This window comes from Ovis aries, chromosome 24 (assembly GCF_016772045.2).
Source record: "Ovis aries strain OAR_USU_Benz2616 breed Rambouillet chromosome 24, ARS-UI_Ramb_v3.0, whole genome shotgun sequence".
Lineage (NCBI taxonomy): Eukaryota > Metazoa > Chordata > Mammalia > Artiodactyla > Bovidae > Ovis > Ovis aries.
Window position 1 is genome coordinate 37444597 of NC_056077.1, and position 113733 is coordinate 37558329.

The 113733-nt window shown below is 51.7% G+C and overlaps 3 protein-coding genes across 4 annotated transcripts; all 3 read right to left on the reverse strand.

The window, feature by feature from the left end:
* Nucleotides 1–516: 516 nt before the first annotated feature.
* On the reverse strand, nucleotides 517–13157 carry ARPC1B (actin related protein 2/3 complex subunit 1B). Of its 2 annotated transcripts, XM_015104255.3 has the most exons (10): nucleotides 13105–13157; nucleotides 6758–6834; nucleotides 5955–6059; nucleotides 5300–5522; nucleotides 4223–4330; nucleotides 3210–3416; nucleotides 3049–3124; nucleotides 1947–2152; nucleotides 1136–1226; nucleotides 517–833 (listed from the first exon to the last, which is right to left on the reverse strand). In XM_015104255.3, exons 2-10 carry the CDS (start codon nucleotides 6819–6821, stop codon nucleotides 795–797), a joined length of 1119 nt encoding a protein of 372 aa, XP_014959741.2. In that variant the 5' UTR covers nucleotides 6822–6834; nucleotides 13105–13157; the 3' UTR covers nucleotides 517–794. The 2 variants fall into 2 exon arrangements, with proteins under 2 accessions (XP_014959741.2, XP_060261689.1); XM_060405706.1 differs by having other exon boundaries at nucleotides 517–1226.
* Nucleotides 13158–18069: 4912 nt separating this feature from the next.
* On the reverse strand, nucleotides 18070–41800 carry ARPC1A (actin related protein 2/3 complex subunit 1A). Its single transcript, XM_042240278.2, has 10 exons — nucleotides 41675–41800; nucleotides 35922–36014; nucleotides 33615–33719; nucleotides 27849–28071; nucleotides 25413–25520; nucleotides 23642–23854; nucleotides 21268–21343; nucleotides 20860–21053; nucleotides 19951–20041; nucleotides 18070–18491 (listed from the first exon to the last, which is right to left on the reverse strand). The coding sequence occupies exons 2-10, from the start codon at nucleotides 35983–35985 to the stop codon at nucleotides 18453–18455; spliced, it is 1113 nt and encodes a 370-aa protein (XP_042096212.1). The 5' UTR covers nucleotides 35986–36014; nucleotides 41675–41800; the 3' UTR covers nucleotides 18070–18452.
* A 9627-nt stretch (nucleotides 41801–51427) lies between these two features.
* On the reverse strand, nucleotides 51428–88774 carry LOC132658563 (myosin-16-like). Its single transcript, XM_060405838.1, is given in 26 exon segments — nucleotides 51428–53695; nucleotides 53698–53731; nucleotides 54570–54879; nucleotides 57794–58113; nucleotides 60904–60999; nucleotides 61270–61356; nucleotides 61502–61517; nucleotides 62077–62162; nucleotides 66397–66504; nucleotides 68597–68738; nucleotides 68973–69044; nucleotides 70194–70311; nucleotides 70682–70769; nucleotides 73349–73401; nucleotides 75397–75472; nucleotides 77525–77870; nucleotides 78727–78797; nucleotides 78799–78851; nucleotides 79594–79698; nucleotides 81535–81561; nucleotides 81564–81629; nucleotides 81985–82048; nucleotides 84180–84276; nucleotides 85243–85292; nucleotides 85295–85393; nucleotides 88023–88774. Coding segments are annotated over 26 exon segments (2805 nt in total). The 5' UTR covers nucleotides 88134–88774; the 3' UTR covers nucleotides 51428–53585.
* Between the last annotated feature and the right edge of the window lie 24959 nt (nucleotides 88775–113733).

Sequence of the window (113733 nt, forward strand, 5' to 3'; positions counted from 1 at the left end):
TTCCTGATTTAAAAAAGAATCAGTGGGTCTCCTCCAACTCCGGAGGTTATCCTGAGAACAGAGAGGCCCCAGAAGAGCGGGAGAGAAGCCACCTTTAGATACCATTTTTCCTGTAAATGTGAGCCTAGTTCACTTAGAAGATCTACTGATGTAACACATTACCTAGTTAGACTAAAACCCATGTGATTAAAAAAACCCAGTAAAATAGGAAGGGGAGGGGGATTATCCTAAAAAAATGAGCAGTTATTAGAGAAACTAACCGCAAACATCAAATAGAGAAGCAGTAATTTCCTTCAAAGCCCTGAACCAGCCCAGAGTGTACAGTCACCAGTCTTGTCATCTGGCTGCTCAGTGAGTGACAGGAGACGGCGGGTCCTGGCAGCTCCCAGGCTGGACTGCGGGAAGCAACCACGGGGGAGCCGCCTCTGTGTGAGGATCAGCTGTGCCGGCCAACGGCAGGAAGCTACCAGTACCTTGCCCAGACTGACCCCTCCTTCAGACACACAGGCCAGCGTGTCTACAGTTGTGTTTTTATTACCTCCACGGTCTGAAGCAGTTCATGACCACCAAAGCGCTTTGAGAACAATTTTTACAATTAAAGCATTTCTTCAAGAAAAAAGCAATCGTTCCTTCCAGAGCCAAGCAGCAGCCTCCCGTCCCTCCCCGTCCCTCCCCTCCTGTGGGAGCAGCCCCGGTGGGGACCCCACCCAGTACCCCAGAAACTCAGCAAAGCGGCCCTCAGCCTCCCCGACCCGCTTCAGCAGCTGGGCCGAGGGCAGCACACTCCTCGCAGGTCACATGATCTTGAGGTCCTTCAGGGCAGACTCCAGGCTCTGGGAGGAGACAAGCAGGGCAGACAGGCTGGTTCTCAGCTGTCCTGCAGACATCCCACCACCACCTGCAGGGACCTGGCGCCGGACACAGAACCTGGCCTTTGGGGTCAGGTGACCTGGGTTTGAATCCTGGCCCTGAAGGAAGGTACTGCAGAGGGTGCCAAGGGGTCCTCACTCCACTGAGCGGCCCTTCTGCAGGGATGAAGGGCTGGAGTGTCCAGGGTGGCTGCCAGGGAGAAGGTGGGGGTAGGGGCCCCGCCCTGGGGACCTGGGGGGAGGCAGGGGTGGAGGTCAGGCCTCACCTTCACGTCCCAGATGCTCATGCCGCCGTCCATGCCGGTGGTGCAAAACTGCGAGCACTTGGCCTTTCCCCCACTGAGCACCGAGATCTGGCTGCAAAGAGGAGGAGGGCTTTACAGATCCCACCCTGCCCTCCAGGAGCCCCCTGACTGCTGGGGGAGCCCGCTCCGGTGAGGTGTGTGTGCCCAGCTGGGAAGGATCACAGAGGACAGGGCTCCCAAGTCTGCTCTAGAAGCAAGCAGCAGCCTGTCTGCAAGGGACACAGGGCGGCGTGGGCAGGGGACGTGCACCCAGGGAGTCAGTGACAACACGGTGTGATGGGGAGAAGCAGCCAAAGGTGGGGCTGGGAGGAGGCAGGGCTAGTTCCAGAGAGCCTTGGAAGGTCGGCAAAACGGTCTGGTCTGAAGACACGGGACCCGGCGGCCACAGGAGGGCTTAACAGACAAGGGCCAAGGCCTGGCCGTGCTCGCTCATCTGCTACGGGGCGGACACCCACGGCTGGCAGGATTCAGGGTCTCTTGCTCCGATCCCACCCTAGCTCCTCGAGGAGACCGCTGCCACACTCTTCATTCCGCGCCTCCCCGCCAGGTTCTAGCCCCAGAGCCGCTGCAGCTCAGGCCCCGCCCGCTAGGAGGCCGTGGGTCGCTGCCCGGCCACCCGCCAGACCCACACACCCGGCCCTGCGGCGGTCCCACAACGTCCCAGGGCTGCAGAGCGAGGCTGCCCGCTCGCCCACCGCCTGATCCTAGTCCCGCCGCCGGAAGAGACGGACCCGCCTTCCTAAGCGGCCCCGCCCCCGGGCCCCGCCCGCACCTGACGCTGTTCTTGTGCAGCGAGTCCAGGCCGGCGCCCGCCGCCGCGCTGCCTTCCGAGCTCGCCTTCTTATCGAGGTTCTGGAAGCGCTCGCGGGCCGTGAGGCCCCGCTGCGAGCTCTGCTTGGGCACGTCCAGCCGCCCACCGAAGCTCAGCTTCCCCGCGGCGCTGTCGTAGGTGAAGAGCACCGGGAAGCAGTCGTGGCCCTGCGGCGAGGGGCAGGACGGGGTGCCATTGGAGCGCTGGCCAGCGCAGGCGCAGCGCCCCCACTTTTCTCTAGGGAACCCCAGGCCCCGGGGGGAGGTGCAAGGCCAAGGCACCCCTGGCCACCAATCCGGGGGGTGCCGGAGGCAGGGCGTGGGTGTAGTGCCAGGCAGCCGATGCCCGCTCAGGGACCCCGGGTATAGTAACAGGGGCCAGATGTTGCGGCTGAGCACCTAGGAGTGGCCCCCTCTGCCCACAAGGCCAGCATCTGGTTGAGAAAGCTGGTCTGGGACTCCCCTGGGAGGCCAGCGGCCCCATCCCATCCAGACAGTCACATGTGCTCTGGGGGAGACACAGCTGGACCCTTCCCTAGGCAAAGTGGGCCTGATCCCCCTGGGACCCCAGTAAGTTTGCTGAGGCCTGAAGAGAGACTTGACAGAGCTGGGCGGGAGGGACGGAGGAAGAGTGGCACCTTTCTGGGCACACGGTAGGACCCCCACCCGCCTCCGGCCACCACAAGCACCCACTCTTTGAGTGCGGTGTGGCCCTGTTATTTCCATTGGCCAATAAAATGTAAAAACAGGAAGGTCTGGCCCAGGGCATAGCTCCCCACGTCCCCTGTCTCCAGATGGGAGACAGCCCCCCTCCCAGTACCCAGACCGAACAAAGTGAGCAAGAAACAAACACTTTCCCGTGTTAGGCCACTGCAGCTGGTGCCACTGGGGATTGTTGCTGTCGTTACCCCAGTGTAACCCCACCTCTTCCGAGTAGAGATGGACGGGTGGGAGGGAGGGAGGCAGGAGACGCGTGAGCGGGGACAAATCGAGGGCTGCCTGGGCATCTTAGGGCCACTGGGAGACCTGCTGTCACCAGCCCCTCTCCCGGACCCCCTCCTTACCGCCGCCACCAGACTGTTCTCCGTGATGAAGGTGACGGCCAGTAGCGGCAGCGTTTCAGAGGCCAGAGTGGTGACGCTGAGAGAGAGAGCACAATGTCAGCCACGCCGGCTCCTGGTTCTCGGTGCTGGGGCACAACCCCACTCGAGTGACCCACACTCACGCCATCTTCTTGTCAGCATCGGCCAGGCACACGGTGCTGTCGTGGCTGACCCAGGCCACACGGCTGCCGCTGTCTGAGAAGCAGACGCCGTGCACCCAGCCGCAGCTAGTGCTGGACTCAAACATCAGCTCTCCGAACGGCATCTTGGAGCCCCACGGGGTGGGTGCTGGCCGCTCCTCCACCTCCTTGATGTAGGCTGAGAAGATCCTGCCGGGAGAGGCAGAAAAGGGGATGGATGGGATCTGGGAGGGACCCGAGAAGGGACCCCAGCCCCCACCTGCTCTCCCAAACTGGCCTGCTGAGGCCAGAGCACCTAGCTGAGTTTGCGGGTACCAGGGTTGGCTTTTCACGACCCGAGTCTTCATGCTTGGAGAAGTCTGGGCCTCAGTGCCCACTTGTGTAATGGAGCGGGGCCAGGAGGTCTCCCAGCTCCAAGTCCTGGGAGCTCTCAGGACCGTGTCCGCTCCATGCCGGGGCCTCTGGTGCCTGCTGTAGCCTCACTGCCCAGGGGCGATTCAGAAATGCAGGCCATCTTGCCTGGAGCTGGGAGCCAGAGGCCTTGGGAGACTCAGGGGTGCTGGGCCCAAAGTAAGAAACAGCCAGAGGCAGTTGGAGTCTCTGTGTTCCAGGTCTTAAGATGACGAGGCAGAGACTGTCCCAGCCTCAGTCATTTATATTTCAGTGCGAATAAAAACACCCACTCTTTTCCCCTCAGATGAAAATCAGGAAGCTGAAGGAGTGGGAGGTTCTAATGAGGACAGGAGGGCCTAGAAAAGAGATCCTGCTGACATTAAGTGGCAAAGGTGTATGTCCTTCTAAGACTCCCCACCGGCCGGACAGAGGACCCAGGAACAATCCTTCAAAGAGCAAAACCTCACAGTAGCTGGACTGAGGCCCCAGGTCACCCCGCTGGCAGCAGAGCTGGTGTGGAAGGCGGGGCTCTCAGGACAGGGCTCCCCCCACCTTCCGACCCCCAATGAATCCTGTGTTGACGGCAGGGCCCCGGCCCTCACCGGCATTTGAAGTCGCAGGAGCCGGCGGCCAGGAGCACGTTGTTGGGGTGCCAGTCCAGGCTGAGGACGGTGGAGCGGATGGGCTTCTTGATGTGCTTGCACACCCACCTGGACACGGCGGCGGTCACACAGGTGTCGGGGGAGAGAGGGACAGACAGGTGAGCACCCTCAGACCTCAGCGCCTCGGGCTCCAGGCTCCCCCTGGGCCCTGCAGACCGCAGAGGTCCCAGGAGGGAAGGGCCCGGGCCAGCTGGGTCCCTCCCTGGATGGGAGCGCCACCTCTGGTCTCCTTTCAACCTCGCAACTACCCTGGGGCCGCTGGGTTAAGGAGAAGTCACGAGGCTGCTCACTGGTCAGGGTGGGACCTGAACCCAAGTCTCTCGGACCCCAGTCCGAGCTCCTGCCCGTCCTCTGCCCTCAGCGACCCCGGAGAGAAGGTTGTGACGTGGCTGGAGCTTGTGAGTGGGCCCTGGTGCATGACGGCTGGTGCCGTGGGCAGGTGATTTGCCTCGGGGCCTTTGCTGTAAAGTGGGGATGGCAGCGGGGCTTCCCTCATAGCTCAGTCGGTAAAGAATCTGCCTGCAGTGCGGGAGACCCGGGTTCAATTCCTGGGTTGGGAAGATCCCCTGGAGAAGGAAATGGCAACCCACTCCAGTATTCTTGCCTGGAGAATCCCATGGATAGAGGAGCCTGGCGGGCTACAGTCCACGGGGTTGCAAGAGTGGGACACGACTGAGCGACTAAACCACCACCTCCACCAGGGATGGCAGCAGACGCCCAGTCCAGGGGGCTGCGGGGGTCATTGCGTCCGTGTGCAGGGCTTAGTGTGATGCCTGCAGAAGCGGCCCTGGTGTGGCTTGTGTCCTTATTACTAGAGGGGGCCAGGGGAGGCCAGGCACTGTGCAGGGAGCCCCTCGCCTCACTGCCAAGGGCTGGAAAGGACACCCTTCTCAGGTCCTGTGAACAGGGGTCCTGACTCCCCATCCAGTGGCTTTCTGGGACCCTCCTGTCCCACCACCTGTTGGTCTGCAGCCCCAGGTCCCTCCAAACCCACACTGACCCCACCCGGGCACCCACCAGTCATTTTCCTGCTCAAAATAGCAAATGGAGATGACACGGGAGCCACTGCCCACAGCGAACTTGTTCTCCTTGGGGGCCCAGCGCACACAGCGAGCAGCGCGGTTGATGCGCAGGATGACAAGCGTGGGCTTCCACGTGCGGCCCTTCAGCGTCCACACATAGGCGTTGCGGTCTGTGCCGCAGGTCACGATGCGGTTACTCTCCGGGGCCCAGTCAATGCCTGTGGGGTGGGAGGAAGGACTAGGCTGAAGCCATCCAAGCAGAGGTGGCTCGACAGTGTCCACAGAGGAGGGGCTTCAAGGTCACAATCAGGATTGAATCAGGGGGTGCTGCTAGAGTTCACTGGGGGTGTTACAGCTCTCTCAGCTATCAGCAAACACATCGGAAGGCCAAGCCAAGAGACAAAAATAGAAATGGGTCCCTGGTAATGCTGACGTGCTAGATCAAGCCTTTCCTGAAGCCTTCCAACATCTGTGTTTTTCAGTAACATGAACCCATCCATGTAACTGCTTTATAACTTCAGCCAGTCTGAATCAGGGTTCTGTTATCAATGCTTGCAACCCAAACTCTCCTACCTAACACCGTGAGTAGGTGGATGGCCTGGCTCTGCCCTGCCCTCGCTCAGGAGGGTGATCCCAGAAGCCCAACCCACCTGTCACCTGTCCATTGTGCTCCTTGAGTTCGTGCACCTGGACCCACTTGTTCCCGCTCTTCTCGTAGATGTGCACCTCATGATTGTTGGGGCAGATGGCGATCTCTGCGGGAGAGACGGGCGGACGCGCTCAGGCTCCCCTTCACGGGCCACCTGGGAAGTACCTTGTCCTTCGTTACTGGCCTCTCCTCTGCCTCGGGTCTCACTGGACCCACCACCCCTCCTTGGGACACCTCCTCAGGGCTTGGCCACTCCTCACCTGTGTCCACCACCCCCAACATCCCTAAGGCAGTCTTGCGAGCTCTCCCTGCCTCCCCCCGCCCCCCAGCTCTGCTCCCTGGGGATACCAGGCTCCAGCCACAGTTTCTGGGCTGTTCCTGATGACCCCAGGCTCTGCGACTTTGGGGTTGCTGCACCCGCCCTGGCCTTTGCACTTGCGCGCTGACTTTCTCCACTTCCTTCGGGTCTCCGTGCAAATGTCACCTCCCCCGAAAGGCCTCACAGGCAATCCTTTGGAAGCCAGCCCCCGGCTCCATCGTTTGCCCTTACCCTGCTTGTTCCCCCGGAGCTCATTTCCCTGCAGGCTACACTTCCCACCCCCAGGCCCTCACTAGCAGAGGACAGGCCACCTGCCCGGCGCCCACAGTAGTGCCCAGCACAAGCGGGGCTGCCCTCTGGCCTCCGACCCTCAAGGCCTGCTCGTCTGGCTACCCTGCTTGGGGTCCCTTCTCTCCCGACACCCAGGATCTCAGGGTCGGGGTGAAGCACGGGTGCAGCTGGCACAGGGAGCCGCGAGGACTCACGGGTGCGGTCCTTGTTCCAGGCGTGGCAGCTGATGGGTTCCACCAGGAAGCTGTGATAGGCCATGGCTGCTTGGCTCCTGTGCCCAAGACAGGGAGGGAACACAGGTCAGCACCCCTTCTGGCCTCGGGGGAAGGTGTCATCACCTGTGCCTCAGTTTCCCCGTGGGTGGAGCACCGTCCCCCTCCAGGAGCGTGCCAGGCCTGCTGGCCTTCGCCCGTGCTCTTTTCCCTCTGCAGGGAAGGTCAAGCCTGATGGTCCTGGGAGGCCAGTTCCACGTGCTAACCCTCTCCATGCCGCCAAACGTCCCCCTTCCTGTTCTGTCCAGCAAACTCCTACTCATCTGGAAAGACCCAAAGTGGACATTCTTGAACCCGTTCTCTCCCTGCCTCAGCCTCCCAGAGTCACAGGGAGCCCAGGGTGGAGCCCAGCCACACTGCTTGCCAGCTGTGTGACCCCAGCACGTCACTCGCCCTCTCTGAACCTGTTTCCACATCTGCAAAATGGAAATAGGAATCCTGCCCTCTCCCGCTTCCCCAGAGATTTAAGAGGGTGAAATAAGATAACACATCGCGCCTGGCACATAGTAGGCGTGCACATAGTAGGCATGAAACGGCAGCTCTTGGTCTAGAATCGATGTGCTGGCCCTCGGCATGCTTCACCCGTGTAGGGTGGGCCTCCCGGCAGGGGCTGATCCTGGGCACACGCACCTCAGGCCTTCGCATCAGCTGTTCCCTCAGCCTTCAAAGCTCTTACCCCAGATGCCTACACAGCTCCCGCCCTCCCCATTGGCATTCAAGTCTGCGTTCAAGGCTGCTTTCTGATCCAGGCTGCCACCCGCCCCAGCCCCAGACTCTCCCAGTTCAGTTCAGTTCAGTCGCTCCGTCATGTCCAACTCTTTGCAACCCCATGGACTGCAGCATGCCAGGCCTTCCTGAGTCTACTCAAACTCATGTCCATCGCGTCAGAGATGCCATCCAACCATCTCATCCTCTGCTGTCCCCTTATCCTCTCGCTGTCAATCTTTCCCAGCATCAGGGTCTTTTCGAACGAGTCAGTTCTTCACAGCAGGTGGTCAAAGTATTGGAGTTTCAGCTTCAGCATCAGCCCTTCCAATGAATATTCAGGACTGATTCCCTTGAGGATGGACTGGTTGGATCTCCTTGCAGTCCAAGGGACTCTCAAGTCCCTCGTTTTCCCCTCAGATAACCCTACTGAACACAGGTTACATTGTCCTCCTTTATTCTGCTGTGTCTTTTTCCCCCTGCTGGAATGTAACTCGCTTGATGGAGACATATACTTCTGAGCATCTTGTTCACATTGCTACCCCCGGCGCCTAAATGCCTGGCACATAGTTTAAGTGCTCGATAAATATTTGATGAACACAGTTTTTTACTGCCATTAGCGTCCAGCCTGAGTAAGTTTTTTTTTTAAATGTTAAAAAGAAAAGGCCAAGCAACATTTCCTGAGCGCTCTGCATCACCAGCTCTAAGCCCTCCTGTATTCTCAACTTGAGCCCCAGATGACGGCTGTGGAGGCGGTGGTCTGGGGGGGAGGCCACCTAACCAGACCTGCAGCACCGCCACCCCACCATGTCTGGGTGTCCCCAGGCCTTCAGCCACCTCCCCCATCTGACTGGGAGATTTGTGGCCCTGGGAAGGCCACTTCTCAGCCCAGGCCTGAGCCCTGATGTCCCTGGCTGCCAGGGTGCAGCTGGAACCCTGGGGTCTCTCTCTGCCCTCAGCGGGGATCTCAGCCAAGACCCCTGAGGGAGGAACAGCACTGAGCTGGGGCCCATCAAGCTGCGGTGTCACCCACTGTGCTGCTGGGGACTCTGGTGCTCAGCGACCACAAATCCCACTTTAATGTATAGCAGGAAGTCCTGCAAATTTCCCGGGGCAGCAGCGGCCAGGCACGCACAGGTGCACAGACAGGACTGGGCAGGGCCCGCCTGGTCCCTCAGCCCCAGACCCAGTGGGTCCTCAGGCAGCCTTTGCTAAGAAAGAAAGTGGACACTCAGCCAGGCTTGAGGCCACACACATTCGTGCGTGGTCAGCCTTGCACACGCGTGACTGCTCCCACACACACATGCATGCTCAGCCTTGTACACACACACACAGCACGCAGCTCCCAGGGCGGCTGCCTCCCCAGCCTCTGTCTCCTTATAAGGCCTCTTTTGTGTAAAGCAAAGGCCCAGGAAGTGGCGCCTGGGAGCCACAGGCCTAGGTCAGCAGGCCAGACGGGGTTCCCCTAGTGCTTCCGCTGCATCCAGGCTGGGCGGGCAGGGGGTCATCCGTGTCTACACCACAGATGCCAAGATGCAGGGTGGGTGCACCAGGCCTGTCCACTAAGCTGTGCTTATCTGGCCCCCTTTCCCTTAGGTCAAGGGATGGCGTTGGGGGGATATTAAGGTCAGATGCCCACTTCCAAACCCCAGCCGGGTTCTTCTTGGCCCCTGACTCCAGGGGAGGCTGCCCATCCCCCATCCCTTCACCCTAGGTGGCCCAGAAGGAAAGAAGCCTCATGGCTGCAGCCCCAGGGGTCCTGGACCCTAGACTGAGCCAGAGCAGAACCTGACTTCCTGGTTCTGTCCCAGTCCTGCTGTGCGGCCGGGTACCTCTGCCCTTGTGGGCTCTTGGTGACAGTGTCCAGACCTGTGGGCCAGACTCATAACAGTCTAGTGACATTTCAGGGTTTCAGGCTATGAAGATGGAGAGGTTGGGTCTGCAGAGGACAAATAACACAGCTGAGAGGACTCAGGGAGCCCTGGCCATTTGTTTCCTGGGACCCAAAATTTCTCAATGTGAGAGGGAGGTACGGTAGCACAGTGGGACAGGCAGGTTCAGAGCACACCTATCAGCCAATCACACTTTAGTATAAATTCAGATAGGAATACTCCCTAGTCTACTAACCCACACCTTAAAGCAGGGAGGGGGTACAGTTGAAAGGAGTGGGAGAGAGGAAGACAGATGTGTTTCCCCTTTTTCATAACTTCTGCAAAGCAGTTGAAGCCAGCAGGGCCTCCCATCCCCCACACGCTACAACTGAGGAAGTGGGAGCCCAGGGAGGGGTGTGGCTTCTCCAGCCACTGTAGCCTTGGGGCTCAGCCTCCTGGCTCCTGGATCAGGGGATCATTCCGTGTGATCAGCCTTCACACCAGGCCACCCAGCCATAGGAACCATGCCTTCATCATTCCCAGGGAAATCTCCACCCTGCCAAGGGGCTGGGGGTGGATGCCACTGCCTGCCAGTCACCGTGGCTGAGGAAAGTGCCCTGGGGGCTGCTCTGCCCAAGGGTGTGGACAAGGCGATGCTGCAGTGCTGCCTTCTGGTGGAGACTAAGGCAGGATGAGGCCGTGGCCCCGGGGACATTTACCCACTTATCCCTGTGACCCTGCCTCTGAGCCAGCTCTGGGGACCCACTTGCTTGTCGAGGACAAAGAGAGAGGAGGGGGCCCTGGGGATGGCATTGCGACTGGGAGCCCATGACTAGTGCTCCATGCCCCCATCACCCTGGAAACAGTGAGTCTGGGGGAGCACGGCCAAACCCCAACAGACTCCCCCTACTCCACCCCTACCTACCCCACTGGCTCCAAGCTGCCCGCTACCAACCTGGAGCCAGGATCCTTCTGTGCTCCAGGCAGCACTTCCCCCATGTCTGGCATACGGTGGTGCTCAGGACGAATGGACGGGGGAATCACCCAGGGCTGGGGTTTGAGGGTACAGGGAAAGGACAGCAGCCTGATGGCTGGAGGAGCTTTGGGTGTCCAGGCAGGGGTTGCCAAGGACCACATACTGGGGTGGGAACATACACTCCATGGGCGCAGGGGCATTCGTTTTGTTCATAAGTGCTTCCCCAGTACCAATTAAGAGTGCCCAGCGCATAGTAGGTGCTCAGCAAATACTGCTTGACTGTGATTGCATAAATGAATCACATCTATCTTAGTTTATTCCTTACAGACCAGCCCTATTATTTCACTGGTACATATATGCAACTTGTAAATATTTACTGGGAGTATGCGCTCAAGGTTTTTTCCTGATAGGGTCCATGATCCGAAAAGCTCAGAGATCTTTCATTTAAAAGGTCCTCTGTGAGGATTTGGGGAGAATACAGCGCCCTTCCAAAGCAAAGCAAACCAGGTGAAGCTCCCAGCTGCTCAGCCAAGGGTCTCAGACCTCACGTCTCTTCCTTACACGCTGGGTTCACATTCTGACTCTCTTGATACTGACTGGGTGCTCCTGCCAATGTTTCCCCCACATCTCTATCCAGAAAAGGCTGGGGCTGGACGAGGCACTGGGTGTAGGTTCCTTCTTGCTTTCAGAGAAGCTTTGCCAGCCCGGCCTTTTCTGCATCCAGAGGTTTGGCTGCATTTGAGGCTAAACTAGGCAGGAGCTGCCTGGAGCAAGGAACTCTGCTCTGCAGACACTCAGGGAAGTCCCCACCCAGCTCAGCCACTCGAGGGAGCTGCCAGCAAGCCATTTTGCACTCGTGCTGAGCTGTTACTCAACTTCCTGTTGTGTGTGGAACAACCCTAGACACCCCAAAAGACCAACCAATCCCTCCTCCCCAACTCCACTGCTGAGGTCTTACAAGCCAGGCAAAGTCAAGTCAAGCAAGACAAGTGAAAATCATCCTAAGGCACCATAAAGCATTAGCTAAAATAACACAGAACAAACAAAACCCCCAAACACATGAAACTTGATGCTGGCAAGACTGTGGAGAAATTCTCATTTGTTGCTAATTTGTTAAGTCTCTCTGAAGGGCAGTGTGGTAACATACAATTCCAACCAACCAGGTGGAAACAAACGGAACAAAATACCATTAACAGGAACTTTAAAATTGTTAACATTTTTTTGTGGCATAAATTCATTTCAATGCTAAAAAACACGGCCACTGCCTTTTTTTTTTTTTTTAAAGCAAACATGTTCATAGTAACTCTCTTTATAATGGTGACAGGATAGAAAAATGCAGATGACTACAAACATAAAGAGAAACAGCAAACACGTTGATTTAAGACGTGTGGATTATATACACATACATAATTAACTAATTTACTTGGCTTCTTTAAATGCCCAGAATTTACCCAGGACTTTGACATACATTCTCTTTTACGCCCTAAGAGAAGCCCCAGAACTCTTCTAGTGTTTGTTTTAACGAGTAAGAAACAGATGCAGACAAAAACCAAAGTGTGCGCGGTCACCAGCTCCTACAACGGCACAGTGTGGGGTTCTGACTCTAAATCTCAGAGGTGATAAGTGTATAGGCAGGCCTTATAATAAAAGCAAGGACAATAACAGTGCACATTTAGTCCGTGTGTGTGCCTGGCACACTGCCAAGTGTCTTACACACATGATCACATGTAAACCTCCCAGCTTGAAAGTTCCTCATTTTGCAGGTAAGCAAAGTTGAGGCCCAGGGAGGTTAGGCGGCTTGCTAAGGTCAGTGGCCAGTGAAGGAAGACGCTGGCGCTCTTAGCAGCTTCTGGTCTGGAAGACCTTGCCAGCCCAGGGTGCTCTTAACCACCGGGTAGCAGTGCCCGCCAGGCTGGGGGTGGGGGTGGGGGGGGTGGAGGGTTCCCGGGACAGCCCAGATGAAACGGAGAGCCCTCCAGCTCCGCGTCTGTACCGGGCCCGCTAAGGCTGCTTCATGCCAGCAAACCTCTGTGTCACCGTCGCTGCCCCGAGGTCCCGGCCCTGCCCCAGTCCTGGCCGCGGTCCCTGGGCCGCCGGCGAGACAGGGGCTGCTCGGAACGCGCCGGTCCAGCGCCCGCGAGCTCAGGAGGTCCGCCTCCCGGACCCCAGCAATCCCCCCTGGATCGGACCCCTTCGACCTGGCCCCGGGGTCGGCGGAGGGCTGGGGGCCGGGAGAGAAGGAGGGAGGGAGGAGGGGCGAGGCGGGCGGGGGCGCCAGCTCATTTCCCCGCTGGAGGAACCCGGAAGGCTGAAGGATGGAGGGGAAGTGACTGGGCGTGGGGGCCCTCCGGCTCGAAATAACGGGGGACACCGACGGCCGGGCAGAGTCGGGGCTCGGGGGACGGGAGAGAGGGGAGGCCGAGAGGGCCGGGCGCGGAGGTGGACGCGCGGGCTCGCGCGCCCCGAAGGCACGGAGTGCGGCGAGCGCTGCGGCGCCCTCGACCGGAGGAGGTCGCCCGCCCGCCCGCCCGCCCGCACCCCGCGCCCCGCGCGCCCGCTCACGTCCAGGGGGGCCCTCAGTGCCCCCTGCTCGTCCCTGAGCTCCCCACGGCCCCCCATCTCCTGGCGACCCCCGCAACGCCCTCCCCACCTGCACGCGCCCCCTCCTCGCGCTCCCCTCGACCCCGGCATCCCGGGCCGCCCCCGCGCCCCCTCACCTCGGGGCGCCGCGGCCGCGGACTCTGGGCAGTCGACGCGCCGAACCGGCTCTGGGCGCCGCGCCGCGCGGCCACTTCCTCGTGGGCGGGGGGCGGGGCCTCCGGGCTCAGCCCCGCGGGGCCGGGGCGGGGCCGGGCGGCGGGCGGGGAGCCCCGGGCCCGCCCTCCCTCCCTCCCCGCCTGGGGCCGCGCCCACCCGGGCCGCCCGGAAGGCTTGCTCTCCTCTCCGCGTGTTGGGCGGGGAGACTGAGGTTCGGCGAGGGGCGCAACTCTCTGTCGGCCTCGGGCCCCTCCCAGCGGGGACCAGACCTCCGCATGTGCGGGGCGTGTTGGGCAATCGGGCAGTCCGGGCCGCCGGCCTGCTGCCGGGGTCCTCACGTCAAAACGGGGGAGCCCTCGGCTGGTCCAGCCCCTTCCCAGGGCCCACTTCCTGACGCTCTTTCCACCGCAGACCGCTTCCCGTCCTTAAGTCACAGCGGACTCGCAGCCGCCTGAATGTGGTGGGTCTTGGGCCAGGTGGTCCAGAGGGGTCTCTCCATCCCTGCCCCCTGCCTCATCAATGGGGATGACCGGCAGGTGGCGCTTCCCCCAGCGTTCCGCTCAGCCAGACACTAAGTGGCATGGGCGGATGGTGTGGGGTCTCAGGAGGTCCCGGGCACCCACATGTCTCCCGGCTTTGACCCTTGCTCTTCTTTCTGCCTGGAACATTGACACGCCCTGTCCACACCTGGCCCACTTACCTTTATGTTGCAGGACAGGGGTCAGTGTCTCTTAGGTCACTTTGTCCCTGACCCCCTCAACAGGGTCCTGGGCTCACCGGTCCCAGCTCCCATTACACAATCCCAACCTGCGGGTGGCCGGGAGGAGGAAATGCGCCCAAAGGTGAGGAGCATTTTGAGATGAGCACACAGGGTGCTTGGTAAACTCTAGCTCCTTCCTGGCTCTGGGCAGACACTGAGGGGCTATTAGCAGGACCCCCGCCCCCAACTCCACACCACCACATCCAGCAGTGGCAAATATAAGTGATGGCTTCAGTCAGAAAAAAGTTTCAAGTGATCTGTACCGGCTACTCCCCCTCCCGTAAGGACAAGGGCACTTCAATGCTGCGGTGACACCTGCATCCTTGGATTCCACTTGCCTCTCCCCAGCTTCGCAGATGCCCAGGGAACACCTCCAGGTGGGACTGAGCCCCACCTCCGATGGCGGCCTCCTCCCCCTGCAGTGCTCTCACCCTAGTCCTGGACTTGTGACCTAAGAGTTGGTCAAAGCAAAGCCCAGGACTTCGGGTGAAGACTGGAGAAAAGCAGTCATCCTTCATCCTATTCGGATGAAGAGGAGAAAGCAGTACCTTCTGGAATTTGGGAAGCCTGATGACACGGGGAGTGGGGCAGCGAGGGTGGAGGGGATCGAGATGCAGAAAGTCCCAGGAAATTACAGCAGCCCTCCCTGGTCAACCTCCGACAGCAGCCTGAGCTCAGCCTGACTCCAGGGGTTTCAGATACGTGAGCCGGGGAATCCACTTCTGAGTTGTTTCTCTGTTACTCATCCCCAGCAGCGTTCTAACAAATATGCACACCCAAGGCCTCCCTTTCCCTCATTGTGAAACTGAGCTGATCTGATGAGCCAATGCTAGCTGAGTGCGAGCAGAAAGCGTGTTTGTGTTATTCGTTCAGGAGGCACTCGGTAGGCATTTGCCGAATGAATCAATGAATGAAGGAACCCGTGGGGCCAGAAGTTTGAACCCAGCTCTGACTCAGCCGCTTGACCTGGAGTGTGGCTTCAGGCTGCTCTTCTTGCAGTGCCTGGGTTTCCGCATTTGTGAAGTGAGGCTGAGCCCTAACAAGCCCTGCTCACCTACCTCACAGGCCTTGCAGTCCTTGTGGGAAGACCCGAGAGATAGGGAACACACCTCAAGCTGGGAAGCGACGGGGAGTGGGGGTGTGGGGGTGGGGGTGTGTGTATGTGTGTGTGTGTGTGTGTGTGTGTGCGTTATTTGAAATGGCTCCATTGGGGGACAGTGCTCTAAGCCTCCAGTGGAGCAAGTCCTTGGGTGGGGAGAACCTGGAGTTTCAAGAACTCAGAGATGTGTGTCTTCCTGGAATCTGCCTCCCCCGGTTCCCTGGGATGAAAATGCGATACACTCCCTTTTCTGCCTTCTCAGGGTTCCCAGGAAGACAGCCCTGCGGCCCTGCCGACTCCTCAGGGCCGGCCCACTCAGGGAGGGCTGTGGGCCCGGGGCTGGCGCAGGGTCTCGGGCTCACCAGCTCCTTCCTCCCCGGCTCTCTGCTCCTTCCTCCTCACTGCACTGGCCTTATTGCCTCCCGATCACAAGAGGGCAGCCTCGCTCTGGGCTTCTGGGCTCAGGCAGTGGTGGGCCGGCCCAGGCAGTGGGAGGCCAGGGGGCAAGTCTTTCCAGCAGCGCCCACCTCCTTCTCCTTCAGTCTCAGCCCGTGCCCACCCCTGGATGGGCACCCTGGGTCTCTCCCTGAGATCAAAGGGTGCCACCCAGTACCCTGTGGGGAGGAAGAAAGAGGAGAGACCCTAAGCCTTCTTCCAAGGTAAGCCTGGGACGGCCAAGGTACGCCGCACGGAGGCCGGGTACACACGCCAAGTGCGCCCCAACCTGGGCCTGCTCACAGCCCAAGCCACGCTGAACCCATGTGGTGTCATCTGGGGGCTCTGAAGAGCTCTGATACCACCCCTTTATGTCTCAGTGCAGAAAGAATTCCACAAAGTAATAGATAATAAGTAATTTATTAGGGGGCTTGTGAGGCTTACAAGCGGGCGGGTGAAGGGCTGCTGCAGCCAGAGAACTTGATGGGCTACAGGTTTATAATGAAAGGAAAAGTGGGGAGGGGGAGAACACCTGTTTCTTCCATCATCAGCTCCCCCTCCAGGCTGGGCAGGGGAGTTGCTTGTCCCGACACGGCCAGCAATGACTGTTTTTCCTGTGAGCAGAGAGCATGTCCGAGGGATCCGCACCTTTCTGAGCTCACTGGGCAGGATGTGGGGCTCATGCCACCATTGTCTCATTGTTTTGGGGGCTAGACCCGTGCGTCTGTCGCATGGTGTTGTTGCCAAGCAAACCTGCTTGGTTCTGTGGTTAAGCAAACCTGCTCGTTAGCTTACAGCAGCTAGCTGTATTTTTTTCCGACTTCAGTTCAGTTCAGTCACTCAGTCGTGTCCGACTCTTTGCGACCCCATGAATCGCAGCATGCCAGGCCTCCCTGTCCATCACCAACTCCTGGAATTCACTCAGATTCACGTCCCATATTTTTTTCTACTTACAGTCTCCTCATGGGGTTAACTATTTAAATAATCACCTACTGTGTCTCTTTATTCTGTCCCCATCAATCAACATGGCTCAATGAGAAACCTAGGTCTACCAGGAGACCCCACAGGTATTGCCAGGGGTGGGGCGTCGGGGGGCGGAGATCCCCTCCTGGTTTCAGTGACAGCACCCATCTCCCAAATGTGGTGACAGAACGGGGCTGGGTGGCCAGGCAGCTCCCCTCCCTGCCCCAGCCCAGCAGGGAGCATGCTTGACGGTTGCCCCCAGGGCTCTGGAGGTACCAGCTCTTACTGGCTCTCTGGACTGGAGTTTTTTCATCTCTATAATGTGGCAGTCCCAGTTTCAAGCCCGCTGTGAGGAGTGCGTGCCTGTTGATCGTTCCCCTTGGTGTTGGCACGGGGACCTTGGTGCGAGGCACACCTGGCCGTGTTGGACCGAGCAAGAACCAGCAGTGTTGGTTCTTCATCAAGCCCCACTCACGCGAGTGACTCTACCTTAGTGGCTTTCGAACTGTACTGTGGTCACGACCCCCATGGGTACACGCTGTGGCCTTTTCCCCACTCCCCTGTGTGTCTGAAACAGAACTGACTCCACGTGGTGCGGAATGCTTTCTCCTACAACATCCGGATGGGCTCTGACCCTGTTTGAAAAACTGCTCCCAATCCTATTTCTTCCCTTTCTTTCTATGCTGCGCCACCCAGCTTGCTGGATCTTAGCTCCCTGATCAGGGACCGAACCCGTGCCCCCGGCAATGCAAGTGTGGAGTCTTAACCACCGGACTCCCAGGGAACTCCCTCCTCCCCTTTCCTGAATGGACCTTGTGGACTCCTTCTCTGTTGCTGCTAGAACAACTCACACAGATGGGGAGGCAGGGGGGCGGTCCTTGAGACCATGCAGGTGCCTTCTCTTTCAGCGCCGGAGGTCAGAGGCCCACAGCCCACCTCGGTGGCTGAACGGGTACTGGAGGTTTCTGGAGGCTCCAGGGGAGAACCAGGCTCCTTCTCCAGCTCCTCCAGCAGACGGACAGAGGCAGGTGCCCAGGGGCCGGGATTCCCTCCGGGAGGGAAGTGGTGCTTCCTGTGGGTCAGCAGCAGGGCAAAACATGCTCTTTTCAGAACATCACGACGTCCTTTGAGAACGCAGTTACCCACGTTAATAGTACTAGCGTCATGTGGGAACCACTGCTCCACTTCTGGGCCCGCGGCCAGGCCACACTCAAGGCCGCGCTGTATTCATTTTCCCCGCCAGTCACTTTTTCTTTGTTGTGCCTCTCAGGAGTCTTAGCCTTGAAATGTCAAACTTGGCCTCTCCTTATGATGAAGATAACTGAGTTTGGGTATAATAATCTCTAAACCAGAATGACAACATGTGCTTTTTCTCTCCCACTGCACACCTTGCCCCCACCACACCCACAGGGAAGAGGCGGCTTGGCAGAGGGAGGTTAGTCTGTCTGTCTGTCTGTCTGTCTGCCATCTCTAAAGGAGCTGGGAACAGGGTGCCTCCTCTGCCCAAGTCCTGCCGGGCTAAAGGACTGCACTCAAGAAATGGTTCTTTTGGTTGAAGGGTTTACCAGATGGCTTGATTCAGGAAACTAAGTCTAAGATTCTACCCCCCAAACTCACTAGTCTGACAAAGAATTCACCCACATTTCCCTACTAAAAATGCAAACAGTATAGGGAAAACAAAACCAGAAACATATTCAGTGTTTTTATTTAAATTTTTTTTTTTAGCAGACAATTTACATACCTCCCCACCCCTTCCTTTAAGTTAGTGTTGACAACGTTCCATAATAAACTACTTAAAGAGAAGCTTTGGTCAAGAATGGAATGAAATTGCAAAACAAAACAAAACAACCCCCCAAACAAAACCCAAATCACTGCTGCTTTAAAAAAAACCAACACTTTCACCAATTATATTCAAACAAAACACACAAAGAGGTTTGCGCCATGTGCGTCTTCAGTGTTTCCTGGCGGCGGGCTCCCCTCCCCGTGACATGGCAGCGCTGCCCCGGCGCAGCCGGTCCGTCCTCATGCTGGGTCTGGAGGCTCGCTCAGCTTCACATTATCCGAAGACCCTGGATGGAAGACTCTAAGGTCTGGGGAGCAGCGGGGAGAACACGGATCATCACTGGGGACTGGCCAGCCCAACGTTTCACCCTCTACCCACCTGCCTCGGAGACCCGGACTCGCCAGAGCAGGGCGCCCCCTGCTGGTCCTTCCAGGCCGTGCGCTGCCTCGTCCCCAGGCCTGGGGACAGGCTCCGGGCACACCCGGGGGAGGGAAGGCTCGTATGTGCTTATTATCTGTGTCGCTGGCCCCGCACTCTAGTGCCCCGATGGCAGGCACTCCCACGTCTGTAATCCCCACGCAGCCAGTCGGGTATACAACACCGAGCGTGGGCTCACAGGGGGACGGATCACAGAGGAGGACGCGCTCGCGTGAGCACAAGAGAGGCAGGTTGGCCACAGGGATCAAAGGAGGGCGCTACCTGCCCAGGTGGAGCTAATTACACAGGTGCGGCCGCCCCAAAGCGGCGAAGGTAACAAGGGGGAGAGACTTGTAGGGGCAGAAACATCAATCGTCGCGGAAGGCCAACAGGCAGCGGCAGAGTTCTGTGAACAGTTCACTTCTGGAGGTTTGGTCCGCCTCTCCTCCCCGGCTCCGCACCTCCCCCGGCTCCGCACCTCCCCCGGCTCCGCACCTCCCCCGGCTCCGCACCTCCCCCGGCTCCGCACCTCCCCCGCCACCCGCCCAACCCTGAACCTGGAGGCTACAGAAGCCTCTGGGGTTTGTCCCTCACTCACAACATCCCTCCATCCAGCCCCCTAAGTCTCACTGGTCCAGATCCTCTGGCCAACCCCCACCATAGCGGGAGGCACGTCCTTGTCGCTTGTTCACTAGACCCAGAGCCCAGGCCGCCCACACATCATAGGCGGCGCCTCTCCAAATGGGTTCCAGAGCCGCCCCTGCTGCCCGCAGACATGCCAGGCTCCTCCAGGGGCCCCTGCCCGGCCTATGGTGCCCCCCGCAGCCCAGACCACTTGCTACCTGAAACCCACCCCACCTGAAGAGGCAGCTCAGGTAGTCTGTGCAGCACCCCCCTACCCCGCACTCCCCAGCGGGAAAACAGGTGCTGACTCCTCCCCACCCAGCTCCCCAACTCCGTCCTCCTGTCTCTCCAGCCAGACGAGCCCTTCCAGGGCCTTTCATGGCCAATCCTCAGGGCCAGCCCCTGGGTCCCGCACCTGAAGGCCGGCAGCGAGTGCTGGTCAGAGGAGTTGGTGTGGATCATAAAAACAGAGCTAGAGAGTTCGACCAGGCTGGGCCCAACCCTGGGCCTGCCACAAAAGCAGCGCTCGCCTCCCCGTCGGGGACTGTGTGGACACCTCTGTCACACAGAGTGGCTTTCTCCAGCTAACAGCCCCTGGGGGCAGCCCAGCGCACCACACTCCTGCCCTGCGCTGCAGGAGACAACTGGGTTAAAGGCATGGGGAACAGTCTTCTCACAAGAGTTTAGGCACCAATGAGATGTGCTCTGAGAGGCACTGACAATACCTTGAAGTCCCAAATGGTCATGGCCCCATCGATGCCGGTCGTGCAGAACTTGCGACAATCTTGCTTGTCCACCTCGTAAATAGACACTTGACTGAAAGGAAGCACAAGCGAGAGACTGTGAGGGGCGCGGTGGACGCGAACTCCAGCCCTCCTCGGCGCGCACCGGCGTCTCCAGGAAGCAGTGTCCCCCAGTTCCTTTAAGGTGTCTGTGGCTATTAGTCTGTGGCAACCTGACTCAGAAAATGCTCAGATGAGTTTTATTACCAGCTATCCAGAAAAGAGAGAGACTGCCAACAGGGAAAAGTTAAGGATGGGCATTAACCTCAGGGATGTAGAGAAGCAGGGCGATCCGGGCCACACAGTGCATGCCCCCGGGGGGGCAGCGGCCGGGCACGGCCACAGTCGGGACAGGCTTTCTGAACAAACTAGACGCCTCGTGAAGCATGACTGAAATCCACCTGGCTCCTCAGGTCCACCGTGATGCTGCTGAGAAATCTAATGGAATGATCTTACTTGTACACATTACTTGCAACCCAGGACTGAAATGACAAGTACAGTCACTTTTCAGACAGAGTCTGACTGACCTTCCTGCCGGGGGTGCTCCCTACGAGAGGAACACGACGTTCAGGATGGTCTCCTGTCACGTTTCTGAGAAAGCGAGACTCAGAAGAGGCTGCCTGAGGGCAGGGCCCGTGCTCTGCGTGTGGAGGACAGGCTGACTACGGGGTAGGGGTAGAGCGGGCTCTCTGCGGCAAGCGGGAAACAAGGGCCCGCAGTCGGGAAGCTACAGCCTCCTGTCACCCCGTTCCTGAAGGGTCGCCCGGGCCGGGGGGCACAGACTGTCACGGGACCCGTCAGGAAGCAGAGGGGAGCGGCACCCCCCTGGCGGGCCGGGCGGGCAGCACCTACGTAATGCTGTTCTGGTGCAGCGTCTCCAGGGCCGTGTTGCGGTCCTCGGTCGTGGCCCGCTTGTCCATGTTGCGGAAGCGCTCCATGGCCGACATGTTGCGCTGGATGCTCTGTTTGGGGATGTCCAGCTTGGAGACGAAGGTCAAGCAGCCGCGGTCGTCGTAGTTAAAGAGCATGGGGCAGCAATCGTGGCCCTGAAACGGGGGAGCGGTCAGGCTGGGTTGCGGGGGCGCCCACCAGCTCCCCCAGCAGAACGGTCCCACCGCAGAGGCCTCTGGATCCCTTCCTTCCACGAGGCTGCTGTTCCCTGTGCCTCAGCCTCAGGGCACACAGCCTCAGCGCACGGTCTGTTCCTGGTCTCAAGAATGAAACGCAGGGCACGTGAGGGAAAATAAGAGAAATACTTACAGCAGCCACGACGCTGTTCTCTGAGACGAACGACACACTCAGGAGGGGCAGGAACTCTGTCTTCAGAGTTGAGACCCTGAGCACGAGAACACCGGTTAACACACGCTGGAAGGGGCCACGCAGCCTCGTCAGACACAGGGGGTGACAGGGCACATGTTCTCAAGGGGCGTCACAGCGTGAAGGACGGACGCTTCGTAAGAGGAGCCCTGTGGGGACTTCCCTGGGGGTCCAGTGGCTAAGACCGTGCTCCCAATGAAGGGGGTCCCGGATGAGATCCCCTGCAGGGAACTAGATCCCACACGCTACAACAAAAGATCCCACATGTGGCAGCTGAGCCCCTGCGTGGCCAAATAATTAAAGTGAATAAATCTTTTTTTTTAAGAGAAGCCCTGTGACCTCCAGCAATCTCCAGCACGGGCGAGCCCCGAGGTGACCTGTAGCAGCAGGGGCCTCTGCCCCTCTGGCTGTGCCCACCCCTCCCGGTTCTGTCACCCTGGCCTTGGTTCCCTGCTACCCACATGCCCTCCTCCTGCCCACCTGAGTCCACCCTGAGTTCTGAAACTCGGCCTGGGTCTCATCACCCCCACAAGCAGCCTTCCTGCACCACTGCAGCCTGCAGGGCTCCCCTCTCTCTGGCCTCCTAGAGCTGACTGTCACCGTCACTCACGACCGAAGGCCCTTCTCTGACGCCATCCTCGTCTGTGCTCACAGGGGCTCCGAGTGGGCCGGGACCACAGACATTCATGGAAGTCTAGTCTGTGCCCGTCAGACACCGGGGCTGTAGCTATGGCCACTGACGAACAAAACAGTGCTGGCCAATGAATGGGCCATGTGTGTGGGCACATGTATGCTTCGTGGCCATCTGCCAAGAAATGATACAGATACAGCAGCAAACATGCTGACTGATGGAGGATCAGATGCCCCAGAAATGCGTTGCGGTTGGGCTCAGTCATGTCAGTCTTTGTGACCCTATGGACTGTAGGGTCCAGGCCGCCAGGCTCTCTGGTCATGGGATTTTCCCATGGAATGGGAATGGGTTTCCACTTCCTTCTCCAGGGGCTCTTCCCGACCCAGGGATCAAACCTGCATCTCCTGCACTGGCAGGCGGATTCTTCACCATTGAGCCACAGGGAAGGGTCACATGGCTCCATGTGAAAGTCACCCCTGCAACCGCCTCCTCCGCCAGCATGACTGGCATTGGATTAAAGCCCTAACGCCTCATCCGAGGCTTTCCTGCAGCGCACCTCGCTCTTACTACAGGAAACACTTGTGTCTGAGATGGAGAAGGGTGGAGGATGTGATCTGACTTGCAGCACCGGAAAAGGCAAATAAGTCAGTAGGACGTAGACAGGGGCTTGTGAGCATTTGCTCAGAGCTCATTATGTGTCACAATAAACTACAGAAAGCAAGCAGCCACGACATCAGGACGTGACTGAAGGACGAGGAGCAAACTGCTGTACAGGGTGCAGAGCACAATCCCACTGGCGCTGAAAATGAAAAGATGTGTGTCTATACATGTGCAGAAAAATCGTCTTGAAGATGATGTAATTTAGGATGCAGGGGGGATGTTTAAAGAAAATTTAAAAACCAAACAAAAACCAACCAGTTCAATCCAAGTAGTGAAAAAGACATTCTCTTTGAAATGTCACTTTGTTGCTGCCATGGGGCAGGGGGAGTCAGATGTGACGGCTTCCCGGAACAGGGTGCCAGGTCAGGAGACCCTGATGGGTGGGCTCCCTCTAGCTGCCAATGGAAGGAGATGCGCCAGGAACAAACGGAGATTCATAAGCAGCAAGGACTGCGGTCCCCCCTCTGCCCTCCAGGCACGAGCAGCAGGTGCGAGCTCTGAAGGACACCCTCCACCCTCCTCAGGGCTGAGCTGGGGCCTCCTCACCCGAGTCACTGCGACCCTGGCCATTCCAGCGCACACCCTGGGTGGGCTGGCTCCCAGGGGTCGGCTGTCACCAAGGCCCCGGGTGAATGGAGCTATGCTCACCAACCAGAGAGAGTAAGAACACGTCCCCCACTTCATCTAAGGCTGTGGGATGACACTCACATGCTGAGGCATTCTCAGGGATGGATTAACTGCCACCCGAAGGAACTCTGGGACCAGGAGCAAACCAGGAGGCTCCTTCGGAGGATTCATGACGGGCATTTCCATTAAGAAGTGTTTCTGGAAGGGAGACCTGAATCTTCAAAATCTCCCCAGATGGACCATCTAAACGTATGAAGGTGACTTTAAAGGCTGCTGTGCAGCCCTGCTAGGGCTTTTATGCTCATGTCCTGCACTTCCACCGGGGCCGAGTGGCCTCAGGCCAGCTGTGGAGAGACCCACGCCACTCCTCTGTAAGTCCAGACAAAGGCTAACACTCACTGAACGCTTTTTGAGGCGTCGGCAACGGACACGGTGCTGTCATGGCTGACCCAGGCCAGTCGGCTGCCGCTGGCCGAGAAGCTGACCCCATGCACCCAGCCGCCGGTGCCGCTGCCCCCAAACTCGGACATCAGCTGACCGAAAGGCATCTTGCTGCCCCAGGGCGTGCTGGCTGGCTTCTCATCCACTTCTTTAATGTAAGCAGAAAACACTCTGTGGTTTAAGGGCAGGGAGAGAAGGAAAAAGGGGATTAAAACATCTGTATGTACTACTAGAAACAGGCCGCAGGCAGCTGCTGGCAGGCACCCCAAGACGCAAAGGTGCCGACTCAGCAAAACCCAAACCCTGACAACGGGCGAGTTCCCACGCAGCTCTCGAGAAGGAGAAGGTTCGGCTGGCTGCCTCCACACCAGTTCAAGTGTGGCCTACGGCCCGTGAGGCACCGCTCTTCAGGTACAGCATCCGCAGGACACAGAAGCCCTTCCCCTTCCCTCCTGGAGGGCGTCTGGGGGAGGACCGTGCTGTCCTGCCTGCCCCTCCCTGGCCCACGGTGGACTCTGCTAAACGAGGCTACCGTCATCATTCTCAACAACAGCGGTCCAGGAAGCCCACACGGACAAACGGCAGGAGACAGGAAACGATCTGCAGCCCTGCAGGAGACCACCGGTACTAACTCATTTGAAGAAAGAAAGGGACATCCCAAGAGAAAGCCAAGGGCGGCCAGGGAGGCTGAGGGAGCAGGCTCTCCCTAGTCTCATCATCCAGCCTTGGTGGCAGGGCTTGTCTGGCATGAAGGAGGGTCTTTTACAGCCTTGGGTCATCGGTCTCCTCTAATTCCAAGAATTAATTCTGTGTGGGAGGCTGTTCTGACCCAGACGTGGGAAGCAGAAGGGCTGGAGACAGTCGGTCCTTCTAGTCCCTTCGCTCTCCAGTGCCATTTCCTTGTACATCTTCTCTTGGAAAACTTCTGAACCCTAACTGCTACACTGCTTCTCAAGTAGGAGGGTCAGCATTTTCCCCAAAGCACCTGATGCTACCGCCCTCTCATCCCACAGCCGAATTCTTACACACATCCTTAACAAAACAAACCAAAAGAACTTGGATATTCTTGGACATAAATCACTAGACAGGTTTTCTGGAATGTCTCCACACAGCTTACTAAAGAAAGCTGCACCCCCATCTCCCAACCCACAAACCAGCGAATAACGAAGCAACATATATTTGCTTTTCTTTTGGCTAAAGGAAAAAAAAAAGCCTTCTGATAAAGAACAGCTTTAAAAAGCAATTACATTGTATGTTCCTTAAAGCTCTCAGCAAAGTGGCCCTGTTTCTTCCAGCCCCATGTTCATGAGAAATAAAGAGCGTCAACTGAGGAGGAACCCAGCGCGCCCTGTTCAGCCCTGATGCTCATCTCAGCTTCACTCTGGAACGCGCCGAGTCCGCTGCCAGGGCTGTGAGATGGGAAACAACCTGTGGGGGTGGGGGGCCTGCACCTGCGCCCCCCACCTGCCGCCCGGGGATGCTCTGCCAGAGGACACTTCCTGGTTTGGCCCCTGCAGCCCCTCCACCTGCCCCTCCTCGCCCTCTTCTTTCTGCCTCCTGATTCCACGCTTGCTGGCGCTCCTTTTCTAGATCACAAGCTCCTTTCATCTCTTGAGTGCCTCATGGGGCCTGGCACAGTCCCTTACAAAGGAAAGGAACCACACGAACACTTGCTGAAGGATGGAGAACGAGAAGCTGAAGGCTGCTGCCAACCCTCGCCTGCTCCCACCTGCATTTGAAGTCGCAGGATCCTGCGGCCAGCAAGACGTTGTTGGGATGCCAATCCAAGCTGAGGACCGTGGAGCGGATGGGTTTTTTAATGTGCTTGCTCACCCACCTACAAAAGGAGAAAACCCATTTCAGTTTACCCATGCATCAAGCAACCATCCCCAGATGACCCACAGACGTGCGCCAGGTGAAACCAGCTCCACAGGGCTCTCACAGGGCCGCCGGGCTCCTGCTGGAGAGGAGGTGTGTTTATAAAGGAATCGAGGAAGGGGGACCCTCAGCGGCCCTTCGGCTCCTCTTCACCCTTTGACATTCTCACCGGAACGTCCAGTTCTGAACCTTCCCGGCTATCAGGGGACCCTCGTCAGGGAGTGCATTTGTAGATTAATTCTGGTACCACTGCCCCCCACCATGGACTTTCAGATTACATGTGACTCTAACCTTAGGAATAAAAATGGAGGCTTGACATCACTTAAATTTTTATTACAAATAAATCAGTGATTTGTTCCTTCGTTTTGGGTTAAGTTTGGGTTGGTTGTAAAACAATTTAATTCCCTTTCTAAGTCTCTGTGAAGCTGCAGATTTATTTTTTCACAGAAAAGTCAAGAAATGAGTAGAACCTCTTGCTGAATATGAGCCTCTGGCTAATTCTCTGTGCATGCGTGCTAAGTTGCTTCAGTCGTGTCTGACTCTTGCGACCCCATGGACTGTAGCCCACCAGGCTCCTCTGTTCATGGAATTCTCCCAGCAAGAATATTGGAGTGGGTTGCCATGCCCTTCTGCAGGGGCTCCTCCCGATCCAGGGATTGAACCTGGGTCTCCTGAAACTCCTGCATTGCAGGTGAATTCTTTACCACTGAGCCACCTGGGAAGCCTAATTCTCAAGCTCCACTCAAAACATGTATGGACTTCCCTGGTATTCCAGTGATTGAGACTCCTCCTTGCCAATGCAGGGGGCATGAGTTCAACCCCTGGTCAGGAAACTAAGATTCCACATGCCAAAAAAGATTCTAAAAAAAAACAAAAAAAACAAACCCCAAATAGTTTATTTATATCTAAGATCAGTCATTATTCTGGCCTAATTCAATTTCTATCCTTAAACTGCTGCTTAAAAACCAATCCCGTTCTATTACTCAGGAGCTGGGAGACTCACTCTTGAGCTGAATGCTAGGTTACTTTTCTAGAGAATCTTTCTCATAGGGGCCTTTCTGGAAAACAGACAGCATTCTGACGTGCTTTGTGCCAGTTATTTTACATTAAAGGCCTTTAGAGGTTTTTTTAAGAGTACTTGCATCCCTCCAGTGAAACATCGTGCCACAGCTGAGACATTCCACCGAACACGCGTCTTGTTCAAGGGACACTACTGTGTCCTACAGTTGAGCCCAATTTATCTGCACTGAAACTGGTTTTCAGTGAATAAAAATGCCAAATGCTGCTTCTCCTCTGTTACAGTGAACCTTCTGAACAATTTCTCGCAGGTAGCATTTTGTTATCCTTATGTTAACAGGGGCTTGAAAGAAAGGCCGCCAGTCTTTAATTCATAATTCAGTCTTGTTGCAGATTCACAGACGATCAAAATTTCTGAGGTTTTACTAAACTACAAAATGTAACATGACCATCCCTTCCTTTCCTTGTCTCAGACAGGGACACAGGAAGAATACTGTGTACTCGGCTATTTTTAGTACAAACACAAACTGCCAGTTTCACACTAAATGACAATTCCATGTTGGAGGCTATTTACCACCCTTTCTGAACACGTGCCGTGCTGGGTAGAGCAGAGTGGTTTCCTTATCAAAGTGAGCAGGAAGGAGTAGTTAAAATCAGTTACTCAGCCATAAAATAAACCTGGGTATTTGGATGGGATCAGCTATGAGTGGTTTACAGTATAAAGAATGCACAACAGGCTGATTTATTTCTGAGATTTTGGTCAATTTTTACTTCAACAGTTTAGATAAGTAAAATGTTATACCAGGACACAGATTTCGTTAGCAAACTTTAAAGACAGGAGAATACTACTCTCTGTAGGAATTCTAGATATTTTAAAGTTAATAGAGATAGGGGAAAAAAAACTATTCCTTAGGGCATGAGGACTCTTTCAAGTTTATGATATATAAACATCAGCGGAAGAAAATAGCAACGTAGACGGTGCAGAGTGAGAAGAATTGTAGCATCTTAAAGAAAACAAGTTAGGAGATCAGAACGTGGGAACTACAGCTTGATATGAACGTGAGGAAGATGTGAGACTGGACTTGTACTCAGAAGAAGGAAAAATGCTCAGAGAGAATGGAGAATTTCAAAGGAAAAAAACATCTCTGGATGTGGAAGAGCTGAAGTTATAGTTAAGCCTGTACTCAGTGCCTCAGGAAGTCACTGAGGACACAGCGGTCCAAACGTACAATCCCACAGACAGAAATAAAAATACTTGGATGGTGCTCACCAGTCATTTTCAGACTCGAAGTAACAGACAGAGATGAGTCGTGCTCCACTGCCCACAGCAAACTTGTTCTCTAGCGGGGACCACTTGACGAAAGTGGCCGCCCGGTTAATTCTCAGGATCACCAGGGTTGGCTTCCAGACACCATCCTTCTGACTCCACACGTAAGCGTTGCGGTCGGCCCCGCAAGTGACGATGCGGTCACTCTTGGGAGCCCAGTCGATACCTGCAAGTGAGATGTGGTGGGCATCTGCTCCGCCTGGCCAGCAACAACAGACGGGGCACTGGCAGGTGGGCCTGGGACCTTCCTCCCCAGCCTGTCCTTCCCCACCGATGGTCCTGATCACCAAGGCAAGGATGCTCCTCTGCAAAGTTCTGTGACTCAGGATCCTCTGGAGGCCACGCAGAACAGAGCTCTATAACTGTGGAGCTTCCAAACCAAGCAGGGGCATTCTTACCACCTACTCCCATGGCTTTAGAACTCTGATCTGAAGACCTTTGTCGTCCCTCATCACCAGATTGGTTTTTCCTTTTGGTCTGAAAGTACCTTTACTTACTCAGTAACAAACCTCGGTTATTAACTGAAAGTCTACAATATGACATCCAAATAAAGCAATGTACAGGGTGAGCGACCTTCAGTATAGAGAGGGGAAAATATCAATTGGGATTCTTCTGAAGGTAGCTGCTATTTAAACTAACCAAGACACCTTTCCTATGTGATACAGGTTCTGTGAGAGTCTTTGAGCGTCTTTGTATCCAAACTAGGAAGAGACCTAAACAGTCAGGACTGCTCACACTCAGTCAGGCATGTCTGACTCTTTGCGACCCCATGGCCTGCAGCCCGCCAGGCTCCCTTTCCACGGATTCTCCAGGCAAGAATACTGGAGTGGGTTGTCATGCCCTCCTCCAGGGGATCTTCCCGACCCAGGGATCAAACCCCCCTCTCTTAAGTCTCCTGCATTGGCAGGCGGGTTCTTTACCACTAGTGGAACCCTAGCACCACCTGGGAAGCCTCTGTGAAGGATCCCAAAGTCAAGGTCAGTTTGTTATACACCAAGAGTAAAATCTGCTATGACTCAGCCATTTTATACTTACTGATGAAATATTTTCTATAAACATAATTTAATATTAAAGTTATAGAAATACCACTAATAAATTTTTATTTTAGGTATTTCCTTAAAAATAATCAACATTCTTAACAGTTATATGAAAAAAATAGGAATCAAAGTCTCCATTAGTCATAAATCGCAGTGACTTTAGGAGTGTGAGGAGTTTATATTCATTCACCTACCGGAGTAGTCAGCTCAATTATTCATACCACTAAAGGGAAAAAGATGGGGGAGTGTCTTCTCAGTGATGTGCATTTTTGATTTAAAATCCATTCATTACAGGATAGCTTTGCAGCCCTCTTTATTAGATTTAAATTTTTATTTTTAACTACAACAGCAAACCCACATATTATCACAAGATACGCATCACAATGGGACATACAGGAAAGTAAAAAAAGCCCTACTCCATCTCACAGCTACACATGTTCCTCCCTCAAATGACACTAATATCATGGCAAACATTTTCTTCTGCTTTCAGTAAATTAGCAGTGGGTATAAGTTATGTTAGAACACTGATCTCATCACAATAATTTCCCCAAACATCCTTTTGTTGTATGTTTGCTTTCCAATCACATTATTAATAGAATAGATAAGATCAGCATGAACATTAAGGCACATACCTTCTTGCTTTGGTTAAAATGATCTGTGATAAATTCCCAGAAATGTAATGCAAAAACACATTGTTAAAAAGTAAGGAAGGCAAACGGTCAGTAAAACGCAAGTTCTCATCTCTTGCTAATTTACTGCTGCATCTTTTTTTTTTTTTCCTGTTTTCCTGCCATCAGAAGACTTCAAAAGAAAAGGAAAGGACTCGAGCGTCTGTCCCATCTTTCCTTTACAAACGGTATCCCACGATAACCAGACAGTAGGTGAAGGTAAGCATCTCCTTTATAAATGCATTCCACTTAATAGAGAGGAAATGCTACAGAGTATTACCACGGCGCAGCCACTTCTAAATTAATGGATAGGGGAAAGATCATCAACAGTCGCTAACATCACAGAAAGAAAGGTGACCTGACGTTACATGCCTCCTTCATGAAAACCTGCCATCTCCTAACCTCAACTAGCGAGTCACGGAAACAGAGGACCAAGAAACCTATGAAGCACCGAGTGCCTGCAGTCTGCAAAAGCCGCGCTCTGGGAAACGCGGCAGACAGACAACCCGATCTCTCAAGTTTCCACAGCAAAGGAAAAGAAAGAAGGAACCCGTCAACTGGAGGGACATCAGTTAATCACAACCATGTGTGTACCTTATGAGGATGCCAACTAAAACAACTGACGACTGTACTGGTTATTGTTTGAAGAATCCTTATCTTTTAGAGACAGGAACTGAAAATATGAGATGAGGCAATGTCTGGGATGTGCTTGAAAACAGAACAGAAAGGAAAGTGAGTTGAGAACAAGACTGGCTACCAATTGGTAATTGCTGACCCTGAGTGATGGGTATATAGAGGCTCATTGCTTTACTCTCTTATTGCCATCTGTTTAAAACTGTCCACAGTAAAATCTTTTTTTTTCAAGAGATGGTGATCAAATATTTAACAAAAAAGAATAAACTCAAAGAAAAACACCAGAACTCTGCTATCCTTTGATGCATGCCGTATTCTTTTCCTCTCTATTACTGAGCAGATTTTTCTTCTAAAAAACTTCAGAGGGGCGTTTTCTTTTTCCATAGTTACTATCTCTCTGAGAAAGTATGTTTGATCTTTGGTCTTCTGCCACAGAGTTATATTTAGACTTTTCCAACAACAGTTTTTTTTTCAGATCTAAAAAAGAAAAATGTCATTTGAGCATCTGGACAGAAAACAGGCCCAAGTTCAAAGGATTCCAAAGGAGAAGCAGGGGAGAGAAAGGACATAACTATTTCACTTTCTTGGCTAGTTCTTTGGTCTTTCATCTTGGCCTTTTCTCATTTTTTCAGTATTTCCTAATGCTAAAATTCCAACTTAAAATATGAGTGTGCTTATTTTTAGGTTGCAAGGCCACCGGCAAAGGGAGTTAATGGAAATAGGCCAAACCTCATAGAAATAAGGCCATGGGAAAGAAACAGCAACCAAAATAGAAATTATGTCTTTGGTGCTAGTTTGGTAATACAGCCAGTTGGCCCCTGACTGGCATCACACACAAATCACTGGTCAAAGCCAGAAGGGACAGTCATGAGTTTTTGCTGGGGACACAACCTAAGGGGTGCAGAAGGCCAAAATATGCTGTTCTTCTCTGATGGGGGAAGGATATCTTTATGCTAATCAGAATCAGAGGCAAAACTCAAGGGTCCCAATCAAAAAAAAAGAAACATTGACCATCAGTCCCTGTGCTGCCCACTTAAGTGCAAAAATTACTGCGAGAAGAAAGGAGACTCAAGACAGACGTGAGAAATTTGTAAGTGAAATGTTATGGAGAGCAAGTTTTGATGTGCTTAGCCAAACTGTTGAGAAAGAAAAGAGGCTGAATCACTCAGCCAGAAAACAGGATAAAAAAGAAACTACAGTAGTTAAGGGTCAAAGAATAAAGAGTTCTTCCCGAACACAGCAATAAGTATGTGTTTTTTTTTAAAAAAAAAGCCGTCAGATAGGATTTCCCAGCACAGTAATACATTCTCTTGAAATCTGGCATCAAGAAACGGTTCACCAAGTTCTGAAAACCTTTGTAAAAATGCTCCATTTTTCTCTCTCCTTTACTTGATGCTTTCTTAACACTGCTCTGATGTTACCTTTCCCCAGCTATTCACTGAAAGTTTTTGTCAAAGATGAACATTACTGCACACTTAGGAATCTGCTTCAGAACCAACCCATTAAGATCCAGTCTGTTACAAATTGACAAGAAAAAAGGACACAAAAATTCAGTGGAAGAGTGGTTAGGAGTTATGAACAGTGACAACATGAAAAAGAAAACCTGGGTGGCTAATAAACAGCCGCGCAATCTTTCCATGTGGAGAAGGCAATGGCAGCCCACTCCAGTGTTCTTGCCTGGAGAATCCCAGGGATGGCGGAGCCTGGTGGGCTGCTGTCTAGGGGGTTGCACAGAGTCGGACACGACCGAAGCGACTTAGCAGCAGCAGCAGCAGCCTTTCTATGAACCAGGGAAATGCAACTCAGACAGAGCCCACCGCTCACTCATTGGCCAGTCCGACTCTGCCAAGCCTGGGAGAGCAGCTCTCCTGTCAGGGCAGGTGGGGTGAAGGCAAGCTGACGACACCTGGCAAGGCTAAGATCTGCATAGCCCTGGGGTGCAGCAAGTCTCCCAGAGACAAACATTCACTCCTGGACGGAGATCTTCCTGCTGCTGCCACTGCTAAGTCACTTCAGTCGTGTCCGACTCTGTGCGACCCCACAGACAGCGGCCCACCAGGCTCCCCCATCCCTGCGATTCTCCAGGCAAGAACACTGGAGTGGATTGCCATTTGCTTCTCCAGTGCATGAAAGTGAAAAGTGAAAGTGCAGTCTCTCAGTCGTGTCCGACTCTTAGCGACTCCATGGACTGCAGCCCACCAGGCTCCTTCGTCCATGGGATTTTCCAGGCAAGAGTACTGGAGTGGGGTGCCACTGCCTTCTCCAGGAGATCTTCCTAGGCACGCTCAATTTAGCACTTCAATGTCACAAGGAAAAAGTGGAAATAAATGTTTTTCAGTGCAGGAATGAGTAAACAAATGAGGCATGGAATGCTAACCAGCGGGTAAAAGCAATCAGCTGGGTCTGCCTCCACCTACATACTTCTTCCCTGGTGGCCTAGCTGGTAAAGAATCCACCTGCAATGCGGGAGACCTGGGTTCGATCCCTGGGTCGGGAAGATCCCCTGGAGAAGGAATGGCTACTCACTCAGTATTCTGGCCTGGAGACTTCCAGGGACTAGTCCACGGGGTCGCAAAGAGTCAGACACCACTGAGTGACTTTCACTTTCATCAACTCAATACACATGATTCTGAGCAACCTCCAGGAGACAGTGAAGGACAGGGAAGCCTGGCATGCTGCAGTCCATGGGGTCTCAAAGAGGTGGACACGACTGAGTGACTGAACGATAACACATAGACATGCAAGTCAAACTATAAAAAACAGACGGAGACAGTGTCATACCAAACTTCAGACTGCCTTCTGGGGGACAGGAATGGGGATGGGGCTGAAAGGGTGTGTTACCATTATCTAGAATAACGCTTCTTATAATCCAATCTTTGGTTTCCCAAATTTTCTGGCACAGGAGAAAAGATAAACAGCGGCTAACTCTGGGTGGCAGGAATATGGGTATTTGTTACACTCCTCTTTGTACTTTTTGATACTGTGGAATGTTTTCCTCGCCCCAAAAGCAACATACAGGAAAGTCGTGGAAGACACGGCGTTCCCTCAGGACTTGCGAACCCGGCCTGGCTGGCAGCTTCACCCAGCTGACATGCTGTCTGGTTTTCACTTTCACGTCTCATCTCCATCTAAGCTGTTTAGTCCCTGGAGGTTGTGTTTTCAGTAACACTAGCAGAGTTCTGTGTACCAGCGGGACTCAGAGACACACTTCAAAACCGAGGTGACTATTAGGACATTTTCTCAAGTTTTCTAAAGGCAGCTCAGGAAGTGCTGCTCGACTCTGAGTAGGGTGGTTGACTTACTTTCCCAGGCTCTCTGTCTACAAGGGTGTGCAGTGCTGGGAAATGCCGCCCTGAGCCCACTCCCTTTACCCGTGATGTGTCCATTGTGTTCCTTGAGTTCATGGGCTTTCACCCACTGGCCCCCGTTCTTCTTATAGATGTGGACCTCGTGATTATTGGGGCTAAGGGCGATCTCTGGAAAAAAAAGTCAAAGGTTAATATTTGAACTTGCCACCAAAAAAGGTATCTGTTACAGTGGGCTTTTTTTTTTTTTCTTCTTCAGGCTGTGCTGCATGGCTCGTGGGGATTTTAGTTCCCTGACCAGGGATTGAACCCAGGTCTTGGCAGTGAAAGCATGGAGTACTAACTATTAGATGACGAGGGAATTCCCACAGTGGGTATTTTATTTATCTATTTACTTATTAAAAGAAATTTTTTTTTGGCCTCGCTGGGTGGCATGTCAGGCAGCATGTGGGATCTTAGTTCCCCAACCAGGGACTGAATCTGCACCTCCTGAATTGGAGCATGACCACTAGACCACCAGGGAATTCCTACAGTGAGCATTTTAAAAACAGACTGAAGGAAGGAACGGGAAGGCAGGTCTAGAAAATGGTTTCCAATTTTGGCCCCTGAAGAATTAATTCCTTTATTATTTTTACCTCTACTTGGAGCCCATATTTTAAAATGTTTTAAAGAGAAACTAAAAATTTCATTCTATTAGAAACATACACAACTGTCAATTAAGGATTCTAACCAGTAACAAACAAACAATGCTGCTGTACTTAACTGATATGATTTTGGTCCACAGCAAAATATTTGACGTTTTAGTTTACCTGTCCGATGTTACGAATGATAAATATTTAATTTCTGTAGACTTGCTGAAACACTGCAAATAGCTTGTAGGTTCTTATTATTGCTATCACGAACCGAAACAGGAACCACTAATTTATTAAGGAAAAGTACCTTTGATTCTACTGATAAAATAAATTGAAGTTTTTCTTTACAATAAAGCCAATATAAATCACAAAATACAAATCTGTTTTTAAGAGAAATCTCTTTGACCAATCTAAAATATTAAGAATATACATATATAATGGACTTTTTGAACTTATACGATATTTTTCTCCTTTCTAGTTCATCCTTTTTTAAAAAATAAAAATTGATTTCTTAAAGTTAAAGTCTATGACCCAAACTTTAGGTCAATCATTTAACAGCTCCCTCATCTATCGTATCCCCTTTTCTTCACTCCTTAGGAAAGCCACATCTGTTTAAAGATGAAACTACGGAATAAATACCTAGCTCTAGAATTCTAAGACTTTAAGCGCTTTCTGGAAGCCAGTTACATATTTCTTTAAATCTCCAAGATGTGTGTAGGGATTTCAAAATCCAAATCCAAATTTAAACCTGAAAACTACGTTTCAGATTAGAATGTGGCACAACAAAAAACTCTGACTTAAGACACTGAGTATATTGACTAGCTTAAATGAGAAAAATTAGAACTTATGTTTCTATTAAACATAATTGGAAATACTCCAAAACCCTATTTTTAGATGAGACAGTAGAGACAGAATTATAGAAAACTAAGCTGTGAAGCTTTAAGACGTGATCACAAAGCAGAAGCTCTAGATTCACCGTTCTGCCATGGTTCAAATATCCAGATGTTGCTGCTGCTGCTGCTAAGTCGCCTCAGTCGTGTCCAACTCTGTGCGACCCCACAGACAGCGGCCCACCAGGCTCCGCCATCCCTGGGATTCTCCAGGCAAGAACACTGGAGTAGGTTGCCATTTCCTTCTCCAATGCATGAAAGTGAAAAGTGAAAGTGAAGTCGCTCAGCCGTGTCCAACTCTTAGCAACCCCATGGACTGCAGCCTACCAGGCTCCTCTATCCATGGGATTTTCCACGCAAGAGCACTGGAGTTGGGTGCCATCGCCTTCTCCAAAATATCCATATAGAGGCCCATATCTAGGTTTTCACTTTATTCAACAACAACCTGAAGTATACTGTTTATGTGCCAAAGATTTATTTTAAAATAAGAGCAAACTGGGACTTCCCTGGTGGTCCAGCAGCGAAGACTGTGCTCTCAGTGCAGGTCACCCCGTTTTGATGCCTGATCAAGGAATTAGATCCCACATGTGGCAACTAAAGATCCCACATGCCCAGCCAAATAAGTAAATTCATTAAAAAAAAAAAGTAAACCAAGTCTGAATTGCTTTAAAAGAGATAGTGAAGCTACAGATTCAAAATAATCCTTATCAAAATCCCAGCTGACTGACCTAGTTCTCTGAATCTATGTCCCCGTTTACATATGACACTGAAATATGTGATTCTTAAAAATACCAACATCTAAGAGAATCAGCGGTACCGAGATAAAGGAGCCAAGTCGATGGCATACTTACGGGTACGATCCCTGTTCCAGGCATGACAGGTGATTGGCTCCAGTAAAAACTGATGCAGGGACATTATTCTTAGTGTTTTCAAAGGATAGAAAGCTGCAGCAAGAAACAGAAAAAAGCACTTAAAATAGTAGGCAACCCATATTTATCTGGGGATCCTGAAATGTTTGGGGGATAAATAAAACATTATTTTCTCATTAAAAGAGAATCAATCTCAACTTCAAAGTCTTAATCATTTAAATACAGTTAGCACTGTAACCACCACTGTGGAATTTATTCTGTCAAAGGTCATCAAAGGACTCTAAAACCATGAGTTAAGGACTGTTGGGGTATGAGAAATTCACAGTCTCAAAAGACCATCCCACAGATTATTTACTAACTGCAAACAAACAAACAAACATGCCTTTACAGTAAAAAAAAATCTGTCAGTCACCACCTTAGCCAAGTAATCTATCTTAATATAATTAAGTAGTAGAACAATATAATCTGATGGGCTTCCTGAAGGGAGGCAGTTTGAAGTGCACATCATCGCTTATAAGTAGTGACCACTTAATACTTCCAAGAGAGCAAAACGGGCCCTGTTAATAACTGTGCCATGAAAACAGGACACAGGGCTACCATGAAGAAGCTTGGTAATAAAAGAGATGGTGAACCTACCTATGAAATATTTATGCCAAACATTTATGCTAAATCCATTCAAGATCTAGACCTAATTTCCAGTTTATAGGAAATAAAGGAGAGTGGACTTAAATAACATAAAGCAGAAACAGTTAAAACCAGAAATGTGTGCCATCCTATAAAAGAACCGACCTGGACTATTCAAAAAAGGTGGGAGTCAGGGTTGGGTAGCTGTTTTACAATTCTTTCTTTTTTAAAAAAACGTCATTGAATTGTACACTTAGTTTTTAAATTCTTTGGCCACGCTGCACAGCATGTGGGATCTTAGTTCCCCAACCAGGGACTGAACTCCTGCTGCTTCTGTTGAAAGCTCGGAGTTTTAACCACTGGACCACCAAAGAAGTCCCTGGGGGTGGCTGTTCTAGATTAAAAGAGCTATAAAAACCAAATTTGATAAATGAAACGACTGTAAATCTACATTTTTAAAATAGCCATCAAAAATATATTTTGTAAAATAGGAAAAATTTGATTTAGACTACCAGTACTCTTGCCTGGAGAATCCCATGGACGGAGGAGCCTGGAGGGCTGCAGTCCATGGGGTCGCTGGGAGTCGGACACGACTGAGCGACTTCACTTTCACTTTTCACTCTCACGCACTGGAGAAGGAAATGGCAACCCACTCCAGTGTTCTTGTCAGGAGAATCCCAGGGATGGGGGAGCCTGGTGGGCTGCCGTCTATGGGGTCGCACAGAGTCGGCCACGACTGAAGCAACTTAGCAGCAGCAGCAGTGTCACATAACATGGAATTATTTTCCACTTCTTAACTATGATGGTGTGTGTTAGTCGCTCAGTCATGTTCGACTCTTTGAGACCCCATGGAAGGTAGCTCGCCAGACTCTTCTGTCCATGGGATTCTCCAGGCAAGAATACTGGAGAAGGCAGCCATTCCCTTCTCCAGGGGACCTTCCTGGCCCAGGGATGGAATCCGAGTCTCCTGCATCGGCAAGCAGATTCTTCACCACTGCGCCGCCTGGGAAGCCCAACTCTGATAATGGTTGACCATAGGTAGGAGAATGTTCTGACTCTTAGGAGACAGAGATGAAGCCTTTAGCGATGAAGTCCTCCGTAATTTATTTTCATTCCTTCAGGACAACAAAGTAGATGTATAAAAGCTAATGTGGCAACATGTTAACAACTGGTGAAGATTAGGCAGGTGTTTGTTATTTATCCTTTAAACTTGTTATTGTAACTAAATAAATGAAAAGCAGAGTTTGTGAAAGGCCATTAAATAAAAAATCGTATCAAATTCTCTATTTTACAGGCATCCGAATCTAGATAGACTGATGAAGCAACCTTTACCTAAAATAGGAGAATTTTTTTCAAAGCAGCCAGGCCCCCTCCCCGCCCCCCACCGTCCCCTTAAAATCATTTCTAAAAGGCAGTCTCACAGCACTAAAGATTCTATGCTTTAAGTGCAAGTCAAGTCAACTTAGGGTGGAGACAGAAATGTGAGACAGGAATTCTGATGCAAGCAGGAAATGAATGGGAAGGCCACCAGAAGGTTATGAGGTGAACAATAAGAATTCAGCAGACAAAGCAGAAATCAATCTCAGTGGAAAGCAAAGGAAATGCCTCTGCTAATTGTTGTCAAGGAGTCCAAGGGTCAAAAAGAGATAAATATACCCTTAAATAAAACATCTGATATCTTGAACTGGCTGAGAAACATCAGTGTTTTCCATTCTATTCTAAGAATGACGATATTTAGGTAATTAATAAACATTATTTATTTATTTATTTATTTCTGACTTCGCTGGGTCTTCACTGCTGCAGGGGGCTTTCTCTAGTTGAGGGGAGCGGGTCATTGCAGGGTGCAGGCTCTAGGGCGCACAGGCTGCAGGCACCTCGGCAAGCAGGCTCAGTAGTTGTGGTGCATGGGCTTAGTGGCTTCGTGGACCAGGGATCAAACCCATGCCCCCTGCACTGGCAGGCAGATTCTTAACCACTGGACCACGGGGGAAGTTCAAGATCATTAATTTTTTTTTCCCTTGTCCATGTTCTGCAAGTTGCAACTCACAGATGAAGTCTCTAACTGAAAATTATATTTTTTTTAATGAATTCAAGTGAGACCGCCTAAATTTCTTCTGAAAAATAAATTTCCAGATGCTCAGTGCGTATTTCTTTTTCTCTGATGCTTACCCATTACAAAAGGCTTTACTCAGTTACTCAAAATAACATTATATAAAGATATGTAACAAATATATCCTTAACTAAAAGCAATTTAGCTTATATGGCACATTTTGTAGGCTCATTTGTAAACTGAAAAAAAAATATGACCTGCAAATTAATAATTTAATGTAAATCTCTACATGTAATAAAAGCACACATTTCGTGTACAGTTAGAAAAGGTGCAGAAAAAGGCTTTCTCATTCTAAAACTCAGGATTATAAGCAATGGAGCAAAGCCTTCAAAAGAGGTAAACATTTACTCAATGGCATAATTAACTTCTAAAACTGCACTTCTAATTTTGTTATATCATTCAGGTTCCATATTTGGACCTACACTCAGGACCTGTACTTCTATAATCATGTGGCTATTTTAAGTCTGTAGACCAAGACAACATTCATGTTCGTCCAATTCATAAGACACCACCAGTGAACACAGCATGTGTTCACGAAACTCAGTGAAAGTAGAATAATGACAGCTTGGGGTTTTTTTTTTTTTCCACCAAGAAAAAGAAACCTGTCCTAGGGTGATAATTATCATTTCTAAACTGTGATTTCTACTTAAGTGAAAAAAAAGCTTATCTTATTGAAGATAGAGAGAAGAAAAAGGGACAGACAAAAAAAGGTGATGATATTAACAAACTTCTACTGATGACCTTTTAATGGCCAGCATGGAAAGGGAGAGAATGACTTCTTTGTAGCACGATATGACTCCAGGGGACCCCTCCATCCCTCAGTTCCTTTCTCTACCTATCACTTGAGTCTCTACCTATCACTTGAGCCATGGGCGGTGGAGTCAAGGGGACCTGGGTTTGAATCCTGGCTTTAATACACACTAGCCAGGAAATCCTGGGCAGGTCACTTGCTATCTCCCAAACTCATTTTTCTTCATCTGTGAAATGGACATAGAACTGACATCGCAAGGCCAGTGGTGGGAGGATTAAATGAGAAAGCACATGAACACATGTGGTTCAAAGCCTACCCCCAAAGAGATACTCAATAAATGAGTTCCCTTTCTCCCTCTGACCCAGCCCCAGAAATACACTCCAGGGAGTACCCTCTGAATTGGGAACACCTTCCTGGCCCTGGAGCTTTAAAGTAATTGTACAGTAGGGATGTCAGTTCCCTACTTAAGGTCAGTGCTCTAGACTGTGATTCATCCAGTTTTTAATTGCTCTCATCACCCAACCCAGCACTACCAGGTACTCTGACAAGGTCACCACACCCTCTACAGTGTTCAGGGACAGGTTCCAATTCCAGCCTCAACCAGCAGACTAAACCTCATTAGGCAGAACCTGTTTCGGCATAGGATTAGTTAACTAGATGGAATTACTGATCCTCTCCCTCCTAGCAGGAGATTTATTTTTCCAAGATGATCCCCTCCTTTAACTGTGATAAGCAGATGAATTAACCTTGGAAGGTCTCCAAATACTTTGAGGTAGAAGCAGCCACTTACACCTACTCCCTCACGTGGCAAAAATATCCTCCTGAATGATACTCTCTCCTTTTTTTTTTTTAATAGATACTTGAAACACCCAGGGTCTATTGGATACTAAAAGGCTAGATTTAGAAACTGATTAAAGAAAGAGGGCAGAACTAGGATAATTTAGGTAATTTCGGCAAGGAGTTGAATTAGATAAAAGTAGGTTAGCACTGCCTTCTGGTTCCAAAGCCCCAGTATGAGAACAGATGGCTTTATAATAAAAGATTCTAAACTACAATGTATTAAAGAAAGTGAAGTTGCTTAGTCGTGTCCAGCTCTTTGCGACCCCATGGACTATAATCTATCAGGCTCCTCTAACCACGGGATTTTCCAGGCAAGAATACTGGAGTGGGTTGTCATTTCCTTCTCCAGGGGATCTTCCCAACCCAGGGATCGAACTCAGGTCTCCTGCATTGCAGGGAGGAGATAAATATGCTTTACCATCTGAGCTACCAGGGAAGCCCACAGTGTATTAAAGGGCCTACCATATTCCCAGCAGTGGAGCAATACCAGGTTGGGACCAGAAACATAAATAAATCTGACACTTCTCTGGTCCACAAATCTGGGGGGAGAAGGGTAGAAGAGGAAGGGAAGACACACAGACAATATAAGAAGCACGAATAAAACTTAATTGAGCACATACTAAGGGACAGGGGCTATCCTAAGCAATGTATGCAAATAAGCTCACTGGAGCCTCAGAAACCCCTTAAGGATCTTATAAATGTAGATGAGAAAACGGGGATTCAGACCAGCAATCTTCCCAGGGTCATCCAAGCAGTCGTGGTGCCGGGATGGGAGGGAGGCTGGGCAGTCCGACTCGAGGATTAGAAATGAGAAAAGGTGCTAAAGGTTGCACGGAGGACTAGGAGCGCCGGGGGTCGACCGCGACTTAGGGGAAAGAGGCACTCAAGCGGGGAGATTCTTAAAGAACTCGGGGGAGGCTTCTTCGCCGGTTCGGAAAGGTTCCCCCTATAGCTGAAGGATGCAGGGCTGCCCTAGACAGGAACAGACACTCCAGGGGCGCTTACTGCGCTCAGGGACCCTATTCTAGACGCTGAAGCTAAAGGAATGAACCGTGCCTCGCGACGCGCGATAGGGTGGGGGTGGTGATCCCATTCACTACAATTTTAGCGCCTGTGATAAACGCCCACAATGGAAGCGCAGGAGAAGCGATCTTTCATTCTGGCATTGGAGGAGCATCGGAACTTGGAAATCGCTGAGAGATGGATCTGGGCGTGCGGGGACCCCAGGGCTCGGCAGGCCCCTCAGAGAACACCGCCTCCCCGCCCCCTCCCCCGGCCCGCCCCTCCCCTCCGCCTCCGGGCCCCGCGGCCTAAGCCCCCGCCTTGCTGCCCCCGCAGGTACAGATCGGGAGCGAGGCCCGGGCCAGGGGAGGCCAGCAGGGCCCGAACCTCGCCCCCGCTGCCCCTTACCTGGGATCGGGGCCGTCCGGACGGGCTCGGAGCGTTGAATTCGCGGACTCTGGTCAGTCGACGCGAACAGGCTCCGGCGGGCGCGGGCGGAGGACCGAGGCCCAGAGGGAGCGGCTGACAGTTCCCGGAAGTGGCCACGGCGCCTGCGCGGCGCGGCGGCGCGGGCTGTCGGCGCACGCGCGCCCCGGGGCGCGCGCGCTGCGGGGAAGGGTCGGGCGGCTTCTAAGGAGTTTGCGTCCAGAGACCGCTGGGAGCTGGTGGCGGGGCAGCGTAGACCTCTTGGTGCTTTCCTCGCAAAATGTCCTGAGACTCGAGGACCGAAGCGCGGAGCCTTGGCGCTTTCTCAAGTGCTTTGGTCACGGAATGAATTCCTGAGAATTGGGACCTTTTGAGCCAAACGAACGGACAAATCCCTACTTTTTTTTCCTCCCTCTGTGAGGAGGCCTCTTCAGAGCCCGCCCTCCCTCTGTGGAGGTCTCTCCAAGGAACGTTCTCTACCCTTCTTGGGTCAGAATCGTTCCCTGCTCCCGAGCTGGCGCCACAGGACCCAGGAGTTGGGGGAGTTCAGCCGTCCCCCAAACTCAGGAAGACAGTGACCTGAACCCCTCTTTCCACCAGACTGGCTGCCCTTGAAGTCAGAAATTATGGACCAGCTCTCCTGTCCCTGGGGTGATTGACCCGGAAACTTGTCAGGTGATGTTCACCACAGTGAACTTGTCAGATTCCCGACTTAACAGCCACACGTACTGTCTTCTCTGGGGCTGTTTATTCAGCGCTAATGCCCTGGAATAAATAGTTATCTTTGGTCCTAGGGCGTTCTAGGGCACATTGAGAGTGGAAAGATCATTTTCAGTTAATTATTCTCTCCTGGAGACAGCATCCTGGCAGGGGAAGGACCGCACGTGGAAGCGAGGATTCCTCTTATGTCTCCAAGTCAGATGAACGAATCCGGATGTAGAGTTGTTACCCAGGGTCAAAATGCCATCAGTGTTTTAGTTAGATCCCACCTCTTTACAAAGGACAGTTCCTTCTTTGAAGGGGTTTATAGGCTGGGTAAATGAGAGGGATACATACAAATCAGTAATACCAGACTCTTTATGATAAATGACAAGGTAAGAAATAATTTAGCCCCAGAAGAGTAACAATGAGACATTTTAATGTTAATCACTGATTCTATCTTTTGAGTTAATATTTTGCATTTCAGCCTAAACAAAGCTTACCATTTGATGCATTTTCTTTCATATTTTATGAGCCATTCTGGATGGTAGACTCTTAGTTCTTCAGGGGCTCTTAAGTGAAACCATCATGTTCTATAACTGAGGAAACAGGGCCAGAGGTTTTTGAGACTCCGGGAAGATTTTGATGGAAATCAGTGGCAATGCTGACATAATTCCTAGTCCAGAACATCGCCCCCTAATCGCATCATGGTCTGGTGTAAGAACCTTGGAATGGCTCAGATGGTAAAGTGTCTGTCTACAATGCAGGAGACAAGGGTTCAATTCCTGGGTTGGGAAGATCCCCTGGAGAAGGAAATGGCAATCCACTCCAGTACTATTGCCTGGAAAATCCCACGGACAGAGGAGCCTGGTAGGCTACAATCCATGGGGTCGCAAAGAGTCGGACACGACTAAGCGACTTCACTTCACAAGTTATTCTTAGTGTGTAGTTTTTAGACTGCTGTGATGACCCTAATCTAGTATCCAATATGAGGACTGTGCCCTTTAAAAAATCAATTCCAGGGAAGTTGGTACTTAGAAATGGGAAACAGGAGGAAGGGAGCGGTTGGACACTGCTATGGGTGATTTCATTTGCATTATTGATTCATTTGGAATTGATTTTGTCAAGAGCGCGCCTCTCCTGTCTCATTGTGCTTTCTTCTTTATGTCTGGATGTAGGATCTCTTTTTTGGTAGGTTCCAGTCTTCTTTATCGAAGGCTGTTTAGCAATTAGCTGTAATTTTGATGAGCTCTTTAGAGGCAGTGAACTCAAGGTCCTACTACTCTGCCGTCTTGTCCCATCCCCTCAGTTGGAATTGGAATAGGACTAGATTGGAGTTTTGATCAGCTTCAAGTCATCAACCAGCGGGTATTCACCAAGTGCCAAGTATGGCCAGGCATTTTGTGCAGTGTACAGAAGAGTTGGGTGAAATTCCACTGTCCTCAAGGAACTTAGAGACTAGGGTGAAACCAGTTCACAGATGTCTTAAGTAGAAGGAGATGCATAGTATCTCGAACCTGGAAGTGCCTAGTTAATGTCTGTTGAATGAAACGATGAATAAAGGAAACAGTCTTGAGATTTCAATTGGTCACTCCCAGTTGTGAATGGGAAAGGGGGTTTGTACAGATAGGAACATCAAGAACATAACCAATCATACGTTGGAGAGATTATGTGTTTGCAAAGATCTAAGAATTTCATTCTGTTCAGGAAACCTTTGATATAGAATCTGGAATGTAGATTTGGAGAGTAAGAAGATTGGCTCTTGTTTGTGCCACCAGCTGAATGACCGTGAGCACTTACTGCCAGTCTGCCTCCACTTCTGTCTCTTGCATGGGTTAATGCTAGCCGCCTATTCCCCACAAGACTCTTGAAAATATTATTGAATCAATGCCTATAAAACTTACAAATTAATAGGGACTTCTCTGGTGGCCCATTGGTTAAGACTCTGTGATTCCACTCCAGGAGGTGTGCATTTGATCCCTGGTCCTGAACTAAGATCCCACATGTCATGTGATGTGGCCAAAAAGTTAAAAAAAAAAAAAGTTAACAAAAGGACAAAACCATAAATGCATGCATACTCTGTGTTATTAATCCTTATGATTTAGATATTGTCCCAAGTGCTGGATATGGTCCTAAGGAGGGAAAATTTCCTGGAGAAAAGGTCTTATACAACTCAGTGCAGAGGGATTGAAAATTGCATGCAGATTTTTCCACTCTAGGCTGATCATCTAGTTCATTTCTGTAGCAAAGGGGTGGGACCAGTTTATGGGGTGTCTAGGAAAGTAAGATAGTCTCAGATGGCTTCCCTGGTGGCTCAAACCGTAAAGAATCTGCCTACAATGTAGGAGACCCAGGTTCAGTCCGTGGGTCGGGAAGATCCCCTGGAGAAGGAAATGGCTACCCACTCCAGTAGTCTTGCCTGGAGAATCCCATGGAGAGAGGAGCCGGCTACAGTCCATGGAGTCAGACATGACTGAGCGACTAACACATAGCTGATTTACAATGTTATGTTAGTTTCAGGTGTTCAGCAAAGTGGTTCAAAGGCTGATCGTCCAGTTCATTTCCGCAGCGCAGGGATGGGACCAGTTTACGGGGTGTCTAGGGATGTAAGATAGTCTCAGATGTATGTAAATAGCATACTGTCACAAATACCATACTTAGAAGAGCAAGTATATAAGCATGCTTATGAATACAAAGTATAATTTTCCTAATTTGTTAAGTGAAATCTGTAGTCACCAGCCTGTAAATCTCCTGAAGGGCCACTTTTTACACATTTTGTTTCTAACACATTTTTAAAATGTTTTTTATGCAATCTATTATATATAAAAAAAGATAGTATGATAGCTTAAAAGAGTTCATTAACTTTGGAGATAAGTAGAACTGGGTTCAAACTCTGACTCTGCAGTTTACCAGCTACAGTACGTATGTAACTTTGGTCAAGTCAGTCAACTTCTGTAAGTTTCCGTCAAATAAGGATAATAGTTCTCAGGTCTTCTCTTGGATTCATTTTTTTTTTAAATTTTGGCCACCCCATGTGGCATGTGGGATCTTAGTTCCCCAAGTGGCATGTGGATTCCCCATGTGGCATATGGGATCTTAGTTTCCTCTGCCAGTGAAAGTGCAGAGTTTTAACCACTGGACCATCAGGGAGGTCCCAGTAACCATTAAAAAAAATTACCTGATTGGTCATATTTATTTTGCTAAATCCTATTGCATTAATGATGTGTCTTTTACACATTTACATTGTTTATTTGCTTTATGGTACGTGTCTATTAAAGGTAATATTTAATTCTCATCAAATATAGTACATGTCATGTACTGCTCAACAAATGTAATCACTATGGAGTCAGTAAGCGTTAAATAATTACATAATCAGTGATGTTTAAAGAATTGTTTTATAGGTGTTTAGAAGGTTTTTAGTGATATCTTTTTAAAAAAATTGTATTTATTTTATTTTTGGCTGTGCTGGGTCTTCACTGCTGCATGGGGTTTTCCTCCAGCTATGGAGAGCAGAGACTGCTCTCTAGCTGTGGTGCCCGGGCTTGTTGCAGTGGCCTCTTGTTGCGGACCGTGGGCTCTAGGCACGCGGGCTGCAGTAGTTGCGGCCCCCAGGCTGAGGAGCGCAGGCTCAGTAGTTGTGGCGCCCGGGCTTAGTTGCTCTGGCCCATTTGGGATCTCCCTGGACCAGGATCGAACCCATGTCTCCTGCACTGGTAGGTGGATTCCTTACCACTGAGCTGCCAGGGAAGCTCCTAAAAGTTGGTGTTTTAAAAATGTAGAAAAAATAAAAAATAAAAAAAATTAAAATGTAGAAAAAAAGTATTACGGGATCACTGCTCCAAAACCTCAGGATACATTTTTCATTAGCCTAAGCCAGGTTTCAGGGTTCAGAAGAGAGAACAGTCCCTTATAATAGCCAGCAATAGCCTTCCAGTCTTGCGGATTTGCCATACCTCAAGGTTGGCCTTTTCACAGCAAATTTCCAACCTCAGTTCCTGGTAGCGTGTGGGTGGAAGGGCAGCAGTCTTTGTGATTTCTGGAAACACCCAAAGTCGTGCTCCGTGGGGGTTGACCCAGAACCTGCTGGGTTCCCTGCAAGGACCCAGGATTGGTTTGCATGTGAAAGGAGGACGGGGAAGCTAATTGGTATATGTACCTTCAAATGTCCCTGGGATTTGCTTCAATCAGGTATGGGAAGATACACAGATGTGGAAATGATTGTCATGAAGAAGGAAGTTTATTCACTCAGAGACCTGTCCCTGGAAGCAGAAGGTACAGCATGACATGCCACACAGGGCCTTGTGGGGAAGCCCCAGGGTTGGTCAGGAGCCAGAGGAGCAAGGGGAAAGCGGGCGCATGAGCTTTCATTATGGTTCCCACAGGAAGGAAAGGGGGCGGCTGGGTGAGCAGGGTTAGGATTGGCTGGTGGGGTAACTTCAGTGGGCTGTGGGGCAGAGGGGCGGTCCCTCGTCTGGTCCTGGTGCTGGGATGATTAGGGAGGGAAGTACTGCCTCCCAAGTTACGTGAACAGGGCAGAGGAGGTGGTTCAGAGCATGGGCTCTGGGTTGCTGAGCCTGTGCAGGAGAGCCATTTGCTGTCCCTCAGAATCGGCAGCCCTGGGAGAGGCAGCGTCTCCCCAGCCAGGGAGGCCCCAGGTGCCAGAGCTTCAAGAATATAGGAAATAAAACATATATACTTAATATAGCCCGTGATACAAAACTTAGCAATCTTAAAAACTATCCCAAAACATTTAGCAAAACCATCTAAATAAACATTTGCTCCACTTACTCTACAGAACATGGTGCCAATGCCCTGGTTTCAGTCATCATGGATAAGAATTAATAATATTATTTTGCAAGACTGCATAGATTATACCCTCTTAGATCTTTAACTCATTCTGAAATTGCATATCCTTAGGCAAAAACAGTGGGCTTCCCTGGTGGCTCAGCTGGTAAAGAATCCGCCTGCAATGCAGGAGACCCCGGTTCGATCCCTGGGTCTGGAAGGTCTCCTGGAGGAAGGAATGGAAACCCGCTCCAGCATTCTTGCCTGGAGAATCCCCATGGACAGAGGGGCCTGGTGGGCTACAGTCCATGGGGTTCCAAAGAGTTGGACATAACTGAGCGACTAACACTTTCAGACAGAAACAGCAAATGTGGCTAACTGAAGTCTGTTGTGTGTATGTTTTTAATATAAATACTGGGTCAGAAACTTCATCTCATCCCCTGCCACGAAGAATTATTTCTCTCTCTACCTTAACTGAATGGTCTTGGGCAAGTCACTGAGCCTGCCTCTGTCTGGGCCCCCACTCTCCCCAGCAGAGTGAGGAGCTGCTCCACGTGTGGGCTGTCCTCCAGGTCTAAACCTCATGGATGCCCCTTGCATCTCTCCAGCAAGAGGCTCGCTGCCGTCAGCTACCAGACTAACAGCCTAGGAGAGCCTCCCGGGGAGGGTCAGCTGCGGAAGTCATGTGGAATGCTTGAAGGAACTTGGCAAATGCTTCAGTGTTAGCATAATGGGCACTGTGCCAAGTTATCTTGTTTAAACTTCACATTCCTACAAGGCAGATGCTGTTATTATTCCTCGTTTAATAGTCAAGAAAGCAGGAGGTAAGATAGGTTAAGTTGCCCAAGGTCATACTAGTAGGGAAGTGGAAACCATATCTGTCTGACTTCAATGCATAAGAATTAGACTTATTTTGTGTAATTACAGAGGTGAAGACTAGATCAAAATAAGGTCAAACTAGGGGAGACATATTACGATTCAGTACTGAGTGGGACTTTTGAACCATGACTGTCAGCCAGAACTGCAATGGACTGCCTTTTTCCACTGGAAGAGTTCAAGTTGGATTACCATTTACTTTTCAGGGATGCTATGAAAGGGAATCCCAAATTAGCCAAAGGCTGGACTCGATACCCTCTAAATGTGCCTTCCAGTTCTAAAATCCCTCCCCCCCAAGTATTTATTTCCTTATTTGGCTGTGCTGGGTCTTAGTTGGAGCACTCTGGATCTTCAGTCTGTTGCAGCACTAAAGGTCTTCCGTTGCGGCACATGGGATTTTGTGTCCTGTGGAAACTTAGTTGTGGCGTGTGAGCTCTAGTTTCCTGACCAGGGATCAAACCCAGGCCCCCTGCACTGGGAGCATGGAGTCTGAGCCACTTGACCACCAAGGAAGTCCGTAAAATTCTAATATATAATCATTCTTAGATTGTGTGATTTGGGGTCTCCCTGGTTAGTCACACCCAGCATTTGGAGACCCCACCACCAGAGGGCAGTGTTTTCACATTGGCGTATTTGTGTCTAGAGTGCCAAGTTTAGAAACATCACAAGGATGATGTGGGCACCCAGAACAGAATATTACTGTCCCTTCCTCCAGCAGCCCGAACAGTGACTTCTGTCTGCCAGTGCACTGGAGAGAGGTCGGGTGGTGAGATTCAAAGGGAAGCCCCCTTCTCCAGAGGGCTGGGGCGGGGGTCTTTCCGAGGCCTCTGCCCCTGCACCCCAAAGACTAGGACAGAAGGAGAGGAATGGGGTTGAGAAGTGCCGGAAGATGACAAGGAAATCCGGTCACACTTGGGAAGACTGAAGGACCCGGGAACGGAAGAGTGACTCGGAGAGACCGTGAGACCTCTCTTCCATTCAGGTGGTTCTGCAGGGTCCTGGGTATCAGCACCAGGGATGGCAAGTGGATTCCGCCAGTGGGTAGGGACCTGATTTTCTTTTATTTTAAAGATGTTCATTTATTTATTTATTTGGCTGCCTCAGGTCATCCCATAGGCTGAGTCGTTGCAGCACGGGGCCTTAGTACATGTGGGATCTTAGTTCCCCATCCAGGAACTGAACCCACATCCCCTGCAGTGCAAGGCAGATTCTTAACCCCTGGACCATCAGGGAAGTCCCCAGCCTGATTTTAGGAAGTGCTCTGTGCAATGTCAGAAAGCACTGCATTTCTCTGGGAGGCATTCACTCCACCTGTGTTTACCATATTTACTCTGTTGCCCCTTCGGGTCTGGCACTTTCTCATTGCTGATTAACGGCAGTGAAATACAGTACCCAAAACCATCTGCCCTCACAGAGCTGACCTGCCTGTGTCTGAGCATCCGGGGAGACAGGTGAGGCAGGGTGTGTGTTGGGGGGCCTTTGGGTCATCAGCCTGGATGGATCTTACCATTCCTTCAGGGCATCCTGTAACTATCTCAGCTCTCTGTCTTCATATCCCTGATACACAAGCCTGTGAATGAGGACGCAGGGTCACCACAGGACCCTGGTATACTGTAAAAATTGCCTTTGGGTTTGGAAGTCTCAGGAAAAAATTCTTCACTTAAAAACAATCTTCAGTCAGTCTGTTTTTCATGTTTCTTCTATTTAAGATTCATGGGGACACGGTATTAAAATTGTCCACCTGAGAAATTACTTCTAGAGAACAGCCAGGTCCCAGAGACGTTACACATTCCATCCTTGACATGAGCATGTAGGATCTTGGCTAAATCAGACCCGCAGTTACTGTTATCCAAGTGCTTGAGCTTGGTGCCGTCTCTCAGAGGAGCCATGCTAATTTTACTGCCTCTAATGGCCAGGTATTTACATCCCCAAGCCTCTCGCCCCCACAGCTATCTTTATTCTTTTGCACCTGTCTCTTTCTGGCTTGCACTTTCCTTTGCATAGTCTCGGGATAGGCCCAGTTTTCCATTTTTCACATATTTTTTCCTCTCAGTGGTCTGCTGTTGAGATATGTATCATGCTGGCAGGAAAAAGAGAGAGAGGGTGAGAAGATCCTTGTGGGCCAGTGCTGGGAGTTCTAATATCTTTATCACCTTCCTGCTAGAAAGACAGCGCCCTCAGGCGCATGGGCTGCTTTTTCTTCCTTGTAATGGGCATCACCGGGTCCTACCTGGTTCATCCTCTGCTAGGTTATAAGGCTTTAGGGACACGTTCTTTGGTCCTGGCATGCCTGGATAGGCCTGGGATATGGGGTTAAAGACCCAATGAACCAGGACACAGAGCAGACCCCAGGGGCTCCACCTCATCACCTCTGGATGCTGTTGGCAGGACTGCACCATGGTGACACAGGATGGTGACATGAAGACACGGCAACTGGACCAGGGCCAGCAGACCCCAGGCACAACCAGTCACCAAGCCAGTGCGCATGGTGCCTGATCCTGGAAGCTAGACCTAGGTAGGAGAGGCTGCAATGCCTCCCAAGTCTGGGTGGTGCGCGGAGCCTCAGGAGTAACCCCACCAAGAGAGGGGAGCTCAACAGAAGGGACCCCGTTGAGATTTTTGCCCTGAAAGGAGGTTACATGTTAATCGTTGGACTCATCCAGAGGCAAGCCACTGGTTTCCTTAACTTTCTGAGAGAACCAGTATTTAAGAGTCAGAATTAAGAAAAAGATTCTTCGTCCTATTTTTTTATTCCCTCCCTAAGTAAACGGTAAGAAAAAACTTAGCCTGAATCCAAGAGAAGTTGGAAAGAGCAAAGCAGAGCAGGTGAGCTTGGAGCACGGCTGCTGCCGCTGCTAAGTCGCTTCAGTCTTGGTCGACTCTGCGCGACCCCACAGACAGCAGCCCACCAGGCTCCCCTGGCCCTGGGGTTCTCCAGGCGAGAACACTGGAGTGGGTTGCCATTTCCTTCTCCAATGCAGGAAAGTAAAAGTGAAATCACTCAATTGTGTCCGACTCTTAGTGACCCCATAGACTGCAGCCCAGCAGGCTCCTCCATCCATGGGATTCTGTGGGCAAGAGTAATAGAGTGGGGTGCCATCGCTTCCTCCGCAGAGCATGGAGTCCACACCTACCGGCTATGGGCTGGGGCTGTGGGCCCTCACTCCTCAGACGGCGTCTTGGAGGAGCCCCGACACCTGGATGATCTCCAGGAGGTGATGCCCTTGCCGGCCGCGAGATGTCTGGAGCGCAGCTTGCTGAGGGCGGTCTCCGCCGTGCCCGCCCGCTCCTCAGCATCACCCAGCTCGTGCGCCGTCTTCTGTAGCGGGCCAGCATCTGGTTGGCCTGCTCCTACTGTGACCAATGCACGGTGGAAAACGGGGCGTAAAGCTGGCTCGATCTGGTTAAATGTGCATTGTTTCTGCTTCTGCCCAGACATCCTGAGTTCAGTCATTCTGTAAGGCTCGTTGGGAGACACAGCGGCCCTGGGTCAGGGGCGCGCCCCAGGCCATCACGGGTGCCCACCTGCAGCACTCTTAGCAGTTGGTTTTGGGCTCTGATGTCCCTGTTTATAAATGAAGTGTGCTCTGTGTGGTTTTAGGCGTTAGCTCTTGGTGCCCTGCTGTGGAAGGTGTGGTTTTGGAGCTTTCTCTGGCCTCTGTCCCTCATTTCCCACCCCCTCGTCTTCCCAGTGGGGCCATAGTGTCGTTTTAGTTAGAATCGTATTTCCTGTAAGCCTGACCTTTAGCCAGGCTTTTGGGAAGGGTGGCGGGTGCCTGGGTGACTGACGGAGTCAGTGTGGTGGGCCCAGAGCTGGCAGCGAATGACAGTAGGGTCAAACAGGTCCAGGTCGTGCTTGGTGTTGGTGAGACTCACCTCGGCCATGCTGCAGGCCTGTGGGGGCCAGTCCGGCCTGGCAGAGCCCCCCTGGTCTCTGTGGCACCTAGGACCATCACTTAAAGATATGTGATGTTGACCAACAGTGCAGCAAGAGGTGAAAAGACATAGCAGTCTGTAACCCAAACCACCGAGGTTTAATTTTCCTTGATTTCTCCCCATTACCGTCCATGAGGATACATAATTTCTTTCATTTAATTAGCCTCGTGGGCCCACACACATGCTCTGGCTTTGTAGTTAACCTTTTTACTCGCTGTGGAATCAGATAATTTTCACATTCCTTCTGCGTCTTCATAACATACGACTTTCTTCAAGGAGGCAGCACTGTTGACCCCGACCTCACCCCCAAGCCAACCTTGGGCTCTTCATCCAGCTACCGCTTGTAGTCATCCCCTGCAATGTCAGGGATGTCTTTATCCACAGCATCTGGTTGAGCGGGCTCTGGGATTCTTTGTACTCCCAGGTCAGCTCACCGTTTTCAGCTGAGCGAGAAGGGGACAGAAATGTGGAGCCAGGTGCCAAGCCTGGCTCTTGGAGAACCCATCAATATGGCAGCTTGGCTGGAGGGGCTGGGATGGGGAGCGCGGTGACCCCCACCTCCGCTGCCCAAATCAAGTGGGCCCAGGAGGGGCGCAAGTGCCCAAGGGTCCCCACTGTCCAGGTGATGTGCGTGGGACAAGTGGCTGCAGATAACGAGGCGCCAAGCCCCTGGCAGGGGACACACAAGTTTGGAGACAACAGTGAGGCCAAGAATGTTTACTTTGAAAAATCCATTTGTCATAGCCCCTGAACCCCCTCCTGTCATCTGAGGACTGATTTCTGGAGCCAGAGGATGCCAAGGGTTTCCAGCTCTGCCCTGTAAGTCTTCAGTTTTGTGATCGATTCACCCCCAACCTCACCGTTTCACTCTTCTTATCCATCCAGTGGGGAAATTGATTTTTAAAAGTATTGAGGATGCGGGCAGTAAGGCCAAATGATGCCCCAGGTTCTCTGGTGTCAGTGCTCGAGAGCTGTGTCTAACTGGCACACCTAAGGAGTGTTAAGCTCTCCAAGGAACTACACTTTTGCTTGACCCAACTGTTGCCCCTGTCTAGGGCCCAGACTGGGAAGTTAGATGTTAACTTGCATATGCATGAGTCGCAAATCATTTTTGACCTAGAGATGTAAAGAATTCCGGTTGCAGTAGTACTGCCTGGTTGGACAGGAACCAGTTTTGCATCTAACTTGTCAGAGTTACTGAAGCGTTCCTTTCCCAACTGGCTGTGTAAACCTTGGCCCCTCAGATGCTTTTCAAAGGTGGCTGTACCATCTTTCCAGTTCCCTCATTAGTGACCCGTGTTTGCTTTATGTTTGTAGGCAGATCATGTTTTAAAATGCTGGAAAATTGTGTTATATCAGTAGTAGTGCTCCTCCTGTTGATCCCACAGAGAGACTGAGAGAACCAACATGAAAATGTTGTGAGTAGAGTTCCCTGTTTCCTTTTACGCTGTGAAGATGTTACTTGGAGCAAGCACTCAGCAGGCAGAAGAAAATCTCCATGTCTCATCACAGGGGATGTGGGTTTTCCAAGGTCAGGGAGGCTCCAGGAGGGGACTCGTGTCCTCTTTCAGGTTCCTTGAGGATCCCCATTCCGTCCTCAGGAAGCTGCGGGGAGGGCAAGCTCACCCTGGAGGTGGGTCCTGATGGCGTTGATTTCCACCTGGTTCTGCTCCAGCTGCGCCACTTTCGCGTCGGCCTCTGCCAGCTGTCCTCCAGCTTTCAGATGTGGGCCTCAGTGTTCATCTGCTCAGCGAGAATGGACCCAGTAGGGGAATGAGCAGGCCCAGGCCAGCCCCACCCTGCTTCCCAGCTGGGCTGCCCTCTTGCAGCCTCCCTGGCCACCTGCCTCATCCTTTTAGAACACTCATATCTCAGCAGCTCACCATTTTCTATCAACATAAACCCAGAGCCTTTGGGTTGGCACATAGCCCCTCACTTGTGGGCCCCGGCTGACCTCACCCACTAAGAAAATGCCGCATTAGAGCAGGAGTCTCAGATAAAACAGGCGCTACAGTGGTCTCTCTGGAGTGTCTGCAGTTTGGAGATACCTGTTGGCTGGGACCTGGGCCCCTGAAGCCTCATCCCGGCTCACCTCTGGAGCCCCCCCACTTCCCTGGAGCCCCTCACTTCCCTCATGTCACACGAAGACTCTTCCTGTGGCAGGTGCTGGATAAACGCATGTTGAGTGACTGACTTCATTTTCTTTCCTCCCATGGATCGCTTTTTCAGCGTGGCTGTGACTGCACTTGTCTCTCCTCCTACGTCTCTAGCTCCTCAAGGATACAGTCCTCCTAATGTCATGGAGATCCTAGTAGCTCACATTTATGGAGATTTTCCTTATGTGCCAGGGACTGTTGTAGCCCTAACGAGCACTGTGAGGCGGGCTGTACCCCTGTTTTATGGATGGGGAAGCCGAGGCACACTTGGGTGGTGCACCTTGGCCAAGGTTATATCCCCGGCGTGTGGGGTCTGTGATGGGTCCATCTTGATTCCCTTCACAGCATCTAGATCGCGCCTCAGGCCTGTCAGGGGGCTCCTCGGGGGATATTATTCAAGAAGGCTCTGCAGGGGTCCCCCTCACCTTGGACTTCTGCATTGTCTCCACGGTGGCGTCCATCTCGGCCTTCACGCCCTGCTTGTCCATCTCCAGCTTGGACTTCACCCTCTGCAGGTTCTCCACGTGCTCGGTTAGCTCGGCCATGGAGTCCGTGTGCTTCCTGCGTGCTGCACTCTGCAGGGCCACCCCCTCCGGCTCCCGCCGCAGCTGTAGCAGCTTGGCCTCCCACTTGCGGTTCTGCTCGATCCGGGGCGGAGCAGAGGCAGGGCTCCTGGGCGGGCCAGCACCGGCCCCCCTGAGGCGTTCAGTCTCAGTCCCGCTTGTACCCACTGAACTGAGCAACCCAGAGCAAAGTGGATGGAACCAGCCCCCTCTTGCCTGTCCTCTATTATTAATTGTTTTCTCCCCTAGGTAGCCCTGGGAATTCAGCAAGAACTAACTGGTCTTTATCCCCTTGCTCATTGTCCAGTAGGCGGGCAGGATTTGGGGATCCTGGCCCCCCCGAGGATGGCACCTAAGCAGATGTGGCTCCCCCAGCCTCTTCCAGCCCGTCACTTAAGCCTTCCAGGTCTCGGGACAGGTTGCTGTGTTGTTTCTCCCCCCGAGGGAGGTGAATGACGCTGACCCTGACTGTTCAAGAGCCCCCGTTTCCTTTAGTAAAGACTGGGATGACCGAGTGGCATCTATGGGGTCAGGGGCCTGCGCTTGCAGGGGGCCTGTCCTCCGCCCCCCCACCCTCAGCAAAGGGAGCTGTCTGGGGGGCCTTAGTGCCCATCCTGCCCCCTGCCACATTGGGCTGAAGCTGGAGTGTGTGTTTGGATTCATCTCCCTGTAGGATCCCTCCCCCCAAGCCTGCCTCCACTCCTGGCTCTCCCCTTCACACCTCTGTGCCTGCTCATGCAGGTGCTATCCGATCCCCTTTGCCTGGAACCTCCTTCCCACCTCGGCCTGCCTTCAGGCGCCCAGGCTACTCCTGCCCCCTCGGCTTGGACGGCAGCACGGAGAGCGTCTGTGTATCTTTCGTCGTCACCGGTGTGCATGTGTAGCACAGGGCCGGGCACACAGGAGGCGCTCAAGAAACTAGCAAGGCCTTTCCAGCTGGAACCTTGTCCTCCTCTCTGTTGGCTTCCAGTGGAGTTTCTATGCCTGGTTGGACTGTGGCTTCCCTGGGTCTTTTGACTCCAGGAAGAGTGGACGTGTTTCACTCACCTCGGCTCATTGCCCTCTCAGCCTCCAGCTCTTGCGGCAGCTCCTCGATTCACGCCTAGCAGGCAGATAAGCAAACAGAGCAATTTCCCTCTCCGGTGTGAGGTTAGAGACCTACCCATTGGCCTTGTAGGATGGAAATGAGGGATGGCAGCTTAGCCTATATGGGACACTGTCAAAAGCAGAAGGAAGCAGGGTGCAGAGAGTGTGCGATGGAAGGCAGGAGGAAGGCTGGGGTGTGCACGACACCGCCAGGGGGCCGGCCTACTGGCCTGGACAGAGTGGTGGGGGGACAGTGGGTGACAAGCTAGGGAGGAAGCAGGGCTAGTTCGTGGAGGGCCCTGCGGCCACCGTGAGGACTTGAAACTGAAGCTGGAGTGAGGCAGACATGAGTCAGTCTCCGAAGACTGTGGTAGCAGCGGGTCAGCAGACAGGGGCCGAGGCCCAGGCCAGTGCATTTCAGGAGGGGAGCCGGGTCTCCTCCGCCCCGGATAGACCTGGCGTTCCTTCCGTTTCCTCTGCAGTGTGGAATTCAGAGACTGCTCGTCCTCTCCTTGAGTTGACAGAGTTGATTTCCATATCCCTCCTGCCGGAGGAGGTTTGCCCTCCCGAGGAAAAGCTCTGAGGCTGGGCCAGTGAGCCAGCATGGGAGTGGAGCCGGGGGAGACCTTGACCCTGCTGAGACCCCCTCTCCCCGACACCTGGCCTTCTCACTCTACAGATGAGTCGCCCCCCGAGCCCTAGACTCCGCTCCACTGGCTTCTCACGGACCCGCCCATTCATTCACTCACTCCTGCACTTATTATTTTGTTTCTTACTGAGTCCCTCCTGGTGCCAGACATCGCCTGGGATTCCAGGGACTCGTCAGTGAACAAAACGGACAAAACTCACTGCTCTGGCGCAGCTTACAGTCTACAGACCCCAGAATTGCACAAAACACTTGACTTTTTTTAGGGAAAATGTTCCTTCAAAACTTGCCGCAAAAGGCTGTCTCCTCCTGATGCGTGAGTCCCATGTGTCAGGAGCCACGTGTGAGAACTAAGAGGCCAGAGACCACGCAGATGGATGGGGAGGATGGGTCAGGGTCTCCTGTACCTTCTGGTGTGCCTCCCGGTGCTGAGAGGTGGATTTCGCTGCACACGCCCTCGGGGCAGCCAGTGGCGCTTTAGACCTGCCTTAGGCAGAATGTGCTTCAAAGACAGAGTGCAGCTTCTGCCCCACAACGGCCCTCCTTACTGCCTCCTTCTCTCCCTTCCCCGTGGCCTCTGACTCAGTTCTGGTTTATGCCTGGACTGTTGCAGCAGCTTCCCAGTTGTCTTCCTGCTGCCAGCTTTTCTCACCCCACCTGTCCTCCACGTTATTCCCAGGGTGACGCTGCTAACATACCCCCTCCATGCCTCGTGATCACGGACAGCTCAGTTTCTAGGCTTCTGCGCAGACTCCCTCCCTCTGGGGTGGCTGCTTTGCTTACTATCAGCCTCTTGTCCAGTGTCCAAGGCCCTGTGTGAGGCTGGGAGCTCCCTGAGCACAGGGAGCATCTACTCGCTCCTCCCTAATCCTCCGTGCCGGGCACAGTGCCTGGCGCAGAGTGGGTGCTGGGGAAGTGCGTTTAGTACACAAAGCCCTGAGCACAGGCTGTCCAGGAAGTGCTCGGTGTTGCTAACACTGCTGCAGGCGAAATGAAAGAGTGCGTACTTTTCTTTTTCATCACCTCCTGGAGATCTAGCTTGGACCACTCCATCTCACTGAGATGGTCGGTGGGAATCTTCAGGTCACTGTCAGCTTTCCAGCAAGCCTTTTCCACTTCCAGCCAAATTTTTTTTTTCTGTTTCCAGTTATCCTCCAGCTGCGGAGACAAAAAATGCAAGAGAAGGTAGAGTTGTGTGTGTGGCGGGGGAGAGGGGTGTATGAGGCCAGAATGCAGTAAAGAACCAGACTGGGTCAGGTTCCTTAGCTGTGGCATCAGAAAGCCCCTTGCTTTCTCGTTCCCAGAATGGACAGACCCGGCCATCAGGGTGTAGAATCAGGCCCAGGGGTGGGGCACTGCCTCGTGGATCTGGCTGCTGAGCTTGCTGTCGGTCTTGGTCAGGTGGTTCGCCTTGTCCTCCTCGGCCCAGGTTGTCAAGGGGTCCTGGAAAGATACACGTGTGTGTCCCACGAGGCTGGTCGGAGCAGCTGAACAGAGCTGGTTCTCTGCCATCACTTCCGGGCCGAGTTGATGATGTGAGTGATCATCAACTCCGTTATGGAGCGCCTGCTCCTGAGAGACGCGTGAGCCCAGGGCAGACCGATCTCCCGTTAGCCTCAGGTGGACCGCAGGGGCAGCTGGGGGCCCTGGTTCTCCAAGGGGCACATAGGAAACCTGCGGGGCGGGGGGCTTCTGGCTGTCACAACATTTGGGGTCCTCGCTATGTGGGTGTTTCCAGAGACACTGGATGTCTGGTTTTGCGCTGGACAATAGGTTGTGAAGAATAATTCTGCAGTCCAACCAGGCATTCATGTAAGTAAACAACTATTAAAAATAAATAAATAAAATAAAAATAAAAACAAAACAAAAAAACCCAACTATTTATGCTTTTCTGAACCTAGAACTCAGCACCTCTGCACATTTAACTCAAAAAAATTTATTTTTCATTTAGCATACACTATATTTTAAAAGAATGGTGTACTGTGAAAACTGAGAGAGGATTTACTTGTTATTGAAACTTCCCTAAGAATTATCCTCTGTTTTGTAAAATCTCATCACTGGCAGCACCCACACTTGGCTACCTGAGTCACCAACACCCCCTCCAGTGCCCGTCTGTAGCCGTCATAGATGGGCTCGGGCAGGCAGAACTCTCAGATCCGCCTGAGCTTTTGCAGTTTGACAGCCTCATTATTTATTATGAACTAATGTCACACATTTCTCCATTGATATGGAAGGGCACCCAATTGATTTTCCTGAAGTAATGTGTTAGTTACATTATCGTTGTCTTCAGTTCGGGATGGTAAGAGGGCCTTCCAAAATACAGTTGATCCTCATTGTCTGTGAGTTATCTATTTGCCAATTTACCTGCTCACTAAAGTTTATTTGTAATCCCCAAATCAATACTCATGGTGCTTTTGTGGTCATTCATGGACACGCACAACAGCGAAAATGTCAAGTTGCCTGAGGAGTACATTTTTTCCCAGCTGAGTTTGGATAAATGATGCTCTTTCATCTCGGTTCAGCTCCTACTGCAAACAAGTGTCCTTCTCCTGGTTTAGTGCCAGGCTTTTTTACATTGGTGCTTTTCTTATTGGTGATTTCATTGCTTACGATGCCACCAAGCACAGTGCCACCGCGCTGCCTGGTGTTGCTGACGCAAGAAGGCTCTGAAGTGCTTTGCAGAGAAAATCTGTGTGTTGGATGGGCTTTGTTCAGGCCTGAGATACAGTGACTGTTGACCGTGGGTTCAATGTCAAGGAACCAACAATATGTATTAAATATCGTGTGTTTTTCAACATAAACGCACATAAAACAAGATAATGTATAAATCAAAACCATGTATGATTTATCGATGGGTTGAGAAAAACGCTGTGACCAAAGGTTTGCAGGAACCTAAACGCTGGGCTGGAGGAAGCACGAGCTGGAGTCAAGATTGCCGGGAGAAATATCAGTAACCTCAGATATGCAGATGGCACCACCCTTATGGCAGAAAGTGAAGAGGAACTAAAGAGCCTCGTGATGAAAGAGAAAGAGGAGAGTGAAAAAGCTGGCTTAAAATGCAACATTCAGAAAACTAAGATCATGGCATCTGGTCCCGTTACTTCATGGCAAATAGATGGAGTGGAAACAGTGTCAGACTTTTTTGAGGGGGGCTCCAAAATCACTGCAGATGGTGACTACAGCCATGAAATTAAAAGACGCTTACTCCTTGGAAGGAAAGTTATGACCAACCTAGATGGCATATTCAAAAGCAGAGACATTACTTTGCCAAGAAAGGGCCATCTAGTCAAGGCTATGGTTTTTCCAGTGGTCACGTATGGATGTGAGAGTTGGACTGTGAAGAAAGCTGAGCGCTGAAGAATTGATGCTTTTGAACTGTGGTGTTGGAGAAGACTCTTGAGACTCCCTTGGACTGCAAGGAGATCCAACCAGTCCATCCTAAAGGAGATCAGTCCTGGATGTTCTTTGGAAGGACTGATGCTAAAGCTGAAACTCCAGTACTTTGGCCACCTCATGCGAAGAGTTGACTCATTGGAAAAGACTGATGCTTGGAGGGATTGGGGGCAGGAGGAGAAGGGGATGACAGAGGATGAGATGGCTGGATGGCATCACCGACCTGATGGACGTGAGTTTGAGTGAACTCTGGGAGTTGGTGATGGATAGGGAGGCCTGGCATGCTGCAGTTTATGGGGTCGCAAAGAGTCGGACACGACTGAGCAACTGAACTGAACTGAACCCTGTATTTCTCCGAGAGCAGAGGTTCAAGCTTTGCTAATTCAGTGGCTTCATCACCTTGAATAATGAGAACTGAGCATGTTTGTTATAAAAGGGGGCTCTGGGTTTGATATGATGGAGAGTCACAGTCTAAGGGGAGGTGTTGCCGGGGGCAGCAGAGAGAGAGGCGCTCTGGGGACATACGTAGATCCATGATGTCAGCAAACACAGGGATGCGGGTCCACTGAATCTGGTTCCGGGCTTCAGCTTGCTCTTGGGCCCTGATCTGGGCTAGGAGGTGTTCCGTGCCACTGTTGGCACTGATGGGTGGTCAGAGCTGGCTCTGCACTCAGAGAGCCCTGTGATCTCAAGAGCTCACGTCTGTTGTTGCTGCGGTGAATCAAGGTTTGCTGGTGCTTTAGAACTCCAGGACACTTCCATGGGTGCACTTCGCCCTTACGATCCTGGGAGCATCCCTCCCTGGTGCCTGGACCATTCCGAGCCACACCTGCCCCCTTTCACTCTGAACCTGTCCTAGTTTGGGTGATAAATGACACGACCACCCCACTACAGCAAACCTGGAAGGGAGGCCGCCAGTGACCGCGCCCACCTGATGGACGAAGGCACCTTGATTCAGGGAGACTTGGTGACTTCCCAGGGGCCCCAGCTGAGGGGTGGCAAAGCTGGGGTTTGACAGGGGTCTCCTGTCTCCGAACTCCCACTTCAAGGGGAGAGGCAGGCAATACCTACCTGATGCAGCTCCCTCTTCTCCTTCCAGAGCTTGGCGATGGAGTCATCTTGAAGGGAGAGGTCCCCAGTCAGCGAACAGACTTTGTGATCCAGGGTCTGGAGGTGGGGTGGGGGACTTTAAGGCTGGGAATATCTTTGGGGGCAGGGGGGAGGGGGTGCATGCTCCAAGAGAGGGTCCTCAGCATGGCTGCACCCCAGGGTCACCTGGGGGCCTGGGAGATGCCAATGCCCAACCAAGTCAGGATCTCGGGGTGGGGGGGCAGTGAGGACACTGTCAAGCCTTGGCTACTCAACGCCTGGTCCTCGGACAGCAGCCGTGGCATCGCCTGGGACTGTTGGGAACACAGCCCCTTGGCCCCACCAGACCTGCCAGCCCAGAGTCTGCATCTTATCGAGGTCCTGGTGGTTCGTGTGCACCTCAGCACTGGAGACACCCCGGTCCACCTTCCCTGGCTGGGGGGTCCCACCCATGTGAGATCAGAAGGGGGCCTGGGGCTGAAGTTCAGCCAGCCAGTACCAGGAGCTGGGGAGCTGCGTGCAGGGGCAGCAACTGCTTGTTTGGGCAGAAACTGAGCAGCTAAAGGTGACTCCACCTTACAACAGGGTTGCTTCTTCTGGGAAGAGGGGTGTGGATATGGTTGATGGTGCAGAGGCGTGTTCCGTGAGGGGCCCCAAGGATGCTGAGGCTGAGTGGGAAGGGGGCCAGGCAGACACCCAGGAACCCAGGCACGAGGAGACCCAGCCAGGCCCAGGTGTCCCCATGAGGGGAGCAGCCCTCGGCCCCGAGTCAGCTGCTCTGTCTGACATTGTAGCAAGTGCCGTGCGTGGCTACTGAGCCCTTGAAATGCAGTCAGGTCGACTGAGGAGCCACCTCAAATTGTGCTGAATTAAGTTTAAATAGCTGCATCTGGCTGGTAGCTCGGTTCAGGGCAGCACTGCTGGGCGGTTCTGGGTGTGGCTCCTGCAGGGTGAGCCGACTAGGGGTTCCCTGGCCCTGGGAGGACTAGAGTCAGACCTGGGGCCTCCCCACCTGCTTCTCCTTCTCTGTCTTGGCCAGCATTGTCTCCCATGCCCTCCAGGTCCCGCCTGAGGTCTCTCAGCAACCCCTCCAGCTTGAGCTTGTTGGCGCTCAGTGAGGCTGAGAGACCCTCCTCCTCCTCCAGCCGCTCTCACATGTTGGAGATCTGGCTCTCCAGCCCTGTCTTGGCCTTCATCATTGGGGTCAGGCACTCCTCCACAACCAGCAGGTTCTCTTGCTCCTGGTGGAGGAAAGAGCGTTGGTCAAAGGCAGGGTCCCAGCACCTGCAGGGGACAACGACTGCAAACAGGCCTGGGGCTGCTGGGCCCCAAACAAACGTGTCCTGGGGGTTGGCTGGGGAGCCAGGCCATCTCCAAGCTCCTTGCCAATGTGCAGGACCAAACGTCGTCCAGGAGTGCAGTCCCCAGACCAGCTGCAGCAGCATCACCAGCAAGCCGGTTAGGATGGGACATCTCAGGCCGCACCTGTCGCCTGTTCATCTGAATCTGCATCTTAACAAGATCCCAGGTGATCAGATGCACCTCAAGGTGTTAGGAGAGTGGTCTAGGAGAAGTCCAGGCTCTGCCATCTGGTCCTCTGACCCCGGGTGTGACTGTGCTTCCATCCACCCTCGGGGAGGGGCCTCTCCACCCAAATAACTCCCAGCACTGGTTTAGCACTTTTGTGTTAACAATCCGGTTCCGTCGTCCACAGTTCCTCCTTTTAGCAATGCTGAGAAGCAAGCCAGGCAGGCGTTGAGAGAACCGACATGCAGAGGGGGTAGAGTCGTCAGAAGTCACACAGGCAGTAAGTGGGGATGCCCCCTGGGGTCTTCCTGAGATGAGGTCTGTGCCCATGTAGGTAGAAGACCAGACCAGCTAGATGACTTTTAGTTTGTGATATAAATTTACTGAAACTCAGTTCTTTGCAAAATAAGGGAAAGGGTCATCATGAAGGTGCTTCTGTAAGTGAAAGATCCTCTTGTCCCTGTGGTCTCACTCAGTCTCAGCCTCCCAAACATCGAATGAGGGTCCCAGCTGGAGGAACGTCTCCGGACTGTGGAGAGGCTGTGGAGAAGCAATGTTAGAGACAGCTTAGGGAAAGCGGATGGATGATGCAAGCGCTGACACCGTGCTGCTCAAGGAGACACGGCTGTGACAGCGGGGAGTGTCGAGATGGCACTGGGCCCCCCCCAGTCAAGGGTCTTCTACTGATAGCCTCGGGACCGTGATCAAGTCTCCAAAGTTCAGTCAAGTGGACTTTTCTACCCTGAAGATACACGTGAGAACTGGGTGTCTCAAGAGGTGCTTGTGAAGGTCAAATCAGAGAAGGACCTCTGTAAACCAGCAGGGTCACAGCAGTGAACCCACTCATCGTGTTGGGAGTCTGGCTTCCCCCGGAAACTAGGTCATTTGTTCTCCCTGCTGTGTTTGCGCTTGATGGGCCAGGAAAAGAAGTCAGAGAAAAGACGGCAAGTTCCCAAGGTCCTCAGGGGAGCCAGGGGCGTTCCTCCCACCATCTTGTGACCACCCCCTGTGTCTGGATAATCCCCCAGACCTAGCATGTACTTGTATGTGTGTGTGCCCAGCCTGCTGCTGTGGGCAAACAGGAATTTGATGGAGATTTTTGGTAGCTGGGTCAAGGGTGACATGGCAATGAAGGAAAGGTAAGACTGGGAATTCCCCACGGCCTGGATGGACATGGCTTCTTGGAAGGCGACCCTCCTTTCTTGTTAAATCTACAGGGTTTTTTGGGTTTTGTTTTGTTTTAGGCCATGCATGCAAGACATGCGAAGATCTTAGTTCCTCGACCAGAGATTGAACCTGTGCCCCCTGCATCCGGAGCATGGAGTTTTAACCACTGGACCACCAGGGAAGTTCCTAAATCTTCAGTTTTTATGGACAACCTGCTTGGGATGAGACAGGTAAGGATGTGAATAAAATAAAATAAATAAGTAAAAATTTCAAATAAAAATTTCAAGGTAAAAAGGAGTTGATTTAAGGAAAGAAGGTCAGACATAGAACAGGCGGGGAGAGTACCATGATATCCAAATTTGAGAAATTCTTATTTAGCTCCCTCTGCAATCTCAAGCCCTCCAGCAGGCTGGCATGTGCATGGCCGCCTCTGGCCATGCAGAATTTACTATTCGCGCCCCACCCGCGCCCCACCCGCGCCCCCCACTCCCCCCACCTTTCTACTTGTGGTCAGCACCGATTGTTAGAAAGTCCGTTCCTACGGGGAGGAGAAAGAAGCTTCTGCATGAGCTGTGGGGGGCTCAGGACCCTCAGAGATAACTTGTGGCCTGTCCACCCTTCCACGTAGCTGCCAAGAACACCCCGCCCCTCAAGACAACCCTGTCCTCTGGCCTCCTGAAGGCAGCAGCCCTGTCCCCAGTGTCCAGTGGCATGCTTCCTCATAATGGGGAGCCCTAGGCGGGATGCCAGACCCCAACATGACCTGCCCCGCATGTAGTAGGTGGCTCGTGGACTCCTGCATTGGTTGAGAGTGGCCTGGTTGCTTGGGCACCTGCAGCCCCACCACCCCGCTGACTCACTCACCCTCACTGCCTCAGAGCAGCCTGGGAAAGGAGAGATGGGATTCCACTGTTTCCTAAAACCGAGGGCGTCACTGAAGGGGTTGAAGGGGCTTCAGCATGCCAGGGGGTGAAGCACTGAGCACCAGGCCCACATTTGGGGGGCACTCTCTGCGTCCTCAGAGGGTTTTATTTTGAGGGATAAGTTGAAAGTTGGGAGGACACACCATTATTTTTCTCAGGGGGGAATCCACCCCTGTCTGAAAGGAGGCTGCACTCTTCCTCCAAGGCGCCCTCATTTCCAAACCGTCCCTGCAGCTCCCTAAGAGGCCTCCCACCCCCAAGAGGCCGCAGTGCCCGGGACCGAGGCGCGAGGCCTTCACCTTGATGTAGAGCTTCCACCAGCCCCAGGAACGCAGCTACAGGAGCTTGCGTGTGTTCCTCTAGATGACCTTCAGGCGCATTCTGCAAAAAAGAATCTAGGGTTGCAGGGGTTAAAATGCAGGCATGCGGGGGAGGGGGGGAGGAAGGTGATGGGGCGCCGACCTCCCCAATGGAACCAGCTCCTGGCAGACAGCTTAGGGCTGAGCTCGGTTCCTCCTGCAGTGCCCCTCCTTCCACTCCGTCACCAGAAATCTATTTAGTCTTCAGAGCCCCTCGTCTGCAGTCTCTGGAATCAGCCCTCCTGGCCCCTAACAGCTTCTTACAACTGTCATCTAGTGGGGGGCTTCTGGACACTGAGTCCCACCACTTAGCCCCTGACTTGTGTCCCTGCCTTTGGCTGGGTCACAGGGGGCCTGCTGATGGCTTTCCAGACTTCGCTACTGTTACTATCTCTTCACTACTGTTTTTATTACTTATACTGTGACCACAAAGGGCCAGAGTCCACCACAGGGCTGCGAGAACTTTTTTCAGATTACCATTTTAGGGAGATGGCTGAAAAACATGATTCTGAGGGCAGGGATTTGGAACGAAGACTTTTGGGTTCTGATTGTGACTCTCTCTGGCCCAGTACCTTAACCACCCTCTGATCTCAGTTTCCACATCTGTAAAATGGGGTTGCTGGTGCTGCCACAGCCCTCTCTCAGTGTCATCATCTGGATCAAGTAAGGAGAAGGCTGTGAGAGTGACTTGTCAATTGTAAAGAGAAGGGTTTGTATTAGGTGGTCCCTGTCAGGGGTTGAACTGTGTCCCCTCCTAAAAGATACACTGGAGTCCTGCCTCCCAGAACCTGCGACTGTGACCGTATTCAGAAATAGAGTCTTTGCGGATGGAATGACTGAGGTTAAGATGAGGTCAGGCTGGAGTGCATGTGTGTGTGCGCGTCGTTTCAGTCGCGTCCGACTCTGTGCAACCCCGTGGACTGCAGCCCTCCAGGCTCCTCAGTCCATGGGATTCTCCAGGCAAGAATACTGGAGTGGGTTGCCATTTCCTCCTCCAGGGGATCTTCCTGACCCAGGGATCGGACCTGTGTCTCTTACATCTCTGGCTTTGACCGGCGGGTTCTTCACCACTGGCGCCCCCATCCTAGAGTGGGGGGCGGCTAGACTCAGAGGACTGACGTCCTTATAGAAAGAAAGGAGACATGTGAGGATAGGCCCTGTGAGGGCAGAGGCAGAGACTGGAGTGCAGCAGCCATGGGCCAAGGGGGGCCTGGGCCCCCAGGACTGCAAGAGGCAGGAGAGGCTCCTCTGCAGGCCTTGGAGGAGCCTGCCTGCCAAGACCTTCATTTCAGGCCCCTGAGCTCCGGAACTGTGGGAAGACAAGTTTCTGCTGAGGGTTCTTCGGGCCAGGAGAGACACTGTCAGCCTCTCTCCGCGCTGCCCAGTGCCACTGACCACGTGTGTGGAAGGGGGTCCCAGCTGCTCCATGTGACTGCTGAGGCTTCAGTGGGCCCACCCCCTTGGTGCTACCTTCATTCCAGCATCTTCTTGAATTCAACCCTCATGAGGAAACCGCGGAGCCGACGCTGCAAAGTGGTCATGATCTTGGTGGGGCATTCGTCCCACATGTCCTCGAGCCTGGCCGGGATGCCCGCTCGGAAGAACACCTAGGGGAGAGACACAGTGATCTGAGAATAGCCCAGCTCACCAATGGCAGAGGCTTGGGGGGCGGGGGTCGGGTGGCAGTTCAAGAGCAAAGAAGGATATTTCAGAAGGGTCCTTCAGCGTTTGGAGACCCTGGTGCCGACGTCTGAGGCCCTTGGGAAACAGCTGGCGTCGGCCTGGAAACCTGCCCAGCCCCCGTGTCTGTTTCCTTTTGCTCCTCGTGGACCTTCCTATGGGCTCCAGCCTGGCCTGGCCCTTGCTAACTGGGTCACCTCGGACACGTCTCCTCACATCTCGGGGCCTCAGTGCCTCACCTGGGAAGTGGGGGTATTGATCTCTCCCCTAGAGGGTTCCTATACAAATGGAATAACAGGAGGGAAGCGCTTCTGCAGACTGTGAAGCTCTGAGTACAATGTGACAGACCGTTAGGATCCTCGCTGCTGTAGGCGACTGCTCGGCAGTAGGACACCAAGATGCCTTCCTTCTTTGCTGTTCACTCGCTCAGTCGGGTCCGATTCTTTGTGACCCCATGGACTGCAGCACGCCAGGCCTCCCTGTCCATCACCGACTCCCGGAGCTTGCTCAGACTCATGTCCATCGAGTCAATGATGCCATCCAACCATCCCATCCTCTGTCATCCCCTTCTCCTCCTGCCTTCAGTCTTCCCAGCATCAGGGTCTTTTCCAATGAGTTGGCTCTTAGCATCAGGTGGCCAAAGTATTGGAGCTTTAGCATCAATCCTTCCAATGAATATTCAGGACTAATTTCCTTTAGGATGGACTGGTTTGATCTCCTTGCTGTACAAGGGACTCTCAAGAGTCTTCTCCAGCCCCACAATTCGAAAGCATCCATTCTTCTTTACTACCTCACAAAGCAGGCTTGGGACAGTCATGGTCGCTCGGATATGGGGTTGGAGCCCCCTCAGATGAATCCTCTATGTGGTTGCTTGGATACTGAGAGGAAAAAGGTGGAAAAGGATGCTTCTTCCCCCTGCCCTCTTTCCACCAAAACCCCAGACAGTAGCCATCATGGGGTAGAGACATTGGGCTTGATATTTCCAAGTTACTTGTGGTTGAGGTTAGGTTTCTGAGGAGCAGTGAGGTGAGCATGTGGCTGGCGGGGCAGAGCCCACATGAGCCAAAGTCACAGGCGGGGACACTGATACAGGCAGAGTCACTCTGTCCCTTGTTCTGTCCCTGCAGCCAGAGCCGGCCTGGCCCCAGGGAGCAGAGATGTCCCCAGCAGCGCCAGGCCTTTACCTGGACCCGAGGTGCCCAATGCAACCCTTGGACTAAGCAAGGTGCAGTCTGCCTGCCCAGAGACGGCTGTGCCAGACAGAGGTGATGCCAGCCCCGGCCTGCCTGACCACAGGACCTGCAGCTGGGGGCCCGAGGCCTGCCCTGGCCCCCCTAGTTCTGTGAAATTGGGCATGTGACCTCCACACCTTCTCCAGGCTTTCCTAAGTTTCCCACCCATCAAAGGTGGGGTAGGGGAAGGAGCTAGATTCCAAGGTTCTTTCTGGCTCAGGTATTCAGTTCTGTGACCAAGTTCCCATAAGTCAGTTTAGCTCAAGGGTGCAGGAGGCCAAAGCTAACGGTGCTGGCAGATCTGAGAGCGGTGTTACAATCCCGCTAACGCCGCTGGCTACAGAGCAAGCTGCAGGATATTAGGGGCTCTCTGTTCTGTCCACCTGCATATCCCTAAGCCTGCAACTACGCCTGGCACACAGGAGGTGCTCTGTGTGTGTTGGACGCGCATGCAACCTGGAACTTCCCTGGACTTGCAGCCACACCAGGCCAGCGGAGGAGCTGCATCTGCCTGCACCCCCCATGAGACCTGGATGGGCAGGCGACCCACTCAGGGCTGCTTGGCGGCCCTCACTGAGCCTGATGCAAAGCCAGTGCCCTTCCCACATCGCCCTGGCTGTCCCACATCAGGGTGCAGGCTGGTTGGGCAGCTGTCGATGGACACCTCCCACCCTCAGCCTTGCCCTTCTAATCCCGACAGGATTCTGCAGGGCCAGGAAGTGTAGCAGACGCAGGCCGCATGAGTCAGGGTCGGGCATTCGCTCAGTCTGAGTCAACCCCAACTCACCTGCCAGCTCAGGACCAGAGCTCGCGGTATGGGTGGGCTGGGCTTGGGCGCTTCACCCCCGGACCTCGCCCGTACACGTACCATGGTGCCCTGGTCCAATCCAGGACCTTGATTCAGGTTGGCTCCTTTTATTCTTAGAAATCTGGGGCCCATGCAGTCCTAAGAAAAGTTCTCCTGTTCACTGAACACCGCTCTGTCTGAGCTGAGTTCTCACACGCGCTACTCTCAATCCTGTGAGATTGGCTTTAGCAGCCCCAATTTTTCGGAAGAGGAAACAGAAGCTCTCAGCAGTTTGACCCAACTGGTCCACAGCTGAGCTGGAATTCACATGTCTACACCGACCTTCCTGGGACAAGGCTGAGGGGGAAGACCCTACTTGGTGTGTCCGATCTTGTATTCATTGACATCCAGGTTGATGGACCCCAGGAGCAGCTCCGAGGCCAAACCCCTGAGGAATCACACTGGGGTTCAGCACTTGGTACCTGTTGGGAGAGACGATGACAGTCCCCATCCTCCCCAAGCTGGCAGCCCAGGAAGTCTGGCCGCGTGGTCACCGTCCATCTGTGAGATGGCCTTTGAGTCAGGTGTTACGCTTGGTTGCAGAGGCCCATGGCAAGCAGAGGGATGGGGCTTGCTGGAAGACACCAAAACCTTTCCTTCCTGGTCTTCTCTTCCAGACGTGGCGGAACCACTCCTTTTCCTGAGCTGCCAGCAGCCCCCTTTAGTCGTTCCGTTAGGGGCTTCAGAGGGCTTGGACAGGATGACCTCTAGAGACCCTTCCCGCTCCATCACCTGTGACCTGTTCTAGCAGTTAGGAAGTAAAAGAACCCCTAAGGTGGAGGTCTCAGTTTGGGCTCCCCCAGAAACAGAACTTGAGACCAAGTTTCAAGCACAAGTAGTTTATCTGAGAGGTGGCAGAGCTGGGTAGTGGGGCAGGGAAGCCAGCGAAGACCATGCTATCAAGTGAGTTATCACCACAGGCGTCTGGGGCTTCATGCTGCTGGGGGACCCTGGTGTGCGGGGCCAGCTCCCCCTAGCTCACAAGAGCCTCTGTGCGTCTCTTACCAACCCTGCATACAGTGATGTCACATTAGTAGCTTGAAATTACCACATGGTGGGAGTATTTATACCATAGAAATCAGTAGATACCAAAAATCAGGGCTTCATTTTTTTTTATTTTAAATTTTAACTTGGAGCCCTGTTGTTAAACATTTACCAACACGCAGCTGTCTGACAGCCAGTATAGAAGATGCCTCAGAGTTAGCCCATCACCAGGGCTGGGGAGCTGAAGCATTTATATGCCAACTGTCCTTATTCCTATTGGTTGAGAGCTGCTCCTGGGCCGGGGTGGGGGTCATTAATTGCTGATCATGTCAGCCTGCCAGGAGCAAAGCAACTTTTGCAGCCAGAGAGAGCCCCCAGGCAAAGAAACACAGGTGCTGGCCACTGAAAGTTGTGTCATTGTGTACAGAAGTAGTGAGAATAAGACACTGTCCATCACGTGCCTGCTGTGCCTGCTCCAATGGGACTGTGTTTATCAGGAGCCGACTGCGGACACAGAGAACTGTGCTCAAGGTATCAGGAAGACGCTGCTCACCTCTGTGTGAACTCTGCGTACTGCAGCCTGTCTGGGAAGCCCTTCCTACAAATCTGGAGGCCTTCCAAGATTCCGTTGCAAGCCAGCTGGTGCATGATCAGGTGGGCGTCCTTCGTGCCTGCCAAGAGGGAGGAACAAGACAAGGAGTTACTGCCCTGGGGTATCTGAGGCCATTCCTTGTCCCTCAAGGACACTGACCTGCATATCCATGTCCTCATCTCCTCCTGTCACTGCCCAGGGGGTCCCAGGTCCCCCACAATTCAGCCAAGGACCAAAGGCTCTCCTGAGTGTGACTCTGGCAAGACCAGCTGCACTCTGCTATACTAAGTAGCAGCTAGAATGTGATCTTTGGATGATCCATTGCTGGAGGTTCTCTCCAATTCTGCCCCAGTCAACCCCAGTGATTACAAGTGGACTTAGTGTGGAACAAACCCCAACTTCACACATCCTGAAAGCTTCCAGCTAGGAGGCATGTTCCTGTGAGGTACCTGATTTCTTGAACTCATGGGGGACGATACAGCAGACAGAATGGGGGGAGGTGCCGTGCAGGGTGGTCATCAGCTTGTTCCACTGCTCCTGGGGGTGGAGAGAAAGGAAACGTTAGCTCCGTATTGGTGTGACAGGACACTTGTGCTCAGAAGGGGTATTGTTTAGAGTTTAATTCATTTAACTACGATTACAATTCAGTTCTTCGGTCACACCAGCCACTTCTCAGGTACTCACGAGCCACGTGTGGTTGGTGGCTATCGTACTGGACAGTATATTGGGCGGCAGCAGCCATATTGGACAGAAGAGAACATTCCACCATTGCAGAAAGTTCCGTTAGACAGCAGTGCTCTCAGAGGTCCACGGACTTGCCCAGAGTGACAGGTTTTACAAGAAGAGGGATCCTCTGAATTCAGTGCCGGCTCACTGTAGAATCTCGCTTCTAGAAGGAATCATAATGCCTGTGTGGACAAATCCCTCCCCATTTTAAACCTCCCTACTGAACCCTCCTCTTCCACTTGGGATACAGTGGGGTGGCCCATTCTGCCTTAGGAAAGCCAGATCCTTGTGAGGCACTGAACCCATCCTATGTGCAACATCTCCCCACTGGCTGCTTTTCTGCACTTTGGAACATATTTCCAGTAATGCCCAAACTTTGTGGACTTGTGACCAGCCCTGAAGACCCACTGGCACAAGACCTTAGGCACTGATATTTCCACCTGTTATGTTGGCCAAGTCCCATCGTCCCCTGGGTTTGCAGTCCAAAACAGTGCAGTCGGACTGGACCATCTCTAAGGGATTTTCCCGACCTGTGGTCTGTGGTTTTGTGGCCTCCGCAGAAGGAAACGGAACCCTTGAGTGAAAGAGGCAACCGAAGGCATAGACATAGACTCATCCTATCCTGAGCTGCGAATTGGCAGCCAGACCACGTCTCCAGTGAAAGGGAGAGTTGGGGGTACTGGCCACAAGATGGCCTCTAGGGCAGCACCTACCTACTTACCCTGTAGTAGCTGGAGACAGTCATGAAGGAGGACCCTCACTTCTGCTTCTTGCTTCCAGCTAAGGAAGAGAGAGAAGCTTGCTTCATGTCAGTGGCCAGCAGAGGGGCAGGCTCTGTGTCAAGGATGTGTGTTCCCTGGTTTCGAAAAGACTTGTCTGGGGACTAGCTGAGGGGGACCCCCTACACCAGGTAAATGAGATCTACCAGGGAGAGGGTGAACGGGCTGACGTGGCATAACTCACAGAGAGTATTGTGCGCCCTGGAGGGTCTGTGGCCCTGTGTGCGATGGGGTGCCCTATACAGGCAAACTGCAAACGCCCAAGATGTGGGGCTTGCTGCTGCCACTGCCTGGGGAGAGGAGCCCACAGACCATCCAGAGGAATTGCATGTTGGTGGCGAGCACACCTCTGAGCCCAAGAATATTTGCAGTTCTTGTCCCTCTGAGTAGTGGCCCTGTTGAGTGTTCCCTTGGGGCCACAGGACCTCAGCAGGGTAGGAGGCAGGGCTGGGCTTGACATTTGGCTCAGACAGGAGAGCGGGAAGCAGGTAATAAGCACAGTGCATCTGGGTGTCCGCTTCTCCGAAGCAATATTGCTCCCCTTAGAGGTGGTGTGGGCCCCGAGATCGAGTCGGCTGATGGAAGCTCCCAGGATGCTTCTGCGTCTCTTCATTGCACTGACATCCATAGACAGTCTCAAGCAACTTGTTATTCATTCATTCACTATTTGTTCATTAATCAACAATAATTGAACACGAGAGTTTGGTTTTCTTCTTTCTTCTTTTCCTGGTCACTAAAGGGCATCAGCACAGAGAGACTAGACACACGAGGGGGCAGCCATGCCTGGAGACTCCTCTTCTTTGATCCTGAGCCTGAGCTGGGATCCCCAGGCTCGACTTTTAGAACGAGCCCACCGTTGACTCATTCAGGGGGTCTTTCTTTGTTCTTCTCTATCCAGCCCGTGATGTTGTAACCCACCTGGAGGAGGGCAGATACCAGTGGTTACATTTCAGTCCCAGGGCCACCTTTCAGACCTCACAGCCAGATCCTCGGCAGCATCTCCCGGGGCTTCAGTTTTTGTCCTGATGATTTGCCTGGAGTCCTAGGATGTCCCAGAAGCCCCACATCTTGGGCATTTGCAGTTTGCCTGTGTAGGGCACCCATCTCTGAGCTGTGCCCACACACCAGGGTTCCCCAGTTACTCTCTGCCAGGTATGACCTTCTCTTGCATGTCTGGCTTTGCTGGTCACCCTGAGCCTCCCCGATCCCTGGGTCTCCTTCTACCCAGGATGGCTTATCTTACTTCAGGCTCAGCTATTGGCCTTGACCCGTGGAATCCTGAGCCACGTGAAGAACTCCCTACAAAGGCATCTGTTCGCTCCTTGCTGAGAAGCTAAGAAGCACAGCTCCCCTCCAGCCCCCACTCCCTGCCACATTGCCTGGTGGGAGCGGGGCTCCATCCATCCAGCGCCAAGGGCCAAAGTCATTGGACATACACTGATGTCTGGTTCCCATTTTGCCAGGTGGCCCCAGCTGGAGAGGCAAAGAGGAAGGCACCTTTCAGCTCCTTCCCCTGAGCATGGAGAACCTAGGGATGCAGATGAGAAGCCAGCACCTTTGGGCTCTCCTTCTGCTACATGGTGTATGACATTCGTCACCTCCAGGCCCCACCTTAGAGCCTTCTTCGAAGTGCACAGGCCCCATTGACTTGGGATGTCCCATTGCTACAAACATGGAGCCCTCTTCATTTCATCTTAGGGGGTGAGGTGCAGCACCGCAATTCGGCCCCAAGCCTGCTCTGGGCAGCAGCACAGTCCCTTTGGCCAGTAACGGGCATCGTCATGGTTGTGGAGATCATAAAAGCTTGGCTGTGATGCGCAGTCAAACAGCAGCTTTCCTGACAGCTCGGTCCTAAGCCTGCCATTTCCCCGAAGCTAAATTCACAGAGGATCAACCAATGCTGTGGCAACTGGAGGCACTGGCATTGACTGCAACACTGCCCGCCTCCCCTGTCAATTATCCAGACATACCTGAGTCCTGGCTGCACTTAATTTCCCTCTTCCCCAAGGACCAGGTTTGTCATGAGTGCAAAAGCCACTCTATCGATGTCGCTTTCCTAGTTCAGAGGCCATGATCTGTCAGAGGGATGAGTCAATCAATGGGAATAATTGATTGGGCTGATGGAATTTTTTTCTTCTTTTTGCAAGTGTTGTTTCTTTTTCTTTTTTTTTTTTTTGATTATGCTGCGAGGCATGTGGGACCTTAGTTCCTCAACCAGGGATTGAACCGATGCCCCCTGCAATGGAAGTTCAGTTCAGTCGCTCAGTCTTGTCAGACTCTGCGACTCCAAGGACTGTAGCACGCCAGGCCTCCCTGTCCATCACCATCTCCCAGAGCATACTCAAACTCATGTCCATTGAGTCGGTGATGCTATCCAACCATCTCATCCTCTGTTGTCCCCTTCTCCTCCTACCTTCAATCTTTCCCAGCATCAGGGTCTTTTCAAGAGTCAGTTCTTCGCATCAGGTGGCCAAAGTATTGGAGTTTCAGCTTCAACATCAGTCCTTCCAATGAATATTCAGGACTGATTTCCTTTAGGGTGGACTGATTGGATCTCCTTGCAGTCCAAGGAACTCTCAAGAGTCTTCTCCAACACCAAAGTCCAAAAGCATCAATTCTTCGGTGCTCAGCTTTCTTTATAGTCCAACTCTCACATCCATACACGACTACTGGAAAACCCATAGCCTTGACTAGATAGACTTTTGTTGGCAAAGTAATGTCTCTGCTTTTTAATATGCTGTCTAGATTGGTCATAACTTTTCTTCCAAGGAGTAGGCGTCTTTTAATTTCATGGCTGCAGTCACCATCTGCAGTGATTTTGGAGTCCCCCAAAATAAAGTGTGCCACTGTTTTCCCATCTATTTGCCATGAAGTAATGGGACCAGGTGCCATGATCTTAGTTTTCTGAATGCCAACTTTTTCACTCTCCTCTTTCACTTTCATCAAGAGGTTCTTTAGTTCTTCTTCACTTTCTGCCATAAGGGTGGTGTCATCTGCATATCTGAGGTTATTGATATTTCTCCCCGCAATCTTGACTCCAGCTTGTGCTTCATCCAGCCTGGTGTTTCTCATGATGTACTGTACATATAAATTAAATGGCAGGGTGACAATATACAGCCTTGACGTATTCCTTTTTCCTATTTGGAACCAGTCTGTTGTTCCATGTCCAGTTCTAACTGTTGCTTCCTGACCTGCATACAGGTTTCTCAAGAGGCAGATCAGGTGGTCTGGTATTCCCATCTCTTTCAGAATTTTCCACAATTTATTGGAAGGGCAGAGTCCTAATCCCCTGCAAGTGTTACCATTTCTGACCAAGATCAAGCGGAGGGCCGTAGACAGTGGCATGGCCCTGGCAGGCCTGAGGGCGTTCTTGGCTACGTTGCTTTGGAACTCCCAGAGAGAGAAGTGAGGAGGAAGTAGGAGTGGGAGGCCATGTCAATCAGCTGGTCACCCCGCTAGATGATAGCCATGTCAGCAGAAGGCAGGAAGCCTTAGGGAGGGCGTGGCAGGATGGACTTCCATGTGCGGGAGGTGGAGGTCCTGGGCAGGTGGCCCCCCCGGGGGAGGCACTCACGGCGCCTGCACGGTGGACAAGCTCGAAGTGGGCCTTGGGCCCCTCGCTCTTGCGCCCCTTGGGCTTAGGAAGTTGCTGGACTTACCCAGGTGGTTGTTGTACAGGGCTGCCTTGAATGTGGCATTCGTGGCCTTGGGGAAGATGGAGAAGATGCCCATGGGCTGGAAGGAAAGGGGAGTGGATGGCATTAGAGGAGGCCAGCGAGCTGACTGGCGCTGGCCTGGGGTTGGTGGGAGGGGTGCCCCGCACCCGAGGTGGCCAGCCAGGATGCAGAACTGGGTAGCACCTCTGGGCACAGTCTGGTTCCCCATGATCTTTGAATGCCATGGCCAATGAGACCTGAATGAGGCTAGAATTCCTCGGGTCCAAGAGAAGGCAAGACTGACAGCTCTAGGGGGCCACGTCGCTCCCCAAATGCCAATCCCAGGTGCCAGGCAGACTTGACTCTCAGAAAAACGGTGACATCAATGACACCTGTCTTCCCCACGTTTAATTCTCTTTTATCTGCTCCTCCTTCTCAGGGACACTCCTGGCAACCCGGGGCCTCTTGTGGTTCTAGGTTTCTTCCCACCAGAAAAAGGAGCTCACAAATCCCCTTAGTAACTTAATATCCCTCTCCCATGGAAGGTCTGGATTTCTGAAGCAGACTCCTAGAAGAGGGCAATGCTTGTTCCCAAAGCTCAAGCATGAGGGCCTTTTGGGTTCTGTGACAGAATACAGAGTCTTAACTAGACCATCTCACAGAGCGTACTGGACCACAGGGAAGTCCCCACAGCCTGTTTTTGGTGACTTTTCCAGGGAGGAGAGCCTCCCATTGAAGTCCCCTGGCTTCCTTGATGATAACTGAGGGATTTGCAAGCCTTTTTATTCATTTATTTTTTAAACCAGAGACTGCTTGCTCTGAATGAAAGCCCACATGGAAGGCTCTTATGAAAAATGGGTCAGAGGAGAGGGGCCGTTGTGATTACAGAGTCACCTGCATTGAGCATGTGCGTGTGTCAGACGCTGGCTAAGCTGTATCTGCAAGAATGATCGGTGACCCCATTAAAGATGGGGACCCGGAAGTGGCGGAGCTGGGAGTCCAGCCCGGTTTGTCTACTGCACACACCCCGCTGTTGGTGCAGGCGCTTTCCTCCCTTTCCAGCCCCACCCGGCTGGCCATTGGCAGCTGCCCAGGACTCCAGGCAACACAGTTTGAGACTCTGTCTAAGGCCCTTTCCACCTATGGAATTAAATGATTCTATTGTAGACAGCAGCCAAATTAGCCTTCTAGATCCCGAGAGAAAGTGAAAGTGAAAGTGAAAGTCACTGGGTTGCATCTGACTCTTTGCAACCCCAAGGACTATACAGACCGTGGAATTCTCCAGGCCAGAATACTGGAGTGGGTAGCCTTTCCCTTCTCCAGGGGATCTTCCCAACCCAGGGATCGAACCCACGTCTTCCACATTGCAGGCAGATTCTTTACCAGCTGAGCCACCAGGAAGCCCAAGAATCCTGGAGTGGGTAGCCTATCCCTTCCCAGGTGCTCTTCCTGACCCAGGAAGAGCATTTCCTGGGCGTCTCCTGCATCACCAGTGAATTCTTTACCAGCTGAGCCACTAGGGAAGCCCGATAGAAATGGGGCTAAATTATTTTTTAAAACCCCAGCTGTGGCTAACAGAAGTCCTGGAATAATAGGAAAGCAGAGCTGGAGTGAACCTTAGAGGTCATCACCTCTGGCTGGCTCATTTTAGAGTTGAGACAGCTGAGGCTCAGAGAGGGGTAGCCACTGTCCAAAGGCCACATAGCTGGTTGGTGGCCAACCCGAGCACAGAACCGGGTCTCCTGACTCATAATCATGAAGGCAAAATTTTCCTCATCCACAACACTCATCTTGTGATGAGACCTGAGTCTCATTTGTCTGGGCAAGAAACAGGGACCACCAGTGCTGTGCTGATAAATCAGCTCTCTCTCTCAAAAAACAGCTCCTGGTTTGTAGTATTGGCCATGTAAATGCACCATGGACATGTTATCAACAGGGTGTCGACCAGCTCTCAGAATTCCTGAAAATTCCCCCAGTCAGCTCTGGTGAGCTGGGACAGGCCAGCTCCAGCCAGCACACCACTCATTCTACCTGTTGTGACTTGGCGCCAATACATGAAGATGGAAACTTCTGGAAGCCAGAAGCCGGAGAACCAGGAGCAGACCGAGACTGGCTGGCCCTAGGTCGAAGGTGAGAAGCGAAAGAAGCTTGGTGAAAAGGCTCTTATCAAAGGAGGGTGGCTATGGCAGAGTGAGGCCAGATACCCCTCAAAGATCTCGAAGCCGGCAGCATCTAGCATCCCACTGAAGAACTCCCTCTGCATCTTGGCATCCGAGGTCTTGTTGATCCTGACCACCAGCCATTTGAACATCTTGTTGTACATGGTCTTGCCCAGGGCCCCGATGGAGTTCTGGCATTGGTCCATGTTCTGGCCCTTCTGCACAAACTCGTCACTTACTTTGACCTGCAGCCTGGTGATGCCCTTCCGGAGCTCCCTGAAGTTGAGACCCATGAGGTGGGCAACTTTGTTGGCCACTGAGCAGGGAAAGAAAAAGCAGGGGAGTGAAAGATGGTGCCCTGCCCTGGAGAACCCCAGCCCCTGTCTATTGTGTTTAGAGAAGGGGTTATGGGGAGAGAGGGGGAGACTGCCCACGCTGCCATCGAGAAAACTGGGGTCTGAAGCTGCGCCAGAGATACACAATGGAATACTATGCAGCCATGAAAAAGAACGAAAATTTGCCATCTGCAGCCGTGTGGGAAGACTGGAAGGTCATTATGGTCTGTGAAATAAGTCAGACAGCTAAAGACCACTTGTATGTGAAATCTAATATATCAAACTAGTGAGTATAACCTAAAAGAAGCAGACTCGCAGATCCAGAGAAGAAACTAGTGGCGACCAGTGTGGAGAGAGAAGGGGGTAGGGGCAAGAGGGAGTAGCGGAGTAAGAGGAACAAACTGTTAGGTATAAAATAAGCTACAAGGATCTACTGTACAGCACAGAAAAAACATAGGCAATATTTCAGAATAACTATAAACGGAGTATGATGTGTAAAAATTGTGAATCGCTATAGTGTGCACTTATATAATACTGTACATCACCTGTATTTTGATTTAAAAACTTTAGGAATATCGGGGAAAGAAAGAAAACAGAAGTCTGATAACAGTTTCCACACTCGCTCGCTCAAGGTCAAGCAGCAAAATGATAGAGAAACCAAAATTATGCCTCTGACTCTGTCCTGCCTTTCGTGGCTCTTGACATCTGGTGTTAAAGGAGCATCCTTTAGTTTACCGAGGGCCTCTGACACGCGCAGGAAGCCCTGGAGAGTCCCAAGCCTCCCCTGCCCCCGCTGCTGGCCACCCCCTCCCTGCACAGCCCCCGCCCTGCGCCTATCCTCTGTGGTGCCCACCTCGGCCTGCTCCTCTCTGGCCTTCTGCCTGAACTTGCCGAAGTGCGTGATGCCCCCCAGTCAGCTTATGCACGCCGATCTTCTCGGCCCTGAGACCCAGCTCATCAAAGGCTTCCTGCAATGCCCCCGGGGGGGGGGGGAGCAGGGAGCAACACCAAGGAGCTCCTGGCTTCCTGTTCCTCAGATTGGAGGCCCCCATGAGGTGGCACCAATGGGCCAGACAGACCCTGGCCAGGGCGAGCCTTTCCTCCAAGGAGCCCAGGCCAGATGCTGTGCAAGGCAGTCCTTGTATTCATTTAACCTTCTGGCCTCAGTGTAGTCATCTGCAAAATGGGGCCTGTAGGTGGTCATAAAGATAAACCAGAGTGATAGGAACAAACGGGAAATAGTGTATTAATCCCCACCATTATCACTGTATAGGCTTCTTGCTGGGTCCTGAGAGAAGGGGAAGGCAAAGATGCATCAGGATTTGATTCTTTTGTCAAAAAAGAGAGAGTTACACAGTATTCTAAAGGAAGCCCCAGGTGCTTGGCATCACAGAGGAGGAGAGAGGTGCCGTGGGAACTGGCAGGACTAGAAGGTGACGTCTCGCTGGGCTGGGGAGGAGGAGAAACGTGGAGTAGACCGCCCCGCCAGTTCCTGTCGAGTTAACCATTCAACTCTGCAGAGAGAAACGCTGCTCTCTGCGACAGGCTTGGGGAAAACAGCGGCTGCAACCCCAGCAATCTCCACGGGAGAATCCAGGCTGCTGCCTGGCAACTCTGCGTGTCCCCTCTGACCCTGCCCCACCCAGTTCAGATGGCAGTGCCTGCAGGGCCCCAGAGTTTCCCCGTCTTTCGCTGGCTATGCCCACCCACTCACGTCTGCAGCTCCTGCCCATCGTCCATGCTCCGCACCACAGTGACGCCCTAGCTCACCCGGTGGTACTCCTTCGGATTGGGGACCAGCAGCAGGCTTTCTGCAAGAAAGCAGGTTAGCGGGCTGGTGACGTGTGGTTTCCTTCTTTTTAGTTCTAATTTTTTTGATGTGGACCAGTTTTCAGTCCTTTGTTGAATGTGTCACGATATTGCTTCTGTTTGGTTTGGCTTTTTGACCCTGAGGCATACAAGATCTTAGCTCCTTGACCAGGGATCAAACTCACACCCCCTGCACTGGGAGGCGAAGTCTTACCCACTGGAATGCCAGAGAAGTCCCTTCGTTTTCATTTTTAACCTGTATCTCTAAATGCCTCCCCTGTGCCAGGTGTGATGGTGTCATTGTGGCGGTTACAGAGCTGAATACAACGTGCTCCGTGCCCCTTAAGGTCATCTGGACTCATCGAGGGGCTTGACTGAGGCACGTGAGGAACTTTGGAGTGACAGGAGGGTCTCAGGAATGTGGTTGTGCCCTTTGTCATTTGGTCCAAGACCTGGCACCTAGTAGATAACTAGTAGATGTTTTCTGGAATAAATGAATGCATATCTTTCTCCATTCTCTCTCCTGTAAAGAGCAGGTCATGCTCAAAGGCAGAAGGTAACCCAAAGACTGCAGCAGGCAGTGATAATCACTTACATATAGTGTGCCTGGGATGTTGTCACTTTTACGAAGAAATGCACTCGCTTCTATTTTTCTTCAAATGTGTGCCCGTCTTGTTCTGTTTTTTTTTTCACTTTTGGAACAGACATGGGTGCAAGACATACTGTCCTTTCTTTTTCTCTCTACTGTTGAGAAAAACTACCGCCCGAGAAGGAAGGTGAGCGGTGCCTGCCACTCTGCGCCAGGGTCAGGAAGGCAGTAGGGCTTGGTGGGGAGTGTGGTAAACAGGAGAGCTTGCGCTCCATCCGCAGGGCCCACCACCACTTAACTTCCCTGACTCGTGCCACGTGCCAGGGAAGGCCATGCCTACTGGATGTCCTGCTATTCCAGAGAAACCAGAAGTTCGGTTTTTATGTGACACCTTCCAATTTCAAAATGGCATATATTAATTAAAAAGTACACTGTTTCCAACACAAATAAAACCCATGTATGTGGGTAGGGGTGGTATTCAATGCCCTTGTCTCTGGCTGGGAAAAGAGGTGTGTATGTGGAAGACTGAGTCTTCATCTCTCTCTGGACCTTAGATTCTGAGCAGGTCTGCCATGGACAGTTGAGTAGGTTGTTGCCTGCACAAGGGCATCCAACTGAAGGCGTGAATGCAGTCTGCTTGCTGAACTGTGCACAGGACTATGTCCATACGCAGTGGTCCCGGGCTGACCTCTCTGCTGCTGTCTGACCAAGATATGGACGGCGTGCATGCGTGCTCAGTTGCTCAATCGTGTTTGACTCTTTGCGACCCCATCGACTGTAGCCTGTCAGGCTCCTCTGTCCATGGGATTTTCCAGGCAAAAAGACTGTGGGCTGGCCATTTGCTTTTTCAGGGAGTCTTCCCAACCCAGGGATTGAACTTGCGTTTTCTGTGTCTCCTGAATTGGCAGGCAGATTCTTTACCACTGAGTCACTTGGGAAACCCAGACAAGGAATCAGGGGAGAAGGCAGGTGGATCTAAAATCCTAGACCCTAGGTCTGTATCTCAACCATGGCATCTCAAAGCCCCATCTGTGAAATGGGCCAGCAATGGTGTGAAGCCTCTTAGGCTATTGTGAAGGTGGGTGTGAGTAGAACTTTGAGAAACTTCCCTGTAACCTCTTCACATAATTCTCAACTAAACAGATTTGTGTAGAACCACAGAACCCCTCCACGCACAGGAAATTCTTTCATTGTTGGAAACAGTGGAAAAGCAGTTAAGAGACAATGAGAGAGACGTGAAGATCTTTACCGACAAGCTCGGGCTTCCTGTTAGAATGTGGTAGAAAATCTGGTAGCTCCTCTCGTCTGCTTGCTGTGAGATGATACGAGATTTCCCCAAGAGCTCTGGAAAAGAAGAAGCCAATGTGCCCATGAGTTCAGCCCATTCTCCGTGGCGGGCAGGGCTCCCCTCCCCATAAAGCCCAGTGCCATGTCCAGGCATGGGTCCTCTTCCCTCTCCCCTAGACCCATGGGAAGGGCAGGGGGCTGGCTCCTGAGGTGGGGGGGCCTGGGAGTAGGGCTGACCTCCTGCCTGTGATCCAGGCTGTGCTCAGCAGGGGCCCGCGCTTGAGTCCCTCAGCTGCTGTTTAGAAATTCTCAGGACTTTTGGAACAAGGGGCCCTTGCTTTCACTGTGCGCTGCACCCCATAATGGTAGCTGGTCCTGCCCCCAAGAACCCTCTGAAAAAAGCCTGACTCACAGCTCTCGACGTCAGCTCCTGCCAGCTTGCCCGTAGTTCCAAAGTGGATCTGGATGAACTTGCCCTGGGCGGGGAGGGTCATGTGGGAGCATGTATGGCACTCCAGACCAAGCTTGCCACCCGGTCACTCACTGGCTGCAGTCACTCATTGACCCTCCCTGCCCTTCCCGCCCTGCCCCATTCCGAATTATAAGGGCACTGCAGGAAGGTGGCCGGGCCAGAGGTGGTGTATGCGGAGTTGTGGATTTCCCACTTGGACAGGCAGGGAAGGAAGTGGACAGGTCTTGGAGCTAAACCTAGGGTCTGGGGGTAGCCTGCAATTTTGGGGCATCTAATGGAGCAGAGGGCTGCCCTGCAGGAGAGGCTAGAACTCTCTGGAATTCCACCCTAGGCAGACGTGGTGGGAGTTGTCAGTCCTGAATATTCACTGAAAGGACTGATGCTGAGCTGAAACTCTAACACTTTGGCCACCTGATGCGAAGAACTGACCCATTAGAAAAGACTCTGACACTGGGTAAGATTGAAGGCAGGAGGAGAAAGGGGACGACAGAGGATGAGATGGTTGGTTGGCATCACCGACTCAATGGGCACGAGTTGGAGTAAGCTCCAGGGGTTGGCAATGGACAGGGAGGCCTGACGTGCTGCAGTCCATGGGGTCACAGAGTCAGATACAACTGAGCAACTGAGCTGACTGACACATAGAGGGCGCTGTACCATGTCTCCTTATGGAGAGACGTCGGATCAGTCAAGGACAAACTCTCCTGGAACAGGAGTCTCGGTATCTCCACCACCTTTTATCCTCACCGCCTCCCTGCCCAGCTCTCTTCCCCAGGCAGTGAGAGGCTCCAGCAGGAGATACGGGGTCAGCAGGGAAAGGCGCAGCAGATCTACTGAGCTCCATCCATGACCCAGCTCCCACCAGAAAGGCTTCAGGGCCACCAGGGCCCTGGGGACAGCGCCTTTCTCGCATCCCGCCAGCGCTGGGGCCCCTGGGTGGATTGGGGGTTCAGCCTCCAGCCACTGTGATCTCTGGGTTCCTGTTTTGTCTTCTTGATCCTTCCATCACTGTGTGCCCACTTCTCTGCGCTCAAGCCCCTGGATTTAAATACTGAACTGGACTATTTTTGTTTGTTTTTTAAAGCATTATTTATTATGAACCATTTTATTTATTAATATTTGGGGGCCATGCCACATGACTTGTGGGGCTTCTTAGCTCCCCGACCAGAGAGTGATCCTATGTCCCCTGCATTGGCAGTGTGGCATCTTAACCTCTGGACCGCCAGGGAAGTTCCTGATGGATACAATCTCTGGGAAGGAGATGCTGGGACTTGGGTCATCCCATTGGTGAGGGTTAGTCAGCCCTGATCTCCTCGCTTGGGGAGAGGTGGTAAAGCCTGTCCCGCCACCCTGGGGCCACCCCTGCCGCCGTCACACTGACAAAGCAGGAGGAGCTATTGTTTCTGGTGCCTCCAGCACAGGGTTGCCTGGATGATTGGATCCTCCGGGGACCCCTGGCCCAGAGAGAAACACAAGGTGGGCTGGCCTGTCGGCTGCTGCCTGGGAAGCCAGGGCTTTCAAATGACAGTGGTGTATGTGCCAGGAACCCAGGAGGGGCACGGCCTTGGGGAGGCGGGGAGAGTGGGACTGGAGGGGACCTGGGAGGAGGGCCACTGAGGACTGTCCCCCTGCAGCCCCTGCCGGAGCCCCCCTGCCAGATGACAGGCTTTGATTCTTAGCTGCTCTTTCTTTCCTTTGCTCTTGGTGGAGAGACTCCTATGTGAACCTTGAAACCCTTCCCTGGGCACCCCTGGTGCTCCTCCAAAGTCTTCCTTTCCCCTCTGTTGGCTTTTTACAGTTGTCACTGGCCCAGCTAGTGCTCCCTGAGCCATGGGGCTGCCAGGGCCTGCAGAAGCAGCTTAACCAGGATCTGGCGGTCCCCTCTCTCCCCTGCCAAGCGCAAGGGGCTCTGGCACAGCACTTCTAAGGGCAGACGTGGCTTGGGGTATCAGAGTCCGTCCAATGGGTCAGATCCGGGTCTGCAGCCACCTTCTCTCTATGGGACTCTGCCCAAGTCGCTTATCTCTCAGCTACCATCTCCTCATCTGTAAAGTGGCCCTAACCTAGAGAGCAGCTGTGAGGGTCACAGGGCTCTGCTGTGTGGACCCAGAGGCCCCAAGTGTCCCCTACGGCCCTACCTTCCAATCCGAGGACTGCTTGTCAGTTCCTCCGATGTCGCCAAAGTGCTGGATGACTTTCTTCGTGTTCTCGGTCTTGCCGGCACCAGATTCTCCACTGCAGGAGGGGAGCGGGAGCAGATAAGTGAAAGGCAGAGAGGGGAGTGTCTGCAGAGAGGCGAAGTGATGAGAGGTCCAGGCCGGGCATCTTCACATCCCAGCCATCGGGGAAGACAGGGTGGGGCAGGAGGGGACTTGGGCCCCGAAACCCCTCACCCTGACTCAGTTCAGCAGACGCAGCCTTACCCTGCTAAGCCCACTCGTTCACAGCCTGCAGATTTCCATACAAAGTCCCCCCAATTAATTATAAGAAGGCTTAATTACATGTGTAAGGCACAGACCTAATTACATGTCTATAGACTGAGAGGCAGGAGGGACACTTTTGTGATTAGCATAGACTGATTTTCACGCTCTGTAGGGAGGGACCTGTCAACAGGAAGATGTAATTAGAAAACACTTAGAAACTCAACATTCAGCGTCACCCTAGCCATGCCGCCTGCATCTCCCTGCATTCTGCCCGGCTTGCAGCGTTGTTGCAGTGGCCCGCAGACGAAGAAGAGCTACGATCCTGTCAGGTCTGAGGCTACATGTCTGCTGCTGCAGCCCACATCCTTGCCGAAGGGCCCAAGAATTTACCAGCCCCATCCCAGAAAACTGCCTAGTTATAAGCAACATAAAGATAAAGAGTAACATTAGTAAAAATCACTTTGTACTGTACGGCGAAGATGGCGTAGGGAATGGTTAAGGGTTGACTTGAGCTCTGGACACTATTTAGCTTGTTATCCCATGTTTTTGTGATGCTTAAATGAGACGGGATGTGAGGTAGGGTTGGTACTTAGCAAGTGCACTCACCGAGCAATATTAAAAAAAAAAATTTTCAGTGGGTGACGAGGGATCAAGGCTGGGACTGGGTAGCACGGGGGTCTTATGCATTTGGAGCCCCGGCGGCAAAGGGCTTTTTCTAGCCCTGCCATGACTCTGCCGGCGCCCCCTCCCACCTCCAACCCCACATGCACCCATGAGCCTGTTGTGGTGGGTGCTGTCTGAGATGGAGAAGAGGTGGGGTGACATCTCCATGCACACTTCTTGCCTTTGTACATGTTGGCCACGCGGGCCCCGTGGATGGGCAGCCACCGGTAGGGGCCGAGTGTCATGCGGAACAAGCCCGAGTAGGTCTGGTGGGAGGAAAGGAAGAGGATTAGCTGGCCCTTCTCCCGACACCCTCTTCCTCTGGACCCTAGCCCGTCACCGAGTATCCTGGCTGGAGCATCCTGCCAGCCTGGAAGGATTCTGTGATGCTCTCTCTGAGGCCAGAATCTATGTCTGAGTCTTTATCCAGTAGGTAAAACCAGGCTTCTCTTTAATATGTATCTGTTTCATTTTCTTTTGGTTTAATTATTGGGTTGGCCGAAATTTCATTAGGGTTTTTTGGTAACATTCTATGGAAAAACCAGAACGATCTTTTTGGCCAACCCCAGTATCTGACTTGATAACATAATCATTTCTGTGGACAAATATGCAGCAAAAAGTCCCCCAGCTGCTCAGCGCCCGCCTCTTCCTCCCAGAAGGAAGCACTGTGTTGGTTTCTAATATCCCTTTCTCATAGTATACAAACAAACCCAGAGAGACGTTCTTGTCCCCTCACCTTGTTGTTAAAGCAAACAATTGTTTTCTACGATACTGATTATTTTTTTAACGGAAAAAAATTTTTTTGAAGTATGGTTGATTTACAATGTGGTGTTCATTTCTGCTGTACGGCAAAGTGATTCAGTTATACAGATATATTCTTTTCCATCATCTTTTCCGTTATGGTTATCACAGAATATTGAACATAGTTATCTATACCTTCCAGTAGAAACGTGTTGTTCACCCATCCCATAGATAATAGCTTGCATGTGCTAATCCTCAAGTCCTGCTCCTTCCCTGTCCCACCCCGTACCCATCCCCTTTGGCAACTACAAGTCTGTTCTCTATGTCTATGAGTTGCTTTCTGTTTTGTAGACATGTTCATTTCTGTCGTATTTTAGATTTCGCATAGAAATGATACATGATACTCTTTTATATCTTGATTTTTGGATTTACTTTATGGGGGAGGTTTTCCATGACAGTTCATGGAGTTCTTACTTCGTGGACACAATCCACCAGCTGGTGGGCAACAGGGACTGGTCTACTCTTAAGAACATACTCTTTTACGCTATGGCAATTTTTTCAGGAAATCATCCCATTTAAAAAAAAGAAATCAGAAAAACCAATGAAGTAGTGAAAGAAATTATTTGAGGGCAGAAAATGGCCAAATCCATGGGTCCCAAGCTTCTCCCGGTGGACATTCACACTGACCTCTTGTGCCTCCACTCTCTGCCTCTTTTCATGTCAACTCAAAAAGTTTCCATTTTGGTCCAAGTGGGGATACACACCCCCAGCTTCTCCTTAGCAGAGCTGCATTATATTGCATTTTAAAAAGGAACCTTATTAAATAGAAAGCAACCCAAAGAAAGAGGAGCGCAGAGAAGAGGCAGAGAACCCACATAAAGATGCAAGAGGATGACACACTGTGTCTCATCCAGGATCCAGCCACTGAGACGCTCTTTCCCTCCAGCCCTGTCTTGGGGGTTGGGGTGGGGCAGAGAGAGCAGACCAGAAGCGAGTTCTGTCCCTATTTGGGCCAGAATGAAAAGGAGAGGTCCCCCACCACCCTTGCAGGAGGGACACGAGAGGGCAGCTGCCCTGCCTACCCCAGGTTTTCAGTGGTTCAACCGAGGTGTTTGGATTTAAGAGGAGACTCCTGCCCTGGTCCCTCAGGCCACTCTCCACAGAGCCTGAAGTCCCTTAGCTCAGAGTCGTGGTGTGGCCACCCTTGGGAGCAAGGGCTCAGCTTCAGGGGGGCTCTGAGCAAGCCCAGGCCCTGAGCTTGGCCTTGAACCCACACAGACATTTCCCCCCGCCCCCCAAGCTCAAGGCTCAGCCAGGCTGCAGATGTGGCTCTTCCCAGAGTGAAATCCAGTGATGCCCCACCAGCCTGTGGCCCCAGTGAATGACCCCAAGAGCTTTCCAGAGATCCTCCAGCACCACCTGTAGCTCTGGTGCTGCCGAAGTTCTGAATCTGGAACTGAAACAGTATTGAAATAGGGCAAGGGGAAGAAGCAAGCGGCACCTCTCTTGACTGTCGCCAAAACCAGGGAAGGGGAGTCCCCTGACCTTGAAGTGGGGCCCCAGCTCACCCAGTCCTACCAGATTGCCTCTTTCCTTTCTAGTAAAGACATCTAGAGAGGCAGACACATAAACTTCCTTATATCCCAATTTTGAGTTTACCCTCTAGCACCTTTGGGGAGTCTTAGGATTTCTAAGACGGTTAAGGGACCGATGGTAACTCACTGTGCTGATCCTAGCAAAGTACTTGTTGAATGAATGAATGGTTGGATGGATGGATAGAAGGAAGGGAGAAATGAAAGATGGAAGAATGGTGGGAAAGGAGAGGTGAATGGATGGATGGAGGATGGATGGGCGGACAGGGAAAGACATTTAATGAAGCCGTATGACGTCACTGGGGGAAATGATTTGATTGGAGGGTTTGCTGGGATGGGGTCAGGAGGAGCACTTCTGGATGACAGCCTCAGCACAGGGTGTGTCAGCTGCGCACAGAGATCGTACCATCACTGAGATGCCAAAGCCTCGAGGTGGAAGTTCTGATCCGTCAAAAGCACGGTCCCTCTGCCTTTGTCCCAGACATAACACGCATGGGTTGTTGGGGAGGAGAGGGGCCAAACTGCAGCCACCCCCTCCGTACCCCCTGGCCCTGACACTTACACAGATCCTCGTGTTGACGTAGCATTGACGCAGATAGTCCAGGAAGCTGGCCTCGTTCAGGAAGGTCATGTCCGACACGTCACTGGCTTGGTAGAATTTGGGAGGGTTCATCTATCTGCTGGATGTCAGGTTTCTTCACGATGAACATCTGAGGGTCAAAACACAGCACACGCATCAGGACACAGTACTGTCTCAACCCCATGGCAGCATCGGGCAGAGTACCACCCGCTCTCTCGCGTCAAGAAAAAAACTGGATCAGTGGGTCCAACTCCCGGTGCAGCCACGTCCCATCGACTTGGGACGGGGCGGAACATCCACGGCCCTCTGAGCTCTAGGTGTCTCCCCTCTGAAGTAGGGACGACGGTGGCTTCCTTGGCTGGTTGCTGGGAGGATTATATGGACTGAAGTGGCATCAAGTGAAAAGACCTTGATGTTCCCTCCCTATATTCGGACCATCTCTGACCAGTGCTTCTTTTTCAGCCAAGTCCATTCTGGTAGCTGAACTTGCTCTTTGATCCCAGGGACCCTGTGCAGAGATGTGACTCTTGCCCTCTGCCTTGAGAATTAGTGGTGGTTTCTAAATAGCAGTGAACGATCCCATTAAAAAAAAGACATTCCCCTGCTCCCACTAAACCACCTTGAAGGATAAAATTGAAAGCAAGCTAGCAAACAAGACCAAAAAACCCCACACAGAAAAACAACAACGATGAGCCATATATATTTTAGGGTAAAAATAATACAACAAATTCCCATCCCCGCTCTGCACCCCATCTTTTCCTCTGTAAATGAAAACTAGCACCAGCTCTTATGTGGCAGCATCTGGGACCAAAGCTCAAGACACGTGATCAAGAAAACAAATATCTTTCCGCTGCCTGAAGCCTGAGATGTGAGGCTCAAACACCTACTGGGATTTCTGGGACTTTTGATAATTTATGAGTTCAACAGGCAGATAATTTGAAATCTTGACAGTTCTGGAAAATACACCCAATAATGGTCACCACGCCCACAGTAAATCCAGCTAGACTTCATTCAGGGTCCATTTCTGGTAGTTTCCTAATCTCTGGGCCTCGCCCACAGGCAAACACTTGTCTTTCAGCCCCGACAGAGAAATGGAGTTCTGTGGGTTTATCATTAAGAGCCAGATGAGTCGATCTGTTCTGTCCTAAACCCTGCTATATGCGTGTCTACCGCAGATGCTCCCAGAAGTTGTATTGTCCTTAAACTGTACCCAAACTGGGGCCTCTGGAGCTTCGCTCTCATCATCCATCATTCCTGGCAACACTGCAGTGCCCTGCCCTTCTGAGAAGGATGCTTCTCTTGCATGTTAATCTTGACTTTCCTATTCAAACCCACTGGACCCCAGCTGTAGCCTCGTTTTTCCTGTGGCTACTCCTCTCAAAGAAGGGCAAGGCACAGAGTAAAGCTTAGATATTGCAAGTTCTGATCATGGAAGGTCTCTGTACCCTTATCCCTGAAAGCGCTGATCCCATGCACTCCCCACCCCCCGCAGTCCACGCGGAAGATGAGGTGATGCTGTAGAAGGGGCATGGATGTTGGAGCCAGATACAGTAAGCTTTGTTTTTTTTTTTCTAGATTTATCAGTTTTATTTTTTTTAACTTTTAATTTTATATTGGAGTATAGCCAATTGACAATATCGTGATAGTTTCAAGTGGACAGCAAAAGGACTCAGCCACACATATACATGTATCCATTCTTCCCTAAACTCCCCTCCCATCCAGGCTGCCACGTAACGTTGAGCAGAGTTCCCTGTGCTATATAGTATTTGTCATCTGTTTTAAACACAGCAGAGTGTACATGTCGATCCCAAACTCCCTATCTCTTCCCCCCACTCTTGTACCTGGCAACCCTAAGTTTGTTCTCTGTGAGTCCAAATCCAGCAAGCTTTGAATCTGAATTCATCATTCACTGTCTTTGTGGCTGTAGGCAAGTTACCTACAATCTCTTTAAACTTCTGCAAAACAGGGTTCATACATCCTACTACCATAAGGTTATTAAAAGGATTAAGCGAAATATCCAGTGCCTCCCCAGGAGTGTGCCCCAGGTGAGGGATCTCCTAAATCAAAATTTCTAGCCACTCTCTGAAGTCAGTCCTTGTAGCTGGACACACTGTGGACTGACAGAGAGAGCTGTGCTAGTAAACCATCTATACAGGGAAAAATCCATGGTTTGCACCTTTTGTCATTTCCACCCTGGCTGACACCAGGATGCCAAAGGTTTAACGGCCACCTGCAAAGCCCCTGAATGTTTAGGGGTGGATCCTTACAAGCCAGGACATGGCAGCCCCAGCTCAGCACCACCGCGCAGCAACGGGCTCGGTGCCACCATCTGTAGCTCACGACACTGGAGAGCTCACCTGGGTTGCCCAGGGTATTCCAGGTCCTGTCTCACAGTCCTCACACCAGCATGGGCACATAGCGCATGATGGATGGGATGCTCCTTCTCACTCCTGTTGGGATGCTCCTCCTCACTCTCAGAAAATTGATTCCACACGTGAGCTGTCTGGGGCTTTAAAGATAAGTAACTCTCGGGATGGGCTTCCCAAGGGGCTTAAGTGGTAAAAAGTCTGCCTGCCAATGCAGGAGTTGTAGGAGATGCAAGTTTGATCTCTGGGCCAGGAGGATCCCCTGGAGGAAGACATGGCAACCCACTCAGTACTCTTGCCTGGAGAATCCCATGGACAGAGGAGCCTGGCGGGCTACAGTCCATGGGGTTGCAGAGTCAGTCGGGCACGACTGAGCGCGCACACACGTGCAACTCTCGTTACGATCTCTTCCACACATTCACTGTTTCACAAAGCATACCAAATTCTTTCATGTCACGTTACACTGGAATCTCTACTGTAAGAAAACCAAAGGTCCGAGAGGGAAAGTGTGTTGCTTAGGGCCCCACAGGTTGAGTGTTGTTGAGTCTGCACTGAACCCAGCACAGGGGACTCAGACGCATCAGCTCTTCTTGCCATCCCGCCTCTTGAGTCCTGGGGGTCCACCACTCCTGAAGCTCAGTTTCATCCTGAGGGTCATTTCCCACCCAGCTTGTTCACGGTGACTGGGTCACCCTGTTCAGACTGGTTCTCCCCAGCGATGAAGCCCTCCGTCTCATCCTTGACCCAGCAGGACCTCTTGATGTCACAGGGCTTGTTCATGGCTTCGATCCTCCCCTTGTCGGGAGGTGCCAGGAAGGGCATCTGCTCCACATTCGCCCCACATTCACCTTTGTATGCACGGGGCATCGTGGCTCAGCTGAGGGGGGAGCAGGAAAGAAACAGCAGTGAGGGCCAGGGCTTCCCTGGGTGCTGGAGCAAAAAGAGGATGGTTTGCCAAGACTGTTGTACAGGCGGGGACTGCTTCTCTCACGTCACTCTCATTGTCTTGGTGCTGTTAGGTCTTAATAACCAAGAATAATGGCTTCCCAGGTGGTGCTAGTGGTAAAGAACCTACCTGCCAATGCAGGAGATGCAAGAGGCAAGGGTCAGGAAGAGCCCCTGGAGTAGAAGTGGCCACCCACTCCAGTATTCTTGCTGGGAAAATCCCACGAACAGAGGAGCCTGGTGGGCTACCGTCCACTGGGTTGCAAAGAGTCCAACACGACTGAGTGACTGAGCACACACATACCACGGAGAATAACAAAGAAACTGATAACTCCTCAGAGCTGTGTGCCCCCAGCCACCACACAACGCTTCTGCGTCTGTGGTTCCACATGCCCCCGCACTGAGGCTGTGAAGTAGGGTTCAGGCATTTGATGTTATGGAGGAGAAGATAAAGACCAAAGGAGGTTAAAGCATGGACTTTTAACCATGCGATGGGACGAGAAAACAATTACCATTTGGTTTTCATTTTCCCGTAAGGTCTGAGCAGAGGCCACAAGCCACCACAGTCCTGCTCTACTGAGGCCGATCCCCAACAGAAATCACAGCTATTCTCCTTTCACGGTAGCATGGCTGCAGGCATCTCTAAATATGACTTACACTCATCTCGGCTTTGCAATGAGGGTCTCACGAGACCCTCAGTTAGAAGTTATTATTTAAATCTACTAACAGTAAAGCACTTTGAAATGCTATATCACAAACTGATTTTTTAAAATATTTTGATAACTGAATTTTAATACCCCTGGTTTCCTGTGTGACCCTACATAGTTTGTTTTGTGCATTTAAAGACACTAACCTGAGCAGAGGGCCACAGGCTTTACCAGATGCTAAGTGAGTCCCTGGTGCTGAGTAATTGCCCCGGCTCAGTGATTATCTCTCTTAAGATGAGGCCAGCCTGGAGTCAAGGCTGGGCCTCTTGGTTTCCAAATGCAAACAGTCTCTCAGGAAGGCAGAGGACTGGGGACTTTCAGTAGCAAAAATAGAAGTCAGGGGCATCCCAGTCTGTCTTGAGGGTGAAGGACCTTCTTGAAGGTTTGGGGAGCAGGTGGTTCTGAGCCCCTTTGCCGGAAGTGCTGTTCTCAAGCCGAGGGGACAGCCTGCACCTTTAAGCTGGAGACGGAGGCTCTCACGATGGTGCTCCTGGACCCCTACTGCACTGAGGTATCCTTGGGGGAGCTCCAGCACTCCCTGCCAGATTTTCCAAAACAGGCCAAGCCGGGATAGGAAAGTGATGGAGGCAAAGCCAGACGCTTTCTCCACTTCTCGTCTCGGTGTGGTGTCCAGGTAAGAGAGTTCTAACGGAAGCCTGAGTTCTCCAGCCCTTAAGCTGGTCCATTTCACAGAAAATGAAAATGAGAGAAGGGGTGTCAGGGGTCCTGTGCCTTTGTGGACCACTGACCTCTTTGTCTATCTGCTGATGTCTGTGCTCTCATTGGACAAAACTTTAAATTCAGGTAATAAAATGAATAAGATCACCAAGGAAACAAATGACATCGAAATGTAATGAACACAGTATTAAACATGCATGATACGGAAATACATGCACTTCTTTATGAAGGTATCAGATAACACGGTCTAACAGTGAAGGAGGAAACAGAACAGGCTCCATCTTGAAAGCAGGACTCTATCTCGGACAGGACTGTGGACTTTGAGCTATACGCCCAGTATCTATGGAAATGACGTACCCACTGGAAAATCTGGCCCCCAGAAGGAAGAGCCCCAGGGCTCTCCATTGTCTACAGAATACCTAATTATCTGTGTAACTGTTAGGTAGGTAGAATGGGGAAAGGAGTCCAAAATGGCAATGGCTAAAAGACAAGGAAGGGAAAAGCCTGGGAAAATAGAACAAAAGAAGGTCCGAGGACCGGAGTGAGGACCTCAGGTAAAACAAACAGCACTCCTGGCTGGCCCGGTTTACATAGGACAGGCCCAGGGAGAGAGAAACATATAAAAAGAGGAGCCAAAGCCAGCTCTCTCTCTGGCCCCCCCCCACCGCCCCACCTGCATTGGGGCGCTCTTCTCATCATGTCTTTGGATCGACACGCCCTCACACCTTGAAGATGCATTTTCCTGCTATCTTTTAAATAAAATAGAGCTGTAACACTGATTTGTCCAAGAGCTATAACGCGGTCCTTTCGAGACCTGAGAGCTATAACACGGTCTATCCAAGACCCGAGAGCCGTGACACACCGAGGGGGCTTTAATGTCCGTCACTCCAAATCTTTGTTGTGACGAGACAAAAGCCGAGGAGCATATGCTCGTGTGACAGAACCGAATAGACTCAGACATTCTATTATGCTTGTTGGGGTATGACCGCAGGCCTCTTGATAACTGTCCACTGTTAACTACCTAGGCTTAAGGCATGTGATCACAGGTTAACTTTGATTGTATCTCTCTTTTTCCTTTGTTCAGGCTAGTTTCAGGGAACCTTATACACTTAGGGTATATAAGGCTTTCACAAAAACTGGTCGGGGTCCTTGGCTAGGAGGAGACTCTGCCTTGGGCCCGCCCGTGTAATAAACTGCACTCCACTATCTGCATTGTCCTTCTGAGTGAGTTTGTTTCCCGGAATGTGTGGCTACAACAACAGCAGGTCTAGTAACTTTCGTTTTAAAGCAGCCACGAGAATTAACAATCTTTTGAGCTCTCTGCAATAACTGTGATATATGAAAATATTGGTGATTTCCATTGCTGACAAAGTCACAGGTACTGCTAATACGACTGTGATTTGTCACCTGTGTTCAAAAGGGGGAGGAAACGGTATATTTCGGGTACAGGTGGTGAACATCATGGTGCAATTGTTCTCCTGCTGGAGACCCCCAAGCCCAGGGTAGGAACCCTACCCTATCCCCCCCGAGTCCCATCTCTGGTGGAGAGCGTGGGGCTGGGAGGTCCCCGGTAGCTTTGGACAGTCTTCGTCCAGCATCTAGGAGACCAGGCTCTCGGCTCTGCCAGTCACCCTGGGCAGCTCAGCGGCCTCGCTGGGCGTCCCCCACCCCCCTTCTGGAAGATACGCTGTCTCGACATAAACTTCCTCTTGCCATTTGCTGTCCCTGGCAGCACAATCGCACTGCCTTTCTGCAGTCTCATTTTAGTGGTTCTGATTGACATAGATGGAAGTCACCAGGGAGATGAGACCAAAATCCACATGAAAAGAAAATGCGAGTAACCACAAGGTCAGATTTTTAAAATGCATTAGATTTGTCTTGAAAACAGAAGACTACTCCTGTCTCTGAGCTGGGTTCTGTGCTGGGTTCCTTTTCAATCGTCCTAATTGGGGAGGAGGGGCCAGAAATTCTCCTTTGTTTATTCCAATTAAGTTGCTTGTATTTTTTTTTTTAATGGCGGTTTTGCCACAAACCACAGGTGGCCCTTGTCCTAGGCTGGTGGCCTGGGACACAGATCCCTGGGACCAGGAACCTTGAGGGCCGTGAAGGCCTCTGACACCAGAAACCACCCCTCTCAGGAGCCACCAGCCTCCTGCTCGGTTGTGACTGCGTCTTCCAGGGCCCCCTGCATCTAAACAACTCCTGCTCCCTGCCTCCCAGACAACTGCTTTTCCCAGGCATCTTTGATAACAAGACCCATTTTTCAAAACTACAAACCACAAAATAGAGAAAAAATTCAGTGCATGGGATGCAAACACTTAAAGTGTCTTAAGAGGAGGAGTGATGCATTGCAGTGTGTGGGAAGTGTGTGGCAGGGATTGAACCCAGCTTGAGTCCAACATCCCCTCCATCCCCTGGTGGGAGCCGGATGGTGCAGTGCAGTGGGGCTGATCCGGGTTCAAGCCCCTCTGCTCCTGTCTCGCTGTGGAACGAGGCAGCTCTCTCCTGTCCCCTAGGTCCAGAGCCCTGGGAGCATTGAGTGATGTGCCCACTCTGCAGCCCCTCAAGAAATGCCTCCTCCCCGCTCCTCCTTGCGAATCTCTCATTGTTATATCTCCTTTCCTTGGGTGGCTTCTCCACGGCACCCCTTCCCCATTCCCCACCTCCCCCAGTCCCCTTTGTGGTACTCACCTGAGAACACACTGGAAGAGATTGGGTGCCCCGAAGAGGCTGGCCTTTCTCTTTTATACCTGCCCAGCAGGTCTGAGCCAGCAAAACTTAAAAAAGAAGAAAAGAAGCCCTCCAGGGCTCCAGCGGGCTCAGCAGGCCTCCCCTTCCAGGGCTTGACTGGACGCTCCCGGGTCAGTGAATGCCCTGCTGCTAGGACATTTGCCTTCCCTCCATTGCCCTTGTGGGAAAACTGATGACCTTGGCCCAGGGATGAAGGTGGTGGGCAGAAATCGAAGAGCTGGCTAATGAGTTTTCCTCTTAAAACTGTAATTGCACCATGCAGGGGGCTTACGCTCAAGGAAGAAGACGTGAGTGGGCTCGTACAAGGCCTTGGGCATGGATAAGCCTGGATAACAGCTGGTTGATGACTGTCCCTTTCATATACTCAGGCCAGAAGTGTGAGCTTGGACTTCCCTCATCTGACCATGGCTGTGGGCCCCCTCCAGCCCACCCACGGGGCACCATGTACAATGACAGCTTTGAGTTCCAAATCTTTACCTCTAATTCTTCTGGGGTTTTCCTTGCTCTCCAGGCCTTGAGCAAGTTCCTGTCTGCTCAGGGTTTGTCTTTTCCATCCATAAAAGAGGATGGAAGGACCTTAAGAGGCCTTCCCTGGTGGCTCAGATGGTAAAGAATCCGCCTGCAATGCAGGAGACCTGGGTTTCATCCCTGGGTTGAGAAGATCCCCTAGAGGAGGGCGTGGCAACCCACTCCAGTATTCTTGCCTGGAGAATCCCATGGACAGAGGAGCCTGGCGGGCTATAGTCCACAGCGTTGCAAAGAGTCAGAGCCACTAAACACAGCATAAGTCCTTTGTGACTTTCTCAAGCCCAGAGACAGCCTCTGGGTCTGGAGGGAGAAACTTCCCCAGGGAATGTCCTTCTTGGCATCTGCAATCACCCCATCTCCACCCTCTGATCCCTAATTCACTATTCTTTCAATTGATAAAAAATTAACCTAACATAAAATTAACCATTTTAAGTAACTAACTCAGTGGCATTTAGAATATTCTCAGTGTTCCGTAACTGCTTACCACCTCCATCTATTAACAGTTTGAAACCATTTTCATCAGCTCAAAAGGAAATCTACAAACCATCAAACAGTTTCTCACCCAGCCCCAGGCAGTGACCAGTCTGCTCTCTGTCTTTACGGTTTCACCTCTTCTAGGAATTTTAGGAGTAGAACCATACGATGGCATACGATGACTTTTGTGCCTGGCTTCTTTCATTTAGCATAATGGTTTCAAAGTTCATCTACATGAACTTTTCAGCACTTCACTCCTTTTTGGGCCTGAATAATCATCCTTCGCATCGTTGGAGCACAGTGTCTTTATCTGTTCATCCACTGATGGACATCTGGGTTGTTCTCACCTTAATTTATTAAAAAAAATTTTTTTTTATTTGGTTGTGTCAGTTCTTTGTTAGGGCACATGGGATCCTTGTTGCATCACGTGGGATCCTCCACTGTGGCTCGCAGGCTCTCTGGTTGTGGCGTGTGGGGCTCTCAGCTGACCCGCAGCATGGGAGATCTTAGTTCCCTGACCAGTAACTGAACTCATGTCTCCTGCATTGCAAGGCAGATTCTTAACCCCTGGACTCCAGGGAAGTCCCTTGTTTCCACCTTTTGACTGCTGTGAATTGTGCCGCTGTGAACAAACGTGCACCTGTATTTGTTTTCCGTTCTTTCGGATGTTTACCTAGGAATGGAATTGCTGGGCCATTTAGTTTTTTGAGGAATCACCAAACTATTTCCACAGGAGGCTGAATCATTTCACCTTCTCACCAGCAGTTCGCAAGGGTTCCAATTTCTCCACGTCCTCCCTAACATTTGAGCTTCCCTGGTGGCTCAGGTGGTAAAGAATCTGCCTGCAATGCAGGAGACCAGGGTTCAGTCCCTGGGTCAGGAAGATTCCCTAGGGAAGGAAATGGCAACCCACTCCAGTATTGCCTGGGGAATTCCAAGGACAGAGGATCCTGGTGGGCTACGGTCAATGGAGTCATGAAGAGTCGGACACGATGGAGCAGCTAATACACATACATCACTAACATTTGTATTTTCCTTAAAACAAACAAACAAACAAACAAACTATGGGCATCCTAGCAGGTGGGAAGTGGTATCTCATTATGGGTTTTATTTAGATGCCCCCGATGCCTGATGATGTTGAACATCTTTTCATGCGCTTGTTGGGCACTTGCGTATCTTTGGGAAAATGTCAAGTCCTTTGCTCATTTTTAAATTGGTTTGTCTTTCTGCTGTTGAGCTGGAAGTGTTCTTTATATAGTTTAGATACTGGACCCTTATCAAATATATGATTTACAAATATTTTCTCCCATTCTGTGGGCTTTTTCAGTTTTTTGATAATGTCCTTTGATGCACAAAAGTTAATTTTATTTATTTTTTCTTATTTATCTCTCTTAATTTTTTTTGCAGTGTAGTTGATTTACAACATTGCGTTCATTTCTGCTGTTCAGCAAAATGACTCAGTTATACATATATATTCCTTTTCGTGTTCTTTTTCATTATGGCTTATCACAGGACGTTGAATATAGTTCACCATGCTATACAGTGAGTGAAGTAAAAGTCTCTCAGTCGTGTCCGACTCCGTGTGACCCCATGGACCATACAGTCCGTGGAATTCTCCAGGCCACAATCCTGGAGTGGGTAGGCTTTCCCTTCTCCAGGGGATCTTCCCAACCCAGGGACTGAACCCAGGTCTCCTGCATTGCAGGCAGATTCTTTACCAGTTGAGCCACAAGGGAAGCCCAAGAATCCTGGAGTGGGTAGCCTATCCCTTCTCCAGCGGATCTTCCCGATCCAGGAATTGAACCGGGGTCTCTTGCATTGCAGGTGGATTCTTTACTAACTGAGCTATCCGGGAAACCCTATACAATAGGATCTTGTAGTTTATCAATCCTATTAATATATTTACTGGTTTGCACCTGTTAATCCCAAACTCCCAATCCTTCCTTCCCCTAGCCCCCAAAAGTTAATTTTAATGCAGTCCAACTTATCTATTTTTTTTAAATTTTGCTACCTGTGCTTTGGTTTCATATTTAAGAACCCACTGCCAAATTCAAGGTCTTGAAGATTTGTCCAGCATTTTCTTCTAAGAGTGGTACGATTTTAACTTTTACATTTAGGTTTGAGGCCTCAATTCACTCTTATTTATTTGTTTTTTGGCCACACCATGTGTAGCTTGTGAGATCTTAGTTCCCTGACCCGGGATCGAACCCAGGCCCCCTACACTGGAAGCGTACAGCCTTTACCTCTGGACCACTAGGGAAATCACTGAATTCACTCCTAAAGGAAAAAGGAACCCACTTAAGACAGAGCTAATTTCCCTGTTTTCTCTCTAGGTTTGGGCCTGGGAACCAACTACTGAAGACCCAAAGAACCTTTTATTTAGCACATGGTAACGTCTTGTGTATGTTTTCTATTATCATCTGATCCCTAGAGCATGGCATTGTATTCTGAAAACTGGAATCCCGCAATGAAGAATCATACTGGCAAGCGGTCCTTTACCAGCACTCGCTCAGCCTGAGTACTTCACACCTGAGGATGAACCTCACTTCTCCTGAGCAGGGCCTCAGTTTCCCCAAAGGTAGACATCAGACCTTGGCTGAGACCCCTCCCTGCATGGCCGTCTGCGATGCTGCCGCCGAGCTGTTCCCTCCCGCCTGCTGCTCTTCACAGTCTGTTCACCGGACAGGGCTGTTTTTCATCTCTTTAGCGGCAGGCCTTCTCTGAAGGGCAGACCTCTGTGCAGAAGTCTGGCTTGTGAACGGTGAAAATGGAGCTTCTCTGGGTAAAGCAAGGAGGAGGCCTTTGAGGACAGCTCCCAGACATCCAGGAGAGGAAGAGGGGGGCGCCCCTCCACCCCTCCCCTGGCAGCCGATGCCTGGAGTCCATCCTCGGAGTGCAGAGCCCCACCCAGAGCCCGGGGTTCTTCCAGCTTCTTCCCTCGTGATTCTCATCTTCTGGCTAACGAGTGGGGGGCCAGTGAGAAGAGCCTGGCCCCTGCCCTGCAGTGATTCTGGGAAGGGATATTCCCCAACAGGAGGTTCTTCAGCCCGAGGGGGCCCAGCAAGAGAGAGCACATCGCTGCAGGGTCACTGCCTAGAGGTTGGTGAAGACACGCACACTAACTGGGCCAGTGTTATGGGAAACCAGCGGAGGACGGTGAGGGGCCATCCCTAGAGGGGTGACTGAGGAGCCAGCCCACCTGGATACAGCTGTAGAGGAAGCATGGCCCTCAGGGACTGGCGCAGCACTGCCCAGCCGGACCCAGTGGGAGAGCAGGGACCTGGGAGGCCAGGGGAGGCCAGCCCCCTGGGACACCGGACAGAGTGGTGACGGGTGGCAAATTGCTGTTGTCGTTGTTCAGTCGCTCAGTTGTGTCCAATTCTTTGCGACTCCACGGACTGCAGCACACCAGGCCTCCCTGACCATCACCAGCTCCCGGCATTTACTCAGATTCGTGTCCATAGAGTCGGACACGATGGCCATGCCATTCAACAGACAGAGCTGTTGCCCCCTTCTCCTCCTGCCCTCAATCTTTCCCGGCATTAGGGTCTTTTCCAATGAGTCAGCTCTTACCACCGGGTGGCCCACAGGTGACAAACAGACCTGAAGCAAATGTAGGGCACCCAGCATCTGCCCCCATAGTCTCTCGTGGTTTGACTTTCTCACAGGGAAGCTTTGTTTTTTTTTAATTTTTTAATTGAAAAAGCCATCTTTTTTTTTTTTTTCATTTTATTTATTTGGCCCCACCGTGCAGCATGTGGGACCCTAGACCCCCAACCAGGGATCGAACCCATTCCCCCTGCGTTGGGATCGACCACCAGGGACATCTCCATGGGGGAGTTTTTAATGGTCAGCATGCCAGAAAGTTCCATTTCAGTAAGTGTGCTTGGTCTGGGGAAGGCCCACGAGGCAACCAAGAGTAGGTGAGCACATGCATTGTTCTCTGCCTACAAAAATACACTAAGAATCGCTCTGGGCTTGGAGTCATCTGGCTCCTAAAGGTACCTGCGGGAAGTCTAGTGATGTCTTTCTGTAGGAGGTAAGCTGACCTGAATCCCCTTGGGGAGAATTTCATGGAGTCAGGGGTTGGTGTTGATTCAACCATGAAAACAAAGGGCTCCTTTGTCCGTGAGCTCATTTTGATCCTTCCAACAACCTGGGCAGGTGGGTAGGGTGGATGAGTGAATGGCCTGCTTTTAGCAGATGAGAAAACCAAGGCTCAGAAAGATGAAGCAGTTTGCAAGAAAGCACACAGTGAGGCAGCATCTGAGACATGGCTTTGTTTTCCCTCCTGGCACTTGTCACTATCCAACCATGCATTATAGCTCTGCTAGGTGACTTGGGGGTCTTGTCCTCATAGAACATAAGCGTGGCAATGACAGGGGCTTGATCTCTCTACTGGGAGGTACTGCAGTGTGGTGGCCAAGAAGCTGGACTCGTGGGACTTCCCTGGATGTCCAGTGGTTGGGACTCCCCGCTTCCACTATAGAGGGCACAGGTTCCAACCGTGGTCAAGGAACTAAGGTCTTGCATACCCCAAGGGATGGGCAAAATAAATTAATAAAAGACAGCTGTTATTATTTTTTAATAAAAGAACTAGAATCAGAAACCAGATTCCATGAGGTTTGTCCCTTACTGCTCTCCCTGCCTCAATTTTCTTGCCTATAAAATGAGGATAACTGTGGTTACCAATTAGGCTTCTTGTTCAGCCGCTAGGTTGTGTCTGACCCTTTGTGACCCCAGGGACTGCAGCATGCCTGAGGACTGCAGGCTCTTCTGTTCTCTACTATCTCCTGGAGTTTGCTCAAAATGACTCAGTTTGAGCAATGGACTTAAGTCCGTTGAGTCGGTGATATTATCTAACCATCTCATCCTCTGTGGTCCCCTTCTCCTCCCACCCTCAATCTTTCCCAGCATCAGGGTCTTTTCCTGTGTATCGTCTCTTCGCATCAGGTGGCCAAAGTATTGGAGCTTCAGCTTCAGCATCAGTCCTTCCAATGAATATTCAGGCCTGATCTCCTTTAGGATGGACTGGTTGGATCTCCTTGCAGTCCAAAGAACTCTCAAGAATCTTCTCCAACACCACAGTTCAAAAGCATCAATTCTTTGGTGCTCAGCCTTCTTTATGGTCCAGCTCTCTCATCTGTACCTGACTACTGGAAAAACCATAGCTTTGACTATATAGACCTTTGTTGGCAAAACGATGTCTCTGCTTTTTAATGCACTGTCTAGGATTGTCATAGATTTCCTTCCAAGGAGCAAATGTCTTTTAATTTCATAGCTGCCACCATGAAATTAGATAGGTTGTTGGGAGAACTGAGCTCATACCTGTAAAGCACCTGGCATCTAGTACATGATCAACAAAACAGTTGTTGAATGAATGAAAGCCGGAGCCCTTTGATGGGAACAGTGAGCACTCTATTCAGGGAAATGGACGTTGTTCTTGGTGTCTGCATCTGGAAACCCCTTGGCTCAGCATACACAGAGGGCTGGGCTCTGCTCCCAACAGAACAGGCCTGCTCCTCCTCATGCAACAGTCTCGCCTGCCTGCCTCTCCGCAGTCCCTGGAGCTCTGCGTCACATTCTTCACTAGACCCCAGCAAGGACAGACAGTTAACTAGACTCTTTCTCTGCCTCCAAGGAGGCTGCACTGTTGTCTACTGGCCTCTGGTCGGGGAGAACTGTGCTGAGTGCTGGAGCGGGAGGCAGACTGAGGCGGGCGGGGAGCTGGGGAGATCAAGGCGGAGGAGCGGCGGTTTGATCCATCCTTTGCCTTCTGCTCCTTCTCCAGCCGGAGGACCGCACCCCCAACCCCCGCAGTGCCCCCTGCAGGGTCGCCGAGTGCCAGGACCAGGGCCCATCCATAACTTTGGATGGAGCGAAGTTCTCAGTCAAGGTGAGTCAATGAAAATCAGACCCCTAAAGACTTCCCTGGTGATCCAGCAGTTGAGAATCCACCTTATAGTGCAGGGGACACGGGTTCAATCCCTGGTCAAGGAACTAAGATCCCACATACCCTACAGCAACCAAGCCTGCGTGTGGCAAATAGAGAGTCCCTGCGCCACAATGAAAGATCCCGTGTGGCACGGCTAAGACCTGATGCAGCCAAATTATTAAATAAATGAGTTTTCTTTTTTTTTTTTTAATTGGACCCCGTCCATATCCACAGCCAGAAAGCCAAACCTACAGTTTCACTGCCACGTGTCAAACCCTAGATCAGAGCCAGCTGCTCCTGGGATAGGCTCCCTTTCTATGAAGCCAAATGCCAGCTCTGGAAGGTCCATGGGGCAGGCCTTTCCAGCCTATGAGCGCCCCTGCTGTTGGACATTCAGCGGTCACTCTGTCCTGCACACCCCTAGGGGCCAGCCCTGTGCCAGGGCCTCCTGCCATGAAGCTGGTCTGTCCATCCATGATGGCAGGGTATGTGGCTGGGTGCAGTCTTCTCTCCTCACTTAAAAGGAGAAATGTGACCTTGTCCAGCTGAATACAAAGTGTCAGCTTCTAGAACATTCTTAAACCACAGAGACCTCTTAAGTGGAAGGAGTTCCATGACTCTGAGTCTCGTTTTTGACCTTGGGTAAGTCATTTCACCTCCAGGAGCCTCCAGTTCTTCACTATTAAATGGGACTAATAGTAATAACAACAACGGCCACTAACTTCACAGAACTGATGAAGTGATCAGTTGTGGACTCAAAAATGCTTTTTAAAAATTTGTAACTAATCATCATCAACGAATGATGCTGAGCATCTTTTCACATGCTTATCTGTCACCCAGATAGCAGTGAGGTGAGGCGTCTGTTCAGGTCTTTCGCCCACTTTTCATCATCAGATAGTTTTCTTTCTCTCTTTCCCCCTTCCTCCTTTCTTTCTTTGGGCCATGCCATGAAGGATCTTGGGCTTCTCTGGTGGCTCAGACTGTAAAGAATCTGCATGCAGTGTGGGAGACCTGGGTTTGATCTCTGTATTGGGAAGATCCCTTGGAGGAGGGCATGGCAACCCACTCCAGTATTCTTGCCTGGAGAATCCTCACGGACAGAGGAGCCTGGCAGACTGCAATCCATGGGGTCGCAAAGAGTCAGACACGACTGAGCGACTAAGCACATGCGGGACCTTGGTTCTCCAAGCAGGGATGGAAGCCATGCCCCCTGCAATGGAGCATGGAGTCTTAAACACTGGAAGTCCTGAGAAGTCCCTATTTTCTTATTAATGAATTTTGAGAGCTCTTTGTATATTCTAGACCCAAGGCTGTTGTTGGATATATGCTATGAAAATACTTTCTCCTATGCCGTGGCTTGTCTTTAACTTATTGTTGAGTGGTAATAGGCTGCTTACGTATTAAGGATATTCCCACATGACTCAGAATGGAGACCCCAAGAAACTCCCCCTCCATCTACCTCTGCGTATCTCTCCTGGGCAGCATGCCCCGGGCACACTGGGTTCCTCTGAGCAAGGTCAAGTGTTGGAGCCGTGAGTTCTGAGGACTTGGCTCGGGGCTGGGGCTGGCAGGGTTAGGGCCAGAGTTGGAATATATTTATCCTGCCTGGTGACCCTCGGCCGGTTTCCACAGGTGTTAGCAGAGTCATGTCTTCCACAACCCGATCCCCACCCCTGTGGGAGCAGCTCATTACAGCCTCTCTGATCACCCCAGCTCTGCATTCCACACGGTTTGGACATACAGGTTATTGTTAAGCTGTTGGGGCTGGGGCACGCTGGACCCACGCCTCTAGGGATCCAGGTTCTGGAAACTTCTGATCAGGCAAAGGGCAGCTGAGTCAAGCCTCAGGCTTCTGGCCGCACCTTCCCACCTTGGGCCTGGAGCAACCCCTCCCCAGGCACTGCCCACCCAGGCTGCCACCTCAGCTCCTCCGGGGAACCTCTTTAGAAGCCCAGACACCATCGTTCTGTTCTCTCCGCCTCTTTTAAGGTGGCGCTGGAGGTAAGGAACCTGCCCGCCAGTGCAGGAGATGTGAGAGACACGGGGTCAATCCCTGGGTCAGGAAGATCCCCTGAGGAGGGCAAGGTAACCCACTCCAGTGTTCTTGCTTGAAGAATCTCGTGGACAGAGGAGCCTGGCAGACTACAGTCCATGGGATTGCAAAGAGTGGGGCGTGGCTGAACCGACTTAGCACAGCACACATTCATTTCCTTATCCATTCATTCATTTCCTTATCCATTCATTCATTTCCTTATCCGTTCATTCCTTTTGGCGGCACGTGGGCTCTTTTAGTTGCGGCATGTAAGTTGTGGCAAGTGAGATCTGGCTCCCTGATCCGGGCCCCCTGTGCTGAGAGCCAGAGAGACCCCTAAGCCCCTGGACCACAGGGAATTCCCTCCTCCTCTCTTTTTTTCCAGCTCTCTCCCCCTCTCCCCTTCTTGCAGGCATCTCTGAGCTAGCTCTCCATAGAGGGAGCAGAAGGGAAAATTCTGTATGAGACTGCTAGTGGGATGTTCTTGTGAGGATGAAAAGCAGGAGACAACCTATACGTCCATTCATAGGGGATTCGTTCATAATCTAAATATGACCCATAAATTGAGTGAGATAAAGGCACAATGGATGGTTTTCAAACTGACGATGTAAATTCATATTCTTCGACATAGAACAAGGCTGACAGCGGACTGTTGGTTTTTGTTTTTTTAAGAAAGGCTATAGAACAGCTCGAGCCCATTTTTGCAAAATGGCACCTGTGTAAACAGAGGCCCTAAGAGCTTATCTGAAAGAGTCGTCAACCAGGTTGTCAGACCCATTAGCTCTGGGCGGCGGGATTTCAGGTGATTTTTTTTCCTTAAACCCTCTAAACTTATGAGTGTTGCCTAAAGCTTTCTTTTTTTCGATGAGAAGGACTGTTTTTAGGATTGGAAATTATTCTTTAATGTAAAAAATGTAACGAATATTCATCAGAGGTGTCTCATGAGTTTCCCTTTGGCTTTTCGCCCCTGGGTGGTGGTTGGAGGGTCCTTCCTGGCAGCTCCAGAAGCTGCATTCCCAGCTTCTGTTTGGTTCTTTGGAGGAAGTGGGGGAGAGGAGCAGTGCCCTCCCACGAGGGTTGCCGGATGAGGCCTCCTCAGGTGCAGTAAAGTTCATAGTGTGCTCCTTGAAGGCCAAGTACACATACAGAGTCTGGGCCCAGAAATAGCTCCTCGCTCCAGAAACCCTGGGAATCCTGGAGTGTCATCTCAGGAGGGGAGAGCCTGGGCAGGCTACCGCTGGAAGCGTCCTTGCAGGCTCTGAAAAGGAAGATGAGGCCCAAGACCGCCTCCTCCAACACAGTGTTCTGCATTGGGGCTGATGCAGGCTGGACCTACGCAAGGAGTTCTCCAAAACCAGCCCGGCTTGAAAACTCTCCGATTCCAAGCCAACTGGAGAATTCCTAATTAGTTGTGAAGTCTGTGGAATCCCAGAAATATCGTGGTCACGGCTGCTGCACAGAGGTGTCTCCAGCTGCGTTTCTTTCTTTTTCATACTGCATTTAGACCTGTACCTCAGTTTGGTTTCATTTGGCACTACTGCGCCCTTTTCATTTTATTATCTCAAAATATCTGAAAGTCGTTTTTGCTTTTTTATCTGTCTGGCATCATTCCTCTTTGTTAAGAAGTATTTATTCTTAGTTTTCCAAAGGAGAGAATCTCTGCTTTCTGTGACTCTCCCAAGGTCCAGCAAAGCCCAGTGTCTGAAAAACTGGTGGGTTCAAAGCTTAGTTTAGCTGAATAATCTCTCATCTATCCATCCAATCATCTATCTGTCTATTTGTCCACCTATCATCACCATCCATCCTCCATCCATTCACTCACTCATCCATGCACCTATCCATCATCCATTCACCCATTCACCCACTCATCCATCCATCCCTCATCACCATCCGTCCATCTATCCATCCACCATCACCATCCATCCATCCACCATCACCATCCATCCATCCACCATCACCATCCGTCCATCTACCCATCCATTATTACCATCCATCCATCTACCCATCCACCATCACCATCCATCCATCCATCCACCATCACCGTCCATCCATCCATCCATCATCACCATCCATCCATCTATCCATCCACTATCCCCATCCATCCATCCATCCATCCATCATCACCATCTGTCCCATCTATCCATCCATTATCACCATCCATCCATCTATCCATCCATTATCACCATCCATCCATCTATCCATCCACCATTACCATCCATCCATCCATCCACCATCACCATCCATCCATCCATCCACCATCACCATCCATCCATCCATCCATTATCACCATCCATCCATCCATCATTACCATCCGTTCACCCATTCACTCACTCATCCATCCATCTGTTCAACACGTATTTATGTGACTCCCTCTGGGCCCACAGACTGGGCTGATGTGACCCTTGTCGGTATTCTCCTGTACTCTTTGGGGACAGCGTTTCTGCCTCGGAGCCATCAGGGGAGTGTAATCTCCTCGGTTCTGTCTCATCACAACAAAAACTTGAAGCGACAGATGTTAGAGCCCTCAGCCTGTCACAGCTGTCAGACAGACCATGTTATAGTTCTTGGCTCTTGGACAGACTGTGTTATAGCTCTTGGACAGATCAGTGTTACACCTCCGTGTTACAGCTCAGTTTTATTTAGAGAGTAAAAGGAAAATACATCCTCGAGGTGTGAGGGCATGCTGACCCAAAAGACAAGAAGAGAGAGAGTCCTGGCCTTTGGGCCCCTCTGTTTCTATCTTTTCCCTCCCCTTGGGCCTGCCCTTTATAAACTGGGCTAGCGAGGAATGCCGTTTTTTCTACCCGAGGTCCTCACACCGGTCCTTGAACCTTCCTTTGTGCTATTTTCGGGGGCCTTTCCCTTCCTTTCCCCTTCCTTGTCTTGTAGCCGCCGCCATTCTGGACTCCTTTTCCTATCCTGACTCCCTGACAGAGCCATCGCAGGGAGCTGGGGCCCCGTGCTGGACACACAGTGCCGTCTTTGAATTCCTAGCTCACCCCCTTCTCTGAGTTGTGCTCATGTTGTTTCACCCAATTTCACACCAGGGGTAGTAATGGTGGACCAAAGGTCCTATGTGATCGTTACAACCTAGGTGCTTGAGCAGTGGCAGCTGGGAGTTCTCAGTTCCCTGGCAGCAGGGACCCTGCTGGGTTCACACCCGCAGCTCACGGAGGCCAGCACAGAGCAGGCTCCCAAAGGAGGAGGAGCTTTGGCTCCCAGGAGCGGCTCCCAAAGGAGGCTTGTCCACGGCCCAGCTCCTGAGGTCACACGGTGTCAGGAGAAAGCCACCAGGACCCTGGACTCTGGGCAGTTTGTGCGTCTGCTATTCATAGGCCTCAGTGAGGAGAAAACTCACCCCAGGAAAGCAAATTCTTAGGACAATCAGGTGGATGAGAAACTTGGGAGGGACGGTGCTGAATAGCCCAGAAAACAGAACATGCTTTTAGGAAACAAGTACTGCATAGAGGTGATTTTACTGGCGAGCCTCAGACCTGATAAATAATCAGACTGGTTTCCCTTTCTGTCTTCCTGCCCCACCAGTTTTGTTTCCTTAATATCCGCACTTTCTCATCTCCTGGTTCTGGGTCAGATAGCATCTCCCAGGAATCCGAAATGAGCCATTCTGGGTCAGTATCCTTAGGCTGCTGAAGTCCCTCTAGGACCTGAGGACTTCCTGACGCGTGTGTGCAGACACACAGACACAGCGCAAAGATATACACACACACAGACACAGACACGGAGACACAGACACGTGCACACACAGACACACAGACACAGAGACACACACTCACATGCACAGACATGGACACAGAGACACAGACATGTGCACACACAGACACACAAACACAGAAACAGAGACACTCACACACACACAGCCTCAAAGATATACACACACACAGACACGGACACGGAGACACGGACACGTGTACACACAGACACACAGACACAGACACAGAGACACACACACAGACACACAGACACGGACACAGAGACACACACACACACAGACACATAGACACAGACACAGAGACATTCACTCACACACACACACACACACACACACACAGATATGGACAGAGAGACACACACTCACATGCACACACACAGACACACAGACACAGAGACGGACACAGAGACACACACACACACAGACACACAGACACGGACACAGAGACACACACTCACACGCACAGACATGGACACAGAGACACAGACATGTGCACACACAGACACACAAACACAGAAACAGAGACACTCACACACACACAGCCTCAAAGATATACACACACACAGACACGGACACGGAGACACAGACACATGCACATACGCACACACAGAGACACGGACACAGAGACACACACACACACACAGACACGGACACAGAGACACACACACACACAGACACATGGACACAGACACAGAGACATTCACTCACACACACACACAGAGACACACAGATACGGACAGAGAGACACTCACAGACACAGACACAGACATGGACACAGAGACACACACTCACAGAGACAGACACAGAGACACAGACACAGAGACACACACACACACAGAGACACAGACACACAAACACGGACACAGAGACACACACACACAGAGACACAGGCATGGATACAGAGACACACACTCACACAGACACACAGACATGGACACATGCACACAAAAATACACAGACACTCATAGACACAGACACACAGAGACACACACACGGACACAGAGACACAGACACACGGACACACGGACACAGAGACAGAGACACCCACACAGACACACAAGACATACACATACACACAGGCTCACACTCTCAGAAGCCAAGGAGGGTGACAGCTGCATTCATCAGGAGCCGTGGATTCCCAAAGACCGACCTCAAGGACAAAACCTTCCCTGTATCCCCTGAGGAATGGTGACATTAATTCTCCAATTCTGGGTTTTCTTAAAACCCTTTTAACATTAGTAATATACCTGAACAGGCATTTATAAATAACCAGTGACGCACAGAGTTGGGGGGATGGTGAAGCAGGTGGCTGAGGATGTGGGTAACAAGTGGGAAGGACCCTGACCACAGAGATTTAAAGACAAAAATGAAAACCAAGTAGAAATCCATCTGCATTCACTGCTGCCCTGCGCTGGCCATCATAAACACAGTCAATGGTAAATACTCCCTCTCCTTCCCCCACCACTGGGAGGCTACTATAAATAACGGTGTCAATGATGCTACAAAACCATGAAAAATGTGTTCTTGTTTTAAAGAAAGAAATCAGAAGGAAGGAAATTCTGACCTCTGCTACAGTAGGGACAGACCTCGAGGACATCACGCTGAGTGAAATAAGCCAGTCCCAGGAAGGCAAGCACTGTGCGATTCCACTTATATGAGGTCCCCAGAAGGGGTACACGCACAGACAGAAGGCAGAAGGGTGGGGCCAGGGACTGTGGGGGGGAGGATGGGGGCCAGGTGTTCAGTGGGGACAGAGCTTCTGTTTGGGAAGATGCAAAGAGTTCTAGTGATGATGGTAGGGACGGTTGCACAAGGATGTGAATGTGCTTAACGCCGCTCTGTAAGCTCAAAAATGGTTAAAATGGTCAATTTTATGTTATGGTATTTTACAACCATAAAAAAGTGGGGGAAGGGAAGGAGGAAGGGAGGGAGGCAGAGATGAAAGGAAAGGAAAGGAAATAAAAGAAGGGGGAGTCAGGTGTGACCCCAGCACAAGGGCAAAGACAGGGCCACACAGACCCTGTCTTCCCGTCATGTGACCTCAGGCCATGCACGTCGACATTGGCAGCCTCAGTCTCCTGCTCTGTGAAATAGGATTGGTAATCCCTACATTAGAGCCATCAAGGCAGGCTAAACCAACAGGTCAACAAACCCATCCAGGCAGGAGTTTGTTGGGAAGGTGCTGTAGGAACCTGCTTCCAGGCCAGTGGGCGATGGGCCCCTGGGGGGTCAGCCCCGAGTAGAGGTCGGGAGGGTTTAAGAGGGGGCCTCAGGGGAGGGTGGGGCTGTGGAGGAAGGGGATGGAAGGGGAGGCTGAGGTCAGGCCCCCAGCCTGAGTGGACAGGGTGGCCCTTCTCCACAACTGGGGCAATAGGAGTCGGAGAGGATGGAGCGGCCTCCTCTGGAGGACTCACTTCCATCCAAAGTGATTTTCCCGACACTTTTCCAGCCCTCTGGGTGGCAACTGTGGGCTCCGTGAGGTGAGGCGATGAGAATTTATTCAAAGGTCGCCGGCTCAACCCTTGGCTGGGGAAGGATACTGAGCGTGCCCCATGGTACACCCAGTACATCCTGGGTGATGGAGGGGGCACCCGGGGCACCATGGGCAGGGGGAGAGCCTGGCTCTGAAGCCAGCACGCCCGCTTAGACATTCAGCAGATACAACCAGCAATGATGCTTCCGGGCCGTGGGGACGAAGCAAACAAACAACACTCCCGGCCTCGTAGAGCTTTTGTTCCATTTCAGGGGTGCGGACGGAAAATAAACAAGTAAGGGAACATACAGTATTTCAGATGTTAGCAAGTGCTGCCCGGGAGACCCACAGGAGGAAGTCAGTCAGGTATAGATGCAGGGTTAGTGGGGAGGCTCATTCAGAAAACTAAGATCAGGTCCCATCGCTTCATGGCAAATAGATGGGGAAACAGTGGAAACAATGACAGACTTTATTTTTTCGGGCTTCAAAATCACTGCAGATGGTGATTGCAGCCATAAAATTAAAAGATGCTTGCTCCTTGGAAGAAAAGCTATGACCAACCTAGACAGCATATTAAAAGGCAGAGACATTACTTTGCCAATAAATGTCCGTCTAGTCAAAGCTATGGTTTTTCCTGTGGTCATGTATGGATGTGAGAAGTGGACTATAAAGAAAGCTGAGCGCTGAAGAATTGATGCTTTTGAACTGTGTTGTTGGAGAAGATTCTTGAGAGTCCCTTGGACTGCAAGGAGATCCAACCAGTCCATCCTAAAGGAGATTAGTCCTGAATAATCATTGGAAGGATGGATGCTGAAGCTGAAACTGCAATACTTTGGCCACCTGATGTGAAGAACTAACTCATTTGAAAAGACCCTGATGCTGGGAAAGATTAGGGGCAGGAGGAGAAGGGGATGACAGAGGATGAGATGGTTGGATGGCATCACCGACACAATGGACATGAGTTTGGGTAAACTCCGGGAGTTGGTGATGGACAGGGAGGCCTGGGGTTGCAGAAAGTTGGACACAACTGAGTGACCGAACTGAACTGAACTTGATTTTAGATAGGGTGACCAGGAGTGGTCTCTAAAAGCTGCGACCTGAAGGAAGTGAGGGCGGCCCAGGGAACAGCAGACGCAAAGGCCCTGAGGCCAGTGTGGTCCTGATGTGTCTGCAGGACCGTGAGGAGGCCAGGGTGGCTGGGGCGGAGTGTAGAGGATGGGATGGGGGGGGGAGAGACAGAGCCTGAAGGGCCTCACAAGCAATTGGAGGGATGCTGGGGGGCACTGGAGTGCTTGAGCAGCAAGGTGATGTAACTTGACTTAAATGTCTAAAGGATCTGTCAGGGGTGTGAGTGTGTGTGTGTGTGTGTGTGTGTAAAAGCCTGAAGGGGCGCAGGCCAAGGCGGGGATGGCTGTGATGAAGTGAGCAGGTCACCATCAGGCCTGGGTGCAAGTGGACAGAGGTAGGTTGTCTCAAATGCCTTGGGCAGAACAGGGAAGCCTTGGATCCTTAGATCCTCAGGGGGTCAAGCCTCCTGTAAGTCATCCCAAACCCCTCTTTTCTGTCACCATCCCTCACCAGCCACCTCGGTTTGACACAGTTTGTTTTTTTTCAAACTTTAAACTCTTTATTTTGCACTGGGGCTTAGCTGATTAAGAATATTGTGATAGTTTCAGATGAACAGTGAAGGGATTCAGCCATGTTTATACATGCATCCGTTCTCCCCCAGATTCCCGTCCCATCCAGGCTGGCACATAACACTTGAGTAGAGTTCCATGTGCTCGACAGTAGGTCCTTGTTGGTTATCCATTTTGAATATAATAGAGGAAACATCTCTGTTATTGTCAGCCACCACTGCCTCCGATGGCTCACCAAGTCCCGTCCCAGCTCTGAGACGACTGGCTTTTTCTGCACCCCTACCTCAAGGTTCTCCAGGTATCTGGATGTGTGGGTCCAAACCTGAATTCCCCGCTTCACCCACTCAGAACTTTGGCTTCCCTCCCCTGCTGAAACCCCAGTATCCTGAGGTCAAACACCTCCGCTTTCCAGCCCCGCCTGGGTAAGAATCCTCCTCTTACCCCTCGCCCCCCAGGCTAGCCTAAGTGTTCTAAACTGACCCTCGAAGAATGATGGTTGCTTTTGGTAGGTGTGATTGTGATATTTTGGTGTTAGCTTTTAAGTCTGTCTGTCAGAGATTCAGAGATTCATTCTGAATATTTACAGATGAAATGATACGATGTCTGACGATTTCCTTTAAAACACACCAACCAAAAATCAATAAATACATAATAGAAAAGGTTGGGGGAAAGGAAAGAAGATGGCATTGGTGATTATAGGGCCTGGGTGTCCCTGAGGATCCATCTGTACCCTTCTCTCCACATTTACAAATTTGGAAACTTTTATAATTAAAAAAAAAAAAAGTAAAAATCAGGCAAAGAAGAACACAGCCCTGCTGGGGCCTTCAGAGGCTGCGTGCTGCTCTCGGGATGAAATCCAAACACATTCAGAAAGTGAGTAACAAGGTAGGCACAGCCCACGGACACGGTTTGGAATTCCTGGCTCAAAAAGCAAACAGACGTAATTGATTTTATCATCGATTTAAAATCCCGTACAGTCCAAGGGCTTCCCTGGAGGCTCAGTGGTGAATAACCCGCCTACCAATGCAGGAGACATGGGTTTGATCTCTGGGTCGGGAAGATCCCCTGGAGGAGGGCATGGCACCCCACTCCAGTATTCTTGCCTGGACAATTCCATGGACAGAGGAGCCTGGGGACTACAGTCCATGGGGTTGCAAAAGAGTCGGACACGACTTCAAAGAGACTAAACAACAAGAGACAGTGCAAGCCCCTCTTGCCTGGACCAGAGAGGACAGCTCCCTCTGCCCCTCCCCTGTGCACCAGGCCATCTTTGCCCTGGCACCTGACCCCAGTGTCCCTTTAGCCATCCCAAATGACTTCTGTTCCCAAGGGAAACATGACCAGTTTTCTTGCCTCAGTGCCTTGTTCGATGCTGTTCCCTCTGCCTGGAGGACTTTGGTTTTCAGTTTTTTACCCTCTAACTTCTTTTCCTGAAGA

Coding starts and splice junctions, on each gene's coding strand:
- ARPC1A (XM_042240278.2), bottom strand. CDS start 35,985: ATGTCCCTGCATCAGTTTTTACTGGAGCCAATCACCTGTCATGCCTGG. Junction 28,072..33,614: donor ACACAATGGACACATCACGG/GTAAAGGGAGTG, acceptor TCTCACTTGCAG/GTATCGACTGGGCTCCCAAG. Junction 20,042..20,859: donor CTGCACCAGAACAGCATTAC/GTAGGTGCTGCC, acceptor GCTTCCTTTCAG/TCAAGTGTCTATTTACGAGG.
- ARPC1B (XM_060405706.1), bottom strand. CDS start 6,821: ATGGCCTATCACAGCTTCCTGGTGGAACCCATCAGCTGCCACGCCTGG. Junction 5,523..5,954: donor GCACAATGGACAGGTGACAG/GTGGGTTGGGCT, acceptor CCCACCCCACAG/GCATTGACTGGGCCCCGGAG. Junction 3,417..4,222: donor TCCTGCGACTTCAAATGCCG/GTGAGGGCCGGG, acceptor CTCTCCCGGCAG/GATCTTCTCAGCCTACATCA.